The sequence below is a fragment of the Bidens hawaiensis genome, unplaced genomic scaffold (genome assembly GCF_021521415.1).
Source record: "Bidens hawaiensis isolate Kalapana, Puna unplaced genomic scaffold, B.hawaiensis_p1.1 tig00028023_1, whole genome shotgun sequence".
NCBI classification, from domain to species: Eukaryota; Viridiplantae; Streptophyta; class Magnoliopsida; order Asterales; family Asteraceae; genus Bidens; species Bidens hawaiensis.
In genome coordinates, this window is record NW_027494548.1 from 30,151 (window position 1) to 174,329 (window position 144,179).

Sequence of the window (144,179 nt, forward strand, 5' to 3'; positions counted from 1 at the left end):
AGGAAGCCAGCCTTTTCCCCATCCTCATGAGAAGCGTTGAGGGCTGCGCTCATGGCATCGTCGTATGATGTGTCCGTGAAGACCCGATGCACAACCTACAAGAAAAAATACAAGTATCAAAACCTTTTCTTAGTGCAAAGAAAAGCGTAAAGACGTTATGAAGCTAAGCTTACCTGCGACAACGCTTCTCGTAGAAGCCATTCCTTGGTAACCAGAGCCTCCTGGAGGGCAGCTTGAGCTTGGTTACGGGCGCGTTCGGCTTCACTTTTGTTAAGGTTGGCAAGCAACACTTCTTTAGCCGCAGCCTCTTTGACGCCCTTTAGCTTACGCTCAGTATGGTCAAGCACACCCCTCTGGTCCAAGATCTCTTGGAGCTTCTTGACGTCTTCCATGGCCAAGGCATCATGAGCCTGCTGGAGCCTCTCTAATTTGGCTTTAAGCTCCTCATTCTCGGTGCGTAGAGGCTCAGCAACAGCTTCAGCCCTGGTGGCCCTCTCAGTTGCGTTCCGAGCGGTTTCCTTAGCTAACCGAAGCTGTTCGTTAACAGCTTGGGCAGCCTTGGAACGGCCCTCGAGACAGGCCTGAACTTCAACTTCAAGGGCCTTGAAGGCCTTCTCATTCTCCGCAGCAACGCGGAGAGCCTCCTGTTCTCCTCCCGGACAATCCACGGAAACACTCACCGCCGGCTCAGTGAAGGAATCAGTGAATATGGCACTGACAGCCGGCGGGGACGTCGTCACAGTTGGAACAGTTGGCTCAACCGGGTGAGCAACTGAACCAACTGAAGCAGGCACAGTCGCCTGGGTCATCGCCTCAGGTAGGTTGGCCAAGCCTACCGTCATGGGTCCGGAGGTGCTCCTCCCCGCTCCACCCTGGAATGCGGTAGCATCCACGCTTGCACAAAGAAGACATAAGTATAACGGCGGAAAGCTATGCAGTTAAGAAAGGAAGTTTATACTTACGGGTCCTTTTGAGCTTGAAGGTGCGAACAGGCGGGGACGAACCCGATGGAGCCGGCCTCTTCATACCGGTCACCGTCGTCGTCCTGGGCTGCTCGGAGGTGACAGTCGTCTCAGCCTCCGGAGCAGTGGTCTCAACACCACCTGGGTTCCCCGCCGCCTCCTCGCTCTCGGTCTCCGAGTTTGACCGGTTCCCCTGATCGGCGGTGGAGGCAACCTTCGCCTTGCCCTTTCCGCCAGCAGCCTTCTTCTTCCGCATCAAGAAAGGACCGTCTGCGGATTCCTCATCAGAAGATGACAGAATTAGAGGAATTCCGGCAGAGGTTTCAGCATTGAGAGGGCGAGGGTTAAATAACTCCTTACCTGGCCGCGTGGCGCTCAGAATCGGGTGGCCCGGCGGGTAGACCTCCACAAACCGATCCCTCGTTTGCTCCAAGATGGGCAACTTGTTCTCATCAAGAGCACGGGTACCCATCCGAGCGGGACCATCAGCTTCCAGCGGGTACAGAAGCGATTGCAAATCATTTCCCTCTGAAAAAAGAAAAAACAGTTTAGCGGAAAAACCCTAAATCAGCAAAAAGATGTGAAGCATACCGTAAGGGATAGAGTTCAAACCGTATTCAAGGACGATGGGATCTGCGGCGCCTCCGCCCCAGCATTCTTCCACACCCGGCTCATCCCGAGCATCACCATCCCGGACTCCGCAAAGTGGTAAACCGGAGACTGGATCCGGGAAATCTTGGCGAACCATTCCGCCTCCTCATAGTTGGAGGCGTGAAGGTTCGGGAGAGCTCTCCCGTTCTTAAACGTCATCGCTATCGGGACGACGCGAGCGGAGATATAGAAGAACTCCCGCTTCCAAGACAGAAGACTGCGCTCGGTTGCGCAGATCTTCAGACCCTTGATCCGATTGACCAAGGTGTACCACCCCTGGATGCACCTCCAAGAATAGAAGGTCATCAGGCGGTAGACATGGGGCTCCACGCCCAGAATGAGGCACACCCATTCAAAATGACGGATCTTTGCGATCGCCATTGGGTGTACCTCCGTCAGGTGCACACCGTGTCTCTCCAGAACACGGTATACAAACTTCGTTAATGGGAACCTGAGATTCCCATAGATGAAGAATGCAGCATACACCTCTATTTTGCCATTGGGGGCATTATACACCGTCTGGTGTGGCTCAGGAAACTCAGGCTCGAAAGGCTCGAGCATGAACTTCCTGACGATATACTGATACTGGCCGACGGGAAGAGCACACTGGCACTCGCCAGCAGTACTCTTATCGTCCTTATCAGAAGTGGACGACGGATTCTCGACGAACACGTCAGACTCCTCGGCAGTAGCCTCAACATCATGGGAAGAAGACATTCTGGAAGGATGAAAAGCAACGATTTCAGGAGAATGCTCGACAGAAAGGTTAGAGTATTCGCCGGAAATCGCTTGAAGAAGAAAGAAGTGAAAGTGTGGATTAAGATGCACTCCCTCCCCCTTTATATACTCATCGCAATAAATGCGATGAATTTAATGCGGAAGAGAGAGAAATCGCAGGTGCAATGAAACTATGACACGTGGCAAAGAGCAAGCGGGCAACAGCTGTTGAAAGGACGCGTGCCATAAATTTCGCGGCCACGCGCCCGAAAACTCGCGCCCACGCGCCTGAAAAAGCGTCTGGAATGACCATATACTGTCACGTCGCCATAACTTCTTGCACGTCCTGAAACTGTCAGAAGAAACCGTCGGACTACTCAACCGTCCTTTCAACAGTTGGGACTGTTCTTATCCTTTTACCAACTCTTCGAAATTCAAAAAAAATTCAAAAAGATTCAAAAGTAAGCGGGAATATACCCCTTACCTTGGCAACCAAGTAACTATAAGACAGGTGCGAGTACAGTGTTAAGGCAAAACCCTTCACATACTTAGCACCTGCAGGGAATTGAAGCCAAGAATACCTTGGCAACCAAGTAACCATAAGACGGGTGCGGGTACAGTGTCAAGGCAAAACCCTTCACATACTTAGCACTCGCAGGGAATTGAAGCCAGGAATACCTTGGAAGTAAAGTAACTATAAGACAAGTGCGGGTACAGTGTCAAAGCGAAACCCTTCACATACCTAGCATTATGCAGGGAATTGAAACCAAGAAGGATCTCCTGGGCCATGCTTGCGGAAACGGGAATAACATCCCCGCATATCGGGAACATCGAGAACTAGATTGTTTGAAGCTCCAAGATGGAATTTGTTGTTTAACATAATTGATCACTATATTCAAAATTACCAAAACCTCATGGAGAATCTACACAACTGGAACTCAACGCTCCTGACTTGCGAGGAGGTTACAGACCTACCCGCATCATACCCAAAGATCAAGCAGAAAAGTCGGGAATTTCTGCACGTGACATTAGGACTTCCGCGGGAAGAATCTCTATGGAAAACTTTAAAACTAAACCCTTTTCAAAACCCTTTGCTTAAGTCCAAAAGTTCACCTCACTTATTAACAATTCATGAGAAGAACATTGGACTGGGGGGACTTGAAGAAGTAGGTCCCAGCAGAGCCCAGTTGGACCCGCAAGACTCACCTCAAAGAGGGACGTCTGCGCAGTTGAACCCGCAAGACTCACCTTCAACAGGGACGTCTGCGCAAAGGCTAAACTCGCAACCCCTTGAGGGACGTCTGCGCAGAAACCAACTGGGCCCGCAGGACCCACCATGCTCAGAGACGTGACGTCCTTACGCGCAGTACGCAAGCTGTTCCCGCAGGAAAAGCCTCCCAATGGTGAAGTACTCCGCCTGTTCCCGCAGCTGCGGATACAAGCCATCAGGGAAGGCTACCTGCGCAGCAAGGCTACACGCACAAGGCACTTAACTCTTAAATAATTCAGTAATGTCACCTGAAGAAGGAGTGAGCAAGCCGGGAACACTCACGCACAAAGCCGGGAAAACTCCCGCCCAAATAAGCCAGTCCGTACGATACTGGAGGATCTTTTGTACTGTACCTGACGAGGTATGGACAAAAGATCTGACCAAAGATACGACAGCTCACTGACAACAGTATGACGAGCAGCACGCTCTTGTACTGTATGTCACTATTAGCCACTGCCTACTCATCAACCTGTCGGAGGACGTGCACAGCCTGCAGTTGGTGGAACAGGAATAGTACACAGCCGGCCTGGTCACTATCAGCCGCTGCCTACCCACCAACCACCAGCATGGCATGTGCGTAGCCCACAGTTGGCAGAACAGGAATATTATTCAGCCGGCTGTACCTGCTTGGAAACCTACATTCGGCTATAAATACTCCAACACCTTGGAATGGTATCATCTTATCTCATATCTCATATCTTGATATATTACCTGATATCTGCTCTAGCCATTCTCTTAATATACACTTATATTCAAGAGCAATCTAGTCTGATTCTCACGCCGGAGGGTGGTCACAAGGAGGTACCCCCCTTCTCAGTGACGAGCTCACGGTGTCTGTTTTGCAGGTTATCAAAAGAACCATCTTCGCCGGATCTAACCCCTCGTGGGAAACATCTATTTAACCTCCAGATTATCCGTAATCTGCCCGGGGTCGATTAGTATTTCTTCAGATATTTTAATGGTGTTTCTTTACAAAGCACTTTTGTAATCACATAGGATTGAATGATGAGTTAATTTATGTGAATTGCCTGCCTTCAAGATTTTATTTTATCTACAAGCCCATGGGCCCCACCTGTGCACTTTTAACATATCTTAATTTCATCAAACCTTTTCCCCTAAAATTATATAATACCTAAAATAATAATAATTCTGGCCAAATAATATCAACCCTCCAGAATCAACAATTTCTGTCACAAAGAAAGATTCATCTTTATTCTTTCTTCTTTCTTCTTTCTCTATTCATCATATACGCTTATAATCTAAGCGTTCGAATTCAAATTCGCAATCTTTATTTAAATAAAAAAAAACCCAATTCGCAAATTTGGGGCTTCTTGATTTCACAACCCAGAAGTTGAATTTGCTTCAATTTTGTTATTACCCAAGTGGGTTGCTTCTTGGATGGTGCTGAATCTTCAATTTTAGGATTTCATTCTTGTTCTGTAAGTATTTATAATTCTAATTAGTTTGTGTAATTGAATATCAATTTTTGAAATTGGAATTAAAAACATCAATTAAAGAAATTGACAGGAACTTTGATTTCTTTTTATTATTATTATTATCATTATTATTGTTATTATTCTTATTATTAGGAATTTTGGATTCTAATAATCCGAATTATCACCTGTTGGCCGATAGTAATCCGATAATAACAATCCCGGTGGCATAATCATCATAGATTTTACACTCAATGCACATTTAATTTATATTCACTTTTTGTTGTGTTTCATTTATAATCATTATTATGAGAGAAATCGAGTGAAAATCAGGTATAAATCTATGATGTTTATGCTATCGGGATTGCAGTTGGCAACAAAAGTGAAAGTTAGGATTATCACCGGTCAAAGTGCAAGTACGGATTGTTATCGGCCAATAGGTCATAGTTAGGATTATTAAAATCCAATTTTCTTCTTATTATTGTTATTGTAATTTGATTTTTTGGTTGAATTTTGAAGGAGGTGAGAATGAAAAGAGGGAAAGATGATGATAAAGCAATGTGGCCAATGTTTCCAAGGCTTCATGTGAATGACACAGACAAAGGAGGTCCAAGGGCACCTCCTAGGAACAAAATGGCTCTTTATGAACAACTTAGTATCCCTTCACAAAGGTTCAATGGTGGGGTGCCCTCGTCTTCAACTCGGGTGAGTTAAATATATATATTTGTGCTATGGTTTGAAGTGATTCATGTTGATTGCTATCATATATGTATTGCCTAATGCGTACCTAAATATTGGTGCTATGTGTGACTTTGCTTATAGGATACTATTAAAAATGGTATATAAAGGAACCTTGAGAGCCCAAATTGATACTTTTAGTTTGTTCGTAAGGATAGTATTGTTTTGAGTATGTGATATAAATTACGCTTCGGAAACGGTATGCAAATTAACCTTAAGGATCCAAATTGATAGTATAAACTTTAAATGCATAATAATTTTAATACTTACTGAATAAAATTATTAGGAGGTTGTATGGATTAAAATACACTTTAGATGAATTTTAATCCAACCGTTTTATTTTTAGCTATTTTTATTTAATTGACTCATTAGAGATTTAAAATAGCCCAAGTCGACCCGTTCATAAGTAAACCAGTTGAGATTGATGCCTCTGGAAATTAAAAAAGTTTGTTATAGCACTTCTATTGGGTTTGAAATTTTTGGATCTGTGGTTAGCTTATGATGTTGGAACTTAACATTTTATGTGACAAGTGTTTTGTGATTTCATCATAGTTTTAGAAGGACAATATTTGAAATTGTGAAGTGTGTACATAGGCTAAAAGGTTCTTAGGATTTTAATAATTGTCGATTAAATCGATATTCTATATACCTAATACATAAGTAATTCGTTGTGCCACGTGTCAGAGTTTTGTGAACCCAGGATTCTTTTTCCCGCTTCTCTTATTTCACCCCTTAGTATGTATAACCTTGGTTTCAAAATGCGCGTGTCTTGCGCGCATATTGTGATGATGTGATGCTTAGGGCACATCACAGCACTTGATGCGATGCGTTTCCTTGATGCGCCAATATTGCGCTGTTTTTGCATTATGCGGCTGTTCGCATACCGCGCTACGCTGCACGCATTTTGTCTTCTAGGGTCTTTTTAAATTTTGTTGAGGGGCCTGGATTTTTAGTGGATAAATGGGCCGGATCTGTGTATTTAGGGTTTTTATTTTATATTATTATTTACGATGGTTTTTACTTTGTAATGGATAAATGGGCTGGATCTACTGCATGAATAAGTTTATCAATTTATAGTACTGTTTTTTGTTGTTTTATATTGTATAAGTGACACTTTAGAGTCTATAGTACTAATGGTAGTTGTTTATCAGTGTAAGGAGTACAATTTTGATGTTGAATTTAGCTTGATGGGACAACAAGAATGTGCATATTTTAGGCATGTTTCAGTATTTTAGTATTTTTAAAAAAATGAGCGTATCGAATACGTGATGCGCTTTACGCATCCCGCATCCCGCATCGGTTTTTTGGTCAAAACGGATTGAAGCGCATCGCACAATTTAAAACCAAGATAGTAACTTATGTGTGATATCTAACTTCAAATACATTTAATTATTAGTTAGTAACATATACATAATTTCAATTTAAAATATTATTTATAATTCCAAGATCTTCATTACTAACTATTTAGTCTTTCTTTTATTCAACCCGTGCAACACAAGGGTTTCTAACCCAGTAGCTTAGTACACGTATTGGGATATAGAACAAGTTGATAACTTCCGCTATGTCAAATTAACACTCACATTATGGCTACAAGTGGTGGGAAAACTTTAAATACTTTGAATGATGACCAACAAGTTTATTGTTTTCATGTTATTTAGATGACCATGAATGAAAGGGGCACACGTTCTTCATTTCAACAATCTTCTTCAAATCACCCAATCAGGAAGCCAGAAACTCGCCAATCCGATTTCAACCACCACCGCGTGCAACAAGAACATAAAAGGAGACAAGAAGAAGATGACTTTACGGTCCCAATCTTTGACCAACAATCTGGAACAAGTCAGAATCATCAAAATAGAGAAAATAATCACAATGCTAAACAAAAGAATAATAAGTTTCAAAAAGAGAACCCTCAAGGTTTTGCTGCATCTATCTCAAATCAACCGCCCCGACAAAATATTAAAGCTTCATTTAAGGAGACAAATGGCTCAAATAATAGGAACGTAAGGGATCGTCGAGTTGACTTGCAGGCAGATAACACTTTGTGGGGTGATAGTGTGTTAAACGAGGCGTCTAAAGCAAGTGGTTATGAGAATAATTCAGTCCCGTTAAGGGAAGTTCAAAAAGAAGGTTTGAGAAGCCCTAATGATGGTGATGCGGTTTCAGAGAATTCGATGGTTGATTCGATTTGCGGAGTTGATATTTCTCCTGATGACGTTGTCGGGATTATTGGTCAAAAACATTTTTGGAAGGCAAGAAGAGCTATTGTCAAGTAAGTTCTTTTGTTCATTAAATTTTCGGGTTTGATGTCATGGCATTGTTTTTGACCAGTTACCAGGTCATTTGATCTTAAATCGAACTATTTAAATATTGGTTAGTTTGCATAGCTTTTGAAGTTCTAAAAAAGTTACTAACTTGGTAAATATTATGACTGAATTTGAATTTAAAACTGTGTTAGGGATGATGTTTTGGGTCAGTTTTGAACCTTTTCACTTCTTTGTCTACATTATTTTTAAGATTTGTGTGTTTCAAACTAAAAAAAGCATTGATGCTCAATTTAATTTGCAATCAATTTTATTTATTTTTTGTTCTCATTTTATATGGGCAAATATGCAACTTTAATTTGAAAACATTACAGAAAGTGTTTGTGAATAGATTAAAAAACCCTAAGGGTGCGCTCGTTTCACAGAATTCGTGGGAATTCAAAGGAATTGGAATTAAAATCCCATGGCATGGCATGCTCGTTTCGTTGGAATTGGAATCTTAATTTCATTTTGGCGTGTTCGGTTGTCAAAGAATTGGAATTCAATTTGTTCAAATTCCTTTAAATAAACGAATTCCAAATCCTTCCAAAATGTGAAGGAATTCAACTAAATTCATAGGAATCTTTGATAGATGGACGTCTCGGGTGTCTTCGCGTTCGGTTCGACGCCCGGGTCGGTTCGCGTTCGGGTCGACGCCCAGGATCGATTCGCGTTTGGTCGCCCCTGGTCGGTTCGTCTCATTTCTCGAGTTTTTTTTAAACAAGGACAACGAATAAAACATTTAGTTATTTTACTTTTTTTGTTTTTGATTTACATTTTGAGTTATTAATTTATTATTATTATTTTTGAATATTTTTTTGAGGGGTTTTTTTTATCTTAATAGAAAGCCCCTAAAAAATAAAAAAATCATAACGTAAAATATAAATAAAAACATAAAATTTAAAAAAACTAAAATGTTTCCTCCTTTATCCTCGTTAAGGAAAAAAAAACCCAAAACCTGTTCCGACCCAAACCAAAACAACCCTTTTTTTGATTGACATGTTCTGACCCAAACCTGCTTCAACTCATGACCCGTTCGACCCAGCCCAACCCATTTGCCACCCCTACCTGAAGGTGGTGGCGTTGGCTGGAGCTGCGGTGATATTGGTGGTGATAGATTACAATTCATTTGTCAAACGAACACGTCAAGAATGGAATTGAATTTCAGTTCCTTCCAATTCCAATTCCTATTGGAATGCTCAGATTCCAAATCCAATTCTTTCCAATTCCAATCCATTCTGTGAAACGAGCGCCCTAAGTTCCTATCTATGAAGCATGGGGACGCCCCCAAGGGTTGAGTACCGGTCCCGGGGACGGGAATGCGACCGAAAAGCCACTGAAACGTTTCCCTAACGATTCTGGTAAATGGGGACGGATCCAACACAGCATCGGTGACGTTTCTATATAATATTCCGGCTACTTTACTAGCGGTTACAACGATGATATAGTTAAAGCAGGGATAGGGGAGAAGATGCATTGCACGGTCTTCTAGGTCTTTAAATCATTTGTATTTTATTTAAAAATATAAAATATTAATAATAATATAATATTGTTGTGTACTAATTCATTTGCATTTACATTTGACTAGGTCAACAAAAAATTTATGTTTACTTTAACCCTCCATCATGGGGTATCGACAACATGTATAGACTTCTAAATTAAAGTCAGTCACTCAGTCGGTCAGTCCTTTTATGTTACTTGAATATTTTACTTATTATGCTGTTATATATTTGTTAGTTTATTTAACTAAGCTGATTTTTTTTAATATACTATTGCTTATAACTTAGTAAACTATATCATGATAAGTAAATTCTAATTTGGACTTTGTTTAATATATTTTTTATCTTTTTTATATTTCTTTTTCCGTACCTTTACCGTACCCGTATCTTGGATTTTGAGTTTTGTCATTACCCGTTCCCGTGCTACATAGGTTCCTATAATATGCTGACTGTGTTTGAGCGCGTCTCATTTTGTGTCCTTTTGTTTGCAGCCAACAGAGAGTGTTTGCTGTTCAAGTGTTCGAGCTCCACAGATTGATAAAGGTAAGTCGAGTCAACTGCCTATATGGTTTTTAACCAATATCCCTGAATTATCACTCTTTTTCTCATACGATTCTTTCAGTCAAAAGTGTTGGGCCATCTTACTGTTTTGCTTAGAATTGGCGGCTCAACTGGTTGGGCAACGAGTCAAAATAGGAAATTTTGGTACGGTTGGTTGACCCGGAAAACATTTTGTGCTTTTTAAAGCATTTAGCATGTCAAATCTAGTTACGAAAACTACTATCTACTAGTAATTTAATTTTTAACTACTCATACAACTACTTTTACTTATAGTTAATACTAGCTTTAGAACCCGTGCAACACATGGAATGTAACAATCCATAAAGTTCTTAAATTCGCATATACATCTTATAGATGGAAAATGTATTACATATAATAATGAAAATAATAACAAATTTACATTTATAATTCATGAATCTCTAAATACCTCTTTGTATACATCATTTGATTTATGCCTATTTAGCTTCAATCCAATAGCACCTGGCAAGATTACTAAAAATGTAAAAAAGAGAAACCGTCAATGTTTGAATCATATAAATGGTGTAGCCCAAAAATGTTGGTGGTCAAAATGTGTAACAATCACTTAATCATTGGTTAACAAAAAAAAATATAGATCCAAATTACTTTTAGGACCATCCGTTCTTCTGGTTTAAAAATTTCAAGCCTAAATGACAGAACTGCAAACAAACCGAACAGAACCCATTGTGACAACTAAAATGAACATTTTTGAAGAACCAAAATTTTGGTTTGAGCCTACAATCGAACCAAACCGACGGTTGCACACCCCTAGTGGTAGCCACAAAGAGATTGATTTTAAAAACATATAGAATCATCGTATCAAATATTGTTTTAGAATGTAACGCCTTTGACCTAAAAGTCAAAGTATCATGATAAAGTGGAAAAACTTATATATTTTTCACCTTTTCAGCACTTGTGAAATACAGGCTAGCATCAAAAGCCTGCAGTACAAAATAAGTAATTGGTTACTCATGATTTGTGAGAACCGCAAGGGCGTTGTCAACACAGTCAATCCAGCCCGGACCATTTTGACCTTGGGGTCACACTAAAGAGTAATATTATTAGTACATGAGATAACTAAATGAAATGAGTGTAGCGTGAGGTCTTTAAGAAGCTTGGGGTACTATCTTGAGATTTATATGACCTCCGGTGCCACTTTCTATCTGACCAATCCAAATATGTTTGCCAACCAGGAAAGAAGACTACTAATATTTAATTATGATGTATAACATCTATAATTAAATTTAATGTTTTTAAGGATTGTATGAAAACAATATACCTTGTCAATGCAGGACCATACCAAATTCTCATGTCTTGCACAATGCTATCTGATCGACCATCTACAAACATTATATAAGTAAAAAATAAGATTTGAATTTTGATTACATAAATGCTACCAAAAATAGCAAAATGAATGATGTAAACTAGCCAACAGCTATTTTTGTAAGACCAGGAAGGAATCAGTGTTAAGTTTACAAATGTCAGTTTATCATAAATAAATCAGTATAGAGTTGTGTCCGCGCGCTACAGCAGGTTTTGGGCTTGAGTTACCATAAAGTAAATTTGCTTGTTTTTATCCAAACAGCATTATATTAAGTAGACTAAATAAGACATTTGATAGCTTTTAATGGCCCGCACCAAGTGTAGCAGCAGATACATTAAGTTTTGCTAATAGTTACAAAAGTTGCCGACTTGAGTTCCTAACTAGATGCAGGTATGTTCTTGATATGAATTTTGATATTGACATAGTTACCAGTAATTTAGGTAATATTCCTAAAAAGCTACTGTCTTTTCATCGAGTCGGGTCAATCGCAACACTTTCATATGCTTTACAGAAATTTAAAATAGAAGATACATTTAGAACACCTTTGACACCTACATTTGACTCGTTAAGAGATGAAACATAAACAAAATCTCGTTTAGCAATAGCAACAGATTATTCGAGTCTCAAAGGACTTGGTTTGACTCGTTAAGAGATATAAACGTGATTTGAATCTACCTGTTCCTAAGCGAGTTTGGTAAGATATGACAAAGAATAAACTGAACTTTATTTTAGGTTAGAAACACATGTTGGTTGGGTGAGAAATAAATGGTTAAGCAGATATTTTTATTCCCTTTTTCATGCTACTTAGGGTAAGAAAAAAAATAAAATTTAACTTATTCCTTTATGATTTAATACAATATCTAATTTACCAAGAGCATTAAAAAAACCTCAATTTGGCTTGTATATGTTTGACCCGTAACCCAACTGGCCCGTTCAAGAAACTTAACAGGTCCACATCGCTTTCTTGTATGTTATATTTATAAATTTGAAAAACTGGACAAACAAAGCTGGTCCATACCCAACTCACTTGGGCATGTACTGTATAATTACACAGTTTGGCTCGACCTATTTAGGTACTTGAGAACATCTATATTTGTCCAATCCACATACATGAGAAGAAATATTCAAGCTCTGGTATTTGAACAATGTTAGCATGAATTGATGACACATGTAAAGCAAAATCTCTGTAAACACAGATTATAAAACTAAACCTAATTTTATTATAATTTTCTCGATAAAAATAAAATGAAAAGAACAAAAATTTGGACATGGAATTACTAACCAGACTTTTTAGAGAAACTGTAGCCCATTGAACCGATGTGCGTGTGCGGTTTTGGAGTTAGATGATTCCTTGGATACTCTTTCTTATAAGTGCCTCTTAACTTTTTCATGAGTTTGGCCATGCGGTATGTGATTTGAAACAAGAGAAATGGTTTTAGAGACTTCATAACTTATATCCATATATCTACATATATATGAAAAAAAGGAAACGGGTCAAACAGGTTGAAAACCGGTAAAAGTTTTTCAACACAGCCACAACAATAAGGAATACTCACAATATGATCGTTACACCCTTCTCATGCTTCTTACACTTCAGATTCTTATTATCTTATCCAAGTATATTTGATGACATGAATTTTTTCATGTAAATATGTTATTATTCAAGTTTTCAGGGGTATATATGAAATTATCTACTCGCTTTTAAGTAAAATGATTTAAAAGGTTTTGTGCATTAAATCAAAATTTTAAAACGCTTTGATGGACACTAAATGTAACACGAATGATTAAAACTTAATTATGTAAAACAGGTTCAGAGATTAATTGCCGGATCGCCTCATCTTTTGGTTGAAGAAAACGCGTATATAACAAAACCACCAAAAGTTTCACCAATCAAGAAAATTCCTATCGAGTATATTATGAAGTCCACTATTGATACACCTAAGAACATAAACAACCTTGAGAAACCGAACGATGACATGGAATTCTCAGCCGAGAATGCGGTTGGCAAGGTGTCTCTATCTTCTGTGCAAAATGGCAGTCAGACAACGAACTGCAGACCGTTTGGGGGGCACCCGCTGCCACCATCTGATCAAAATATGGGCTCTTGGAATTTTAGCCTGCCACCTGGACCTGGACCTGGACCTGGACCTGGACCTGGACCTGGACCTGGACCCCAATGGTTGATTCCTGTTATGTCTCCATCTGAGGGACTTGTTTACAAACCGTACCCTGCTCCAGGGTTCATGAATCCAGTTTATGGTGGATGTGGTCCTCTTGGTTCCATGCCTGGGCCTGGTAAAGTCTTCTTTGACTTTTGGTCTTTTCGTCAATTTTATTTTAATGCTTGCGATTTTTATAGAAACTTTTACTGGGGGGGTTGCATGGGTCAGTTTTGGACTTTTACGGGACCGAAAACCGGAATTTCGGTTATTTAGTTTTCAAAGACGTTCGGTTTCCATTTTTTACTTTGGTTTTACCATCTGGGCTTGAAATTTTTGGGCTGAACCAAAAAGTTTGGCCTAAATATTTTTGTTACTTAATGATTAATTGATTATTATACAATTTTTAAGCTTTTGAGTTTTGGTTTTTTTCTGTTTGAGTTCAGTTCGGCTTTTGGGTTTTACCATTTGGAATTAACATCTTTGGGCCCAAAAAAAAAAGAAATTTTGGCCCAAAATAAATAATTTGGCCGAAATCTTGTTATTTAATGATTACTTGATTATTATACATTTGGGCTAAAATATTTGGGTTACATTATTTATTAAGTCTTTATAAATTACCCAACATCCAAATTGAAATCCATAAATTCGGTTCAGTTTTTTCGGTTTTAATTACATGCAAAACTGCAGCCAAACCGAAAATTCGGTTTTTACGAAAAATAAACCAAACCATTTGTTTTTGTTTAGGCCCAGTTATTTCAGTCAGGGATTGGTTTTCCCAATTTCAGGCACACCCCTAATTTTTACACCAGTTTTGAAATATTAAAGTCACTGAACTTTGCTTAAATGAACATGTGAAATTGTAAAAAACATCGTTTACAAACACAAGTTTAAATAAGTTTTAAGGACTTCAGTATACAGTATGTTGGTTTTGTGATTTTCACAAGCTAAATTTGCAATTTTGAATACTAAGCAGGGTATAATATCCCAAGCTATGGTGCATCACCATCACATCATCATCACCGTCATTATTATGAAGGGTCCTTAGGGGTTAACCCGTTCACCCCACTCCCGGCTAGTCACGGTTACTTCCCTTCTTACGGTATGCAAATGGCTAACACATTGGTCTCAAGCTCCACCACAGTCGAGCCAATCAAGCCCTTCAACCAAGGCTCAACCGACGTTCAAACCGAGAAAAACGGACACACAGTCATTCCAAACACGGTCAAGAATAATATTTCTTCTAAAGATACTGAGGTCCAAGCCAGTACAGCAAGCAGTCGAAGCGATAAGACAAAAGACCAAAACGCCCTTCCTCTTTTTCCAACCACTCCTCTGGCTTCCAGGGGCAGTCCTGCCCCTGAAGCTTCTCGGTTGGTTGAAACAACGGGCCCACCTCGTGTTATTAGAGTTGTACCTCATAATGCACGGTCGGCAACTGCATCTGTTGCACGGATTTTCCAGTCCATACAAGAGGAAAGAAAGCATCATGATTCTGGTTAGATTGCGCTTGTGTTGGAAGACCCTTTGGTGTTGTACTTTGTGCTTCTGTGATTGTAACTTCCGTCTTAATGCCGTGATTGTTGAATACAACAGGATGTATGTATATGTATATAAATGTATGTCTGTATGCAAAGAGTATGACATAAAGTGGTAGGCATTGTTTTATATGTATGTAAGCATGCTTGCTTCAAGTTTTCATTGTAGGCATTGTTTTGAAGTTGTACACATGATTCAGTGCTTGGTTTATATTTAGGTTCAAATTATACACCTTTTTTTATTCCAGGTCTGTCATTATATAAGGTGGGCTTGTTTCGCAATCTTGTACTGAATCATTAGCATTAAAAAACCTGATTGATTAAGAGTTAGCCTCTGAATCATTTAGCATGTCTCTGAAACTTAACAATTAAAAGGCTATCAACTCATTCTTAAAACGGGTGACATTTGGTGTTCAGCACAATTAAGGATAATGATTTTGGCACACCAAAAAGCATGATATGATAGCAGAGTATGTTGCAAGCCGAGTATGTTCAATATACTCATCAATCCGAAAATGAGTTCAATGTGTGGGTGCATAATCACTTATGTTTATCTTATTGTGACACTGCAACTGATTTTTTAATATATAACTGATAACATTACATACGGACGATATACATGCATATGAATATAAAGCTATACATGGTTGAAGACTAACAACATATACATATGATATTTGGCAAATTTAAGCATACGGGTCGACCAATCTTTGAAGAATCTAGAACATCATGCTGTGAAACCCCTGCTAAGTGAACTCCAAGGGTTTGAGGGGAAGGTGGTGCATGCTTGTGATGATGCAGCAGCCATCTGGTCATTTGTGACTCCAGAGTTACACAAATTAGCAATCGATCGCATGTGTTTCATACCGTATTGTGATAAAGATCCACAATGTGTCTCAAATGTCCTCACCTATACATACACAAGCATAATATTTAAGAAAATTGCAACAAATACCAAACCGAGAGAGACGATTACTGGCTTACAAATGTTTTAAGGCAAGTCCAGTCATCAACTAGAGGCTTTCCAGCTGATCTAACCGTGTTTAGCACCTCTGGACCCTTTTCTAAACCAAACAGAACCTTGCCAATGAGTTGTATGCTGCTGTCTATGTGCATTCTGTGAGACATTGCTTCCATAAACGTTTTCTGAGCCTCGGTTTTACTGTCAGAACCTTCTGGAGCCGTCCGGTACTGTCACAAAATTTGAGATTAATGAAGTGAACGATGAACGAAGAACGAAAGAATAAGGTTCGGGTTAGCAAACCTTATGCCAGAAATGTAAAAGATCAGCATCACGCTGGTTAACAGCTTTCGGTGACCGAAATATAGCGTTTTCTTCAATAAAAGTGAAATTTTCATTTGCAGGGTTTGTACCCATATACATGTAAAGATTATCTGTGCTGAGTGGCAAGTCTCCATATTGCATCACATGAGATCCATAATAAGAGTTATCACTTGAAGTTCTTTTCTTAACCTGCAAATATTAAATAACAAATGACACTAAATGAGTAAACTATTATTCTTTAAAAATACTCTGCGTTTGTCATTTTAAGAAACCAAACTCGTGTTCTTACCAGTTTATACTGCTGCCTGATCGTTTCTGTTCGCAGGTTATGTGCATCACTGTAAGCAATAACAGAATCAGTTAACAAAACAAGAGGGATACGCGTACCCTTGCAAAACTAGTTAAAAGGGTATTATGGTAATTTAACATACCAATCTTCCATCCAGGCGACACTATACAAGTCACCCAAACAAGTGGTATACTCAGGGGGTGGGCTAGGATAATCCCCGGGGCAATACGTGCCCCAACTGCTCTCATCCGGGCCAGAGGCGGTGGTTGCATAAATATTTAAACCTTGAGGAAGAAGACCCTCAAATATACTTCCAGACTCACAGGCTTCAAGGTAAAATACCAAGCTTTTATATGTTCCGGAAGCATGCTTTTGTTTCAACACATCAATAAGATCATTTGCATACAAGTAAGGATTTGTTGGCATCCCTGATAACATTTACAAAATTACCACAAAATATCAGTAAACTGAATAACTGATAAAAGTTGTTTCAGTTTTTTTTTTTTTTTTAAATCTGTCACTAACCAAGCACACCGGGACCACCATGGTCCGTGTAGTAAATGAAGATCCGGTCATTTGGACCACTATACACAACCTTTCCACTTCCGCCTTTAACTTTAGTTTTGTCACCGAGCAAAACAGCAAAAAAGTTGTCAACATTCACATCATCCCCGGTGTAATCCTGGTTCACGCAATTGTGACACGTCAGAAAACGAAATTATTAAATTTTGGTTATTGTAAATGGTTAAGGAGAAAATGCAAACCTTTGGTACTCCATGGTACACATCATCTCCATCTGGGCTGTTAATGATGACTCCTTGTCTGGGATTATATGGATTGTAGGCGATGTCGTCGTACATGAATACAACAATGTTTTCATCCTTGAGGCCACCGGATTTCAGGATTTGATATGCATGGCATACATCTGCCTGCAAACATAAATTTAGCATAGTCAAAAACATACCAAATCATGAATCTCTCTTAGCTAGAAAATTAACATAGGCTAGGAATTGTTATGATATGTTTTATGTAATCATAAACTCATAATTTATAAATGTTACTTGATTAAAAAGAATTTACAAAGACAGTAACCTGTTCTAGTTCTTTCAAGTGTTTTTGTTTTAAGTTTTAACCATGGCTGATTGGACCGGACTGGCTACATAAACATCGACTGAGCTTATTTAAACCGGCCACTTGCCCGGTTGAATCGGCTATCCGACCCATGTAGTCGAACCAGATTCCAACCTTTTCTATTTTCTTTCTTCTAAAATCTAATTTACTATTTAGGGGTGGGATCTGCTACAAATAAAATTTACCTACTAAACGTACAAATAACTAGAGTAATTAATTATTATTACCTTACAGTTTTGAGCTAGAGTAATCACACTACAAAAATGAAGTAGAGTAATAACAATTACTCTAGCTTAAAAATTGTAGAGTAATAATAATTAATGTAGTTATTTGCATGCTTACGCTAAATTTGTTTCTACTTGATCCTAACACTATTTGTTTATTTCAATCTGTATATTTTGTTTACACTTTACATTCACAAAGAGTAGTTAATAGTTACATATTTTGTTTAAATCATGGTTGCAAAAATGGCGCCACGGCACCGGGTAATCTCCGAGTACTAGACGATTACTTTCCGAGTAGGCAGAGTACTCACAAATCCCATGTCGACATAGTTGACCCCACCTAGCGACTTATGCAACCATGGTTTTAATTATATATATTTACTTTAAAATTATATATGACATTGTCAGTTGCAAATCAGAATCAATGAAAACCTTGATCAAGTAGCAACAAACATAATTCACCAAAATCATCATCATCATCATCATCATCATCGTACTAAATCCCACCAATAGCAAAGCTATAATAGGGTCTGAGGAGGGTAAGATGACCTCTACCATGGGAACAGAGAGGCTGCTTCTGCTTCCGGGAGACCTCCGACTCTGATTATAATTCACCAAAAAAAAAAAAAAAACATTTGACGTGGGGTTTTAGTAATGATCACCTGATGCCTGTAGTTCCCGTAACCGTTGGATCCGGCGATCAAGATCGCCCATCGGGTACCAACGGAGTCATCGTCAACGTCATGTTTTTCCGACGGCAACCGGATAATATTATTATTAATATCATCAGCCAGTTCACGGCCGTTGACTACTGCGATCATAAAGACAGCATATAGAGTGATCAGGTGACGAATCATCTTCATCGTTGTCTACAGATTACAATACAAATATAAACAGTGTGTGTGTATATATAGAAAGTAGAAAGATAATATGTGTATGGGTACAAGCATTTAATGCTTACAGTACAAAGGGAATTTTATAATTTAAAACTTTTTTATGCTTGTATTAAGATAGCGTTTACAACAAACCCCAATCCTGAATAATCTTTTTTTAAGATAGATGTCAATTGTTTATATTGATTTTAAAACTTCAAGCTCTGACTCAATTAAAACACAATCAATGATAGGTTTTGAAACTGATACCTTAAGATTCCAAGTAGAGGTGGCAAAAAAACAGGTTAATGGAACCAAAACGAAAATCAAACCGAAACCAAGCCTGTCTGAAATTGATTATTTAGGAACCGGTTGAGACCGTATGTTTGAAACAGTTTGTAATTCTCTTCACAAAAGTTGGCTCCAAACCAAAACCTGTCAGGAAGCAGTAAAAAAATTTATCATAACTTGATAAAAAACCTGTTTCAACCTAAACCAGTCGACTTGACACTTTGTACACCTCTCTAATCCCAAATTTTAAACATCACATTTTCATATTATTGAATCAGAAAACAAATTGCAATAATTGTTTTAGGGGCCTTAGTTTTGGTTGTATGACAGTTTGGTCCCTCGTGACTCATAGCGTATGAAGTGTGGGGACAATGAATATTCTGAAGCTCAACTTGGGAAAGAGTTTTGTTCTTTTGTCTAAAAGTCATGAAAATGATTTTTTAACCATGAGAAAGACATAAAATGATTTTTATCTTTAAAATATGTTGCGTATTTTATGCTTAACAATAATGATTTTCAAGTCTAAAACATGTCTCACGTTTAATGTTTAAAATTGATTTTATGTGTTATATTTTTTTTTTGTCATTATTTACTATTTTAATTAAAAAATTAAATAAAATTTAAAAAACATATTATATTATTTAAGCCTGCCTATCAATAGATGATATAAAAAAAATTTTATTCATGCTTATTTGTGTCTACTCTAGCTCTACTGTAGCTCCATTGACTCAAATTATAGGCCGAATCAAAATAAGTTACTCAGAAAACAGTTGCTAACTTCTACGAAGTGATCTTCAACTCGATTACAAAAAAAGAATAATATTATTGTTTATTTGAACCAAGTTGCAATAACTTTTTAATCATGACTAATAGAGCAATAAGGTGTATGACGATATATGATATCCACCGACTTTTTAACTTTTACATTTTTAATTTATTTTTGTAATAAAGTTATATACAATTTAAATAATGATTAATGTATATAAGAATTATAGCGTGTAATTTTTAATATTGGACCTGGATTATCAATACATTTTTTTCCCAATTATCTCATCGTCATCCTAGTTCTTGTATTTGCTTTGAGGTTGCAGCGATTTACAAGATATTTCAAGGACTGACCTATCATAGATTGAAGATAAGGTGAAACAGTGATTGCATTTCTCATGATGTTGATTTGTGGGGTTGTGGGTCATTGCTCAATAATATCCGCTAAGCTCATAAGATATTTTATAAAATTATTGTGGGACTTTGGCTGCCTTCTCAATGTCAGTCCATAACTCCATCCCAATAAAAGGTAGGATCATTTATGGATACTACTGATTCATCGGTCAATTATATGATGTAATCTTATTTTTATTATCAAGTATCTCAAATTACAAAATTATTAGCAACGTCAATTCATAAATACCCTAAATTTTTTTTATATTTAATTTAAAATAAATTAAACAGTCAAATGTAATTAAAATTAAATTTCATTAAAATAAAAAAATATTACATAATTTAAAACCGGAAAAATAACATACGACAATTCAAACCAAAAACTTAAAATACAAAAATTTAAACTAACTAACCTTCTTTCGCAATCACGGCGAACGATTTTTTTAGGAATGTTTGATGATGTTGTCGTTTCTTCCTCTTCGGTTTGCTTGATGTAGTCTTTGAAATTGTATGCTACTATTGTTTGAAAAATATCGTTATCTGAATCGTACGGCGGTATGAATATCCCGATATCATCATTTGAGAAATTATCCATTAAGGGTTTCAATGAATAAAAATGGTGAAAGTTTGAGTAAATAAAAATGGTAGAGCAATGTTTTCATAATCGGATCGGACGGTGAACCGGACGGGCAACCGGTTCACCGGTTCAACCAGTTAAACCGAACGAACAAATTTTGTAAAAAATGACGGTTACTGTTGAAAAATAAAAATTTTCAAAAGAAAAAAAATATGTTTCTCATAGTAAATTGGTTCTACTGGTTTGGTTTTCCAATCGGACCCGGTTGAATAGGTTCGGACCGGCAGGTTCTCTGGGAGATGAGTAAACTAACTACATAGAACCGGACCGGCCGGTCCGGTCTCAACAACATTGGTAGAAGACTTGAGTGAATAAAAATGGTGAAGGTTTTGTGGTATTTATTTGTGTTAATAGAGCGTAATAAATTAATAATTAATTCATTTTAATTCTTCAATTATACAATAACCATAAAAAAGGAAGCAATTTTAATGTAGCAAAAATTTGTTATGAAATGAAGCCATACACCTTATCCGCATAGAGTGACGGTGATATTATCATGCAATTTAGAAGCCATACGCCCTACTTATATGCTCACACAATTTGAAAGCCACACGCCCTACATATATGAACGCCACGTCCCCTCTACGTGCAATGGTAGCCATCTTGACAACAAAATGACGTTTATATCCTCTCTAAGTGTAATGGTAGCCATTCTTGACAACAAAATGACGTTTATATGGGAACTTCCGGTTCTAAGGAATACAGTTCACCTACATGAACTCCAACGGAAATTGGTGAGACCCGATACTTTTCAAATGATGTGATAATATTTGAATTATTTATTTGAATCGAATTATTTGAGTTTTGAAGCTGACAAATTTGATTTGAATTTAAAATAGCTAGTTCAAAATTTGATTCGAGATTGAAATTCGAATTAGAATGGATTCAATTTGAATTCGTAAAAAAATTTATTTTAGTTAAAGTTTCAAAACCACTACAAATTTAAACTCTTTTAACATAAAAAAAATACAGTCTATGAAACAAAATAAACCATAGAAAGTTACAATATCCAAAGCATCTTAAATATTCATAGTGATAACTCCCAATTACATGGTCAAAGCAACTAACAAGAGTGTTATCATTATCAATTAATAACCAAAATGATAAACTACTAACTTTTAGTCTTTTGAACTTAAATAACTTGTGTATTTTATTTTATGGTTAAGTTATTCTACAAAGAAAAAAAATACGAAGGATGAGAATGATTCGTGACCTTAAAAAATAGAAATAATAATAAAACAAAAAAAATCTCAAAAAATTTAAAAATTAAATAAATAATCATAACTTAAAATATAAATCAAAAGGAAAAAAAGCCAACATGTTTCCTGCATCGTCCTTATTCAAAAAGATATAAATAAATAAATAAAATTAATGTGTCTTTCCTATTTATCATTGCGTTTTTTTTATCTTTGTGTCTTTTCCTTAATATTGTGTCTTGTTTACTCGATATTGTGTTATATTACCCAACAATTATGTTATATTTTGTTTGACATTGTGTTATGTTTTTTATCTAGTGTGTCTTTTTTATTTGTCATTACATTTTTTTTGTTTATTTTCAAAACCATGTCTTTTTTTTTCCTTGCATTGTGATTTTTTTTATGAGGACGGCAGGGGAAACATTTTTTTTAGTTTTTAATTTATATTTTGAGTTTTTTTTTATTATTTTTCTTGAATTATTTTATAGAGGTATTTTTTAAGGTCACGAATCCTTCTCACCATTTTTATTGTTGTGTCATTTAATATTTTAACCTAGCCCTTATATATATAGGGGAAGGTTAACGTACAAATTAAATTAACGTGCTAATTTTGCGAATCAAGTATAGTAATTATATATACAAGTAGAGTAATTATGTAATTACTCTACTATTTAATTACATACTTACTCTACTTGATTCTCATAGTTAGCACGCTAATTTAATTTGTATTTGATCCAAACCATATATATATATATAGGAAGAGGTTTAAGAGAGAACTCCTTAGAGAGAACTAGAAGACTAATAAAGAAATATTTTTAATTTAATTAAAAAAATATTAGAAAGTTTTTTTTTCTTTCACCCTTCTTATTTGTTACATGTTTGGGATTCTTTATTTGCGCCTCCTTTTGACTTATATAAGTTGTTTTTAATACGTTACTCCCTCCAAACTTATCAAAACTTCCTTTTTCCTTCTTTAAAAACTTAAAAAAGTTACATTACCCAACACCTTTTTAATTAATAAAAGTTAATAAGTTACATACAAGAAGGAAAAAATAAGGAATCCCAAACACCCAATTAGAGTTTGATGATGAAAGAGTTTCACAAATAAATGATATGTTTTAACCCGTTTAAAAGCTATCTGGATTTGGTGACACATGACCCGCTAATTTGTTTTTACTATAAAATTGTTTCTTAATTAGAGTTTGATGATGAAAGAGTTTCACAAATAAATGATATGTTTTAACCCGTTTAAAAGCTATCTGGATTTGGTGACACATGACCCGCTATCTGGATTTGGGATGCCATCATGACAGCAGCTAAACGTTTCGCGGAAACGGAAAAGCAACTGGGTAGAGATCTTCCCCAAAGCACAAACCTCTACACCCAGAAAACAAGAGAAAACAATGTCCTTACCGCCCGACTAAACAAAAAGAGGAAGCTAGGCATTTGGCAGTCAAGGGTAAACTTTGACACCTCATCCGGCTCGCACCCTCGGTTAGGCAGAAAGGATAACATGCCGTCGTCAAACCGGAACTCCAGATGGACGCCACTCACCAAAAGCGTCACCGAGATATTCGACACCGAGAGACTCCCATGGGCAAAGGCTCCAATAATCCGAGAGCGTCACAACGCTGATCAGAGCAAATTCTGTGACTTCCACAGGACAAGAGGCCACAACACCGAGGAATGCGTGGACTTGAAGGACATCGTCGAAGCATTTGTCAGAGATGGGACGCTCACGCACCTCGTGGCGTAATGAACGCTGAGCAGGCTAATGCGTGTAGAACCCCAGTTGGGGAAAACACGAATAAAACTGCAGCTTCAATATCGGAGACTACATACTGCGTAAACAACGAGATTCCGAACCAAGTGCATATCGGCTCGAAAGGCTCGATGACACTCCCAACAACATGGAATGGAGCTCAATTACACAGTCTGCATGTAGATCAATTCCAAACTTGTAAAAGAAAAGGCCCAGAGCCACTTCTAATGGAAATGATTCTCCTTATCACATTGACGCTGATGATCTTACATTTATGCTTAATGAGCTTTCCACACTGATATGCCGGTCTTCACCGCATACATAAGTGGGAAAACAAGTCGTTGCATGTGGAAGGCGGCAAAACCCGCATAAACACAGAACGATAAATTTCTAAAGAAAAGATGAGGAAAGCCTTCACGCAGGTCAGTCATAGGTAAAGTTTGATCATCCTACTAAATGAAAGTGCCGGTCCTAACCGCACAAATCATGATAGAGGACACCGAACTAACCTATTGACAACCGCGCGTCGAACGGTTAATTTATTCAAAACACTGATATGCCGGTTTTCACCGCATAAATAAGTGAAAAGAAGTCGTTGCGTGTGGAAGGCGGCAAAACCCGCATAAACACAAAAAACGGCAAGAATTTCTAAGGAAAAGATGAGGAAAACCTTCACGCAGGTCAGCCACAGGTAAAGTTTGGTCATCCTACTAAATGCAAGTGACGGTTTTACCCGCACAATCATGATAGAGGAAACTGAACTTTAACCTATCGACAACCGCGCGTTGAACGGTTAACTTATTCAGAACACTTAGAAAATATCTTCAAGGAAAAAATGAGGAAAACCTCCACGCAGGTCAGATATAGGTAAAGTTTAGCTATCCTACTAAGTGCAAGTGACGGTCTTACCCGCACAATCACGAAAGAGGAAGCAAAACTTTAACCTATTATCTGCCACGTTGATAGGTTAACTTATTCAAAGTACTTAAGAAATTGCTAAGTTAAACTACAGTATGCACAAGCGAATCATACATTGTTTATGCGGCAAAACAAGTGCCAAATTAAACTATAATATGCATGAGCAAGTCGTACAACGTTTATAAAGCAAGAGTGACGGTCCTACCCGCACAAAGGATTTACATTCTATAAAAATTCAAGTATTACAAGAATGGCTGGGTATCTACCCGCCTACAAGAGTGTAAATCTATACAAAAACATAAACCTATCCTAACAGTGGAAAGAGATCTAAAGGTTCAAGCTTCAGGACCACTTCCTCCAAACCCACTTTTACCCGCACCATCACTTGGCTGTGGCGGTTCAAGGAAGGTCTTGAGAATGGTTAACCCATCATCAGCAGCAGCAACTTCGTTCACCTTCTCCACCACTGGATGCGGGAAGGCAACATACTGGTTCACTGCTTGGTCATAAGCAGCTTCAGTATCCACATCATATAAAGGGAAGTTGGAAGGCGGGATGCCATTCTCAACGAACCCTAGACCAAGCAGGAAGCCAGCCTTTTCCCCATCTGCATGAGAAGCGTTGAGGGCTGCGCTCATGGCATCGTCGTATGATGTGTCCGTGAAGACCCGATGCACAACCTACAAGAAAAAATACAAGTATCAAAACATTTTCTTAGTGCAAAGAAAAGCGTAAAGACGTTATGAAGCTAAGCTTACCTGCGACAACACTTCTCGTAGAAGCCATTCCTTGGTAACCAGAGCCTCCTGGAGGGCAGCTTGAGCTTGGTTACGGGCGCGTTCGGCTTCACTTTTGTTAAGGTTGGCAAGCAACACTTCTTTAGCCGCAGCCTCTTTGACGCCCTTTAGCTTACGCTCAGTATGGTCAAGCACGCCCCTCTGGTCCAAGATCTCTTGGAGCTTCTTGGCGTCTTCCATGGCCAAGGCATCATGAGCCTGCTGGAGCCTCTCTAATTTGGCTTTAAGCTCCTCATTCTCGGTGCGTAGAGGCTCAGCAACAGCTTCAGCCCTGGTGGCCCTCTCAGTTGCGTTCTGAGCGGTTTCCTTAGCTAACCGAAGCTGTTCGTTAACAGCTTGGGCAGCCTTGGAACGGGCCTCGAGACGGGCCTGAACTTCAACTTCAAGGGCCTTGAAGGCCTTCTCCTTCTCCGCAGCAACGGCGGAGAGCCTCCTGTTCTCCTCCCGGACAGCCCGCGCTTGAGCTACTTCTTGGATACGAGCTGCTTTTAACTTGTCATTTTCACGACAAAGCAGCTCGACGCGCGGCTGCATCCGGGCTAGGAGAATCCGGAGCTCATTTGTCAACCTACCCTCCTGGTAGCTTGACATTGCTTCCCCCAGCGCCCCCCTTGGGGCGGCGTGGCGCGCCCATTCGACGCATTCTACAGGCGTCCGAAGGGTTGTTCCTCGGCGGATGTTCCATCGTGGAACATACACTTCATTGGAATCCGACACTGCAAAAGCAAAAAGCAGTTAGGAAAAGATGATAAAAAAAAATAATATATATAAAATAAAATAATAAAAAGGCCAAAATAACCCTACGCACCTGTAGGGTCGACGACAGGCCTGTAGCCGCCAAACCCATCACCTGAACCTAACGGATATCCATCCAAGAGGTCAGGCAGATGGGAGGGAGGCAGAGATTGGCTTGACGCCCCAACACCGGACATACCTGAAGGACCGGCCGTAGTCGCCGGCGCCGGAGGAGGAATAGTGGAGGCCGCCGTGGTAGAAACCAATGGAGGTGAACTCACAACCGCGGCCGCGGCTGTGGAAGAATCCACGGAAACACTCACCGCCGGCTCAGTGAAGGAATCAGTGAATATGGCACTGACAGCCGGCGGGGACGTCGTCACAGTTGGCTCAACCGGGTGAGCAACTGAACCAACTGAAGCAGGCACAGTCGCCTGGGTCATCGCCTCAGGTAGGTTGGCCAAGCCTACCGTCATGGGTCCGGAGGTGCTCCTCCCCGCTCCACCCTGGAATGCGGTAGCATCCACGCCTGCACAAAGAAGACATAAGTATAACGGCGGAAAGCTATGCAGTTAAGAAAGGAAGTTTATACTTACGGGTCCTTTTGAGCTTGAAGGTGCGAACAGGCGGGGACGAACCCGATGGAGCCGGCCTCTTCATACCGGTCACCGTCGTCGTCCTGGGCTGCTCGGAGGTGACAGTCGTCTCAGCCTCCGGAGCAGTGGTCTCAACACCACCTGGGTTCCCCGCCGCCTCCTCGCTCTCAGTCTCCGAGTTTGACCGGTTCCCCTGATCGGCGGTGGAGGCAACCTTCGCCTTGCCCTTTCCGCCAACAGCCTTCTTCTTCCGCGTCAAGAAAGGACCGTCTGCGGATTCCTCATCAGAAGATGACAGAATTAGAGGAATTCCGGCAGAGGTTTTAGCATTGAGAGGGCGAGGGTTAAATAACTCCTTACCTGGCCGCGTGGCGCTCAGAATCGGGTGGCCCGGCTGGTAGACCTCCACAAACCGATCCCTCGTTTGCTCCAAGATGGGCAACTCGTTCTCATCAAGAGCACGGGTACCCATCCGAGCGGGACCATCAGCTTCCCGCGGGTACAGAAGCGATTGCAAATCGTTTCCCTTTGAAAAAAGAAAAAACAGTTTAGCGGAAAAACCCTAAATCAGCAAAAAGATGTGAAGCATACCGTAAGGGATAGAGTTCAAACCGTATTCAAGGACGATGGGAAACTGCGGCGCCTCCGCCCCAGCATTCTTCCACACCCGGCTCATCGCGAGCATCACCATCCCGGACTCCACAAAGCGGTAAACCGGAGACTGGATCCGGGAAATCTTGGCGAACCATTCCGCCTCCTCATAGTTGGAGGAGTGAAGGTTCGGGAGAGCTCTCCCGTTCTTAAACGTCATCGCTATCGTGACGACGCGTGCGGAGATATAGAAGAACTCCCGCTTCCAAGACAGAAGACTGCGCTCGGTTGCGCAGATCTTCAGACCCTTGATCCGATTGACCAAGGTATACCACCCCTGGATGCACCTCCAAGAATAGAATGTCATCAGGCGGTCGACATGGGGCTCCACGCCCAGAATGAGGCACACCCATTCAAAATGGCGGATCTTTGCGATCGCCATTGGGTGTACCTCCGTCAGGTGCACACCGTGTCTCTCCAGAACACGGTATACAAACTTCGTCAATGGGAACCTGAGATTCCCATAGATGAAGAATGCAGCATACACCCCTATTTTGCCATTGGGGGCATTATACACCGTCTGGTGTGGCTCAGGAAACTCAGGCTCGAAAGGCTCGAGCATGAACTTCCTGACGATATACTGATACTGGCTGACGGGAAGAGCACACTGGCACTCGCCAGCAGTACTCTTATCGTCCTTATCAGAAGTGGACGACGGATTCTCGACGAACACGTCAGACTCCTCGGCAGTAGCCTCAACATCATGGGAAGAAGACATTCTGGAAGGATGAAAAGCAACGATTTCAGGAGAATGCTCGACAGAAAGGTTAGAGTATTCGCCGGAAATCGCTTGAAGAAGAAAGAAGTGAAAGTGTGGATTAAGATGCACTCTCTCCCCCTTTATATACTCATCGCAATAAATGCGATGAATTTAATGCGGAAGAGAGAGAAATCGCAGGTGCAATGAAACTATGACACGTGGCAAAGAGCAAGCGGGCAACAGCTGTTGAAAGGACGCGTGCCATAAATTTCGCGGCCACGCGCCCGAAAACTCGCGCCCACGCGCCTGAGAAAAAGCGTCTGGAATGACCATATACTGTCACGTCGCCATAACTTCCTGCACGTCCTGAAACTGTCAGAAGAAACCGTCGGACTACTCAACCGTCCTTTCAACAGTTGGGACTGTTCTTATCCTTTCACCAACTCTTCGAAATTCAAAAAGAAATCAAAAAGATTCAAAAGTAAGCGGGAATATACCCCTTACCTTGGCAACCAAGTAACTATAAGACAGGTGCGAGTACAGTGTTAAGGCAAAACCCTTCACATACTTAGCACATGCAGGGAATTGAAGCCAAGAATACCTCGGCAACCAAGTAACCATAAGACGGGTGCGGGTACAGTGTCAAGGCAAAACCCTTCACATACTTAGCACTCGCAGGGAATTGAAGCCAGGAATACCTTGGAAGTAAAGTAACTATAAGACAAGTGCGGGTACAGTGTCAAAGCAAAACCCTTCACATACCTAGCACTATGCAGGGAATTGAAACCAAGAAGGATCTCCTGGGCCATGCTTGCAGAAAACGGGAATAACATCCCCGCATAGCGGGAACATCGAGAACTAGATTGTTTGAAGCTCCAAGATGGAATTTGTTGTTTAACATAATTGATCACTATGTTCAAAATTACCAAAACCTCATGGAGAATCTACACAACTGGAACTCAACGCTCCTGACTTGCGAGGAGGTTACAGAACTACCCGCATCATACCCAAAGATCAAGCAGAAAAGTCGGGAATTTCTGCACGTGACATTAGGACTTCCGCGGGAAGAATCCCCATGGAAAACCATAAAACTAAACCCTTTTCAAAACCCTTTGCTTAAGTCCAAAAGTTCACCTCACTTATTAACAATTCATGAGAAGAACATTGGACGGGGGGGACTTGAAGAAGTAGGTTCCAGCAGAGCCCAGTTGGACCCGCAAGACTCACCTCAAAGAGGGACGTCTGCGCAGTTGAACCCGCAAGACTCACCTTCAACAGGGACGTCTGCGCAAAGGCTAAACTCGCAACCCCTTGAGGGACGTCTGCGCAGAAACCAACTGGGCCCGCAGGACCCACCATGCTCAGAGACGTGACGTCCTTACGCGCAGTACGCAAGCTGTTCCCGCAGGAAAAGCCTCCCAATGGTGAAGTACTCCGCCTGTTCCCGCAGCTGCGGATACAAGCCATCAGGGAAGGCTACCTGCGCAGCAAGGCTACACGCACAAGGCACTTAACTCTTAAATAATTCAGTAATGTCACATGAAGAAGGAGTGAGCAAGCCGGGAACACTCCCGCACAAAGCCGGGAAAACTCCCGCCCAAATAAGCCAGTCCGTACGATACTGGAGGATCTTTTGTACTGTACCTGACGAGGTATGGACAAAAGATCTGACCAAAGATACGACAGCTCACTGACAACAGTATGACGAGCAGCACGCTCTTGTACTGTATGTCACTATTAGCCGCTGCCTACTCACCAACCTGTCGGAGGACGTGCATAGCCTGCAGTTGGTGGAACAGGAATAGTACACAGCCGGCCTGGTCACTATCAGCCGCTGCCTACCCACCAACCACCAGCATGGCATGTGCGTAGCCCACAGTTGGCAGAACAGGAACACTATTCAGCCGGCTGTACCTGCTTGGAAACCTACCTTCGGCTATAAATACTCCAACACCTTGGAATGGTATCATCTTATCTCATATCTCATATCTCATATCTTGATATATTACCTGATATCTGCTCTAGCCATTCTCTTAATACACACTTATATTCAAGAGCAATCTAGTCTGATTCTCACGCCGGAGGGTGGTCACAAGGAGGTACCCCCCTTCTCAGTGACGAGCTCACGGTGTCTGTTTTGCAGGTTATCAAAAGAACCATCTTCGCCGGATCTAACCCCTCGTGGGAAACATCTATTTAACCCCCAGATTATCCGTAATCTGCCCGGGATCGATTAGTGTTTCTTCAGGTATTTTAATGGTGTTTCTTTACAAAGCATTTTGTAATCACATAGGATTGAATGATGAGTTAATTTATGTGAATTGCCTGCCTTCAAGATTTTATTTTATCTACAAGCCCATGGGCCCCACCTGTGCACTTTCAACATATCTTAATTTCATCAAACCTTTTCCCCTAAAATTATATAATACCTAAAATAATAATAATTCTGGCCAATAATATCAACCCTCCAGAATCAACAATTTCTGTTACAAAGAAAGATTCATCTTTATTCTTTCTTCTTTCTCTATTTCATCATATACGCTTATAATCTAAGCGTTCGAATTCAAATTCGCAATCTTTATTTAAATAAAAAAAAACCCAATTCGCAAATTTGGGGCTTCTTGATTTCACAACCCAGAAGTTGAATTTGCTTCAATTTTGTTATTACCCAAGTGGGTTCCTTCTTGGATGGTGCTGAATCTTCAATTTTAGGATTTCATTCTTGTTCTGTAAGTATTTATAATTCTAATTAGTTTGTGTAATTGAATATCAATTTTTGAAATTGGAATTAAAAACATCAATTAAAGAAATTGACAGGAACTTTGATTTCTTTTTATTATTATTATTATTATTATCATTATTTTTGTTATTATTCTTATTATTAGGAATTTTGGATTCTAATAATCCGAATTATCACCTGTTGGCCGATAGTAATCCGATAATAACAATCCCGGTGGCATAATCATCATAGATTTTACACTCAATGCACATTTAATTTATATTCACTTTTTGTTGTTTTTCATTTATAATCATTATTGTGAGAGAAATCGAGTGAAAATCAGGTATAAATCTATGATGTTTATGCTATCGGGATTGCAGTTGGCAACAAAAGTGAAAGTTAGGATTATCACCGGTCAAAGTGCAAGTACGGATTGTTATCGGCCAATAGGTCATAGTTAGGATTATTAAAATCCAATTTTCTTCTTATTATTGTTATTGTAATTTGATTTTTTGGTTGAATTTTGAAGGAGGTGAGAATGAAAAGAGGGAAAGATGATGATAAAGCAATGTGGCCAATGTTTCCAAGGCTTCATGTGAATGACACAGACAAAGGAGGTCCAAGGGCACCTCCTAGGAACAAAATGGCTCTTTATGAACAACTTAGTATCCCTTCACAAAGGTTCAATGGTGGGGTGCCCTCGTCTTCAACTCGGGTGAGTTAAATATATATATTTGTGCTATGGTTTGAAGTGATTCATGTTGATTGCTATCATATATGTATTGCCTAATGCGTACCTAAATATTGGTGCTATGTGTGACTTTGCTTATAGGATACTATTAAAAATGGTATATAAAGGAACCTTGAGAGCCCAAATTGATACTTTTAGTTTGTTCGTAAGGATAGTATTGTTTTGAGTATGTGATATAAATTACGCTTCGGAAACGGTATGCAAATTAACCTTAAGGATCCAAATTGATAGTATAAACTTTAAATGCATAATAATTTTAATACTTACTGAATAAAATTATTAGGAGGTTGTATGGATTAAAATACACTTTAGATGAATTTTAATCCAACCGTTTTATTTTTAGCTATTTTTATTTAATTGACTCATTAGAGATTTAAAATAGCCCAAGTCGACCCGCTCATAAGTAAACTAGTTGAGATTGATGCCTCTGGAAATTAAAAAAGTTTGTTATAGCACTTCTATTGGGTTTGAAATTTTTGGATCTGTGGTTAGCTTATGATGTTGGAACTTAACATTTTATCTGACAAGTGTTTTGTGATTTCATCATAGTTTTAGAAGGACAATATTTGAAATTGTGAAGTGTGTACATAGGCTAAAAGGTTCTTAGGATTTTAATAATTGTCGATTAAATCGATATTCTATATACCTAATACATAAGTAATTCGTTGTGCCACGTGTCAGAGTTTTGTGAACCCAGGATTCTTTTTCCCGCTTCTCTTATTTCACCCCTTAGTATGTATAACCTTGGTTTCAAAATGCGCGTGTCTTGCGCGCATATTGTGATGATGTGATGCTTAGGGCACATCACAGCACTTGATGCGATGCGTTTCCTTGATGCGCCAATATTGCGCTGTTTTTGCATTATGCGGCTGTTCGCATACCGCGCTACGCTGCACGCATTTTGTCTTCTAGGGTCTTTTTAAATTTTATTGAGGGGCCTGGATTTTTAGTGGATAAATGGGCCGGATCTGTGTATTTAGGGTTTTTATTTTATATTATTATTTACGATGGTTTTTACTTTGTAATGGATAAATGGGCTGGATCTACTGCATGAATAAGTTTATCAATTTATAGTACTGTTTTTTGTTGTTTTATATTGTATAAGTGACACTTTAGAGTCTATCGTACTAATGGTAGTTGTTTATCAGTGTAAGGAGTACAATTTTGATGTTGAATTTAGCTTGATGGGACAACAAGAATGTGCATATTTTAGGCATGTTTCAGTATTTTAGTATTTTTAAAAAAATGAGCGTATCGAATACGTGATGCGCTTTACGCATCTCGCATCCCGCATCCCGCATCGGTTTTTTGGTCAAAACGGATTGAAGCGCATCGCACAATTTAAAACCAAGATAGTAACTTATGTGTGATATCTAACTTCAAATACATTTAATTATTAGTTAGTAACATATACATAATTTCAATTTAGAATATTATTTATAATTCCAAGATCTTCATTACTAACTATTTAATCTTTCTTTTATTCAACCCGTGCAACACAAGGGTTTCTAACCCAGTAGCTTAGTACACGTATTGGGATATAGAACAAGTTGATAACTTCCGCTATGTCAAATTAACACTCACATTATGGCTACAAGTGGTGGGAAAACTTTAAATACTTTGAATGATGACCAACAAGTTTATTGTTTTCATGTTATTTAGATGACCATGAATGAAAGGGGCACACGTTCTTCATTTCAACAATCTTCTTCAAATCACCCAATCAGGAAGCCAGAAACTCGCCAATCCGATTTCAACCACCACCGCGTGCAACAAGAACATAAAAGGAGACAAGAAGAAGATGACTTTACGGTCCCAATCTTTGACCAACAATCTGGAACAAGTCAGAATCATCAAAATAGAGAAAATAATCACAATGCTAAACAAAAGAATAATAAGTTTCAAAAAGAGAACCCTCAAGGTTTTGCTGCATCTATCTCAAATCAACCGCCCCGACAAAATATTAAAGCTTCATTTAAGGAGACAAATGGCTCAAATAATAGGAACGTAAGGGATCGTCGAGTTGACTTGCAGGCAGATAACACTTTGTGGGGTGATAGTGTGTTAAACGAGGCGTCTAAAGCAAGTGGTTATGAGAATAATTCAGTCCCGTTAAGGGAAGTTCAAAAAGAAGGTTTGAGAAGCCCTAATGATGGTGATGCGGTTTCAGAGAATTCGATGGTTGATTCGATTTGCGGAGTTGATATTTCTCCTGATGACGTTGTCGGGATTATTGGTCAAAAACATTTTTGGAAGGCAAGAAGAGCTATTGTCAAGTAAGTTCTTTTGTTCATTAAATTTTCGGGTTTGATGTCATGGCATTGTTTTTGACCAGTTACCAGGTCATTTGATCTTAAATCGAACTATTTAAATATTGGTTAGTTTGCATAGCTTTTGAAGTTCTAAAAAAGTTACTAACTTGGTAAATATTATGACTGAATTTGAATTTAAAACTGTGTTAGGGATGATGTTTTGGGTCAGTTTTGAACCTTTTCACTTCTTTGTCTACATTATTTTTAAGATTTGTGTGTTTCAAACTAAAAAAAGCATTGATGCTCAATTTAATTTGCAATCTATTTTATTTATTTTTTGTTCTCATTTTATATGGGCAAATATGCAACTTTAATTTGAAAACATTACAGAAAGTGTTTGTGAATAGATTAAAAAACCCTAAGGGTGCACTCGTTTCACAGAATTCGTGGGAATTCAAAGGAATTGGAATTAAAATCCCATGGCATGGCATGCTCGTTTCGTTGGAATTGGAATCTTAATTTCATTTTGGCGTGTTCGGTTGTCAAAGAATTGGAATTCAATTTGTTCAAATTCCTTTAAATAAACGAATTCCAAATCCTTCCAAAATGTGAAGGAATTAAACTAAATTCATAGGAATCTTTGATAGATCGACGTCTCGGGTGTCTTCGCGTTCGGTTCGACGCCCGGGTCGGTTCGCGTTCGGGTCGACGCCCGGGATCGATTCGCGTTTGGTCGCCCCTGGTCGGTTCGTCTCATTTCTCGAGTTTTTTTTAAACAAGGACAACGAATAAAACATTTAGTTATTTTACTTTTTTTGTTTTTGATTTACATTTTGAGTTATTAATTTATTATTATTATTTTTGAATATTTTTTTGAGGGGTTTTTTTTATCTTAATAGAAAGCCCCTAAAAAATAAAAAAATCATAACGTAAAATATAAATAAAAACATAAAATTTAAAAAAACTAAAATGTTTCCTCCTTTATCCTCGTTAAGGAAAAAAAAACCCAAAACCTGTTCCGACCCAAACCAAAACAACCCTTTTTTTAATTGACATGTTCTGACCCAAACCTGCTTCAACTCATGACCCGTTCGACCCAGCCCAACCCATTTGCCACCCCTACCTGAAGGTGGTGGCGTTGGCTGGAGCTGCGGTGATATTGGTGGTGATAGATTACAATTCATTTGTCAAACGAACACGTCAAGAATGGAATTGAATTTCAGTTCCTTCCAATTCCAATTCCTATTGGAATGCTCAGATTCCAAATCCAATTCTTTCCAATTCCAATCCATTCTGTGAAACGAGCGCCCTAAGTTCCTATCTATGAAGCATGGGGACGCCCCCAAGGGTTGAGTACCGGTCCCGGGGACGGGAATGCGACCGAAAAGCCACTGAAACGTTTCCCTAACGATTCTGGTAAATGGGGACGGATCCAACACAGCATCGGTGACGTTTCTATATAATATTCCGGCTACTTTACTAGCGGTTACAACGATGATATAGTTAAAGCAGGGATAGGGGAAGAAGATGCATTGCACGGTCTTCTAGGTCTTTAAATCATTTGTATTTTATTTAAAAATATAAAATATTAATAATAATATAATATTGTTGTGTACTAATTCATTTGCATTTACATTTGACTAGGTCAACAAAAAATTTATGTTTACTTTAACCCTCCATCATGGGGTATCGACAACATGTATAGACTTCTAAATTAAAGTCAGTCGGTCAGTCCTTTTATGTTACTTGAATATTTTACTTATTATGCTGTTATATATTTGTTAGTTTATTTAACTAAGCTGATTTTTTTTAATATACTATTGCTTATATCTTGATAAGTAAATTCTAATTTGGACTTTGTTTAATATATTTTTTATCTTTTTTATATTTCTTTTTCCGTACCTTTACCGTACCCGTATCTTGGATTTTGAGTTTTGTCATTACCCGTACCCGTATCGTCCCCGTTCCCGTGCTACATAGGTTCCTATAATATGCTGACTGTGTTTGAGCGCGTCTCATTTTGTGTCCTTTTGTTTGCAGCCAACAGAGAGTGTTTGCTGTTCAAGTGTTCGAGCTCCACAGATTGATAAAGGTAAGTCGAGTCAACTGCCTATATGGTTTTTAACCAATATCCCTGAATTATCACTCTTTTTCTCATACGATTCTCAGTCAAAAGTGTTGGGCCATCTTACTGTTTTGCTTAGAATTGGCGGCTCAACTGGTTGGGCAACGAGTCAAAATAGGAAATTTTTGTACGGTTGGTTGACCCGGAAAACATTTTGTGCTTTTTAAAGCATTTAGCATGTCAAATCTAGTTACGAAAACTACTATCTACTAGTAATTTAATTTTTAACTACTCATACAACTACTTTTACTTATAGTTAATACTAGCTTTAGAACCCGTGCAACACATGGAATGTAACAATCCATAAAATTCTTAAATTCGCATATACATCTTATAGATGGAAAATGTATTACATATAATAATGAAAATAATAACAAATTTACATTTATAATTCATGAATCTCTAAATACCTCTTTGTATACATCATTTGATTTATGCCTATTTAGCTTCAATCCAATAGCACCTGGCAAGATTACTAAAAATGTAAAAAAGAGAAACCGTCAATGTTTGAATCATATAAATGGTGTAGCCCAAAAATGTTGGTGGTCAAAATGTGTAACAATCACTTAATCATTGGTTAACAAAAAAAAATATAGATCCAAATTACTTTTAGGACCATCCGTTCTTCTGGTTTAAAAATTTCAAGCCTAAATGACAGAACTGCAAACAAACCGAACAGAACCCATTGTGACAACTAAAATGAACATTTTTGAAGAACCAAAATTTTGGTTTGAGCCTACAATCGAACCAAACCGACGGTTGCACACCCCTAGTGGTAGCCACAAAGAGATTGATTTTAAAAACATATAGAATCATCGTATCAAATATTGTTTTAGAATGTAACGCCTTTGACCTAAAAGTCAAAGTATCATGATAAAGTGGAAAAACTTATATATTTTTCACCTTTTCAGCACTTGTGAAATACAGGCTAGCATCAAAAGCCTGCAGTACAAAATAAGTAATTGGTTACTCATGATTTGTGAGAACCGCAAGGGCGTTGTCAACACAGTCAATCCAGCCCGGACCATTTTGACCTTGGGGTCACACTAAAGAGTAATATTATTAGTACATGAGATAACTAAATGAAATGAGTGTAGCGTGAGGTCTTTAAGAAGCTTGGGGTACTATCTTGAGATTTATATGACCTCCGGTGCCACTTTCTATCTGACCAATCCAAATATGTTTGCCAACCAGGAAAGAAGACTACTAATATTTAATTATGATGTATAACATCTATAATTAAATTTAATGTTTTTAAGGATTGTATGAAAACAATATACCTTGTCAATGTAGGACCATACCAAATTCTCATGTCTTGCACAATGCTATCTGATCGACCATCTACAAACATTATATAAGTAAAAAATAAGATTTGAATTTTGATTACATAAATGCTACCAAAAATAGCAAAATGAATGATGTAAACTAGCCAACAGCTATTTTTGTAAGACCAGGAAGGAATCAGTGTTAAGTTTACAAATGTCAGTTTATCATAAATAAATCAGGATAGAGTTGTGTCCGCGCGCTACAGCAGGTTTTGGGCTTGAGTTACCATAAAGTAAATTTGCTTGTTTTTATCCAAACAGCATTATATTAAGTAGACTAAATAAGACATTTGATAGCTTTTAATGGCCCGCACCAAGTGTAGCAGCAGATACATTAAGTTTTGCTAATAGTTACAAAAGTTGCCGACTTGAGTTCCTAACTAGATGCAGGTATGTTCTTGATATGAATTTTGATATTGACATAGTTACCAGTAATTTAGGTAATATTCCTAAAAAGCTACTGTCTTTTCATCGAGTCGGGTCAATCGCAACACTTTCATATGCTTTACAGAAATTAAAAATAGAAGATACATTTAGAACACCTTTGACACCTACATTTGACTCGTTAAGAGATGAAACATAAACAAAATCTCGTTTAGCAATAGCAACAGATTATTCGAGTCTCAAAGGACTTGGTTTGACTCGTTAAGAGATATAAACGTGATTTGAATCTACCTGTTCCTAAGCGAGTTAGGTAAGATATGACAAAGAATAAACTGAACTTTATTTTAGGTTAGAAACACATGTTGGTTGGGTGAGAAATAAATGGTTAAGCAGATATTTTTATTCCCTTTTTCATGCTACTTAGGGTAAGAAAAAAAATAAAATTTAACTTATTCCTTTATGATTTAATACAATATCTAATTTACCAAGAGCATTAAAAAAACCTCAATTTGGCTTGTATATGTTTGACCCGTAACCCAACTGGCCCGTTCAAGAAACTTAACAGGTCCACATCGCTTTCTTGTATGTTATATTTATAAATTTGAAAAACTGGACAAACAAAGCTGGTCCATACCCAACTCACTTGGGCATGTACTGTATAATTACACAGTTTGGCTCGACCTATTTAGGTACTTGAGAACATCTATATTTGTCCAATCCACATACATGAGAAGAAATATTCAAGCTCTGGTATTTGAACAATGTTAGCATGAATTGATGACACATGTAAAGCAAAATCTCTGTAAACACAGATTATAAAACTAAACCTAATTTTATTATAATTTTCTCGATAAAAATAAAATGAAAAGAACAAAAATTTGGACATGGAATTACTAACCAGACTTTTTAGAGAAACTGTAGCCCATTGAACCGATGTGCGTGTGCGGTTTTGGAGTTAGATGATTCCTTGGATACTCTTTCTTATAAGTGCCTCTTAACTTTTTCATGAGTTTGGCCATGCGGTATGTGATTTGAAACAAGAGAAATGGTTTTAGAGACTTCATAACTTATATCCATATATCTACATATATATGAAAAAAAGGAAACGGGTCAAACAGGTTGAAAACCGGTAAAAGTTTTTCAACACAGCCACAACAATAAGGAATACTCACAATATGATCATTACACCCTTCTCATGCTTCTTACACTTCAGATTCTTATTATCTTATCCAAGTATATTTGATGACATGAATTTTTTCAGGTAAATATGTTATTATTCAAGTTTTCAGGGGTATATATGAAATTATCTACTCGCTTTTAAGTAAAATGATTTAAAAGGTTTTGTGCATTAAATCAAAATTTTAAAACGCTTTGATGGACACTAAATGTAACACGAATTATTAAAACTTAATTATGTAAAACAGGTTCAGAGATTAATTGCCGGATCGCCTCATCTTTTGGTTGAAGAAAACGCGTATATAACAAAACCACCAAAAGTTTCACCAATCAAGAAAATTCCTATCGAGTATATTATGAAGTCCACTATTGATACACCTAAGAACATAAACAACCTTGAGAAACCGAACGATGACATGGAATTCTCAGCCGAGAATGCGGTTGGCAAGGTGTCTCTATCTTCTGTGCAAAATGGCAGTCAGACAACGAACTGCAGACCGTTTGGGGGGCACCCGCTGCCACCATCTGATCAAAATATGGGCTCTTGGAATTTTAGCCTGCCACCTGGACCTGGACCTGGACCTGGACCTGGACCCCAATGGTTGATTCCTGTTATGTCTCCATCTGAGGGACTTGTTTACAAACCGTACCCTGCTCCAGGGTTCATGAATCCAGTTTATGGTGGATGTGGTCCTCTTGGTTCCATGCCTGGGCCTGGTAAAGTCTTCTTTGACTTTTGGTCTTTTCGTCAATTTTATTTTAATGCTTGCGATTTTTATAGAAACTTTTACTGGGGGGGTTGCATGGGTCAGTTTTGGACTTTTACGGGACCGAAAACCGGAATTTCGGTTATTTAGTTTTCAAAGACGTTCGGTTTCCATTTTTTACTTTGGTTTTACCATCTGGGCTTGAAATTTTTGGGCTGAACCAAAAAGTTTGGCCTAAATATTTTTGTTACTTAATGATTAATTGATTATTATACAATTTTTAAGCTTTTGAGTTTTGGTTTTTTTCTGTTTGAGTTCAGTTCGGCTTTTGGGTTTTACCATTTGGAATTAACATCTTTGGGCCCAAAAAAAAAAGAAATTTTGGCCCAAAATAAATAATTTGGCCGAAATCTTGTTATTTAATGATTACTTGATTATTATACATTTGGGCTAAAATATTTGGGTTACATTATTTATTAAGTCTTTATAAATTACCCAACATCCAAATTGAAATCCATAAATTCGGTTCAGTTTTTTCGGTTTTAATTACATGCAAAACTGCAGCCAAACCGAAAATTCGGTTTTTACGAAAAATAAACCAAACCATTTGTTTTTGTTTAGGCCCAGTTATTTCAGTCAGGGATTGGTTTTCCCAATTTCAGGCACACCCCTAATTTTTACACCAGTTTTGAAATATTAAAGTCACTGAACTTTGCTTAAATGAACATGTGAAATTGTAAAAAACATCGTTTACAAACACAAGTTTAAATAAGTTTTAAGGACTTCAGTATACAGTATGTTGGTTTTGTGATTTTCACAAGCTAAATTTGCAATTTTGAATACTAAGCAGGGTATAATATCCCAAGCTATGGTGCATCACCATCACATCATCATCACCGTCATTATTATGAAGGGTCCTTAGGGGTTAACCCGTTCACCCCACTCCCGGCTAGTCACGGTTACTTCCCTTCTTACGGTATGCAAATGGCTAACACATTGGTCTCAAGCTCCACCACAGTCGAGCCAATCAAGCCCTTAAACCAAGGCTCAACCGACGTTCAAACCGAGAAAAACGGACACACAGTCATTCCAAACACGGTCAAGAATAATATTTCTTCTAAAGATACTGAGGTCCAAGCCAGTACAGCAAGCAGTCGAAGCGATAAGACAAAAGACCAAAACGCCCTTCCTCTTTTTCCAACCACTCCTCTGGCTTCCAGGGGCAGTCCTGCCCCTGAAGCTTCTCGGTTGGTTGAAACAACGGGCCCACCTCGTGTTATTAGAGTTGTACCTCATAATGCACGGTCGGCAACTGCATCTGTTGCACGGATTTTCCAGTCCATACAAGAGGAAAGAAAGCATCATGATTCTGGTTAGATTGCGCTTGTGTTGGAAGACCCTTTGGTGTTGTACTTTGTGCTTCTGTGATTGTAACTTCCGTCTTAATGCCGTGATTGTTGAATACAACAGGATGTATGTATATGTATATAAATGTATGTCTGTATGCAAAGAGTATGACATAAAGTGGTAGGCATTGTTTTATATGTATGTAAGCATGCTTGCTTCAAGTTTTCATTGTAGGCATTGTTTTGAAGTTGTACACATGATGCAGTGCTTGGTTTATATTTAGGTTCAAATTATACACCTTTTTTTATTCCAGGTCTGTCATTATATAAGGTGGGCTTGTTTCGCAATCTTGTACTGAATCATTAGCATTAAAAAACCTGATTGATTAAGAGTTAGCCTCTGAATCATTTAGCATGTCTCTGAAACTTAACCATTAAAAGGCTATCAACTCATTCTTAAAACGGGTGACATTTGGTGTTCAGCACAATTAAAGATAATGATTTTGGCACACCAAAAAGCATGATATGATAGCAGAGTATGTTGCAAGCCGAGTATGTTCAATATACTCATCAATCCGAAAATGAGTTCAATGTGTGGGTGCATAATCACTTATGTTTATCTTATTGAGACACTGCAACTGATTTTTTAATATATAACTGATAACATTACATACGGACGATATACATGCATATGAATATAAAGCTATACATGGTTGAAGACTAACAACATATACATATGATATTTGGCAAATTTAAGCATACGGGTCGACCAATCTTTGAAGAATCTAGAACATCATGCTGTGAAACCCCTGCTAAGTGAACTCCAAGGGTTTGAGGGGAAGGTGGTGCATGCTTGTGATGATGCAGCAGCCATCTGGTCATTTGTGACTCCAGAGTTACACAAATTAGCAATCGATCGCATGTGTTTCATACCGTATTGTGATAAAGATCCACAATGTGTCTCAAATGTCCTCACCTATACATACACAAGCATAATATTTAAGAAAATTGCAACAAATACCAAACCGAGAGAGACGATTACTGGCTTACAAATGTTTTAAGGCAAGTCCAGTCATCAACTAGAGGCTTTCCAGCTGATCTAACCGTGTTTAGCACCTCTGGACCCTTTTCTAAACCAAACAGAACCTTGCCAATGAGTTGTATGCTGCTGTCTATGTGCATTCTGTGAGACATTGCTTCCATAAACGTTTTCTGAGCCTCGGTTTTACTGTCAGAACCTTCTGGAGCCGTCCGGTACTGTCACAAAATTTGAGATTAATGAAGTGAACGATGAACGAAGAACGAAAGAATAAGGTTCGGGTTAGCAAACCTTATGCCAGAAATGTAAAAGATCAGCATCACGCTGGTTAACAGCTTTCGGTGACCGAAATATAGCGTTTTCTTCAATAAAAGTGAAATTTTCATTTGCAGGGTTTGTACCCATATACATGTAAAGATTATCTGTGCTGAGTGGCAAGTCTCCATATTGCATCACATGAGATCCATAATAAGAGTTATCACTTGAAGTTCTTTTCTTAACCTGCAAATATTAAATAACAAATGACACTAAATGAGTAAACTATTATTCTTTAAAAATACTCTGCGTTTGTCATTTTAAGAAACCAAACTCGTGTTCTTACCAGTTTATACTGCTGCCTGATCGTTTCTGTTCGCAGGCTATGTGCATCACTGTAAGCAATAACAGAATCAGTTAACAAAACAAGAGGGATACGCGTACCCTTGCAAAACTAGTTAAAAGGGTATTATGGTAATTTAACATACCAATCTTCCATCCAGGCGACACTATACAAGTCACCCAAACAAGTGGTATACTCAGGGGGTGGGCTAGGATAATCCCCGGGGCAATACGTGCCCCAACTGCTCTCATCCGGGCCAGAGGCGGTGGTTGCATAAATATTTAAACCTTGAGGAAGAAGACCCTCAAATATACTTCCAGACTCACAGGCTTCAAGGTAAAATACCAAGCTTTTATATGTTCCGGAAGCATGCTTTTGTTTCAACACATCAATAAGATCATTTGCATACAAGTAAGGATTTGTTGGCATCCCTGATAACATTTACAAAATTACCACAAAATATCAGTAAACTGAATAACTGATAAAAGTTGTTTCAGTTTTTTTTTTTTTTTAAATCTGTCACTAACCAAGCACACCGGGACCACCATGGTCCGTGTAGTAAATGAAGATCCGGTCATTTGGACCACTATACACAACCTTTCCGCTTCCGCCTTTAACTTTAGTTTTGTCACCGAGCAAAACAGCAAAAAAGTTGTCAACATTCACATCATCCCCGGTGTAATCCTGGTTCACGCAATTGTGACACGTCAGAAAACGAAATTATTAAATTTTGGTTATTGTAAATGGTTAAGGAGAAAATGCAAACCTTTGGTACTCCATGGTACACATCATCTCCATCTGGGCTGTTAATGATGACTCCTTGTCTGGGATTATATGGATTGTAGGCGATGTCGTCGTACATGAATACAACAATGTTTTCATCCTTGAGGCCACCGGATTTCAGGATTTGATATGCATGGCATACATCTGCCTGCAAACATAAATTTAGCATAGTCAAAAACAGACCAAATCATGAATTTCTCTTAGCTAGAAAATTAACATAGGCTAGGAATTGTTATGATATGTTTTATGTAATCATAAACTCATAATTTATAAATGTTACTTGATTAAAAAGAATTTACAAAGACAGTAACCTGTTCTAGTTCTTTCAAGTGTTTTTGTTTTAAGTTTTAACCATGGCTGATTGGACCGGACTGGCTACATAAACATCGACTGAGCTTATTTAAACCGGCCACTTGCCCGGTTGAATCGGCTATCCGACCCATGTAGTCGAACCAGATTCCAACCTTTTCTATTTTCTTTCTTCTAAAATCTAATTTACTATTTAGGGGTGGGATCTGCTACAAATAAAATTTACCTACTAAACGTACAAATAACTAGAGTAATTAATTATTATTACCTTACAGTTTTGAGCTAGAGTAATCACACTACAAAAATGAAGTAGAGTAATAACAATTACTCTAGCTTAAAAATTGTAGAGTAATAATAATTAATGTAGTTATTTGCATGCTTACGCTAAATTTGTTTCTACTTGATCCTAACACTATTTGTTTATTTCAATCTGTATATTTTGTTTACACTTTACATTCACAAAGAGTAGTTAATAGTTACATATTTTGTTTAAATCATGGTTGCAAAAATGGCGCCACGGCACCGGGTAATCTCCGAGTACTAGACGATTACTTTCCGAGTAGGCAGAGTACTCACAAATCCCATGTCGACATAGTTGACCCCACCTAGCGACTTATGCAACCATGGTTTTAATTATATATATTTACTTTAAAATTATATATGACATTGTCAGTTGCAAATCAGAATCAATGAAAACCTTGATCAAGTAGCAACAAACATAATTCACCAAAATCATCATCATCATCATCATCATCATCGTACTAAATCCCACCAATAGCAAAGCTATAATAGGGTCTGAGGAGGGTAAGATGACCTCTACCATGGGAACAGAGAGGCTGCTTCTGCTTCCGGGAGACCTCCGACTCTGATTATAATTCACCAAAAAAAAAAAAAAAACATTTGACGTGGGGTTTTAGTAATGATCACCTGATGCCTGTAGTTCCCGTAACCGTTGGATCCGGCGATCAAGATCGCCCATCGGGTACCAACGGAGTCATCGTCAACGTCATGTTTTTCCGACGGCAACCGGATAATATTATTATTAATATCATCAGCCAGTTCACGGCCGTTGACTACTGCGATCATAAAGACAGCATATAGAGTGATCAGGTGACGAATCATCTTCATCGTTGTCTACAGATTACAATACAAATATAAACAGTGTGTGTGTATATATAGAAAGTAGAAAGATAATATGTGTATGGGTACAAGCATTTAATGCTTACAGTACAAAGGGAATTTTATAATTTAAAACTTTTTTATGCTTGTATTAAGATAGCGTTTACAACAAACCCCAATCCTGAATAATCTTTTTTTAAGATAGATGTCAATTGTTTATATTGATTTTAAAACTTCAAGCTCTGACTCAATTAAAACACAATCAATGATAGGTTTTGAAACTGATACCTTAAGATTCCAAGTAGAGGTGGCAAAAAAACAGGTTAATGGAACCAAAACGAAAATCAAACCGAAACCAAGCCTGTCTGAAATTGATTATTTAGGAACCGGTTGAGACCGTATGTTTGAAACAGTTTGTAATTCTCTTCACAAAAGTTGGCTCCAAACCAAAACCTGTCAGGAAGCAGTAAAAAAATTTATCATAACTTGATAAAAAACCTGTTTCAACCTAAACCAGTCGACTTGACACTTTGTACACCTCTCTAATCCCAAATTTTAAACATCACATTTTCATATTATTGAATCAGAAAACAAATTGCAATAATTGTTTTAGGGGCCTTAGTTTTGGTTGTATGACAGTTTGGTCCCTCGTGACTCATAGCGTATGAAGTGTGGGGACAATGAATATTCTGAAGCTCAACTTGGGAAAGAGTTTTGTTCTTTTGTCTAAAAGTCATGAAAATGATTTTTTAACCATGAGAAAGACATAAAATGATTTTTATCTTTAAAATATGTTGCGTATTTTATGCTTAACAATAATGATTTTCAAGTCTAAAACATGTCTCACGTTTAATGTTTAAAATTGATTTTATGTGTTATATTTTTTTTTTGTCATTATTTACTATTTTAATTAAAAAATTAAATAAAATTTAAAAAACATATTATATTATTTAAGCCTGCCTATCAATAGATGATATAAAAAAAATTTTATTCATGCTTATTTGTGTCTACTCTAGCTCTACTGTAGCTCCATTGACTCAAATTATAGGCCGAATCAAAATAAGTTACTCAGAAAACAGTTGCTAACTTCTACGAAGTGATCTTCAACTCGATTACAAAAAAAGAATAATATTATTGTTTATTTGAACCAAGTTGCAATAACTTTTTAATCATGACTAATAGAGCAATAAGGTGTATGACGATATATGATATCCACCGACTTTTTAACTTTTACATTTTTAATTTATTTTTGTAATAAAGTTATATACAATTTAAATAATGATTAATGTATATAAGAATTATAGCGTGTAATTTTTAATATTGGACCTGGATTATCAATACATTTTTTTCCCAATTATCTCATCGTCATCCTAGTTCTTGTATTTGCTTTGAGGTTGCAGCGATTTACAAGATATTTCAAGGACTGACCTTTCCGCTTCCGCCTTTAACTTTAGTTTTGTCACCGAGCAAAACAGCAAAAAAGTTGTCAACATTCACATCATCCCCGGTGTAATCCTGGTTCACGCAATTGTGACACGTCAGAAAACGAAATTATTAAATTTTGGTTATTGTAAATGGTTAAGGAGAAAATGCAAACCTTTGGTACTCCATGGTACACATCATCTCCATCTGGGCTGTTAATGATGACTCCTTGTCTGGGATTATATGGATTGTAGGCGATGTCGTCGTACATGAATACAACAATGTTTTCATCCTTGAGGCCACCGGATTTCAGGATTTGATATGCATGGCATACATCTGCCTGCAAACATAAATTTAGCATAGTCAAAAACATACCAAATCATGAATTTCTCTTAGCTAGAAAATTAACATAGGCTAGGAATTGTTATGATATGTTTTATGTAATCATAAACTCATAATTTATAAATGTTACTTGATTAAAAAGAATTTACAAAGACAGTAACCTGTTCTAGTTCTTTCAAGTGTTTTTGTTTTAAGTTTTAACCATGGCTGATTGGACCGGACTGGCTACATAAACATCGACTGAGCTTATTTAAACCGGCTACTTGCCCGGTTGAATCGGCTATCCGACCCATGTAGTCGAACCAGATTCCAACCTTTTCTATTTTCTTTCTTCTAAAATCTAATTTACTATTTAGGGGTGGGATCTGCTACAAATAAAATTTACCTACTAAACGTACAAATAACTAGAGTAATTAATTATTATTACCTTACAGTTTTGAGCTAGAGTAATCACACTACAAAAATGAAGTAGAGTAATAACAATTACTCTAGCTTAAAAATTGCAGAGTAATAATAATTAATGTAGTTATTTGCATGCTTACGCTAAATTTGTTTCTACTTGATCCTAACACTATTTGTTTATTTCAATCTGTATATTTTGTTTACACTTTACACTCACAAAGAGTAGTTAATAGTTACATATTTTGTTTAAATCATGGTTGCAAAAATGGCGCCACGGCACCGGGTAATCTCCGAGTACTAGACGATTACTTTCCGACTAGGCAGAGTACTCACAAATCCCATGTCGACATAGTTGACCCCACCTAGCGACTTCTGCAACCATGGTTTTAATTATATATATTTACTTTAAAATTATATATGACATTGTGAAGTTATTAGGCTTAAAAGGCTTTAGGACAGTCATTGTATGTCATGGTAACTTTTTATGGTGCGTAAAAGTAGATGTGATACAAACTAAAACTACTTGATTTTACGTGGAAACTCCTTACGAGTTTTGCATGTCTTCATATATATCTTTCCGAATGATAGGCAGAAAAGCGATTACCCAGTCATACACGAGCCCGTAAGTGTTCTGATTCCCGTGAAGATAGCGTTTCAAGAAACTACAGTGATCCAGATTCGGGACTTGCAGTTGGTTACTACTCTGAAGTCTATGTAAATGTTTATCATAAAAAAAAAAAAAAAAAAAAAAAACTTATGAGTTATTGAAACATTCTAGAGTTCAACATATCAAGACTTCTTAATCATGGAGTAAGAAAGAGAACAGGAAGGAGATGAAGAGTAATTACAAACTTAATCAGACACTAAGGGTAGAGGTCAATTCGGGGTGACTTGGGGAAAGCTCATATCTCATATCTCATATCTTGATATATTACCTGATATCTGCTCTAGCCATTCTCTTAATATACACTTATATTCAAGAGCAATCTAGTCTGATTCTCACGCCGGAGGGTGGTCACAAGGAGGTACCCCCCCTTCTCAGTGACGAGCTCACGGTGTCTGTTTTGCAGGTTATCAAAAGAACCATCTTCGCCGGATCTAACCCCTCGTGGGAAACATCTATTTAACCCTCCAGATTATCCGTAATCTGCCCGGGATCGATTAGTGTTTCTTCAGGTATTTTAATGGTGTTTCTTTACAAAGCATTTTGTAATCACATAGGATTGAATGATGAGTTAATTTATGTGAATTGCCTGCCTTCAAGATTTTATTTTATCTACAAGCCCATGGGCCCCACCTGTGCACTTTCAACATATCTTAATTTCATCAAACCTTTTCCCCTAAAATTATATAATACCTAAAATAATAATAATTCTGGCCAATAATATCAACCCTCCAGAATCAACAATTTCTGTTACAAAGAAAGATTCATCTTTATTCTTTCTTCTTTCTCTATTTCATCATATACGCTTATAATCTAAGCGTTCGAATTCAAATTCGCAATCTTTATTTAAATAAAAAAAAACCCAATTCGCAAATTTGGGGCTTCTTGATTTCACAACCCAGAAGTTGAATTTGCTTCAATTTTGTTATTACCCAAGTGGGTTCCTTCTTGGATGGTGCTGAATCTTCAATTTTAGGATTTCATTCTTGTTCTGTAAGTATTTATAATAGAGCAATAAGGTGTATGACGATATATGATATCCACCGACTTTTTAACTTTTACATTTTTAATTTATTTTTGTAATAAAGTTATATACAATTTAAATAATGATTAATGTATATAAGAATTATAGCGTGTAATTTTTAATATAGGACCTGGATTATCAATACATTTTTTTCCCAATTATCTCATCGTCATCCTAGTTCTTGTATTTGCTTTGAGGTTGCAGCGATTTACAAGATATTTCAAGGACTGACCTATCATAGATTGAAGATAAGGTGAAACAGTGATTGCATTTCTCATGATGTTGATTTGTGGGGTTGTGGGTCATTGCTCAATAATATCCGCTAAGCTCATAAGATATTTTATAAAATTATTGTGGGACTTTGGCTGCCTTCTCAATGTCAGTCCATAACTCCATCCCAATAAAAGGTAGGATCATTTATGGATACTACTGATTCATCGGTCAATTATATGATGTAATCTTATTTTTATTATCAAGTATCTCAAATTACAAAATTATTAGCAACGTCAATTCATAAATACCCTAAATTTTTTTTATATTTAATTTAAAATAAATTAAACAGTCAAATGTAATTAAAATTAAATTTCATTAAAATAAAAAAATATTACATAATTTAAAACCGGAAAAATAACATACGACAATTCAAACCAAAAACTTAAAATACAAAAATTTAAACTAACTAACCTTCTTTCGCAATCACGGCGAACGATTTTTTTAGGAATGTTTGATGATGTTGTCGTTTCTTCCTCTTCGGTTTGCTTGATGTAGTCTTTGAAATTGTATGCTACTATTGTTTGAAAAATATCGTTATCTGAATCGTACGGCGGTATGAATATCCCGATATCATCATTTGAGAAATTAGCCATTAAGGGTCTCAATGAATAAAAATGGTGAAAGTTTGAGTAAATAAAAATGGTAGAGCAATGTTTTCATAATCGGATCGGATGGTGAACCGGACGGGCAACCGGTTCACCGGTTCAACCAGTTAAACCGAACGAACAAATTTTGTAAAAAAATGATGGTTACTGTTGAAAAATAAAAATTTTCAAAAGAAAAAAAATATGTTTCTCATAGTAAATTGGTTCTACTGGTTTGGTTTTCCAATCGGACCCGGTTGAATAGGTTCGGACCGGCAGGTTCTCTGGGAGATGAGTAAACTAACTACATAGAACCGGACCGGCCGGTCCGGTCTCAACAACATTAGTAGAAGACTTGAGTGAATAAAAATGGTGAAGGTTTTGTGGTATTTATTTGTGTTAATAGAGCGTAATAAATTAATAATTAATTCATTTTAATTCTTCAATTATACAATAACCATAAAAAAGGAAGCAATTTTAATGTAGCAAAAATTTGTTATGAAATGAAGCCATACACCTTATCCGCATAGAGTGACGGTGATATTATCATGCAATTTAGAAACCATACGCCCTACTTATATGCTCACACAATTTGAAAGCCACACGCCCTACTTATATGAACGCCACGTCCCCTCTACGTGCAATGGTAGCCATCTTGACAACAAAATGACGTTTATATCCTCTCTAAGTGTAATGGTAGCCATTCTTGACAACAAAATGACGTTTATATGGGAACTTCCGGTTCTAAGGAATACAGTTCACCTACATGAACTCCAACGGAAATTGGTGAGACCCAATACTTTTCAAATGATGTGATAATATTTGAATTATTTATTTGAATCGAATTATTTGAGTTTTGAAGCTGACAAATTTGATTTGAATTTAAAATAGCTAGTTCAAAATTTGATTCGAGATTGAAATTCGAATTAGAATGGATTCAATTTGAATTCGTAAAAAAATTTATTTTAGTTAAAGTTTCAAAACCACTACAAATTTAAACTCTTTTAACATAAAAAAAATACAGTCTATGAAACAAAATAAACCATAGAAAGTTACAATATCCAAAGCATCTTAAATATTCATAGTGATAACTCCCAATTACATGGTCAAAGCAACTAACAAGAGTGTTATCATTATCAATTAATAACCAAAATGATAAACTACTAACTTTTAGTCTTTTGAACTTAAATAACTTGTGTATTTTATTTTATGGTTAAGTTATTCTACAAAGAAAAAAAATACGAAGGATGAGAATGATTCGTGATCTTAAAAAATAGAAATAATAATAAAACAAAAAAAATCTCAAAAAATTTAAAAAAATAAATAAATAATCATAACTTAAAATATAAATCAAAAGGAAAAAAAGCCAACATGTTTCCTGCATCGTCCTTATTCAAAAAGATATAAATAAATAAATAAAATTAATGTGTCTTTCCTATTTATCATTGCATTTTTTTTATCTTTGTGTCTTTTCCTTAATATTGTGTCTTGTTTACTCGATATTGTGTTATATTACCCAACAATTATGTTATATTTTGTTTGACATTGTGTTATGTTTTTTATCTAGTGTGTCTTTTTTATTTGTCATTACATTTTTTTTTTGTTTATTTTCAAAACCATGTCTTTTTTTTCCTTGCATTGTGATTTTTTTTATGAGGACGGCAGGGGAAACATTTTTTTTAGTTTTTAATTTATATTTTGAGTTTTTTTTAATTATTTTTCTTGAATTATTTTATAGAGGTATTTTTTAAGGTCACGAATCCTTCTCACCATTTTTATTGTTGTGTCATTTAATATTTTAACCTAGCCCTTATATATATAGGGGAATGTTAACGTACAAATTAAATTAACGTGCTAATTTTGCGAATCAAGTATAGTAATTATATATACAAGTAGAGTAATTATGTAATTACTCTACTATTTAATTACATACTTACTCTACTTGATTCTCATAGTTAGCACGCTAATTTAATTTGTATTTGATCCAAACCATATATATATATATATATATATAGGAAGAGGTTTAAGAGAGAACTCCTTAGAGAGAACTAGAAGACTAATAAAGAAATATTTTTAATTTAATTAAAAAAATATTAAAAAGTTTTTTTTTCTTTCACCCTTCTTATTTGTTACATGTTTGGGATTCTTTATTTGCACCTCCTTTTGACTTATATAAGTTGTTTTTAATACGTTACTCCCTCTAAACTTATCAAAACTTCCTTTTTCCTTCTTTAAAAACTTAAAAAAGTTACATTACCCAACACCTTTTTAATTAATAAAAGTTAATAAGTTACATACAAGAAGGAAAAAATAAGGAATCCCAAACACCCAATTAGAGTTTGATGATGAAAGAGTTTCACAAATAAATGATATGTTTTAACCCGTTTAAAAGCTATCTGGATTTGGTGACACATGACCCGCTAATTTGTTTTTACTATAAAATTGTTTCTTAATTAGAGTTTGATGATGAAAGAGTTTCACAAATAAATGATATGTTTTAACCCGTTTAAAAGCTATCTGGATTTGGTGACACATGACCCGCTATCTGGATTTGGGATGCCATCATGACAGCAGCTAAACGTTTCGCGGAAACGGAAAAGCAACTGGGTAGAGATCTTCCCCAAAGCACAAACCTCTACACCCAGAAAACAAGAGAAAACAATGTCCTTACCGCCCGACTAAACAAAAAGAGGAAGCTAGGCATTTGGCAGTCAAGGGTAAACTTTGACACCTCATCCGGCTCGCACCCTCGGTTAGGCAGAAAGGATAACATGCCGTCGTCAAACCGGAACTCCAGATGGACGCCACTCACCAAAAGCGTCACCGAGATATTCGACACCGAGAGACTCCCATGGGCAAAGGCTCCAATAATCCGAGAGCGTCACAACGCTGATCAGAGCAAATTCTGTGACTTCCACAGGACAAGAGGCCACAACACCGAGGAATGCGTGGACTTGAAGGACATCGTCGAAGCATTTGTCAGAGATGGGACGCTCACGCACCTCGTGGCGTAATGAACGCTGAGCAGGCTAATGCGTGTAGAACCCCAGTTGGGGAAAACACGAATAAAACTGCAGCTTCAATATCGGAGACTACATACTGCGTAAACAACGAGATTCCGAACCAAGTGCATATCGGCTCGAAAGGCTCGATGACACTCCCAACAACATGGAATGGAGCTCAATTACACAGTCTGCATGTAGATCAATTCCAAACTTGTAAAAGAAAAGGCCCAGAGCCACTTCTAATGGAAATGATTCTCCTTATCACATTGACGCTGATGATCTTACATTTATGCTTAATGAGCTTTCCACACTGATATGCCGGTCTTCACCGCATACATAAGTGGGAAAACAAGTCGTTGCATGTGGAAGGCGGCAAAACCCGCATAAACACAGAACGATAAATTTCTAAAGAAAAGATGAGGAAAGCCTTCACGCAGGTCAGTCATAGGTAAAGTTTGATCATCCTACTAAATGAAAGTGCCGGTCCTAACCGCACAAATCATGATAGAGGACACCGAACTAACCTATTGACAACCGCGCGTCGAACGGTTAATTTATTCAAAACACTGATATGCCGGTTTTCACCGCATAAATAAGTGAAAAGAAGTCGTTGCGTGTGGAATGCGGCAAAACCCGCATAAACACAAAAAACGGCAAGAATTTCTAAGGAAAAGATGAGGAAAACCTTCACGCAGGTCAGCCATAGGTAAAGTTTGGTCATCCTACTAAATGCAAGTGACGGTTTTACCCGCACAATCATGATAGAGGAAACTGAACTTTAACCTATCGACAACCGCGCGTCGAACGGTTAACTTATTCAGAACACTTAGAAAATATCTTCAAGGAAAAAATGAGGAAAACCTCCACGCAGGTCAGATATAGGTAAAGTTTAGCCATCCTACTAAGTGCAAGTGACGGTCTTACCCGCACAATCACGAAAGAGGAAGCAAAACTTTAACCTATTATCTGCCACGTTGATAGGTTAACTTATTCAAAGTACTTAAGAAATTGCTAAGTTAAACTACAGTATGCACAAGCGAATCATACATTGTTTATGCGGCAAAACAAGTGCCAAATTAAACTATAATATGCATGAGCAAGTCGTACAACGTTTATAAAGCAAGAGTGACGGTCCTACCCGCACAAAGGATTTACATTCTATAAAAATTCAAGTATTACAAGAATGGCCGGGTATCTACCCGCCTACAAGAGTGTAAATCTATACAAAAACATAAACCTATCCTAACAGTGGAAAGGGATCTAAAGGTTCAAGCTTCAGGACCACTTCCTCCAAACCCACTTTTACCCGCACCATCACTTGGCTGTGGCGGTTCAAGGAAGGTCTTGAGAATGGTTAACCCATCATCAGCAGCAGCAACTTCGTTCACCTTCTCCACCACTGGATGCGGGAAGGCAGCATACTGGTTCACTGCTTGGTCATAAGCAGCTTCAGTATCCACATCATATAAAGGGAAGTTGGAAGGCGGGATGCCCTTCTCAACGAACCCTAGACCAAGCAGGAAGCCAGCCTTTTCCCCATCCGCATGAGAAGCGTTGAGGGCTGCGCTCATGGCATCGTCGTATGATGTGTCCGTGAAAACCCGATGCACAACCTACAAGAAAAAATACAAGTATCAAAACCTTTTCTTAGTGCAAAGAAAAGCGTAAAGACGTTATGAAGCTAAGCTTACCTGCGACAACGCTTCTCGTAGAAGCCATTCCTTGGTAACCAGAGCCTCCTGGAGGGCAGCTTGAGCTTGGTTACGGGCGCGTTCGGCTTCACTTTTGTTAAGGTTGGCAAGCAACACTTCTTTAGCCGCAGCCTCTTTGACGCCCTTTAGCTTACGCTCAGTATGGTCAAGCACGCCCCTCTGGTCCAAGATCTCTTGGAGCTTCTTGGCGTCTTCCATGGCCAAGGCATCATGAGCCTGCTGGAGCCTCTCTAATTTGGCTTTAAGCTCCTCATTCTCGGTGCGTAGAGGCTCAGCAACAGCTTCAGCAATGGTGGCCCTCTCAGTTGCGTTCCGAGCGGTTTCCTTAGCTAACCGAAGTGTTCGTTAACTGTTTGGGCAGCCTTGGAACGGGCCTCGAGACGGGCCTGAACTTCAACTTCAAGGGCCTTGAAGGCCTTCTCCTTCTCCGCAGCAACGGCGGAGAGCCTCCTGTTCTCCTCCCGGACAGCCCGCGCTTGAGCTACTTCTTGGATACGAGCTGCTTTTAACTTGTCGTTTTCACGACAAAGCAGCTCAACGCGCGGCTGCATCCGGGCTAGGAGAATCCGGAGCTCATTTGTCAACCTACCCTCCTGGTAGCTTGACATTGCTTCCCCCAGCGCCCCCCTTGGGGCGGCGTGGCGCGCCCATTCGACGCATTCTACAGGCGTCCGAAGGGTTGTTCATCGGCGGATGTTCCATCGTGGAACATACACTTCATTGGAATCCGACACTGCAAAAGCAAAAAGCAGTTAGGAAAAGATGATAAAAAAAAATAATATATATAAAATAAAATAATAAAAAGGCCAAAATAACCCTACGCACCTGTAGGGTCGACGACAGGCCTGTAGCCGCCAAACCCATCACCCGAACCTAACGGATATCCATCCAAGAGGTCAGGCAGATGGGAGGGAGGCAGAGATTGGCTTGACGCCCCAACACCGGACATACCTGAAGGACCGGCCGTAGTCGCCGGCGCCGGAGGAGGCATAGTGGAGGCCGCCGTGGTAGAAACCAATGGAGGTGAACTCACAACCGCGGCCGCGGCTGTGGAAGAATCCACAGAAACACTCACCGCCGGCTCAGTGAAGTAATCAGTGAATATGGCACTGACAGCCGGCGGGACGTCGTCACAGTTGGCTCAACCGGGTGAGCAACTGAACCAACTGAAGCAGGCACAGTCGCCTGGGTCATCGCCTCAAGTAGGTTGGCCAAGCCTACCGTCATGGGTCCGGAGGTGCTCCTCCCCGCTCCACCCTGGAATGCGGTAGCATCCACGCCTGCACAAAGAAGACATAAGTATAACGGCGGAAAGCTATGCAGTTAAGAAAGGAAGTTTATACTTACGGGTCCTTTTGAGCTTGAAGGTGCGAACAGGCGGGGACGAACCCGATGGAGCCGGCCGCTTCATACCGGTCACCGTCGTCGTCCTGGGCTGCTCGGAGGTGACAGTCGTCTCAGCCTCCGGAGCAGTGGTCTCAACACCACCTGGGTTCCCCGCCGCCTCCTCGCTCTCGGTCTCCGAGTTTGACCGGTTCCCCTGATCGGAGGTGGAGGCAACCTTCGCCTTGCCCTTTCCGCCAGCAGCCTTCTTCTTCCGCTTCAAGAAAGGACCGTCTGCGGATTCCTCATCAGAAGATGACAGAATTAGAGGAATTCCGGCAGAGGTTTCAGCATTGAGAGGGCGAGGGTTAAATAACTCCTTACATGGCCGCGTGGCGCTCAGAATCGGGTGGCCCGGCGGGTAGACCTCCACAAACCGATCCCTCGTTTGCTCCAAGATGGGCAACTCGTTCTCATCAAGAGCACGGGTACCCATCCGAGCGGGACCATCAGCTTCCCGCGGGTACAGAAGCGATTGCAAATCGTTTCCCTCTGAAAAAAGAAAAAACAGTTTAGCGGAAAAACCCTAAATCAGCAAAAAGATGTGAAGCATACCGTAAGGGATAGAGTTCAAACCGTATTCAAGGACGATGGGAATCTGCGGCGCCTCCGCCCCAGCATTCTTCCACACCCGGCTCATCCCGAGCATCACCATCCCGGACTCCGCAAAGCGGTAAACCGGAGACTGGATCCGGGAAATCTTGGCGAACCATTCCGCCTCCTCATAGTTGGAGGCGTGAAGGTTCGGGAGAGCTCTCCCGTTCTTAAACGTCATCGCTATCGGGACGACGCGAGCGGAGATATAGAAGAACTCCCGCTTCCAAGACAGAAGACTGCGCTCGGTTGCGCAGATCTTCAGACCCTTGATCCGATTGACCAAGGTATACCACCCCTGGATGCACCTCCAAGAATAGAAGGTCATCAGGCGGTCGACATGGGGCTCCACGCCCAGAATGAGGCACACCCATTCAAAATGGCGGATCTTTGCGATCGCCATTGGGTGTACCTCCGTCAGGTGCACACCGTGTCTCTCCAGAACACGGTATACATACTTCGTCAATGGGAACCTGAGATTCCCATAGATGAAGAATGCAGCATACACCCATATTTTGCCATTGGGGGCATTATACACCGTCTGGTGTGGCTCAGGAAACTCAGGCTCGAAAGGCTCGAGCATGAACTTCCTGACGATATACTGATACTGGCCGACGGGAAGAGCACACTGGCACTCGCCAGCAGTACTCTTATCGTCCTTATCAGAAGTGGACGACGGATTCTCGACGAACACGTCAGACTCCTCGGCAGTAGCCTCAACATCATGGGAAGAAGACATTCTGGAAGGATGAAAAGCAACGATTTCAGGAGAATGCTCGACAGAAAGGTTAGAGTATTCGCCGGAAATCGCTTGAAGAAGAAAGAAGTGAAAGTGTGGATTAAGATGCACTCCCTCCCCCTTTATATACTCATCGCAATAAATGCGATGAATTTAATGCGGAAGAGAGAGAAATCGCAGGTGCAATGAAACTATGACACGTGGCAAAGAGCAAGCGGGCAACAGCTGTTGAAAGGACGCGTGCCATAAATTTCGCGGCCACGCGCCCGAAAACTCGCGCCCACGCGCCTGAAAAAGCGTCTGGAATGACCATATACTGTCACGTCGCCATAACTTCCTGCACGTCCTGAAACTGTCAGAAGAAACCGTCGGACTACTCAACCGTCCTTTCAACAGTTGGGACTGTTCTTATCCTTTCACCAACTCTTCGAAATTCAAAAAAAATTCAAAAAGATTCAAAAGTAAGCGGGAATATACCCTTACCTTGGCAACCAAGTAACTATAAGACAGGTGCGAGTACAGTGTTAAGGCAAAACCCTTCACATACTTAGCACATGCAGGGAATTGAAGCCAAGAATACCTCGGCAACCAAGTAACCATAAGACGGGTGTGGGTACAGTGTCAAGGCAAAACCCTTCACATACTTAGCACTCGCAGGGAATTGAAGCCAGGAATACCTTGGAAGTAAAGTAACTATAAGACAAGTGCGGGTACAGTGTCAAAGCGAAACCCTTCACATACCTAGCACTATGCAGGGAATTGAAACCAAGAAGGATCTCCTGGGCCATGCTTGCGGAAACGGGAATAACATCCCCGCATAGCGGGAACATCGAGAACTAGATTGTTTGAAGCTCCAAGATGGAATTTGTTGTTTAACATAATTGATCACTATGTTCAAAATTACCAAAACCTCATGGAGAATCTACACAACTGGAACTCAACGCTCCTGACTTGCGAGGAGGTTACAGACCTACCCGCATCATACCCAAAGATCAAGCAGAAAAGTCGGGAATTTCTGCACGTGACATTAGGACTTCCGCGGGAAGAATCCCCATGGAAAACCTTAAAACTAAACCCTTTTCAAAACCCTTTGCTTAAGTCCAAAAGTTCACCTCACTTATTAACAATTCATGAGAAGAATATTGGACTGGGGGGACTTGAAGAAGTAGGTCCCAGCAGAGCCCAGTTGGACCCGCTAGACTCACCTCAAAGAGGGACGTCTGCGCAGTTGAACCCGCAAGACTCACCTTCAACAGGGACGTCTGCGCAAAGGCTAAACTCGCAACCCCTTGAGGGACGTCTGCGCAGAAACCAACTGGGCCCGCAGGACCCACCATGCTCAGAGACGTGACGTCCTTACGCGCAGTACGCAAGCTGTTCCCGCAGGAAAAGCCTCCCAATGGTGAAGTACTCCGCCTGTACCCGCAGCTGCGGATACAAGCCATCAGGGAAGGCTACCTGCGCAGCAAGGCTACACGCACAAGGCACTTAACTCTTAAATAATTCAGTAATGTCACCTGAAGAAGGAGTGAGCAAGCCGGGAACACTCCCGCACAAAGCCGGGAAAACTCCCGCCCAAATAAGCCAGTCCGTACGATACTGGAGGATCTTTTGTACTGTACCTGACGAGGTATGGACAAAAGATCTGACCAAAGATACGACAGCTCACTGACAACAGTATGACGAGCAGCACGCTCTTGTACTGTATGTCACTATTAGCCGCTGCCTACTCACCAACCTGTCGGAGGACGTGCATAGCCTGCAGTTGGTGGAACAGGAATAGTACACAGCCGGCCTGGTCACTATCAGCCGCTGCCTACCCACCAACCACCAGCATGGCATATGCGTAGCCCACAGTTGGCAAAACAGGAACACTATTCAGCCGGCTGTACCTGCTTGGAAACCTACCTTCGGCTATAAATACTCCAACACCTTGAAATGGTATCATCTTATCTCATATCTCATATCTCATATCTTGATATATTACCTGATATCTGCTCTAGCCATTCTCTTAATATACACTTATATTCAAGAGCAATCTAGTCTGATTCTCACGCCGGAGGGTGGTCACAAGGAGGTACCCCCCTTCTCAGTGACGAGCTCACGGTGTCTGTTTTGCAGGTTATCAAAAGAACCATCTTCGCCGGATCTAACCCCTCGTGGGAAACATCTATTTAACCCTCCAGATTATCCGTAATCTGCCCGGGATCGATTAGTGTTTCTTCAGGTATTTTAATGGTGTTTCTTTACAAAGCATTTTGTAATCACATAGGATTGAATGATGAGTTAATTTATGTGAATTGCCTGCCTTCAAGATTTTATTTTATCTACAAGCCCATGGGCCCCACCTGTGCACTTTCAACATATCTTAATTTCATCAAACCTTTTCCCCTAAAATTATATAATACCTAAAATAATAATAATTCTGGCCAATAATATCAACCCTCCAGAATCAACAATTTCTGTTACAAAGAAAGATTCATCTTTATTCTTTCTTCTTTCTCTATTTCATCATATACGCTTATAATCTAAGCGTTCGAATTCAAATTCGCAATCTTTATTTAAATAAAAAAAAACCCAATTCGCAAATTTGGGGCTTCTTGATTTCACAACCCAGAAGTTGAATTTGCTTCAATTTTGTTATTACCCAAGTGGGTTCCTTCTTGGATGGTGCTGAATCTTCAATTTTAGGATTTCATTCTTGTTCTGTAAGTATTTATAATTCTAATTAGTTTGTGTAATTGAATATCAATTTTTGAAATTGGAATTAAAAACATCAATTAAAGAAATTGACAGGAACTTTGATTTCTTTTTATTATTATTATTATTATTATCATTATTTTTGTTATTATTCTTATTATTAGGAATTTTGGATTCTAATAATCCGAATTATCACCTGTTGGCCGATAGTAATCCGATAATAACAATCCCGGTGGCATAATCATCATAGATTTTACACTCAATGCACATTTAATTTATATTCACTTTTTGTTGTGTTTCATTTATAATCATTATTGTGAGAGAAATCGAGTGAAAATCAGGTATAAATCTATGATGTTTATGCTATCGGGATTGCAGTTGGCAACAAAAGTGAAAGTTAGGATTATCACCGGTCAAAGTGCAAGTACGGATTGTTATCGGCCAATAGGTCATAGTTAGGATTATTAAAATCCAATTTTCTTCTTATTATTGTTATTGTAATTTGATTTTTTGGTTGAATTTTGAAGGAGGTGAGAATGAAAAGAGGGAAAGATGATGATAAAGCAATGTGGCCAATGTTTCCAAGGCTTCATGTGAATGACACAGACAAAGGAGGTCCAAGGGCACCTCCTAGGAACAAAATGGCTCTTTATGAACAACTTAGTATCCCTTCACAAAGGTTCAATGGTGGGGTGCCCTCGTCTTCAACTCGGGTGAGTTAAATATATATATTTGTGCTATGGTTTGAAGTGATTCATGTTGATTGCTATCATATATGTATTGCCTAATGCGTACCTAAATATTGGTGCTATGTGTGACTTTGCTTATAGGATACTATTAAAAATGGTATATAAAGGAACCTTGAGAGCCCAAATTGATACTTTTAGTTTGTTCGTAAGGATAGTATTGTTTTGAGTATGTGATATAAATTACGCTTCGGAAACGGTATGCAAATTAACCTTAAGGATCCAAATTGATAGTATAAACTTTAAATGCATAATAATTTTAATACTTACTGAATAAAATTATTAGGAGGTTGTATGGATTAAAATACACTTTAGATGAATTTTAATCCAACCGTTTTATTTTTAGCTATTTTTATTTAATTGACTCATTAGAGATTTAAAATAGCCCAAGTCGACCCGCTCATAAGTAAACTAGTTGAGATTGATGCCTCTGGAAATTAAAAAAGTTTGTTATAGCACTTCTATTGGGTTTGAAATTTTTGGATCTGTGGTTAGCTTATGATGTTGGAACTTAACATTTTATCTGACAAGTGTTTTGTGATTTCATCATAGTTTTAGAAGGACAATATTTGAAATTGTGAAGTGTGTACATAGGCTAAAAGGTTCTTAGGATTTTAATAATTGTCGATTAAATCGATATTCTATATACCTAATACATAAGTAATTCGTTGTGCCACGTGTCAGAGTTTTGTGAACCCAGGATTCTTTTTCCCGCTTCTCTTATTTCACCCCTTAGTATGTATAACATTGGTTTCAAAATGCGCGTGTCTTGCGCGCATATTGTGATGATGTGATGCTTAGGGCACATCACAGCACTTGATGCGATGCGTTTCCTTGATGCGCCAATATTGCGCTGTTTTTGCATTATGCGGCTGTTCGCATACCGCGCTACGCTGCACGCATTTTGTCTTCTAGGGTCTTTTTAAATTTTATTGAGGGGCCTGGATTTTTAGTGGATAAATGGGCCGGATCTGTGTATTTAGGGTTTTTATTTTATATTATTATTTACGATGGTTTTTACTTTGTAATGGATAAATGGGCTGGATCTACTGCATGAATAAGTTTATCAATTTATAGTACTGTTTTTTGTTGTTTTATATTGTATAAGTTACACTTTAGAGTCTATCGTACTAATGGTAGTTGTTTATCAGTGTAAGGAGTACAATTTTGATGTTGAATTTAGCTTGATGGGACAACAAGAATGTGCATATTTTAGGCATGTTTCAGTATTTTAGTATTTTTAAAAAAATGAGCGTATCGAATACGTGATGCGCTTTACGCATCCCGCATCCCGCATCGGTTTTTTGGTCAAAACGGATTGAAGCGCATCGCACAATTTAAAACCAAGATAGTAACTTATGTGTGATATCTAACTTCAAATACATTTAATTATTAGTTAGTAACATATACATAATTTCAATTTAGAATATTATTTATAATTCCAAGATCTTCATTACTAACTATTTAATCTTTCTTTTATTCAACCCGTGCAACACAAGGGTTTCTAACCCAGTAGCTTAGTACACGTATTGGGATATAGAACAAGTTGATAACTTCCGCTATGTCAAATTAACACTCACATTATGGCTACAAGTGGTGGGAAAACTTTAAATACTTTGAATGATGACCAACAAGTTTATTGTTTTCATGTTATTTAGATGACCATGAATGAAAGGGGCACACGTTCTTCATTTCAACAATCTTCTTCAAATCACCCAATCAGGAAGCCAGAAACTCGCCAATCCGATTTCAACCACCACCGCGTGCAACAAGAACATAAAAGGAGACAAGAAGAAGATGACTTTACGGTCCCAATCTTTGACCAACAATCTGGAACAAGTCAGAATCATCAAAATAGAGAAAATAATCACAATGCTAAACAAAAGAATAATAAGTTTCAAAAAGAGAACCCTCAAGGTTTTGCTGCATCTATCTCAAATCAACCGCCCCGACAAAATATTAAAGCTTCATTTAAGGAGACAAATGGCTCAAATAATAGGAACGTAAGGGATCGTCGAGTTGACTTGCAGGCAGATAACACTTTGTGGGGTGATAGTGTGTTAAACGAGGCGTCTAAAGCAAGTGGTTATGAGAATAATTCAGTCCCGTTAAGGGAAGTTCAAAAAGAAGGTTTGAGAAGCCCTAATGATGGTGATGCGGTTTCAGAGAATTCGATGGTTGATTCGATTTGCGGAGTTGATATTTCTCCTGATGACGTTGTCGGGATTATTGGTCAAAAACATTTTTGGAAGGCAAGAAGAGCTATTGTCAAGTAAGTTCTTTTGTTCATTAAATTTTCGGGTTTGATGTCATGGCATTGTTTTTGACCAGTTACCAGGTCATTTGATCTTAAATCGAACTATTTAAATATTGGTTAGTTTGCATAGCTTTTGAAGTTCTAAAAAAGTTACTAACTTGGTAAATATTATGACTGAATTTGAATTTAAAACTGTGTTAGGGATGATGTTTTGGGTCAGTTTTGAACCTTTTCACTTCTTTGTCTACATTATTTTTAAGATTTGTGTGTTTCAAACTAAAAAAAGCATTGATGCTCAATTTAATTTGCAATCTATTTTATTTATTTTTTGTTCTCATTTTATATGGGCAAATATGCAACTTTAATTTGAAAACATTACAGAAAGTGTTTGTGAATAGATTAAAAAACCCTAAGGGTGCGCTCGTTTCACAGAATTCGTGGGAATTCAAAGGAATTGGAATTAAAATCCCATGGCATGGCATGCTCGTTTCGTTGGAATTGGAATCTTAATTTCATTTTGGCGTGTTCGGTTGTCAAAGAATTGGAATTCAATTTGTTCAAATTCCTTTAAATAAACGAATTCCAAATCCTTCCAAAATGTGAAGGAATTCAACTAAATTAATAGGAATCTTTGATAGATCGACGTCTCGGGTGTCTTCGCGTTCGGTTCGACGCCCGGGTCGGTTCGCGTTCGGGTCGACGCCCGGGATCGATTCGCGTTTGGTCGCCCCTGGTCGGTTCGTCTCATTTCTCGAGTTTTTTTTAAACAAGGACAACGAATAAAACATTTAGTTATTTTACTTTTTTTGTTTTTGATTTACATTTTGAGTTATTAATTTATTATTATTATTTTTGAATATTTTTTTGAGGGGTTTTTTTTATCTTAATAGAAAGCCCCTAAAAAATAAAAAAATCATAACGTAAAATATAAATAAAAACATAAAATTTAAAAAAACTAAAATGTTTCCTCCTTTATCCTCGTTAAGGAAAAAAAAACCCAAAACCTGTTCCGACCCAAACCAAAACAACCCTTTTTTTAATTGACATGTTCTGACCCAAACCTGCTTCAACTCATGACCCGTTCGACCCAGCCCAACCCATTTGCCACCCCTACCTGAAGGTGGTGGCGTTGGCTGGAGCTGCGGTGATATTGGTGGTGATAGATTACAATTCATTTGTCAAACGAACACGTCAAGAATGGAATTGAATTTCAGTTCCTTCCAATTCCAATTCCTATTGGAATGCTCAGATTCCAAATCCAATTCTTTCCAATTCCAATCCATTCTGTGAAACGAGCGCCCTAAGTTCCTATCTATGAAGCATGGGGACGCCCCCAAGGGTTGAGTACCGGTCCCGGGGACGGGAATGCGACCGAAAAGCCACTGAAACGTTTCCCTAACGATTCTGGTAAATGGGGACGGATCCAACACAGCATCGGTGACGTTTCTATATAATATTCCGGCTACTTTACTAGCGGTTACAACGATGATATAGTTAAAGCAGGGATAGGGGAAGAAGATGCATTGCACGGTCTTCTAGGTCTTTAAATCATTTGTATTTTATTTAAAAATATAAAATATTAATAATAATATAATATTGTTGTGTACTAATTCATTTGCATTTACATTTGACTAGGTCAACAAAAAATTTATGTTTACTTTAACCCTCCATCATGGGGTATCGACAACATGTATAGACTTCTAAATTAAAGTCAGTCACTCAGTCGGTCAGTCCTTTTATGTTACTTGAATATTTTACTTATTATGCTGTTATATATTTGTTAGTTTATTTAACTAAGCTGATTTTTTTTAATATACTATTGCTTATAACTTAGTAAACTATATCATGATAAGTAAATTCTAATTTGGACTTTGTTTAATATATTTTTTATCTTTTTTATATTTCTTTTGCCGTACCTTTACCGTACCCGTATCTTGGATTTTGAGTTTTGTCATTACCCGTACCCGTATCGTCCCCGTTCCCGTGCTACATAGGTTCCTATAATATGCTGACTGTGTTTGAGCGCGTCTCATTTTGTGTCCTTTTGTTTGCAGCCAACAGAGAGTGTTTGCTGTTCAAGTGTTCGAGCTCCACAGATTGATAAAGGTAAGTCGAGTCAACTGCCTATATGGTTTTTAACCAATATCCCTGAATTATCACTCTTTTTCTCATACGATTCTTTCAGTCAAAAGTGTTGGGCCATCTTACTGTTTTGCTTAGAATTGGCGGCTCAACTGGTTGGGCAACGAGTCAAAATAGGAAATTTTGGTACGGTTGGTTGACCCGGAAAACATTTTGTGCTTTTTAAAGCATTTAGCATGTCAAATCTAGTTACGAAAACTACTATCTACTAGTAATTTAATTTTTAACTACTCATACAACTACTTTTACTTATAGTTAATACTAGCTTTAGAACCCGTGCAACACATGGAATGTAACAATCCATAAAATTCTTAAATTCGCATATACATCTTATAGATGGAAAATGTATTACATATAATAATGAAAATAATAACAAATTTACATTTATAATTCATGAATCTCTAAATACCTCTTTGTATACATCATTTGATTTATGCCTATTTAGCTTCAATCCAATAGCACCTGGCAAGATTACTAAAAATGTAAAAAAGAGAAACCGTCAATGTTTGAATCATATAAATGGTGTAGCCCAAAAATGTTGGTGGTCAAAATGTGTAACAATCACTTAATCATTGGTTAACAAAAAAAAATATAGATCCAAATTACTTTTAGGACCATCCGTTCTTCTGGTTTAAAAATTTCAAGCCTAAATGACAGAACTGCAAACAAACCGAACAGAACCCATTGTGACAACTAAAATGAACATTTTTGAAGAACCAAAATTTTGGTTTGAGCCTACAATCGAACCAAACCGACGGTTGCACACCCCTAGTGGTAGCCACAAAGAGATTGATTTTAAAAACATATAGAATCATCGTATCAAATATTGTTTTAGAATGTAACGCCTTTGACCTAAAAGTCAAAGTATCATGATAAAGTGGAAAAACTTATATATTTTTCACCTTTTCAGCACTTGTGAAATACAGGCTAGCATCAAAAGCCTGCAGTACAAAATAAGTAATTGGTTACTCATGATTTGTGAGAACCGCAAGGGCGTTGTCAACACAGTCAATCCAGCCCGGACCATTTTGACCTTGGGGTCACACTAAAGAGTAATATTATTAGTACATGAGATAACTAAATGAAATGAGTGTAGCGTGAGGTCTTTAAGAAGCTTGGGGTACTATCTTGAGATTTATATGACCTCCGGTGCCACTTTCTATCTGACCAATCCAAATATGTTTGCCAACCAGGAAAGAAGACTACTAATATTTAATTATGATGTATAACATCTATAATTAAATTTAATGTTTTTAAGGATTGTATGAAAACAATATACCTTGTCAATGCAGGACCATACCAAATTCTCATGTCTTGCACAATGCTATCTGATCGACCATCTACAAACATTATATAAGTAAAAAATAAGATTTGAATTTTGATTACATAAATGCTACCAAAAATAGCAAAATGAATGATGTAAACTAGCCAACAGCTATTTTTGTAAGACCAGGAAGGAATCAGTGTTAAGTTTACAAATGTCAGTTTATCATAAATAAATCAGGATAGAGTTGTGTCCGCGCGCTACAGCAGGTTTTGGGCTTGAGTTACCATAAAGTAAATTTGCTTGTTTTTATCCAAACAGCATTATATTAAGTAGACTAAATAAGACATTTGATAGCTTTTAATGGCCCGCACCAAGTGTAGTAGCAGATACATTAAGTTTTGCTAATAGTTACAAAAGTTGCCGACTTGAGTTCCTAACTAGATGCAGGTATGTTCTTGATATGAATTTTGATATTGACATAGTTACCAGTAATTTAGGTAATATTCCTAAAAAGCTACTGTCTTTTCATCGAGTCGGGTCAATCGCAACACTTTCATATGCTTTACAGAAATTTAAAATAGAAGATACATTTAGAACACCTTTGACACCTACATTTGACTCGTTAAGAGATGAAACATAAACAAAATCTCGTTTAGCAATAGCAACAGATTATTCGAGTCTCAAAGGACTTGGTTTGACTCGTTAAGAGATATAAACGTGATTTGAATCTACCTGTTCCTAAGCGAGTTAGGTAAGATATGACAAAGAATAAACTGAACTTTATTTTAGGTTAGAAACACATGTTGGTTGGGTGAGAAATAAATGGTTAAGCAGATATTTTTATTCCCTTTTTCATGCTACTTAGGGTAAGAAAAAAAATAAAATTTAACTTATTCCTTTATGATTTAATACAATATCTAATTTACCAAGAGCATTAAAAAAACCTCAATTTGGCTTGTATATGTTTGACCCGTAACCCAACTGGCCCGTTCAAGAAACTTAACAGGTCCACATCGCTTTCTTGTATGTTATATTTATAAATTTGAAAAACTGGACAAACAAAGCTGGTCCATACCCAACTCACTTGGGCATGTACTGTATAATTACCCAGTTTGGCTCGACCTATTTAGGTACTTGAGAACATCTATATTTGTCCAATCCACATACATGAGAAGAAATATTCAAGCTCTGGTATTTGAACAATGTTAGCATGAATTGATGACACATGTAAAGCAAAATCTCTGTAAACACAGATTATAAAACTAAACCTAATTTTATTATAATTTTCTCGATAAAAATAAAATGAAAAGAACAAAAATTTGGACATGGAATTACTAACCAGACTTTTTAGAGAAACTGTAGCCCATTGAACCGATGTGCGTGTGCGGTTTTGGAGTTAGATGATTCCTTGGATACTCTTTCTTATAAGTGCCTCTTAACTTTTTCATGAGTTTGGCCATGCGGTATGTGATTTGAAACAAGAGAAATGGTTTTAGAGACTTCATAACTTATATCCATATATCTACATATATATGAAAAAAAGGAAACGGGTCAAACAGGTTGAAAACCGGTAAAAGTTTTTCAACACAGCCACAACAATAAGGAATACTCACAATATGATCATTACACCCTTCTCATGCTTCTTACACTTCAGATTCTTATTATCTTATCCAAGTATATTTGATGACATGAATTTTTTCAGGTAAATATGTTATTATTCAAGTTTTCAGGGGTATATATGAAATTATCTACTCGCTTTTAAGTAAAATGATTTAAAAGGTTTTGTGCATTAAATCAAAATTTTAAAACGCTTTGATGGACACTAAATGTAACACGAATGATTAAAACTTAATTATGTAAAACAGGTTCAGAGATTAATTGCCGGATCGCCTCATCTTTTGGTTGAAGAAAACGCGTATATAACAAAACCACCAAAAGTTTCACCAATCAAGAAAATTCCTATCGAGTATATTATGAAGTCCACTATTGATACACCTAAGAACATAAACAACCTTGAGAAACCGAACGATGACATGGAATTCTCAGCCGAGAATGCGGTTGGCAAGGTGTCTCTATCTTCTGTGCAAAATGGCAGTCAGACAACGAACTGCAGACCGTTTGGGGGGCACCCGCTGCCACCATCTGATCAAAATATGGGCTCTTGGAATTTTAGCCTGCCACCTGGACCTGGACCTGGACCTGGACCTGGACCTGGACCTGGACCTGGACCTGGACCTGGACCCCAATGGTTGATTCCTGTTATGTCTCCATCTGAGGGACTTGTTTACAAACCGTACCCTGCTCCAGGGTTCATGAATCCAGTTTATGGTGGATGTGGTCCTCTTGGTTCCATGCCTGGGCCTGGTAAAGTCTTCTTTGACTTTTGGTCTTTTCGTCAATTTTATTTTAATGCTTGCGATTTTTATAGAAACTTTTACTGGGGGGGTTGCATGGGTCAGTTTTGGACTTTTACGGGACCGAAAACCGGAATTTCGGTTATTTAGTTTTCAAAGACGTTCGGTTTCCATTTTTTACTTTGGTTTTACCATCTGGGCTTGAAATTTTTGGGCTGAACCAAAAAGTTTGGCCTAAATATTTTTGTTACTTAATGATTAATTGATTATTATACAATTTTTAAGCTTTTGAGTTTTGGTTTTTTTCTGTTTGAGTTCAGTTCGGCTTTTGGGTTTTACCATTTGGAATTAACATCTTTGGGCCCAAAAAAAAAAGAAATTTTGGCCCAAAATAAATAATTTGGCCGAAATCTTGTTATTTAATGATTACTTGATTATTATACATTTGGGCTAAAATATTTGGGTTACATTATTTATTAAGTCTTTATAAATTACCCAACATCCAAATTGAAATCCATAAATTCGGTTCAGTTTTTTCGGTTTTAATTACATGCAAAACTGCAGCCAAACCGAAAATTCGGTTTTTACGAAAAATAAACCAAACCATTTGTTTTTGTTTAGGCCCAGTTATTTCAGTCAGGGATTGGTTTTCCCAATTTCAGGCACACCCCTAATTTTTACACCAGTTTTGAAATATTAAAGTCACTGAACTTTGCTTAAATGAACATGTGAAATTGTAAAAAACATCGTTTACAAACACAAGTTTAAATAAGTTTTAAGGACTTCAGTATACAGTATGTTGGTTTTGTGATTTTCACAAGCTAAATTTGCAATTTTGAATACTAAGCAGGGTATAATATCCCAAGCTATGGTGCATCACCATCACATCATCATCACCGTCATTATTATGAAGGGTCCTTAGGGGTTAACCCGTTCACCCCACTCCCGGCTAGTCACGGTTACTTCCCTTCTTACGGTATGCAAATGGCTAACACATTGGTCTCAAGCTCCACCACAGTCGAGCCAATCAAGCCCTTCAACCAAGGCTCAACCGACGTTCAAACCGAGAAAAACGGACACACAGTCATTCCAAACACGGTCAAGAATAATATTTCTTCTAAAGATACTGAGGTCCAAGCCAGTACAGCAAGCAGTCGAAGCGATAAGACAAAAGACCAAAACGCCCTTCCTCTTTTTCCAACCACTCCTCTGGCTTCCAGGGGCAGTCCTGCCCCTGAAGCTTCTCGGTTGGTTGAAACAACGGGCCCACCTCGTGTTATTAGAGTTGTACCTCATAATGCACGGTCGGCAACTGCATCTGTTGCACGGATTTTCCAGTCCATACAAGAGGAAAGAAAGCATCATGATTCTGGTTAGATTGCGCTTGTGTTGGAAGACCCTTTGGTGTTGTACTTTGTGCTTCTGTGATTGTAACTTCCGTCTTAATGCCGTGATTGTTGAATACAACAGGATGTATGTATATGTATATAAATGTATGTCTGTATGCAAAGAGTATGACATAAAGTGGTAGGCATTGTTTTATATGTATGTAAGCATGCTTGCTTCAAGTTTTCATTGTAGGCATTGTTTTGAAGTTGTACACATGATGCAGTGCTTGGTTTATATTTAGGTTCAAATTATACACCTTTTTTTATTCCAGGTCTGTCATTATATAAGGTGGGCTTGTTTCGCAATCTTGTACTGAATCATTAGCATTAAAAAACCTGATTGATTAAGAGTTAGCCTCTGAATCATTTAGCATGTCTCTGAAACTTAACCATTAAAAGGCTATCAACTCATTCTTAAAACGGGTGACATTTGGTGTTCAGCACAATTAAAGATAATGATTTTGGCACACCAAAAAGCATGATATGATAGCAGAGTATGTTGCAAGCCGAGTATGTTCAATATACTCATCAATCCGAAAATGAGTTCAATGTGTGGGTGCATAATCACTTATGTTTATCTTATTGAGACACTGCAACTGATTTTTTAATATATAACTGATAACATTACATACGGACGATATACATGCATATGAATATAAAGCTATACATGGTTGAAGACTAACAACATATACATATGATATTTGGCAAATTTAAGCATACGGGTCGACCAATCTTTGAAGAATCTAGAACATCATGCTGTGAAACCCCTGCTAAGTGAACTCCAAGGGTTTGAGGGGAAGGTGGTGCATGCTTGTGATGATGCAGCAGCCATCTGGTCATTTGTGACTCCAGAGTTACACAAATTAGCAATCGATCGCATGTGTTTCATACCGTATTGTGATAAAGATCCACAATGTGTCTCAAATGTCCTCACCTATACATACACAAGCATAATATTTAAGAAAATTGCAACAAATACCAAACCGAGAGAGACGATTACTGGCTTACAAATGTTTTAAGGCAAGTCCAGTCATCAACTAGAGGCTTTCCAGCTGATCTAACCGTGTTTAGCACCTCTGGACCCTTTTCTAAACCAAACAGAACCTTGCCAATGAGTTGTATGCTGCTGTCTATGTGCATTCTGTGAGACATTGCTTCCATAAACGTTTTCTGAGCCTCGGTTTTACTGTCAGAACCTTCTGGAGCCGTCCGGTACTGTCACAAAATTTGAGATTAATGAAGTGAACGATGAACGAAGAACGAAAGAATAAGGTTCGGGTTAGCAAACCTTATGCCAGAAATGTAAAAGATCAGCATCACGCTGGTTAACAGCTTTCGGTGACCGAAATATAGCGTTTTCTTCAATAAAAGTGAAATTTTCATTTGCAGGGTTTGTACCCATATACATGTAAAGATTATCTGTGCTGAGTGGCAAGTCTCCATATTGCATCACATGAGATCCATAATAAGAGTTATCACTTGAAGTTCTTTTCTTAACCTGCAAATATTAAATAACAAATGACACTAAATGAGTAAACTATTATTCTTTAAAAATACTCTGCGTTTGTCATTTTAAGAAACCAAACTCGTGTTCTTACCAGTTTATACTGCTGCCTGATCGTTTCTGTTCGCAGGCTATGTGCATCACTGTAAGCAATAACAGAATCAGTTAACAAAACAAGAGGGATACGCGTACCCTTGCAAAACTAGTTAAAAGGGTATTATGGTAATTTAACATACCAATCTTCCATCCAGGCGACACTATACAAGTCACCCAAACAAGTGGTATACTCAGGGGGTGGGCTAGGATAATCCCCGGGGCAATACGTGCCCCAACTGCTCTCATCCGGGCCAGAGGCGGTGGTTGCATAAATATTTAAACCTTGAGGAAGAAGACCCTCAAATATACTTCCAGACTCACAGGCTTCAAGGTAAAATACCAAGCTTTTATATGTTCCGGAAGCATGCTTTTGTTTCAACACATCAATAAGATCATTTGCATACAAGTAAGGATTTGTTGGCATCCCTGATAACATTTACAAAATTACCACAAAATATCAGTAAACTGAATAACTGATAAAAGTTGTTTCAGTTTTTTTTTTTTTTTAAATCTGTCACTAACCAAGCACACCGGGACCACCATGGTCCGTGTAGTAAATGAAGATCCGGTCATTTGGACCACTATACACAACCTTTCCGCTTCCGCCTTTAACTTTAGTTTTGTCACCGAGCAAAACAGCAAAAAAGTTGTCAACATTCACATCATCCCCGGTGTAATCCTGGTTCACGCAATTGTGACACGTCAGAAAACGAAATTATTAAATTTTGGTTATTGTAAATGGTTAAGGAGAAAATGCAAACCTTTGGTACTCCATGGTACACATCATCTCCATCTGGGCTGTTAATGATGACTCCTTGTCTGGGATTATATGGATTGTAGGCGATGTCGTCGTACATGAATACAACAATGTTTTCATCCTTGAGGCCACCGGATTTCAGGATTTGATATGCATGGCATACATCTGCCTGCAAACATAAATTTAGCATAGTCAAAAACAGACCAAATCATGAATTTCTCTTAGCTAGAAAATTAACATAGGCTAGGAATTGTTATGATATGTTTTATGTAATCATAAACTCATAATTTATAAATGTTACTTGATTAAAAAGAATTTACAAAGACAGTAACCTGTTCTAGTTCTTTCAAGTGTTTTTGTTTTAAGTTTTAACCATGGCTGATTGGACCGGACTGGCTACATAAACATCGACTGAGCTTATTTAAACCGGCCACTTGCCCGGTTGAATCGGCTATCCGACCCATGTAGTCGAACCAGATTCCAACCTTTTCTATTTTCTTTCTTCTAAAATCTAATTTACTATTTAGGGGTGGGATCTGCTACAAATAAAATTTACCTACTAAACGTACAAATAACTAGAGTAATTAATTATTATTACCTTACAGTTTTGAGCTAGAGTAATCACACTACAAAAATGAAGTAGAGTAATAACAATTACTCTAGCTTAAAAATTGTAGAGTAATAATAATTAATGTAGTTATTTGCATGCTTACGCTAAATTTGTTTCTACTTGATCCTAACACTATTTGTTTATTTCAATCTGTATATTTTGTTTACACTTTACATTCACAAAGAGTAGTTAATAGTTACATATTTTGTTTAAATCATGGTTGCAAAAATGGCGCCACGGCACCGGGTAATCTCCGAGTACTAGACGATTACTTTCCGAGTAGGCAGAGTACTCACAAATCCCATGTCGACATAGTTGACCCCACCTAGCGACTTATGCAACCATGGTTTTAATTATATATATTTACTTTAAAATTATATATGACATTGTCAGTTGCAAATCAGAATCAATGAAAACCTTGATCAAGTAGCAACAAACATAATTCACCAAAATCATCATCATCATCATCATCATCATCGTACTAAATCCCACCAATAGCAAAGCTATAATAGGGTCTGAGGAGGGTAAGATGACCTCTACCATGGGAACAGAGAGGCTGCTTCTGCTTCCGGGAGACCTCCGACTCTGATTATAATTCACCAAAAAAAAAAAAAAAACATTTGACGTGGGGTTTTAGTAATGATCACCTGATGCCTGTAGTTCCCGTAACCGTTGGATCCGGCGATCAAGATCGCCCATCGGGTACCAACGGAGTCATCGTCAACGTCATGTTTTTCCGACGGCAACCGGATAATATTATTATTAATATCATCAGCCAGTTCACGGCCGTTGACTACTGCGATCATAAAGACAGCATATAGAGTGATCAGGTGACGAATCATCTTCATCGTTGTCTACAGATTACAATACAAATATAAACAGTGTGTGTGTATATATAGAAAGTAGAAAGATAATATGTGTATGGGTACAAGCATTTAATGCTTACAGTACAAAGGGAATTTTATAATTTAAAACTTTTTTATGCTTGTATTAAGATAGCGTTTACAACAAACCCCAATCCTGAATAATCTTTTTTTAAGATAGATGTCAATTGTTTATATTGATTTTAAAACTTCAAGCTCTGACTCAATTAAAACACAATCAATGATAGGTTTTGAAACTGATACCTTAAGATTCCAAGTAGAGGTGGCAAAAAAACAGGTTAATGGAACCAAAACGAAAATCAAACCGAAACCAAGCCTGTCTGAAATTGATTATTTAGGAACCGGTTGAGACCGTATGTTTGAAACAGTTTGTAATTCTCTTCACAAAAGTTGGCTCCAAACCAAAACCTGTCAGGAAGCAGTAAAAAAATTTATCATAACTTGATAAAAAACCTGTTTCAACCTAAACCAGTCGACTTGACACTTTGTACACCTCTCTAATCCCAAATTTTAAACATCACATTTTCATATTATTGAATCAGAAAACAAATTGCAATAATTGTTTTAGGGGCCTTAGTTTTGGTTGTATGACAGTTTGGTCCCTCGTGACTCATAGCGTATGAAGTGTGGGGACAATGAATATTCTGAAGCTCAACTTGGGAAAGAGTTTTGTTCTTTTGTCTAAAAGTCATGAAAATGATTTTTTAACCATGAGAAAGACATAAAATGATTTTTATCTTTAAAATATGTTGCGTATTTTATGCTTAACAATAATGATTTTCAAGTCTAAAACATGTCTCACGTTTAATGTTTAAAATTGATTTTATGTGTTATATTTTTTTTTTGTCATTATTTACTATTTTAATTAAAAAATTAAATAAAATTTAAAAAACATATTATATTATTTAAGCCTGCCTATCAATAGATGATATAAAAAAAATTTTATTCATGCTTATTTGTGTCTACTCTAGCTCTACTGTAGCTCCATTGACTCAAATTATAGGCCGAATCAAAATAAGTTACTCAGAAAACAGTTGCTAACTTCTACGAAGTGATCTTCAACTCGATTACAAAAAAAGAATAATATTATTGTTTATTTGAACCAAGTTGCAATAACTTTTTAATCATGACTAATAGAGCAATAAGGTGTATGACGATATATGATATCCACCGACTTTTTAACTTTTACATTTTTAATTTATTTTTGTAATAAAGTTATATACAATTTAAATAATGATTAATGTATATAAGAATTATAGCGTGTAATTTTTAATATTGGACCTGGATTATCAATACATTTTTTTCCCAATTATCTCATCGTCATCCTAGTTCTTGTATTTGCTTTGAGGTTGCAGCGATTTACAAGATATTTCAAGGACTGACCTTTCCGCTTCCGCCTTTAACTTTAGTTTTGTCACCGAGCAAAACAGCAAAAAAGTTGTCAACATTCACATCATCCCCGGTGTAATCCTGGTTCACGCAATTGTGACACGTCAGAAAACGAAATTATTAAATTTTGGTTATTGTAAATGGTTAAGGAGAAAATGCAAACCTTTGGTACTCCATGGTACACATCATCTCCATCTGGGCTGTTAATGATGACTCCTTGTCTGGGATTATATGGATTGTAGGCGATGTCGTCGTACATGAATACAACAATGTTTTCATCCTTGAGGCCACCGGATTTCAGGATTTGATATGCATGGCATACATCTGCCTGCAAACATAAATTTAGCATAGTCAAAAACATACCAAATCATGAATTTCTCTTAGCTAGAAAATTAACATAGGCTAGGAATTGTTATGATATGTTTTATGTAATCATAAACTCATAATTTATAAATGTTACTTGATTAAAAAGAATTTACAAAGACAGTAACCTGTTCTAGTTCTTTCAAGTGTTTTTGTTTTAAGTTTTAACCATGGCTGATTGGACCGGACTGGCTACATAAACATCGACTGAGCTTATTTAAACCGGCTACTTGCCCGGTTGAATCGGCTATCCGACCCATGTAGTCGAACCAGATTCCAACCTTTTCTATTTTCTTTCTTCTAAAATCTAATTTACTATTTAGGGGTGGGATCTGCTACAAATAAAATTTACCTACTAAACGTACAAATAACTAGAGTAATTAATTATTATTACCTTACAGTTTTGAGCTAGAGTAATCACACTACAAAAATGAAGTAGAGTAATAACAATTACTCTAGCTTAAAAATTGCAGAGTAATAATAATTAATGTAGTTATTTGCATGCTTACGCTAAATTTGTTTCTACTTGATCCTAACACTATTTGTTTATTTCAATCTGTATATTTTGTTTACACTTTACACTCACAAAGAGTAGTTAATAGTTACATATTTTGTTTAAATCATGGTTGCAAAAATGGCGCCACGGCACCGGGTAATCTCCGAGTACTAGACGATTACTTTCCGACTAGGCAGAGTACTCACAAATCCCATGTCGACATAGTTGACCCCACCTAGCGACTTCTGCAACCATGGTTTTAATTATATATATTTACTTTAAAATTATATATGACATTGTGAAGTTATTAGGCTTAAAAGGCTTTAGGACAGTCATTGTATGTCATGGTAACTTTTTATGGTGCGTAAAAGTAGATGTGATACAAACTAAAACTACTTGATTTTACGTGGAAACTCCTTACGAGTTTTGCATGTCTTCATATATATCTTTCCGAATGATAGGCAGAAAAGCGATTACCCAGTCATACACGAGCCCGTAAGTGTTCTGATTCCCGTGAAGATAGCGTTTCAAGAAACTACAGTGATCCAGATTCGGGACTTGCAGTTGGTTACTACTCTGAAGTCTATGTAAATGTTTATCATAAAAAAAAAAAAAAAAAAAAAAAACTTATGAGTTATTGAAACATTCTAGAGTTCAACATATCAAGACTTCTTAATCATGGAGTAAGAAAGAGAACAGGAAGGAGATGAAGAGTAATTACAAACTTAATCAGACACTAAGGGTAGAGGTCAATTCGGGGTGACTTGGGGAAAGCTCATATCTCATATCTCATATCTTGATATATTACCTGATATCTGCTCTAGCCATTCTCTTAATATACACTTATATTCAAGAGCAATCTAGTCTGATTCTCACGCCGGAGGGTGGTCACAAGGAGGTACCCCCCCTTCTCAGTGACGAGCTCACGGTGTCTGTTTTGCAGGTTATCAAAAGAACCATCTTCGCCGGATCTAACCCCTCGTGGGAAACATCTATTTAACCCTCCAGATTATCCGTAATCTGCCCGGGATCGATTAGTGTTTCTTCAGGTATTTTAATGGTGTTTCTTTACAAAGCATTTTGTAATCACATAGGATTGAATGATGAGTTAATTTATGTGAATTGCCTGCCTTCAAGATTTTATTTTATCTACAAGCCCATGGGCCCCACCTGTGCACTTTCAACATATCTTAATTTCATCAAACCTTTTCCCCTAAAATTATATAATACCTAAAATAATAATAATTCTGGCCAATAATATCAACCCTCCAGAATCAACAATTTCTGTTACAAAGAAAGATTCATCTTTATTCTTTCTTCTTTCTCTATTTCATCATATACGCTTATAATCTAAGCGTTCGAATTCAAATTCGCAATCTTTATTTAAATAAAAAAAAACCCAATTCGCAAATTTGGGGCTTCTTGATTTCACAACCCAGAAGTTGAATTTGCTTCAATTTTGTTATTACCCAAGTGGGTTCCTTCTTGGATGGTGCTGAATCTTCAATTTTAGGATTTCATTCTTGTTCTGTAAGTATTTATAATTCTAATTAGTTTGTGTAATTGAATATCAATTTTTGAAATTGGAATTAAAAACATCAATTAAAGAAATTGACAGGAACTTTGATTTCTTTTTATTATTATTATTATCATTATTATTGTTATTATTCTTATTATTAGGAATTTTGGATTCTAATAATCCGAATTATCACCTGTTGGCCGATAGTAATCCGATAATAACAATCCCGGTGGCATAATCATCATAGATTTTACACTCAATGCACATTTAATTTATATTCACTTTTTGTTGTGTTTCATTTATAATCATTATTGTGAGAGAAATCGAGTGAAAATCAGGTATAAATCTATGATGTTTATGCTATCGGGATTGCAGTTGGCAACAAAAGTGAAAGTTAGGATTATCACCGGTCAAAGTGCAAGTACGGATTGTTATCGGCCAATAGGTCATAGTTAGGATTATTAAAATCCAATTTTCTTCTTATTATTGTTATTGTAATTTGATTTTTTGGTTGAATTTTGAAGGAGGTGAGAATGAAAAGAGGGAAAGATGATGATAAAGCAATGTGGCCAATGTTTCCAAGGCTTCATGTGAATGACACAGACAAAGGAGGTCCAAGGGCACCTCCTAGGAACAAAATGGCTCTTTATGAACAACTTAGTATCCCTTCACAAAGGTTCAATGGTGGGGTGCCCTCGTCTTCAACTCGGGTGAGTTAAATATATATATTTGTGCTATGGTTTGAAGTGATTCATGTTGATTGCTATCATATATGTATTGCCTAATGCGTACCTAAATATTGGTGCTATGTGTGACTTTGCTTATAGGATACTATTAAAAATGGTATATAAAGGAACCTTGAGAGCCCAAATTGATACTTTTAGTTTGTTCGTAAGGATAGTATTGTTTTGAGTATGTGATATAAATTACGCTTCGGAAACGGTATGCAAATTAACCTTAAGGATCCAAATTGATAGTATAAACTTTAAATGCATAATAATTTTAATACTTACTGAATAAAATTATTAGGAGGTTGTATGGATTAAAATACACTTTAGATGAATTTTAATCCAACCGTTTTATTTTTAGCTATTTTTATTTAATTGACTCATTAGAGATTTAAAATAGCCCAAGTCGACCCGTTCATAAGTAAACTAGTTGAGATTGATGCCTCTGGAAATTAAAAAAGTTTGTTATAGCACTTCTATTGGGTTTGAAATTTTTGGATCTGTGGTTAGCTTATGATGTTGGAACTTAACATTTTATCTGACAAGTGTTTTGTGATTTCATCATAGTTTTAGAAGGACAATATTTGAAATTGTGAAGTGTGTACATAGGCTAAAAGGTTCTTAGGATTTTAATAATTGTCGATTAAATCGATATTCTATATACCTAATACATAAGTAATTCGTTGTGCCACGTGTCAGAGTTTTGTGAACCCAGGATTCTTTTTCCCGCTTCTCTTATTTCACCCCTTAGTATGTATAACATTGGTTTCAAAATGCGCGTGTCTTGCGCGCATATTGTGATGATGTGATGCTTAGGGCACATCACAGCACTTGATGCGATGCGTTTCCTTGATGCGCCAATATTGCGCTGTTTTTGCATTATGCGGCTGTTCGCATACCGCGCTACGCTGCACGCATTTTGTCTTCTAGGGTCTTTTTAAATTTTATTGAGGGGCCTGGATTTTTAGTGGATAAATGGGCCGGATCTGTGTATTTAGGGTTTTTATTTTATATTATTATTTACGATGGTTTTTACTTTGTAATGGATAAATGGGCTGGATCTACTGCATGAATAAGTTTATCAATTTATAGTACTGTTTTTTGTTGTTTTATATTGTATAAGTTACACTTTAGAGTCTATCGTACTAATGGTAGTTGTTTATCAGTGTAAGGAGTACAATTTTGATGTTGAATTTAGCTTGATGGGACAACAAGAATGTGCATATTTTAGGCATGTTTCAGTATTTTAGTATTTTTAAAAAAATGAGCGTATCGAATACGTGATGCGCTTTACGCATCCCGCATTCCGCATCGGTTTTTTGGTCAAAACGGATTGAAGCGCATCGCACAATTTAAAACCAAGATAGTAACTTATGTGTGATATCTAACTTCAAATACATTTAATTATTAGTTAGTAACATATACATAATTTCAATTTAGAATATTATTTATAATTCCAAGATCTTCATTACTAACTATTTAATCTTTCTTTTATTCAACCCGTGCAACACAAGGGTTTCTAACCCAGTAGCTTAGTACACGTATTGGGATATAGAACAAGTTGATAACTTCCGCTATGTCAAATTAACACTCACATTATGGCTACAAGTGGTGGGAAAACTTTAAATACTTTGAATGATGACCAACAAGTTTATTGTTTTCATGTTATTTAGATGACCATGAATGAAAGGGGCACACGTTCTTCATTTCAACAATCTTCTTCAAATCACCCAATCAGGAAGCCAGAAACTCGCCAATCCGATTTCAACCACCACCGCGTGCAACAAGAACATAAAAGGAGACAAGAAGAAGATGACTTTACGGTCCCAATCTTTGACCAACAATCTGGAACAAGTCAGAATCATCAAAATAGAGAAAATAATCACAATGCTAAACAAAAGAATAATAAGTTTCAAAAAGAGAACCCTCAAGGTTTTGCTGCATCTATCTCAAATCAACCGCCCCGACAAAATATTAAAGCTTCATTTAAGGAGACAAATGGCTCAAATAATAGGAACGTAAGGGATCGTCGAGTTGACTTGCAGGCAGATAACACTTTGTGGGGTGATAGTGTGTTAAACGAGGCGTCTAAAGCAAGTGGTTATGAGAATAATTCAGTCCCGTTAAGGGAAGTTCAAAAAGAAGGTTTGAGAAGCCCTAATGATGGTGATGCGGTTTCAGAGAATTCGATGGTTGATTCGATTTGCGGAGTTGATATTTCTCCTGATGACGTTGTCGGGATTATTGGTCAAAAACATTTTTGGAAGGCAAGAAGAGCTATTGTCAAGTAAGTTCTTTTGTTCATTAAATTTTCGGGTTTGATGTCATGGCATTGTTTTTGACCAGTTACCAGGTCATTTGATCTTAAATCGAACTATTTAAATATTGGTTAGTTTGCATAGCTTTTGAAGTTCTAAAAAAGTTACTAACTTGGTAAATATTATGACTGAATTTGAATTTAAAACTGTGTTAGGGATGATGTTTTGGGTCAGTTTTGAACCTTTTCACTTCTTTGTCTACATTATTTTTAAGATTTGTGTGTTTCAAACTAAAAAAAGCATTGATGCTCAATTTAATTTGCAATCTATTTTATTTATTTTTTGTTCTCATTTTATATGGGCAAATATGCAACTTTAATTTGAAAACATTACAGAAAGTGTTTGTGAATAGATTAAAAAACCCTAAGGGTGCGCTCGTTTCACAGAATTCGTGGGAATTCAAAGGAATTGGAATTAAAATCCCATGGCATGGCATGCTCGTTTCGTTGGAATTGGAATCTTAATTTCATTTTGGCGTGTTCGGTTGTCAAAGAATTGGAATTCAATTTGTTCAAATTCCTTTAAATAAACGAATTCCAAATCCTTCCAAAATGTGAAGGAATTCAACTAAATTCATAGGAATCTTTGATAGATCGACGTCTCGGGTGTCTTCGCGTTCGGTTCGACGCCCGGGTCGGTTCGCGTTCGGGTCGACGCCCGGGATCGATCGCGTTTGGTCGCCCCTGGTCGGTTCGTCTCATTTCTCGAGTTTTTTTTAAACAAGGACAACGAATAAAACATTTAGTTATTTTACTTTTTTTGTTTTTGATTTACATTTTGAGTTATTAATTTATTATTATTATTTTTGAATATTTTTTTGAGGGGTTTTTTTATCTTAATAGAAAGCCCCTAAAAAATAAAAAAATCATAACGTAAAATATAAATAAAAACATAAAATTTAAAAAAACTAAAATGTTTCCTCCTTTATCCTCGTTAAGGAAAAAAAAACCCAAAACCTGTTCCGACCCAAACCAAAACAACCCTTTTTTTAATTGACATGTTCTGACCCAAACCTGCTTCAACTCATGACCCGTTCGACCCAGCCCAACCCATTTGCCACCCCTACCTGAAGGTGGTGGCGTTGGCTGGAGCTGCGGTGATATTGGTGGTGATAGATTACAATTCATTTGTCAAACGAACACGTCAAGAATGGAATTGAATTTCAGTTCCTTCCAATTCCAATTCCTATTGGAATGCTCAGATTCCAAATCCAATTCTTTCCAATTCCAATCCATTCTGTGAAACGAGCGCCCTAAGTTCCTATCTATGAAGCATGGGGACGCCCCCAAGGGTTGAGTACCGGTCCCGGGGACGGGAATGCGACCGAAAAGCCACTGAAACGTTTCCCTAACGATTCTGGTAAATGGGGACGGATCCAACACAGCATCGGTGACGTTTCTATATAATATTCCGGCTACTTTACTAGCGGTTACAACGATGATATAGTTAAAGCAGGGATAGGGGAAGAAGATGCATTGCACGGTCTTCTAGGTCTTTAAATCATTTGTATTTTATTTAAAAATATAAAATATTAATAATAATATAATATTGTTGTGTACTAATTCATTTGCATTTACATTTGACTAGGTCAACAAAAAATTTATGTTTACTTTAACCCTCCATCATGGGGTATCGACAACATGTATAGACTTCTAAATTAAAGTCAGTCACTCAGTCGGTCAGTCCTTTTATGTTACTTGAATATTTTACTTATTATGCTGTTATATATTTGTTAGTTTATTTAACTAAGCTGATTTTTTTTAATATACTATTGCTTATAACTTAGTAAACTATATCATGATAAGTAAATTCTAATTTGGACTTTGTTTAATATATTTTTTATCTTTTTTATATTTCTTTTGCCGTACCTTTACCGTACCCGTATCTTGGATTTTGAGTTTTGTCATTACCCGTACCCGTATCGTCCCCGTTCCCGTGCTACATAGGTTCCTATAATATGCTGACTGTGTTTGAGCGCGTCTCATTTTGTGTCCTTTTGTTTGCAGCCAACAGAGAGTGTTTGCTGTTCAAGTGTTCGAGCTCCACAGATTGATAAAGGTAAGTCGAGTCAACTGCCTATATGGTTTTTAACCAATATCCCTGAATTATCACTCTTTTTCTCATCGATTCTTTCAGTCAAAAGTGTTGGGCCATCTTACTGTTTTGCTTAGAATTGGCGGCTCAACTGGTTGGGCAACGAGTCAAAATAGGAAATTTTGGTACGGTTGGTTGACCCGGAAAACATTTTGTGCTTTTTAAAGCATTTAGCATGTCAAATCTAGTTACGAAAACTACTATCTACTAGTAATTTAATTTTTAACTACTCATACAACTACTTTTACTTATAGTTAATACTAGCTTTAGAACCCGTGCAACACATGGAATGTAACAATCCATAAAATTCTTAAATTCTCATATACATCTTATAGATGGAAAATGTATTACATATAATAATGAAAATAATAACAAATTTACATTTATAATTCATGAATCTCTAAATACCTCTTTGTATACATCATTTGATTTATGCCTATTTAGCTTCAATCCAATAGCACCTGGCAAGATTACTAAAAATGTAAAAAAGAGAAACCGTCAATGTTTGAATCATATAAATGGTGTAGCCCAAAAATGTTGGTGGTCAAAATGTGTAACAATCACTTAATCATTGGTTAACAAAAAAAAATATAGATCCAAATTACTTTTAGGACCATCCGTTCTTCTGGTTTAAAAATTTCAAGCCTAAATGACAGAACTGCAAACAAACCGAACAGAACCCATTGTGACAACTAAAATGAACATTTTTGAAGAACCAAAATTTTGGTTTGAGCCTACAATCGAACCAAACCGACGGTTGCACACCCCTAGTGGTAGCCACAAAGAGATTGATTTTAAAAACATATAGAATCATCGTATCAAATATTGTTTTAGAATGTAACGCCTTTGACCTAAAAGTCAAAGTATCATGATAAAGTGGAAAAACTTATATATTTTTCACCTTTTCAGCACTTGTGAAATACAGGCTAGCATCAAAAGCCTGCAGTACAAAATAAGTAATTGGTTACTCATGATTTGTGAGAACCGCAAGGGCGTTGTCAACACAGTCAATCCAGCCCGGACCATTTTGACCTTGGGGTCACACTAAAGAGTAATATTATTAGTACATGAGATAACTAAATGAAATGAGTGTAGCGTGAGGTCTTTAAGAAGCTTGGGGTACTATCTTGAGATTTATATGACCTCCGGTGCCACTTTCTATCTGACCAATCCAAATATGTTTGCCAACCAGGAAAGAAGACTACTAATATTTAATTATGATGTATAACATCTATAATTAAATTTAATGTTTTTAAGGATTGTATGAAAACAATATACCTTGTCAATGTAGGACCATACCAAATTCTCATGTCTTGCACAATGCTATCTGATCGACCATCTACAAACATTATATAAGTAAAAAATAAGATTTGAATTTTGATTACATAAATGCTACCAAAAATAGCAAAATGAATGATGTAAACTAGCCAACAGCTATTTTTGTAAGACCAGGAAGGAATCAGTGTTAAGTTTACAAATGTCAGTTTATCATAAATAAATCAGTATAGAGTTGTGTCCGCGCGCTACAGCAGGTTTTGGGCTTGAGTTACCATAAAGTAAATTTGCTTGTTTTTATCCAAACAGCATTATATTAAGTAGACTAAATAAGACATTTGATAGCTTTTAATGGCCCGCACCAAGTGTAGCAGCAGATACATTAAGTTTTGCTAATAGTTACAAAAGTTGCCGACTTGAGTTCCTAACTAGATGCAGGTATGTTCTTGATATGAATTTTGATATTGACATAGTTACCAGTAATTTAGGTAATATTCCTAAAAAGCTACTGTCTTTTCATCGAGTCGGGTCAATCGCAACACTTTCATATGCTTTACAGAAATTTAAAATAGAAGATACATTTAGAACACCTTTGACACCTACATTTGACTCGTTAAGAGATGAAACATAAACAAAATCTCGTTTAGCAATAGCAACAGATTATTCGAGTCTCAAAGGACTTGGTTTGACTCGTTAAGAGATATAAACGTGATTTGAATCTACCTGTTCCTAAGCGAGTTAGGTAAGATATGACAAAGAATAAACTGAACTTTATTTTAGGTTAGAAACACATGTTGGTTGGGTGAGAAATAAATGGTTAAGCAGATATTTTTATTCCCTTTTTCATGCTACTTAGGGTAAGAAAAAAAATAAAATTTAACTTATTCCTTTATGATTTAATACAATATCTAATTTACCAAGAGCATTAAAAAAACCTCAATTTGGCTTGTATATGTTTGACCCGTAACCCAACTGGCCCGTTCAAGAAACTTAACAGGTCCACATCGCTTTCTTGTATGTTATATTTATAAATTTGAAAAACTGGACAAACAAAGCTGGTCCATACCCAACTCACTTGGGCATGTACTGTATAATTACCCAGTTTGGCTCGACCTATTTAGGTACTTGAGAACATCTATATTTGTCCAATCCACATACATGAGAAGAAATATTCAAGCTCTGGTATTTGAACAATGTTAGCATGAATTGATGACACATGTAAAGCAAAATCTCTGTAAACACAGATTATAAAACTAAACCTAATTTTATTATAATTTTCTCGATAAAAATAAAATGAAAAGAACAAAAATTTGGACATGGAATTACTAACCAGACTTTTTAGAGAAACTGTAGCCCATTGAACCGATGTGCGTGTGCGGTTTTGGAGTTAGATGATTCCTTGGATACTCTTTCTTATAAGTGCCTCTTAACTTTTTCATGAGTTTGGCCATGCGGTATGTGATTTGAAACAAGAGAAATGGTTTTAGAGACTTCATAACTTATATCCATATATCTACATATATATGAAAAAAAGGAAACGGGTCAAACAGGTTGAAAACCGGTAAAAGTTTTTCAACACAGCCACAACAATAAGGAATACTCACAATATGATCATTACACCCTTCTCATGCTTCTTACACTTCAGATTCTTATTATCTTATCCAAGTATATTTGATGACATGAATTTTTTCAGGTAAATATGTTATTATTCAAGTTTTCAGGGGTATATATGAAATTATCTACTCGCTTTTAAGTAAAATGATTTAAAAGGTTTTGTGCATTAAATCAAAATTTTAAAACGCTTTGATGGACACTAAATGTAACACGAATGATTAAAACTTAATTATGTAAAACAGGTTCAGAGATTAATTGCCGGATCGCCTCATCTTTTGGTTGAAGAAAACGCGTATATAACAAAACCACCAAAAGTTTCACCAATCAAGAAAATTCCTATCGAGTATATTATGAAGTCCACTATTGATACACCTAAGAACATAAACAACCTTGAGAAACCGAACGATGACATGGAATTCTCAGCCGAGAATGCGGTTGGCAAGGTGTCTCTATCTTCTGTGCAAAATGGCAGTCAGACAACGAACTGCAGACCGTTTGGGGGGCACCCGCTGCCACCATCTGATCAAAATATGGGCTCTTGGAATTTTAGCCTGCCACCTGGACCTGGACCTGGACCTGGACCTGGACCTGGACCTGGACCCCAATGGTTGATTCCTGTTATGTCTCCATCTGAGGGACTTGTTTACAAACCGTACCCTGCTCCAGGGTTCATGAATCCAGTTTATGGTGGATGTGGTCCTCTTGGTTCCATGCCTGGGCCTGGTAAAGTCTTCTTTGACTTTTGGTCTTTTCGTCAATTTTATTTTAATGCTTGCGATTTTTATAGAAACTTTTACTGGGGGGGTTGCATGGGTCAGTTTTGGACTTTTACGGGACCGAAAACCGGAATTTCGGTTATTTAGTTTTCAAAGACGTTCGGTTTCCATTTTTTACTTTGGTTTTACCATCTGGGCTTGAAATTTTTGGGCTGAACCAAAAAGTTTGGCCTAAATATTTTTGTTACTTAATGATTAATTGATTATTATACAATTTTTAAGCTTTTGAGTTTTGGTTTTTTTCTGTTTGAGTTCAGTTCGGCTTTTGGGTTTTACCATTTGGAATTAACATCTTTGGGCCCAAAAAAAAAAGAAATTTTGGCCCAAAATAAATAATTTGGCCGAAATCTTGTTATTTAATGATTACTTGATTATTATACATTTGGGCTAAAATATTTGGGTTACATTATTTATTAAGTCTTTATAAATTACCCAACATCCAAATTGAAATCCATAAATTCGGTTCAGTTTTTTCGGTTTTAATTACATGCAAAACTGCAGCCAAACCGAAAATTCGGTTTTTACGAAAAATAAACCAAACCATTTGTTTTTGTTTAGGCCCAGTTATTTCAGTCAGGGATTGGTTTTCCCAATTTCAGGCACACCCCTAATTTTTACACCAGTTTTGAAATATTAAAGTCACTGAACTTTGCTTAAATGAACATGTGAAATTGTAAAAAACATCGTTTACAAACACAAGTTTAAATAAGTTTTAAGGACTTCAGTATACAGTATGTTGGTTTTGTGATTTTCACAAGCTAAATTTGCAATTTTGAATACTAAGCAGGGTATAATATCCCAAGCTATGGTGCATCACCATCACATCATCATCACCGTCATTATTATGAAGGGTCCTTAGGGGTTAACCCGTTCACCCCACTCCCGGCTAGTCACGGTTACTTCCCTTCTTACGGTATGCAAATGGCTAACACATTGGTCTCAAGCTCCACCACAGTCGAGCCAATCAAGCCCTTCAACCAAGGCTCAATCGACGTTCAAACCGAGAAAAACGGACACACAGTCATTCCAAACACGGTCAAGAATAATATTTCTTCTAAAGATACTGAGGTCCAAGCCAGTACAGCAAGCAGTCGGAGCGATAAGACAAAAGACCAAAACGCCCTTCCTCTTTTTCCAACCACTCCTCTGGCTTCCAGGGGCAGTCCTGCCCCTGAAGCTTCTCGGTTGGTTGAAACAACGGGCCCGCCTCGTGTTATTAGAGTTGTACCTCATAATGCACGGTCGGCAACTGCATCTGTTGCACGGATTTTCCAGTCCATACAAGAGGAAAGAAAGCATCATGATTCTGGTTAGATTGCGCTTGTGTTGGAAGACCCTTTGGTGTTGTACTTTGTGCTTCTGTGATTGTAACTTCCGTCTTAATGCCGTGATTGTTGAATACAACAGGATGTATGTATATGTATATAAATGTATGTCTGTAAGCAAAGAGTATGACATAAAGTGGTAGGCATTGTTTTATATGTATGTAAGCATGCTTGCTTCAAGTTTTCATTGTAGGCATTGTTTTGAAGTTGTACACATGATGCAGTGCTTGGTTTATATTTAGGTTCAAATTATACACCTTTTTTTATTCCAGGTCTGTCATTATATAAGGTGGGCTTGTTTCGCAATCTTGTACTGAATCATTAGCATTAAAAAACCTGATTGATTAAGAGTTAGCATCTGAATCATTTAGCATGTCTCTGAAACTTAACCATTAAAAGGCTATCAACTCATTCTTAAAACGGGTGACATTTGGTGTTCAGCACAATTAAAGATAATGATTTTGGCACACCAAAAAGCATGATATGATAGCAGAGTATGTTGCAAGCCGAGTATGTTCAATATACTCATCAATCCGAAAATGAGTTCAATGTGTGGGTGCATAATCACTTATGTTTATCTTATTGAGACACTGCCACTGATTTTTTAATATATAACTGATAACATTACATACGGACGATATACATGCATATGAATATAAAGCTATACATGGTTGAAGACTAACAACATATACATATGATATTTGGCAAATTTAAGCATACGGGTCGACCAATCTTTGAAGAATCTAGAACATCATGCTGTGAAACCCCTGCTAAGTGAACTCCAAGGGTTTGAGGGGAAGGTGGTGCATGCTTGTGATGATGCAGCAGCCATCTGGTCATTTGTGACTCCAGAGTTACACAAATTAGCAATCGATCGCATGTGTTTCATACCGTATTGTGATAAAGATCCACAATGTGTCTCAAATGTCCTCACCTATACATACACAAGCATAATATTTAAGAAAATTGCAACAAATACCAAACCGAGAGAGACGATTACTGGCTTACAAATGTTTTAAGGCAAGTCCAGTCATCAACTAGAGGCTTTCCAGCTGATCTAACCGTGTTTAGCACCTCTGGACCCTTTTCTAAACCAAACAGAACCTTGCCAATGAGTTGTATGCTGCTGTCTATGTGCATTCTGTGAGACATTGCTTCCATAAACGTTTTCTGAGCCTCGGTTTTACTGTCAGAACCTTCTGGAGCCGTCCGGTACTGTCACAAAATTTGAGATTAATGAAGTGAACGATGAACGAAGAACGAAAGAATAAGGTTCGGGTTAGCAAACCTTATGCCAGAAATGTAAAAGATCAGCATCACGCTGGTTAACAGCTTTCGGTGACCGAAATATAGCGTTTTCTTCAATAAAAGTGAAATTTTCATTTGCAGGGTTTGTACCCATATACATGTAAAGATTATCTGTGCTGAGTGGCAAGTCTCCATATTGCATCACATGAGATCCATAATAAGAGTTATCACTTGAAGTTCTTTTCTTAACCTGCAAATATTAAATAACAAATGACACTAAATGAGTAAACTATTATTTTTTAAAAATACTCTGCGTTTGTCATTTTAAGAAACCAAACTCGTGTTCTTACCAGTTTATACTGCTGCCTGATCGTTTCTGTTCGCAGGTTATGTGCATCACTGTAAGCAATAACAGAATCAGTTAACAAAACAAGAGGGATACGCGTACCCTTGCAAAACTAGTTAAAAGGGTATTATGGTAATTTAACATACCAATCTTCCATCCAGGCGACACTATACAAGTCACCCAAACAAGTGGTATACTCAGGGGGTGGGCTAGGATAATCCCCGGGGCAATACGTGCCCCAACTGCTCTCATCCGGGCCAGAGGCGGTGGTTGCATAAATATTTAAACCTTGAGGAAGAAGACCCTCAAATATACTTCCAGACTCACAGGCTTCAAGGTAAAATACCAAGCTTTTATATGTTCCGGAAGCATGCTTTTGTTTCAACACATCAATAAGATCATTTGCATACAAGTAAGGATTTGTTGGCATCCCTGATAACATTTACAAAATTACCACAAAATATCAGTAAACTGAATAACTGATAAAAGTTGTTTCAGTTTTTTTTTTTTTTTAAATCTGTCACTAACCAAGCACACCGGGACCACCATGGTCCGTGTAGTAAATGAAGATCCGGTCATTTGGACCACTATACACAACCTTTCCACTTCGCCTTTAACTTTAGTTTTGTCACCGAGCAAAACAGCAAAAAAGTTGTCAACATTCACATCATCCCCGGTGTAATCCTGGTTCACGCAATTGTGACACGTCAGAAAACGAAATTATTAAATTTTGGTTATTGTAAATGGTTAAGGAGAAAATGCAAACCTTTGGTACTCCATGGTACACATCATCTCCATCTGGGCTGTTAATGATGACTCCTTGTCTGGGATTATATGGATTGTAGGCGATGTCGTCGTACATGAATACAACAATGTTTTCATCCTTGAGGCCACCGGATTTCAGGATTTGATATGCATGGCATACATCTGCCTGCAAACATAAATTTAGCACAGTCAAAAACAGACCAAATCATGAATTTCTCTTAGCTAGAAAATTAACATAGGCTAGGAATTGTTATGATATGTTTTATGTAATCATAAACTCATAATTTATAAATGTTACTTGATTAAAAAGAATTTACAAAGACAGTAACCTGTTCTAGTTCTTTCAAGTGTTTTTGTTTTAAGTTTTAACCATGGCTGATTGGACCGGACTGGCTACATAAACATCGACTGAGCTTATTTAAACCGGCCACTTGCCCGGTTGAATCGGCTATCCGACCCATGTAGTCGAACCAGATTCCAACCTTTTCTATTTTCTTTCTTCTAAAATCTAATTTACTATTTAGGGGTGGGATCTGCTACAAATAAAATTTACCTACTAAACGTACAAATAACTAGAGTAATTAATTATTATTACCTTACAGTTTTGAGCTAGAGTAATCACACTACAAAAATGAAGTAGAGTAATAACAATTACTCTAGCTTAAAAATTGCAGAGTAATAATAATTAATGTAGTTATTTGCATGCTTACGCTAAATTTGTTTCTACTTGATCCTAACACTATTTGTTTATTTCAATCTGTATATTTTGTTTACACTTTACACTCACAAAGAGTAGTTAATAGTTACATATTTTGTTTAAATCATGGTTGCAAAAATGGCGCCACGGCACCGGGTAATCTCCGAGTACTAGACGATTACTTTCCGACTAGGCAGAGTACTCACAAATCCCATGTCGACATAGTTGACCCCACCTAGCGACTTCTGCAACCATGGTTTTAATTATATATATTTACTTTAAAATTATATATGACATTGTGAAGTTATTAGGCTTAAAAGGCTTTAGGACAGTCATTGTATGTCATGGTAACTTTTTATGGTGCGTAAAAGTAGATGTGATACAAACTAAAACTACTTGATTTTACGTGGAAACTCCTTACGAGTTTTGCATGTCTTCATATATATCTTTCCGAATGATAGGCAGAAAAGCGATTACCCAGTCATACACGAGCCCGTAAGTGTTCTGATTCCCGTGAAGATAGCGTTTCAAGAAACTGCAGTGATCCAGATTCGGGACTTGCAGTTGGTTACTACTCTGAAGTCTATGTAAATGTTTATCATAAAAAAAAAAAAAAAAAAAAACTTATGAGTTATTGAAACATTCTAGAGTTCAACATATCAAGACTTCTTAATCATGGAGTAAGAAAGAGAACGGGAAGGAGATGAAGAGTAATTACAAACTTAATCAGACACTAAGGGTCGAGGTCAATTCGGGGTGACTTGGGGAAAGCCAAATATGCTTTGAGAATAGATAGGAGGCATCATAATCTCTGAGTTGTTGCCCACTTAAATTTTGAGGCATAATTGAACCTAACTCGTATCACAGAAACGATGAAAACCATCTAAAGTTATTTACCTGCTTACAACCTGTCTCTATATGTCATAATACAGCTAAACACGGATCTATGTGACAGTCACGTAATTAGTATGATTCCTGTTCGGATCTTTTCTAAAACGTAGTAGTCCCTATCGAGACTGAAATTTGATCCCTTATACTTTAATTGTTAAAGTTTTCTTTTTATGTAGTTGTATGCTTTTATAAATGGTTATTTGGACTTGATCGTGTCATTTAATTCTTAAAGGGAGACGATGATCCCAATGCATCGAAAGATGCAGGTGGTGAGTTGCCAAGAACTACTCAAGCTCTTGGGACTTCCACAGCTCAGGGGGAGTCTGCAGGTGCAGTTGGTGGTGATGAGGTGGTGATGGTTGATGATGATGATGATGTGATCGATGCGTTGAAAGAATTGGATGATGATGTGATGTTTGATGATGATGTGCTGCCTATTGAGGAGATTGAGAAGATTGGAGCACAGATTGTGATTGAAGATGAGATTGAAGAAGGTGAGATAATTGAAGAAAATGTTGAACACGAGATTCCAGATGTTGAGAAAGCCGATATGGGTACTGAGATGGAAAATGATGAGACTGAGTGGGAGGAGCAGCCTAGGTGGAAGGAAGGCTGTGCTCATTGGTTTATTAAAACTAAGAAGCCTGCTGTTCCAACCATGTTCAAGAAGAGTTATAATATCAAAGGCTATGCTGAGTCGAAGAAAGGAATTATTTGTTGGCTATATGATGAACAGATAAAGTTGTTTGTGGTGAAACGTTTTGATGGGATTCAGTATTTTAAGAGAACGTTGAGATCTCTCAATACATTGCCTGAATGTGAGGTGAAGGATTTGGCTAGATTGGGGCTGATCAATAGAAGCGACGACAACATGGCAAGGGTTATTGGGAAGATCGTGTGGAAAGAAAGCATAAAAGAGAAGAAGTTTGAGTTATTAAAGCCACAGAAGGGAAAGCTAGTGGAAGATAAAGAAAGGGGAATGAGAGCAAATGGCAAGCCATGGATGGTAATGAAGTACAAACCGATTCGATGCATTAAGGAGGTTCCAATGAAGATTATGCCTCAAGATGTGTTGAAGAATCTTAAATGGTGGTATGTTGATTGCCAGACTGCTGAAGCCGTGATGGAAGACGAAGACGAACAAGAAGTGCTGAGGGTGTATGATCCGATGCATCTTGTTAACTTATCGAAAGCTGATCTGCAAGTGTTGAATGAAAAGAAGATATTCTATATTCCTGCTTGGAAAGACGAAGCGAGAAAGTATCAGCGAGTAGTCACGGTATGTGTTAGAGAAGGAGTGCATGCGTGAAGATTACAAGACAAGTGCTTAAAGATCAAGATATGAAGCTACTGCCAAGGGGGAGTCTGTTGGTGCATAAATGTCAGTAGTTCATAGTCTAGTGTCTGTAATCGAGTCTGTAATGTTATTTATGTTTTTGTTTAAGCGAAGTTGTTAACAAGTTCGCCTAGGCGAACTTGTTGAACAAGCGAAGTTATGGACAACTTCGCCTGAACATATCAGGCGAAGTTGTCGTGTATTTATATACCAGCTGACGGCTTGGTTTGTAGTTAGTCGTTTTAGTGAGTCGAGTTGATCTAAGCTGGTTTGAGTTCATTGTAACGTGAGGACGAGAGTCTGTATCAGTGATTCATATCACGTGAGTTCAGTTATTAATATATAACGTGTTTCGGTTTATTCGTGTGTGTTTGTTTGATTTGCTTTCTACGCTCGTAACGATCTACGCAGGGATTCCGCACCTGAGTAGACCGAGATATCTCGTGTGATCCGTCCAGGGAACCTACAATTTTAGTTAAAGTTTCAAAACCACTACAAATTTAAACTCTTTTAACATAAAAAAAATACAGTCTATGAAACAAAATAAACCATAGAAAGTTACAATATCCAAAGCATCTTAAATATTCATAGTGATAACTCCCAATTACATGGTCAAAGCAACTAACAAGAGTGTTATCATTATCAATTAATAACCAAAATGATAAACTACTAACTTTTAGTCTTTTGAACTTAAATAACTTGTGTATTTTATTTTATGGTTAAGTTATTCTACAAAGAAAAAAAATACGAAGGATGAGAATGATTCGTGACCTTAAAAAATAGAAATAATAATAAAACAAAAAAAATCTCAAAAAATTTAAAAAAATAAATAAATAATCATAACTTAAAATATAAATCAAAAGGAAAAAAAGCCAACATGTTTCCTGCATCGTCCTTATTCAAAAAGATATAAATAAATAAATAAAATTAATGTGTCTTTCCTATTTATCATTGCGTTTTTTTTATCTTTGTGTCTTTTCCTTAATATTGTGTCTTGTTTACTCGATATTGTGTTATATTACCCAACAATTATGTTATATTTTGTTTGACATTGTGTTATGTTTTTTATCTAGTGTGTCTTTTTTATTTGTCATTACATTTTTTTTGTTTATTTTCAAAACCATGTCTTTTTTTTCCTTGCATTGTGATTTTTTTTATGAGGACGGCAGGGGAAACATTTCTTTTAGTTTTTAATTTATATTTTGAGTTTTTTTTTATTATTTTTCTTGAATTATTTTTTAGAGGTATTTTTTAAGGTCACGAATCCTTCTCACCATTTTTATTGTTGTGTCATTTAATATTTTAACCTAGCCCTTATATATATAGGGGAAGGTTAACGTACAAATTAAATTAACGTGCTAATTTTGCGAATCAAGTATAGTAATTATATATACAAGTAGAGTAATTATGTAATTACTCTACTATTTAATTACATACTTACTCTACTTGATTCTCATAGTTAGCACGCTAATTTAATTTGTATTTGATCCAAACCATATATATATATATATAGGAAGAGGTTTAAGAGAGAACTCCATCTTAGAGAGAACTAGAAGACTAATAAAGAAATATTTTTAATTTAATTAAAAAAATATTAAAAAGTTTTTTTTTTCTTTCACCCTTCTTATTTGTTACATGTTTGGGATTCTTTATTTGCACCTCCTTTTGACTTATATAAGTTGTTTTTAATACGTTACTCCCTCCAAACTTATCAAAACTTCCTTTTTCCTTCTTTAAAAACTTAAAAAAGTTACATTACCCAACACCTTTTTAATTAATAAAAGTTAATAAGTTACATACAAGAAGGAAAAAATAAGGAATCCCAAACACCCAATTAGAGTTTGATGATGAAAGAGTTTCACAAATAAATGATATGTTTTAACCCGTTTAAAAGCTATCTGGATTTGGTGACACATGACCCGCTAATTTGTTTTTACTATAAAATTGTTTCTTAATTATAAATAATATATTTTTAAAAAAAATCAGATATTAATTTTTAGTATATCCTTATTTTATAGGATTTTCACATCAAATATTTGGTAAGATTAATTTTTAACTTAATGAGATGTTATAACCCGTTTAAGAGCTATCTGGGTTTGGTGAGACCTACACCCGTGAATTCGGGTCAAATGCATAAGAAGCCTCCATTTACAAATAAAACAATATGCCCGTGAATTCGGGTCAAATGCCTAAGAAGCCTCCATTTACAAATAAAACAATATGGTGGCCTGAGAAAATTTAGGAAGCAACCAGAGAGCTTTTGAAGGCTTTCGTTTATATATATACTAGATTGTATCCACCGTATTACGGGAGTTGTTTTACATTATTCGTTTTTAATATATATATATATTTGGATTTTATTTTTATTTATTGTAAGAAAGTTAATAATTAATATACTTGAGGTTTGACGATAAAATGGTTTCATAAATAAGTGATATGTTATAATCCAGTTTAAAAGCTATCTAGGTTTGGTGATAGCCATTACCCGTTTATTTTCTTTATTATAAAATTGTTTCTTAATTATAAATAATATCTTTTTTAAATAAAATAGGATATTAATTTTTAGTATATCTATTTTATAGGATTTTCATATCAAATACTTGATGAGATTAATTTTTAATATAATGAGATGCTATAACCCGTTTAAGAGCTATCTGAGTTTGGTGAGATCCTTACCTGTGAATTCGGGTCAAACGCGTGAGCACCCGTCATTTACAAATAAAACAATCTGATGGCTTGAGAGAATGATTGTTTTACATTTTTTGTTTTTCAATATTTATTTTTTGGATTTTAATTTTCTTTATTGTAAGAAAGTTAATAATATACTTAGGGTTTGATGATGAAAGAGTTTCATAAATAAATGATATGTTATAACCCGTTAAAAACTATCTGGATTTGGTGACCTATGACCCGTTATGTTTTTTACTATAAAATTATTTATTAATTATAAATAATATCTTTTTCTTTTTAAATTGAATATTAAATTTTAGTATATCCCTATTTTATAGGATTTTCATATCAAATAGTTGATAAGATTAATTTTTAATTTAATGAGATATTATAACCCGTTTAATAGCTATCTGGTTTTGGTAAGACCCATACCCATGAATTTGGGTTAAATCAATGAGAGACATTCATTTAAAAATCAAGCAATCTGGTGGCTTCCATAAAAGGGGGGAACGACCACATCACGACACGTAGGATTTTAGGGGTTTCATTATATATATTATAGATATATATATTATATATGTTATAACCCGTTTAAAAGCTATCTAGATTTGGTGACCCATGACCCGCTTATTTGTTTTTACTATAAAATTGTTTCTTAATTAGAAATAATATATTTTATAAAACCAATCAGATATTAATTTTTAGCATATCCCTATTTTATAGGATTTTCACATCAAATATTTGGTAAGATTAATTTTTAATTTAATGAGATGTTATGACCAGTTTAAAAGCTATCTGGATTTGGTGAGACCTATACATGTGAATTCGGGTCAAATGCATGAGAAGCTTCCATTTACAATAAAACAATCCGGTGACCTGAGAAAATTTAGGAAGCATCTAGAGAGCTTTTAAAAGCTTTCGTTTATATATATTATAGATTCGAATTAAGTGTAATTGAATTAAAAGTAAAAGAATTGTATTTGATTCACAACTCGATTACTAAATCGAATTTAAATTGAATTTTAAGTTCATCAAATCCGATTTGATTACCGAACACATATAATAATAATAACTAATTAGGTTTTTCCTCAATGTTATTGGTTTTTTTTGTTGCACATACTATTATAAAATCATTAAGAATGACATCATTTGATTTATTTGTTAAATAACTGGAAATCACATTATCTTTATATTTTATACAAATTCAAAAATTTATTAGTAATTGTTTCAAGGTAAAATAAAAACATAGTATATTTATGAAATCGATTTCGATCCAGGAGCTAGTCTCAATTGTGATACATCATGATCTACGAGACATAATAGAATGATTCGAGCCAAATGATTGTTCTCATTAAATATAACATTCATCAAATTTTAAACTGAAAAACCTAGCATGTTAAAATTTTGTTGTTGTTGTTGTTGTTATTATTATTATTATTTGTATTTATTTATTTATTAATCAAGCGCTCGTTATTAAATAAATATAATGAATTACTAGTTTAAGGGGTCATTTATTGTTAAATACGTTTTGTGTCACTCGAATTTACTTGTGTTCGTTAATCGAATTTTAAAATATTAAACTATTGCAAAAACCACCCTTACCTATGTTTTGATCCTAACTTGAATAATAATTAAACTCAAGGGACCATATTGCAAAGCTTTAAAACTATTTTTTTGTTTCCTTTTCTTTTCTTCCCACTCACTGACGGCAACTCCCTTGCTTTCTTGATCCATAATTCATGCTGGAATTCAAGGAATTGACATCCCCAAATCGTTAATTGATTGAAGATGAGCTTGAATTATTGTTTAATAATGGAAAGTGATAGCTAATTGATATGAATATTCGTCCTTAACGAACCGCGATTAAACTTGGACTCGTTAAACTATATATACTCCTCCATAATACAATTAAACTGACACACTGCATTCTCTTGTCATGTCTAAACAAAACCCTCACTCAATTTCAACCCAGCAATCATTAAAGATTGATTTTACCCTTCGCTTTTGAGCCAAAACCCTTGTTCTTCAATCTAACAGAATCTGACTTCTACCAATGTAATTGTTATATGCTTTTGGATCGAAATCAATTGTGCAATCAAAGCTTTCTATCAATTTTGATTGACAGAGGGCAAACGTTAGTCTATTTGGGATTTATTCATTCTAGGGTTTATATGAAAATGAGGGTCATTTGGAATGGTAATATATCTATTTTCCATTTCATTCTTGGACTAGGTGAGACACTAGCCTGTGTAGCTAGTTTATAATATGATAAGACACTGGCCTCCCAGAGACCCGGGTTTGAGTCACTATGCAGCCAGTGATGTATTGCAAAATACATAAGTCTTTTGCATTTGTTTTAATAAGAAATCATGCTAAATTATAATGTTTATGTGTCGAAATTAGCATGTACTTACATATTTTCATATATCCAGGTTCCCGTGCATGGAAAGAACAAAAACGAGGCTAAATCATGAAGAAACGAGCACATGGGAGAATGCACGAGAGTGAAAGAAGAAAAGTAGAAAATAAAAATGGATTGGAAGTGGAGATATTCGAAGAGAATATGATAGAGAGTTGAAATACGAAGGCATAGGAAAAAACGGGGAAGAAAACGGAGCTAAAACGAAGATTCTATGAGCGAAATAAAGAAAATTATAAAATAATGTATCAGATTTATCCTCTGCGCTGCGCGGAGGATGGAGCTTCATGCTACGCGCGGCTCGAGGCGCGCAGAAAGGGAAATCGACTATTTTGTTATTTTTTGACCCCTCGAAGAACAAAGATTGATGCTACGCGCGTCTCGGAGGACCATATGTTGAAAAAAAGTGTTATAAACCCTATATAAACGATTATTATCAACCCTAATAGAAGAATTCAGTCTTTAGCCGTCCCCCAGGGACCCTTGGGGCGATTTTGGAGCAGGAGAGTGTTCAGGATCAAGATATTAAAGGCCGATGCATGAGATTGATCATTAAGCGAGTCTTGGTTTGTTTATTCGGTTTTTCTTGTGTTTTCTTCTATTTTTAGAACATGTATGTGCTTAATTATTATATGTTGTTGCTTTTCTTGATGATTATCGGCTAGATTCCCGTTCTACCTAGGTTTTTGTTGATTACTTTGTGATTTACGGATTTTTATTGGTTTTTTGGATCTTATTGTTGGTTTAATGCTAAAGTAAAGAACTTGGTTACAATTGTTATGATGTGTATGCGTATTTAGGTCTGATTTATTGTCTTTCTTTGTTCCACATGTGTCTTGTTGAATGTATTTCGGTTATAGATGCATGTTTAGGTCGCTTACTATGTGTTCGTGATTATTTTATGGTTTTGCTAGACATAGTAATCCATAGGAACATTGATTAGTGATTGGTTAGAGCTTCATATTCTACCTATCTAGATAGCTGACAGGTGATAGATAGTCGGGTTATCTTTGGGGTTAGGAGTTTAGGTTTAAACGCTCTGACAGGAGGTTTCCCTAGATTTCCCTAGTTTCATTGTAATTCTGTGTCTTACTGATTGTTCTTAGGTTACCCCTTGCACTTTAGGGTGTATTGAGATAGCGAGACTGACGGGTGATCTTTCTTTTAGGGTACTTTAGTGTTGTTGGAGAGACTGACAGCTAATCCGACCAACCGGTAAGTTTACACGCCCCTTAGAGTTTCCTTGTAGGTCACACCCGGAGAATGATCAGGGATCCACTAGGTTGCTTAAGGGTGTCGTATTATAAGATCCCGGTTCCATAGTAGTTTCCATAACCGAGAGAGATCAAAGAGTTACAAGTAAGAATCTAAACCTAGGTAGTGTTTCTCCTATCTTTGAGTTCGTCTAGGTCATAGTGTTGAAGTTTGTTAGTGTCAGTGTCAGTTTTAATTTAATTAGTCACTTGTGTAATCAGTAAAATTATTAAGTTCTTAGTCAGAGTCTAGTCTAGGTGTTGCTAGTGTCCTTTGGGTTCGATATCCGGACTTCTTTAGGCTTTAATACAGTTGATACGTACACTTGCCTGTCTCGTGGTCTAGCATTAGGATAGTCTAGGTTTATAAATTTAAAACTAGAGTGTCTAGGTTAGGTTAGGTTTTTATAGACCGCTTTTAGCACGTCAGCCAATTTCACATTTTTTATTTTATTTATTTTTTCTTTTCTTATGTATTATTGCTTTTCTAATTTAACTATTAATCTTAAAACCGTTTTAAATTAACTACTAATATGAACTAATTATCTTATTAAAATAAGTTTAATTCTTTGAAATTTCTCGGTGATAAGGACTGAATGACATGGTGGATCAAGAATCTATACATCAAAGGAAAACTCCCCTTTTGAAATTGACCTTCATGCACAACTCCTTGGTAGCCTAGCATCTCTTGGAATATTCTCATCAGTTTTTGGGTTGAATATAGAAGCTACTCTTGATGGTTGTCATTTAGATGCAAAGCTTCTCTTATGGATGCTTCAGTAACTTCAATAGCTTGACCCAAGACCGATGCCTCAATTCTCTTCCCATTCACATCATCCATATATTCAGCAGAACCCTAGAAATCTGTGATGTGATTTCTATAGATGATTGGGTTCTCTGTTAGTGCCACCCGTATATTGGAGTTATTGAGGAAGTTAATTATGAACTCCAACTCCCTGTTTTCATCATCTACCACCAAGCGGACGCACATATTGTGCTTTGGTTCGAATCTCATTGTCATCAGTTCTGCAAAACAAAGGAAATAGTCAGTACTCAGAATAGCAGAAAAGTAGCAGTTAGTAGTTAGAGAAGAAAGTCATCTTCAGTAACTTGTTCTGTAACAGTTGCGAACCTGCACAAATCAAGTAAACAATTAGTAAGAGATTCAATAGAAACCCTAATTTTGAAACTCGGAGATACGATTAACAATAATCGATATCTTACCAAGTTCGAAACAGAGCTAATGGCTATATTCGAGTAAGTTTTGAGAACAAATAAGTATTTAGAACGAGCAGGGGAGTCACTAGCAATGGGTTTTGTTTTAGGTTGAAAGAGGGAAAACAAATGTTTGGAAAATTTTTTAAGTCCCCCTTTTATACGCAACTCTTGGATAGTACAACATAGATTTGTCGTCTAGTGCGCTCCAGTGCTCATTTAATTTTGAAATAAATGTACCTCCTCTGCTCGAGCATACAGCAAAAAGAAAAGCTGTCACCCATTGTACTCGAATACTTATTTCAAATCATGCTCGACTTGCTTTTATACTTGAAATGGTTAAGTAATAAGAAAGTTCATTTAGAGGTTTGCTCGAAACCAAGGATACTCGAGAGAAAGACTTAGATAGAAATTCCATCTTTGATACATTTCAAATCTGTGCTTGAGATTTACCTGTGCTCGAAACTTTTCCTTAACCTAAATTCCAAGTTCTATCTATCAATTCTAATCGAACATACTTAAACAAATTATTCTATGGTCACCTATGCTCGTAGAGTATCCTCATGCTCGAAATACTTAGAAAAATCTATCATTCCACAACTTGTGCTCGTAGAGCCAAACTTAAGTATCTAGCATACACATATGCTCGAAATTCAAATTCATGTTAAAAATGCAAGAATCTATGCTTGAATGACTTAGAAAAACTTGCAACACATATCTTTGTGCTCGAAGATCAAGATCATGATATCTATGCTCGAAACATTTAAAAATTTTTCAAAACATATCATTGCGCTTGATGATCAAGATCATGATATCTATGCTCGAAACACTTAAAAAGTTTTCAAAACATATCATTGTGCTCGAAGAGCAAGATCAAGATATCTATGCTCGAAACACTTAGAAAAGTTTTCAAAACATATCATTGTGCTCGAAGAGCAACAAAAACAATTTCAAGCATAGAGTCATGCTCGAAAACACTTGGAACATTTCAGATTATACTTTTGAAATAAAATATCATCTGCCTAGTAACCTAGACACTTTCACACACAAACTTTTCTTAAATAATTAAAATTGATCATTTAAAGACACTTTGTTGGACTCAAGCATAAGTTTAAGGTGAATAAGAGATCAAAATTCAGTTGATTGGTCAATTCAAAACTGTTAATAGAGAGATCTCAACATGGGATCATACTGTCTAAGCATTTTCACAACATTTCATGGTTGACATTATTATGACACAAAACAGGTTCAATTAATGCATAAGGTGTGAATGGTCAACACTTTGGACTTTGGTTGGTCCTTATCTCTTCTCATGATTATTCACCTTTCTCAAAGTCACCCCAATTTGACTTCAACCCCTTGATGTATGGTCAAAATAGTTTTGATTATATGAGCAGAATTTATAAGAATCAGACTTTAAGGTTGAACGTTGGACTTACATGCCATCCGGACTTACATGCCTTACATTCAGGGTGTTTAGGACTTACTTTTATGCCCCAACCTTGTAGTTCCCGTGATGCCCCTTTAAGTCTGATTATTTTCTTAGAGAATAATATATTTATTATAAGCATTTGTATTTTTTTATGCTACTTAGGCTAATACACACACACACATACACACACACACACACATATATACACTTACATAGCTGCTCAATAATAAATAAAAGAGTTTTGGGTAACCATAACATCAACAGGCTTGTGTATGACTGGATTATTACCTTTCTGCCTACATAACTTAGCATGATTATCATTGTTTTCAGTGATATTATTAAGGTTCAATTAAACGCATAAGGTGTGAATGGTCAACACTTTGGACTTCGGTTGGTCCTTATCTCTTCTCAAAGCTTATTTAGCTTTCTCCAAGCCACCCCAATTTGACTTCAACCCCCTGATGTATGGTCAAAATAGTTTTGATTATATGAGCAGAATTATTAAGAATCAGAATTTAAGGTTGAACGTTGGACTTACATGCCATCCGGACTTACATGCCTTACATTCAGGGTGTTTAGGACTTACTTTTATGCCCCACCCCTGTAGTTCCCTTGATGCCCCTTTAAGTCTGATTATTTTCTCAGAGAATAATATATTTATTATAGCATTTGTATTTTTTTATGCTACTTAGGCTAATACATACATACATACATATATATATATATATATATATATATATATATACATACATAGCTGCTCAATAATAAATAAAAAAGTTTTTGGGTGACCATAACATCAACAAGCTTGTGTATGACTGGATAATTACCTTTCTGCATATCATTTGGAGAGATGTGTAAGGAAACATACCTTGATCTTCAAATGTTTCACCACATCAGTCTTAGCAAAATCATTATGTTTATATCACTTATTCAACTACTCACCATGGAAAGCTACCATACAATGTCAATGACCGAATTTGGTCTTTTAAGTCTATAATCCATGTGTTAGTTTGATTAGACGGTTTTCTATCGTTTCCCATAGGTTGGATACAATCTCTATCTTAAAAAAAACTCTTTCAGCTTCTATAAAGCTTGTAACTAAATAATCTTATCATTTCTCATAATGAGATCACCAAAAACAGTTTGCTTAGTCAAAAATCATTTATTGTTTCAAAACTCACAAAAAAATTCATATAGCATTTGATTTTGAAAACAATTTTGTCCTTCAAGAGCATTTAACTTACAAACATTTCATAACAGCACACATGATTCATTCAATCAAACATATTCATTCAAGGTGAATGATTGTTCATTCAAGCACATATGAATCATACAAATTAAGAATCAAAAAATCACAAATGTATATCATTTCAAAGCAATTGATTCAATCAGATTTCAAATTAGTTCATGCAAATCAATCACTGTAATAATTTAAGCAATCAGTCGGCAAACAAGACATGATCAATTAAGCACATACCACACATTCATTTGAATAATCAGGATTCAAGCAAGAAGATAATCATTTACATATCACTTAATCATGCATTCAAGAACAGTGAGTAACAAACAGATAGTCATTAAGCATCTCACTTAAGCACACATCATTGATCAAACCTCATCAGCAGTTATCATTTCTAGGCATTTTAATAGAAAATGAAATATGGTTTTGTCTAATGGTTTGGTGAATAAATTAGCCAAATTGTTAGTAGTGTCTACCCTTTTCATTTCTATTAGCCCTTTTTCATTGCAATTTCTTATGAAATGATGCCTAATCTCTATGTGCTTAGTTTTTGAATGTTGAACAGATTTTTTCACAATAAACATGGCAACAGTATTATCAATTAAAATAGGAGTGAGTAAGAAATTCAGACCATAATCCAGCAACTGATTTTGGATCCAAAGAACCTATGTACAGCAAGCAGATGCAGCAATGTACTCAGCTTCAGCAGTTGAGATTGACACTGTGGTTTTTTTCTTGTATTGCCATGACACCAGCCTATTTCCTAGAAATTGGCATCCTCCTGATGTAGACTTCCTACTGATGTTGCAACCATCATAGTCACTATCGGTGTAAGCTATCAAGTCAAAGGAGTTGTTCTTCAGATACCAGATTCCCAAATGTGGTTTGCCTTTCAGGTATCTGAATATCCTCTTCACTACCAACATATGGGAAACTTTGGGGTTTGCTTGGAATCTTGCACATACACACATTGCAAACATGATATCAGGCCTTGAAGCTATAAAATACATCAGTGATCCTATCTTGGCCCTATATTCATGTTGATCAACAGGCTCCCCCTTTTCATCAGCCACCATTTTCTCATGTGTGTCCATTGGAGTGGACACTGTCTTGTAGTCTTAGCACTTGAATTTGGTTAGAATTTCTTGCACATACTTGGATTGATTTATGAATATTCCATCATTTTTCTACTGCACTTGCAATCCAAGAAAGAAATTCATTTCTCCCATTGAGCTCATTTTATACTTTGATTTCATCACTTGTTCAAAGTCTTTGCACATTTGTTCATTTGTTGATCCAAATATAATGTCATCCACATATACTTGAACCAACAGTAGATCTCTTTTCAATCTTTTTTAGAATAAAGTCTTGTCAATTGCGCCCCTACAGAATCCATTATCCAGAAGGTGGTTTGACAGCTCATCATACCAATCTCTAGGAGCTTGATGTAATCCATACAATGCTTTGCTCAGCTTATACACCTTGTTTGGATAGTTTGGATCTTCAAAACCAGGAGGCTGAGTAACATAGACCTCTTCATCAATTTTTCCATTTAGAAATGCAGATTTGACATCTAATTGATAAACCTTGATGTTCATAGATGCTTCATAGGCTAAGAAAATTCTAATGGCTTCCAATCTTGCAACTGGGGCAAATACTTCTTCAAATTCTATCCCCTCTTCCTGTAAGCATCCTAAAGCCACCAGTCTTGCCTTGTTCTTGATTACAATGCCACTTTCATCCTTTTTGTTTCTGAATACCCATTTGGTTCCTATTGCATACTTTCCTCTGGGTTTGTCAACCAAATCCCAAACTTGTAGATCCCTGAATTGAGCCAACTCTTCTTGCATTGCTTCTACCCAAATGTTATCTTTCAAATCTTGATTGATGTTCTTGGGTTCAACTTGGGAGAGAAAGCAAGCATAATGACAAATGTTTGCCCTTTTGGATGAACTTCTGGTCACTCTTTCATGCAGGTCACCAATGATATTTTTAGCAGGATGGTTTCTATCAACTGAGGAAGTATTGTAACGCCCGTTAATTTTCGGTTTACAGATTTAAGGAATGTAAAGTATGTATACTTCTCGGGAGTTATCTGGCATATTTCGTTGACCCTATCATCTTCCTGGTACGTTAAGTTATTTAATCTTTTCTTTCAAGTTGACATATCATTCAAACTTGGAGGGGCTAGGATGAAATATTTATATTATAACATAAAACATAAAACCCTAACCCCCACCCCATTCCCTTGTCCGATCGGCAAGAACACAGCCACCCCATCCTCCGATTTTCCTTTTTGCAGCCAAGGTTTGAGCGTAAAACTTCAATTCAAGGTTAGTCTAACGTCCATGCAAGTCTTTTTCACCATTAAACCCGTTATCGAACACGTTAGGGTTGAGTTTTGATGATAAAAGTTTGCTGGCAGATTCGTATACGTTTATTGTAGGGTCTGTAACGCGATGATAAATCATTGTTTTTGATCGATTCTTGTTTCCATGATATTCTACTTTGAGTCTAGTTTCCAGAAAGGTAGAATGTCTAATATTTGGACGAGATTTGAATGGTTTTATGAATTTATAAGATCGAGTGTCAAAGCTGATGCGGGATGACGGACTCTGGTCTATCTTCCCGACATCATAACTCTTTTTCAGCAAGTCCAAATTAGTTGGTTCCACTTCTGGAACTTGATATTTTGAGTTAAGAATCAAACCCATTTGAAATAGTTTAATTTGGTTTGGTAATGAATTTTATAAAAATAAAACCATTTTGTTGCGCACTGAAATAGCTGCACGTACCTTGCTGTGTTGGAGGAATTTTTATAATTTTCTTTTCCACTAGAAAAATATAATAAAAATATTTTTATAAATCTAAGACATTTATTAAATTCTGGTAAAAATTTAATAATTTATTTCAAAGGTTATCCAATGTAATTAAATGCATCTTCGCATGCTAAAATTTGCACGTTTTACTTGTTATTGATTGATAGGTTCGTTTTAGGCTTAACTGGTGGATGTTCAATTGTGTTCTTGTCGAGGCTGTTTGAAGAGCATCCAGTATTGATAGCTTCTACCCAAAAGGTCACTGGTAAGTATGCATCTGCTATCATGGTCCTTGCAGCTTCAATTAGTGTTCTGTTTTTCCTATCTACAACACCATTTTTTTTCAGGAGTCCTTAGAGCACTATACTGCTGAAAGATCCCTTTAGAAGTGCAGAATTCATTCATAATTCCATTCTTAAACTTTTTCCCATTGTCATTTCTAATCACTTTCACTTTCTTATCAAGTAGATTCTCCATTCTCATTACACAAAATATGATTAATTCAGGAGTCTCATCTTTGTTTCCCATGAAGAAGACCCATGTAAAACTTGAAAAATCATCAGTTATTACAAGGCAGAATCTCTTCCTCCCAATGCTTGGAATACTTACAGGACCAAACAGATCCATGTGAAGTAGTTCCAGCACCTCATCAGTTGAGTTATTCAGTGTGCTCTTATGTGAGGACTTGTGTTGTTTTCTTTGAGACAAGAAGAGCATTTCTCTTCTAACTTGAATTCTTTTATTGGAAGACCTATAACATGTTCTCCTTTCACAAGTTTGTTCATGTTCTAGAGATTCACATGTCACAACTTTATGTGCCACATTTTTGTTTCATTCTCAGTAGCCTTAGAAACAAAGCATGAACCACCTGTAGATATCGCATTCTTCATTCTCAGTTCATAGAGGTTTCCATTCCTTGGTGCCATAATCATTATCATTTCCGCTGGGATGACAAACTCAGGCCTCAAAATGAAACAACGTGAATCATCAAAACCGACCTTCTATCCTTTATCACAAACTTGAGAAATGCTGAGCGAATTGTATTGTAGTCCTTAAACATGGAGCACATTCTCAAAGGATACTTTGCCATTTGTAAGAGTGCCTCTTCCAACAATTTTCCCTCCATTTTCATCACTCCCAAAGGCAACTGGTCCTTCAAACTTTTGTTCATAATATACAAGTGCATCTCTGTCACAAGTCATGTGCCTGGAACACCCACTGTCCATATACCATATATCATTTCCATTTTAGGACTGTTCATGCACATATAAACACAAGAAGATCAGTTACTATCTGAGATACAAACTTCATCAGTTTGTAAATCATAATCAATTGAGACTTCAACAGGAGGTGGAACTGGATCTTCATGCACTATCTCGCAAGAATCATCAGATTCATATCCATACTCAACAGTAGCTTCAACATCTTCAACTTCAATTTGTTCAATCACAAATTCCTTCTTCTTTATCACTTCCTCTTTTGTTTTCCATTGAAAGCCTCTTGGTTCAAAACCTTGCTGGAGGTGGTATTTCTCATCACCATTGAGAAAACCAGGTCTTTCTACACGCTTTCCTTTGAAGCTAGACCTCTTTCCTTTGATGGTCTTGTCAGATTCATTTGATGATTCATTCAAGTTCAAGACAACCTTCAGTCTTTTCTCTAAGTTCACTATGTGAGTTTCCTCATCTGATGGATCTTTCTCATCATTCAAATATTTCTCATACATCTGCTTGTATGCTTTCATGTCCTGTCCACAGAAGATATCAGGAATAGTATATTCCTTTTCTTCTTCAAACCAGCAAGAATCAGTGTGGTGTCCATGAGAGTCACACTTCTAGCACCACACCCTGGCAAAACTCCCTAGCTCTTCCTGTTCCTTTTTGTTCTTGACCTTGTCACTTGGTCTTGGGTAGTCAAATCCCAAGGATGTTTTTGCATAAGTGGTATTACTGAAGTCAATCCGAACAGGCCTAGAAACATGCAACAATTGTGAATCCTTTGCTTTTACAAACTTTATCTCTCTCTGTTTCATTGGTGTGTATGGTGAACTCTCATACTTATCATAGTTTCTTCTTGGTGCATACCCCACTACTCCTATGTCAAATAATTCGTGATTTGAAAACACAGGATAGATAGGAGTACAATCATTGGCATTTCTTGAACTTTCAGGCTTGTCATTCTTGGATTTTGATCTCCCACACAGATCAAACACTTGATGCTTCTTTCTCATCTTTTCCTAGTGTTTCTTCATTTTATGGTTTGCTTTAGGCACCAGTGGTATTTTCTCTACATTGTTTCTCTTTGTAGGCTTCTTTATTTTCTTCTTGTCTGCTGACCTGTCACTCTTGCAACTGCAAGTACTTCCATCACTTGAGTACTCACTCCATTTAGCTTTGACTTCAACAGATTTCTTTTCTTTCTCTGTTGGGGCAGCACTCTCCTTCATGACAAACTGACAATCTTTATCCACTATGACATCATCATACATCTTTACCAACTCCTTCTAGTCTTCAAAAACACTCTTGAATTGCTTCAAGTATTCCTCTCTTTGCTCTTTGTCAACCTTGAGTCGATACTTGTCACAAAAGGGTGGTGGAACCTTCTTGTATTTCTCTTTAGGATTCATCTTTTCAATAGATCCCGCTATGTTCCTTGTGGACACAAGATTCTTCTAGAATTCCATTTGAATCAATAGTTCTGAGTTCTTGAGCTTCTCTTATGTATACATCTTCTTTAGCCCTTCAATTTCAACATTCATCTTGGACTGAGTCATGTAAGCTTGCACACAATCCTCTTCCAAATTCCTAATTTGATTGTCATATGTAGCTTCACTTGCTTCATAGACATTTAACATTGTTTTCTTTCTCCCACATTCACTTTTCCAGTTTCCAACCTCTCTGTTAAGATCATCAATGATAATTAGAAGGTCAGAAATAGAAGGTTCAGTGGTTAACTTTGAGTTTGAGGATTCTCCAGTCTCATGCACTTTGGCCATGTATGCTACATTAGCTTTCTCAATCTCAGCCGCATGATTGCTCCAATCGAACTACCATCTTGAGGCACCATTGTTACAGCAACATTCCATTGGTCCTTGTTGTGGTTTACAGCATTAGCAGCTCCCCTGTTCTGGTTCCCCTGTATCTGTAGTTGGTTGTTTCTTTGCTGATGTTGGGCTTGTTGTTGGGGCCTGTTCTGATGTTGATAGGGATTTTGGTTTATGGGCTGATTTCTTTGTTGGTACCCTTTAAGATTTTGATGTTGGTTCTGGTAAAACTGATTCTGATTCATTTGGTTTCAAAATTTCTTGGGTAGGTTGCATTCTCTTGCAAAGTGTCCTGGCTGTTGCCAATTGTAGAAGATAGCTTTTAACTTGTCAAATCCAATTCTTTCATTAGGTCCAGAGAAGGTTGATCTTCCAGTCCTGTTGTATAGCCTTTTACTTCTCACAGCCAATATAGCAGCCTGCCATTTAAGACCCATGTCTTCAAGATCATCCGCATCAATTTGTTCCAAGTCTTCTTGCACAACACTTGTATGAATCAGGTTCTTTGCCACAAAAGCATTATTGAAGTCCGTGAACTTGGAGAACAATGCCTGATAGTCAGTCCCTTGTCCTGAATTCTGAACATATGGAGGATGTCCACTTTCCGTTGATGCACAATCATTGTCTTCAATCATTTGAATGTTGAATCTTGACTGGCTTGCTCCACACATATAGGTAGTTTCAGATGGTTCTTCCCCAATTGGGTGTTAATGAGATTTGACAAAAAGATTGCCCATTGGTGCAACTAGTGCATTTGTCACTGGAAAGCTAGGCTTCTGTTCTCTGATCATATGGTTCTCAATCATCACATGCTCAGCCGCTTGCAAGAATGATATAACATTATCCAACTTGAAGTTGGGAAAATTTACTTTCTCTATAATAAACTTGCTTGCAGTATACCATTCACCAGATAGAGAAGACAGTTTTTTCTTGTTCAGTTTGAAGTCAGAGATTTGTAAATCAGTGGTTCTGATTTCATTGACAATAGTCATGAACCTCAGTAAAACAGATTTCAATCTTTCACCTTCTTTGAACTTGAATCTGTCAAGTTGCTGTTTCAATCTGTCCTTCTTTATATCTCTTAACTCGACGTTTCCTTCAAACATCTCAATAACAGCATCATACATCTCCTTTGCAGTCTTGTGATGATTCACACTGCTCAATATTTCCCATGAGAGACCCAATTTCAGCATTAACAACGCATTGTCATCTCGTTTCTTTATCTTGTAGGTCCCCCCGGGGCGTCGCCGATCGATACGAGATCCGCACGAGGTCTAGGAGTGCGGAATCCTCCTAGACTCGTTTATTGGTGTAAAGATGAAGAACACAAACACGTACACGAACAAATACACGAACAAATACAAGAACGGGATAATCAAATCTGCAGATTCTTATATAATAATCAAAACACGTTACATACCGTAACCAAACAGAAAACACGACTGACCCGAGGTGAGCTCTACCTCGGGTCGTCTCACACGACTCTCCTTGTCTCTTACTCTCTATAAACAAACAAACTGCTCAAAACACACACTAATTTCTGGATTCCTAAACCTAAACAAGACACACGTATATATATATAAAACATTCTCGGGCCTGGGCTTCAGTAGGCGAAGTTGTTATAACTTCGCCTATGGCGAAGTTATTCTAACTTCGCCTATGGCAGAAGTTGTTACAACTTCGCCTACGGCGAAGTTGTTATAACTTCGCCTATGGCGAAGTTGTTCTAACTTCGTACTTCGTTTCCGCTGATCAGAATTGCATAGCGACGGTCACAAAATGCACCAACAGTCTCCCCTTTGACCGTTGCTCTCAATTCTAACAAACACAAAAGATCATCTGTTACAAAACATGCACCAACAGACTCCCTCTTAACTGATGATCTTCTGTTTGTTCTTCAACCAGCCGTGTCTGAAACTGTCTTGTAGCTTCACAAATCTACCAATCACCCAGCGTCTTCCATATCAGATCTCCCCTTCAGTGTAAGCTTCTCCGACTATAACGATTGAGGTCTTTGAAATGCATGCATCCTCGTGCCAATAGATCATCTCAACCAATCACGTGAGTCCATCTGACTTCACCAACACGTGAAGTTGGGCTTCCTCCACAACTTCACCAACTCGTCGGCATACGATAAGGTTTAATCTTCAACTACTCAACATCAAGTGATCAATTTCATCACAAAACCACCTTGACAGAATCTAACACATGACCATTAATTAATCCGAAGCATCTTCAATCACCAGGGATAACGATCAAGAACATAAACACTTTAGTTCCCGATTAAATCCAACTTGTTCCAGAAATTTCACTCTAATAAATAAGCATCACGTTTCAGGATCCAATTCTCGAACGCCTTGAAAATAACATAAATAATATGCTCTGACCGCAATCCAGTAATGACAAAAACCTTCAGTTCAATTTGACTTTCTTCAGTTGGTCAACCTCGAACAACAACAATTTCATTGCCCACAAACACCCAAATATGTGTCAATATCCAGTTTCAATCAATATCCCATTCACAAACTCAACTCCATATCCAGAGTTGACACGTATTTGTTCACACGTAAGACCCAGAGATAACAAGTTTCACTCGTTGACGGAACAACATCTTCGGTCTCACAATAATCGTGTACACCGGGCCATACAGACGAAAACACCAAAATACTCTTTTTTTTTTTTCTTTTCTCGTTAACTTCGCCTAAAAGTCAACTTCGCCTAAAAGTCAACTTCGCCCCTCAATAACTTCGCCTGGCCATAACTTCGCTTGGCTGCTAACTTCGCCTAAACCCTAAAATTTAAGCGACAACTTCGCCTGAACCCCATAACTTCGCCTGCGGCGCTGATCGGCCAGAAACGCATCAGAAACGTGCCAGAAACACCAAAACGCAGATCTCGAACCATAGCATAAGAGCCTAAGGCTCTGATACCACATGTAGGTCCCCCCGGGGCGTCGCCGATTGATACGAGATCCGCACGAGGTCTAGGAGTGCGGAATCCTCCTAGACTCGTTTATTGGTGTAAAGATGAAGAACACAAACACGTACACGAACAAATACACGAACAAATACAAGAACGGGATAATCAAATCTGCAGATTCTTATATAATAATCAAAACACGTTACATACCGTAACCAAACAGAAAACACGACTGACCCGAGGTGAGCTCTACCTCGGGTCGTCTCACACGACTCTCCTTGTCTCTTACTCTCTCTAAACAAACAAACTGCTCAAAACACACACTAATTTCTGGATTCCTAAACCTAAACAAGACACACGTATATATATATAAAACATTCTCGGGCCTGGGCTTCAGTAGGCGAAGTTGTTATAACTTCGCCTATGGCAGAAGTTGTTACAACTTCGCCTATGGCAGAAGTTGTTACAACTTCGCCTACGGCGAAGTTGTTCTAACTTCGTACTTCGTTTCCGCTGATCAGAATTGCATAGCGACGGTCACAAAATGCACCAACATATCTGTCTTTCAATAACGGTATTATTGTTTGCTACTTGCGAAGGAATATATTGTCCATCCTTGATATAGTTCCACAGCTCGGTGTCATTATAGTTGACGCTAACCCTGCTGTCGACGCCAACTGACAAGACCCGAGCCCCGGTGCGGAAGCGTGAATATTCGGTATGAACGGTGGAGCTCGGATCTGAGCAAGGATCGAATTGTATTCACTCTTGAAAGGTGTTTTGGACGGATGGGTGGTGTTTGGGAGAGAGCCTGAATCGATTATAATGAACAATAAATTTATATGCAATCGAAACACAAACATAAAGATATGGCAGCATGATTTTATTAATCACAAGATTGTCACAAGGAGCACTCATACATACACACATACATACAATAAAAATCAGCCACCTCTGGGAGAGCTCATCTCAGAGGCGGAGGCTCTCTCTCAGGGATAAAACCCTAGATCTCACATAATACACAATACACTCATACTAGACAAATTAACAAATACATCTATTTGTACTAGTCTAGCATGTCTTGGTCTTCAAGCCATCTACCCTTGGTTAAGACCAAAAATATTAATTTATTTTTCACCCATAATAATAATAATAATTCAATGCGTCGGTCTAAAATATAAGTCCCAACACTTGATTATTTTATGATTGATTTGCAACAAGATCATAGGAATAATAATTATTAATTAAATAAACCTAAGTGTGCTGCTAACCTAAAATCTGTAAAGTGTTAGGTTATTGATAGATCTTTATTATTTAATCTTGCTAGGTTTAGTTCTTCGTCAGGAGTCCGTCTAGGTTTGATTATTTATTATTGTCTATTGAATTAATTAAATATATTAAACTGCCTTTGATTTCCGCGCTGTAAGGTAGGATTTCGTATAAAGGAACTAAGTCATAATTAATTAGGTGACCGTAAGGAAACTTGATTTTTAATACTGGTGTGCATAAAACTTATTAGAAACCCATAGGTGTCTCTTGAGAAGGGTCAGGGGTCCTGTTCGGGTTTTCTCTTAAGTGTATATTTTACGACCTGGTCCATAAATAAATATTTCCCGGTTAATTAACAACTGAAATTTAGGGGATTCTAGCCTAGTTAGTTTTCTTATCATCATCTGATTTAATCAAACTTGTGTTTTCGTTTATTTTTCTTAATTAGTTAGTTTTAATTTAGTATTTTAAACAAAACTCCCTCTTTAACAAACAAATAGTCGTGTCAGTATTAGTTGAGTCTAATTAGCTAGTTTACGTAATTTAAAGAGTCTCGTGGGTTCGATATCCGGACTTACTTAGCTGTACTAGAGTCGACTGGTTCACTTGCCGGTTAGTAGTTTTAGTTAATTTAAGAGTCTAGAATTTATTACTTAGTGTCTAGATTAGCGTGTTTTTATTAGACTACTTTTTGCACATCACTCCCCCTTTTCTGTAGTTGTCGAATGCTTCAACTGCAAAACATCAGTCATTATAAATGTACTAAACTCCACATTTCCTGATGATTCTCGGGCTTGTGCAGACAGACAACCAATAACTCTAAGCATCTCATATCAGATCTACCCCTCAAGATAAGCATCTCTAGGTGGCCATTTTGATCGTCCACCCGGATATGATATGGATCAATCTTTCAACGATCAACAACAAGTCAGTAGCTATCCGTCAACCCTGGTAAAGAAAATATATCTTTACATTTAACCTCGTCATACATCTTCATAAATAACCCGACTATTTAAAATCTTTCACTTCGGTTTTCCCTCTCTTGATAACGCTTATCACAATTGAAGCTTAGTTGCTAATGCTTTGGGCATATGATGTAGAGTTCCAACCTCTATTAATCAATCCTGAACAATCTGATTCTTCAATTCGATGACAAGACTCGCATTGTATTCTTTAACAAGATCAACCTGTTCAAGAAATTGCCCCCTTCAATAGAAGAAATATGCCGAATACTCGTAGCCAACATTGTCAGGAGTTAAATCCTTCAGAAAAAAGTATCCAGTCAGACACTCGTAGCCAACATAGTCAGGTTTCAATCTTGAACGAATCAATCGACAATCGAAGAAATTTATAATCTCTTAATCTTGAACTTAGTCCAATGTAGCTTTGTAAGCATGCATTAGCACAGGAATTGAAGTAATTTTTCAAGTAACCCTTGCAAACTATCAAAAGATCCCTAGTCAAATAAACTCATTGAAATTTTTATCTTGCCCTTTTCTTGATAAATTTGGCAAGGTCTTGAACAATCTTCAATAATCTCTAACAAAATCCTCTTTAAATCAATCATGTTGTCCCCCTCGGCCAGTAGATTCGCGTGAAAAGTCGGCTGGAAAATATTATCGCCAACATTTTCAAGAAGAATGACCCACTTCTTCAGAATATCCTAGAAAAATTCGTTTAAGAAAGTTTTTCAAAAATACTTTTTTTTATTGGGGGAACACGTCTTCCATGTGGAAAGCAAGAACCATCCTCACACGCTAATATGATGTTTTCATTCTCTTGTCTTCCATGTGGAAAGCAAGAACCATCCTCACATGCTAATATGATATTTTCATTCTCTTACGATGTTACCATGTGTGGAATAAGCGAATGGAAACCCATACGCTTAGGATCAAGCGTATGGCATCGATCTTCAAACGAATGAGTCTTGAATCCAGCGCATGGTCACCAAAGTCAGCGAATGGAGATGATTCTAGGCGAATGGTGAACGGTATCACGAATGGATTGTTGAGAGCGGTTACCACTGTTTGAATGAAGCGAATGAGTTTATGAAGGTCTGTTCATGGCAGATTCATAAAAAAACCATTCTAGACATAAATTTTATCCACCAAATTAACATTAAATGCTCGGAATCCATCCACGATCACAAATCAATCATCAAATCCATCCAGCATCCATTAATACTTATCAATTTTGATCAAATAGTGACCACACGAAGAACACAAACCTCAAATCGAATTTGCAACGGAATTGATATATCACGAGCAACCGTCTGCTTGATACCAATTGTAGAACCTATTCCGATCCAGGAGCTAGTTGCAATTGTAATACATCATGATATACGAGACATAATTAGAGCCGAATGATTGTTCGCATTAACGATAACTGTCACACCCCAATCTACGGTGGAACATGCGGGGCGCGACATAATTTGTATCATAGCTCAAAGACACTACTAAAATAATAATAAGTGTTGGTGCATGATGTCAGTAGTTCAGTGTCTAGTGTCTGTAATCGCGTTTGTAATGTTTTACGTTTTGTATAAGCGAAGTTGCTAACAAGTTCGCTGATATGGGCGAACTTGTTAGACAAGCGAACTTAGTGACAACTTCGCCTGAACATGCCAGGCGAAGTTGTCGTGATTATATAAGCCATCTGTTACGGCTTATTAATCATTCATTCAGTTTTACAGTTTTCGTGTATTCGAGTCAGAGAGAGTCTGTAATCAAGTGATCTTCGTATCACGTGTTTAAGGTTGGTATACAACGTGTTTGATTATCGTGTGTTAATCGTATTGTTTTCTGTACTCGTAACGTCTTACGTAGGGATTCCGCACCTGCGTAGTACGTGATATCTCGTGTAGATCCGGCTGGGAACCTACAATTGGTATCAGAGCTTTTGCTCGATTGTGTGGTTCGGGATTATCACGCGGGTATAGAAATCGTTCCGTTCGACTATTCGCGGGACGAGTTTTCTGAGTTTTTGTGTCATACTCTCCTCCTACAAGCTTAAACAACCCATAACACCTTCACAAACCTCGAAAAACCCAGAAATCTAATCTGCAGAAGCTTCGTGTTCATCAGGCGAAGTTGCCGTCACTGTTACTAGGGTTACGGCGAAGATATAAGGTTAAGCGAAGTTATCCACAACTTCGCCTACCTCTTCAAGTTCGCTTACCTCAAGCGAAGTTACCCACAACTTCGCCTACCTTCCAAGTTCGCTCAACTTAAGCGAAGTTATTCTCAAGTTCGCCAATCCAGCGAATTTAAGAAAGTGAGCGACATTACAAATTCACGCGAAGTTAAGCTTTAAGCGAAGTTATCCACAACTTCGCCAACAGAGCTGTTTGAAAATAAAAATTTTTGATTTTTGGATTTCTTTGAGTTTTGAGAAAGATGTCTTCGATAAACATTACTGAACTGGTAAAGATGGAAGTAGAAGCAGGTTCGGCTACAAAGGCACCCAAGATGCTTAAGAAAACTGATTATGTAGCGTGTAAAGATCGTTTTGAACAATATGTCAAGTATCAAGATGCGAAGATGTGGGTTTGCATACAAGATGGTTACATTCCACCTACTACTGAGTATGAAGGTCGAGATCAGATCAAGAAGTACAAAGAGATGGAAGATGAAGAGAAGAAAATGTATGAAGCAGAAAGTAAAGCTCATGCAGCAATTACAATGGCTCTTCCACAAGAGATACTTCACACCTTCCGAAAGTATAAGACTGCTAGAGAGCTTTGGGAAGCACTTGAGAACCGTTTTGAGGGCAATGTGGGAATTCGTGCTTCAAAGATTAAACTTCTAAAAACCCAATTCTCGGTCTTCAAGTATCTGAAAAACGAATCACTTGATGATATCATCACCAGATATTATCATCTGATGACTGAACTCAGCAACTATTCAATTGCATACAAAGAAGATGAGATTGTTGAGAAGCTTCTTGATGCTCTCCCACCAAAATGGGAGATGTATACAGTGTTGATGAGAGAGGATAAAGACTTTGCTGACTATGACCTTGAGACAGCAGTTAACAAGCTAAGAACGTTTGAACTGAACATGGTACGAAAGGAGACACCTACCGATCAGGTTCAAGATCCGGGTATGTATGGTGCAAAGGTTAACTCGGGATCAAGTTCAAAAACGGAATCATCTGCTTATTACTCTAAGGGAGAGTCAGGCGCGAGCTCAACACATGAGGGACATGTATCTCTCAACATGAACGGTGATGTGTGCTATGTAGCTGGAGGGTCAAATGTTTCTCAACCTCAAGCGACCAAGAGTAGTTATTCCCCAAGTGTTTCAAACAACAACTACTCAAAGATGCCCATGAGTGTCAAATCTGCTGAACAGCAGTTTGCTCTCTATGCATCTTTTATTGCTTCGTATGAGAACTACATTCAGGGTAAGATCGTTGATCCTGCAGTTTTGGATGAAGACTATGACCAGATCGATGCTGATGATCTGGAGGAGATGGATCTGCAGTGGCAGATGGCTATGATTGTCAGAAGGGTGAAGAGGTTCATGAAGAAGACTGGCAGGAAGTTTGTCGGAGAGAGGCCAGGGTTTGATAAGACGAAGGTTCGCTGCTACAACTGTCAGCAGAATGGCCACTTTGCAAAAGAATGCAAGAATGAACGTGTATAACGCAGTCAGAACAGATCTACACAGCAAAGTGGTAGTGGTAATGACTATAGAGCCATGATTTCCAGACAGAATGAAGAGTACAACTGGAATCTGCATGTTGAAGAAGTATTTGAACAGGCCAACTTGGCAAACATCGAAAATGCAGATAGTGAGAAGGGAACTGGCGAAGATGAAGCGTACATGGCAGATGTAGCAGACCAGCTCTCCGAGGTAAGTACCGAACTCCCTTGTACTAAGTGTGAACTTCTGTCTGAACAACTGACAACTCTAACTGATCAGTTTGTTAGTTTGGATGCGCAATATAAAACTTTAAAAGAAGATCATCACTTCACTAAAGCTAGAGAAAATAGTTACAAAGTAAAAATTAAAGCTAGTGAAACAGATATTAAAAGTCTTAAAGCAAAGCTTGCTGAAAAAATTAATATGATTGATCTTAGCTATGAGGTTCTAGAAGAAAAAACCAAACTAATAGATGAGAGGGAAAAACAGATAGCTGATCACCAGGTAAAAGTGGTGGAACTTAACAGGAAACTGGAACAATTCAGAAATTCCTCCGCTATACTTGATCACCTTGTTAGTGATCAAGGTTCTCCAAAAAGGGGAGGAATTGGTTATCATGAAGTTCCACCACCTTTCAATCATAATTACACTTTTAACCCTAGTAATCAGAAATCTGTCGATGTTGACTATGGTCAGACAGTTCCAGTTCCAGTTACTACTAAAGAACCAGAAGTTAGTAAGCCTGTTGTAAGTGTTAAAATTTCTGCTGCGAGTCCTGTCTCATCTAACTCGGACAAGTCTTCTGAGTCGAGTGAGACAAATCAAGAGGAAGTATTACCAAAAAGTGGAGAGAAAAAGAAAACATCTGAAAAGAAGTCTCCACTAAACCCGTATGTCCCACCATATGTGAGACAAACGGGCAGTAATACAGCCTCAACATCTAAGACAACTTTTGATAAGAAAGTTGAAAACAGGTGTTGTTTTAGATGTAATCAACAAGGACATCTTGTTGCTGATTGCCCTCTGAAGCAAAAATTCAGAGGTGTGAGGCCTTTAAAATCTGAGAAAAGAGCTAACAGTAATCAATTTAATGATAAAACTGAAAACCCATCGAATTTCAGAAAATGGACTAATCCAGGTTTTCAAAGAAATAGATCTCAGTTTTTCACTGGTAACACCCAAACCATAACTAATAATTCATTTAATTCAAGACGGTTTGGATGGCCTCATAGACAATCCACAAGAAGGTATCCTGTTAGGACTCACAGAAATGATTATGATACTAACTTTGGACAGCCAAGGTACGGGATGTATCGACCTAAGACCAATCGGTCTTGGGTCCCCAGATTTTAACTCTCTGCTTTAATCGTGCAGGAATAGTTGAACAGGGCTGCCAACAATCAATGGGTTGTGGATAGCGGCTGTTCCCGGCACATGACGGGTAACAAGAAATTGTTACAAGACTGGAAACCTGTTCAAGGTGGTAGAGTGAGTTTCGCAGGAGAGAGCGGTGGAAAGATCACAGGAATTGGGACTGTGACTAACGGGAAGATGACGCTAGAGAAAGTTAACTTTGTTGAAGAACTGAAGCACAATCTGCTGAGTGTTTCGCAGATCTGTGACAAGGATTATACCATGCATTTCACGAAGAATGAGGCGATAGTGTTGTATCCTGGTTTTAAGATACCAGAGGACTGGATTGTGATGAAGGCTCCAAGAGTGAAGAATACGTATATCATGGATATGAGGTCTACTGAAATGGCCACTGAAGAATCGTGTCTTTTGTCGAAAGCGACTGAACCAGAATCCGAATTATGGCATAGGAGAATGGGGCACATTCATCTTCGTAAGATGAACTACCTTGTCAAAAATGGGCTTGTGTTGGGGGTTCCCTTGAAGAATTTCAACTTCGAAGACAAATGCTTATCATGCAAGAAGGGAAAGCAACACAAGAAATCTCATCTCACCAAGAAGGTCAATTCAATTGTCAGTACCCTAGAATTACTTCATATGGATCTCTTCGGTCCCGTGAACGTAAAAAGTCTAGGGGGAACATCGTACTGCTTGGTGATTACTGATGATTTTTCTCGATACTCGTGGGTATATTTCCTGAAGTCGAAGGATGAAACTGTTCAGATGGTAATAAATTTGATTACCAAAGTTGAGAACATTATGGGAAAAAGAGTTAAATACATCAGGAGTGACAATGGGACTGAGTTCAAGAACTATCAGATGGAGATCTTCTGCCTACAGAAGGGGATTGAACACCAATACAGCGCACCGTATACTCCGCAACAAAATGGAGTGGCTGAGAGGAAGAACAGAACTTTAATAGAAGGAGCCAGAACCATGCTGGCTGATTCGCAACTTCCTGTGGTGTTCTGGGCTGAAGCTGTTGCTACAGCCTGTTATATCCTTAATAGAGTGTTAACTGTTAAAAGATTAAATAAAACTTGCTATGAACTAATGCATGGGAGAAAGCCCAACTTGAGTGGTCTTGAACCATTCGGGTCCCCGTGTTCGATATTAAAGACCAATTCAAAATTTGGTGAAGTTGCCGACGAAGGAATCTTAGTCGGATACGTTGTTGGGACTCCCAACAGACGGGTCTTTAATACATCGACCAGCAAGGTTGAGGTGGTGTGTAACACTGATATCACAAGTTACAAATCACCAAAACCAAGCACGGGACCCGCTGGGGTTTTTGACTATGATAGACTTTTTAAATCTTTTAACATGCCTTATCTGGATTTTGCAGAAGCTGAGGAACGAATTGCTACGAAGATGATATGCGATGAGGAAGACACTTTGGTGCAAAGACCACAGTATGATGAATGTCAGCCTTCCTCGTCAAATGCTGTCAATACCCCTGCTGCCTCTACTGAAGAGGAATTCATCAATCCGTTTCACTCTCAACATCAATCAACCATGGATGAGCTATCTTCGAACTTGGAAGATAATCTAAATGTCAGTTCGGTCCCGACTACGAGAATTCACAAAAATCACCCGTTGGAGAATGTGATAGGTGATCGGTCCGCCGGTGTACAAACAAGAAAAAGCGTGAATGAGCACACCTGTGTTTACACAAGCATGAAAGACACGGGCATTATCAACGAATGCTTGTACACCTGCTTCATCAGCCAGATTGAACCAAAGAACTATCAAATGGCTCTGAAGGACAGCTCGTGGGTCGAAGCCATGCAAGAAGAGTTAGCTCAGTTTAAGAAAATGGAAGTATGGAACTTGGTCGCAAAACCAAGAAATGTGCATGCTATAGGCACAAAATGGGTCTTCAAATGTAAGAGAGATGAGAAAGGGGTTGTTATCAGGAACAAGGCGAGGCTGGTTGTTAAAGGCTTTAATCAGCAAGAGGGGATTGATTACAATGAAGTATTTGCTCCTGTGGCAAGATTGGAAGCCATTCGGCTGTTTTTGGCATTTGCTGCTCATAAGGAGATGAAAGTTTTTCGGTTGGATGTGAAGAGTGCGTTCCTAAACGGTAAAGTCGATGAGGTTGTGTATGTTGAGCAACCTCCGGGTTTTCCTGACCCTGACTTTCCCGATCACGTGTACAAGCTAAGTAAAGCGCTGTATGGACTACATCAGGCACCTCGTGCCTGGTACTCAACGTTATCCGATTACTTGCTTGAGAATGAGTTTGAAAGAGGTAAGATTGATAGCATGTTGTTCTTCAAGAGAAAAGGAAGCGACTTTCTGCTGGTGCAAGTCTACGTGGACGACATTATCTTTGCTGCATCAAAGGTCGCCATGTGTCAGGAGTTTGAGGCCGTCATGAAGAAGAGATTTGAAATGAGTGCTATGGGTGAACTAACTTTCTTTTTAGGATTGCAGGTTGATCAGAAGAAAGACGGGATGTTCATTCATCAGACGAAGTATGTCCATGATGTTCTCAAACGGTTCAAGATGGAGGACAGCACTCCATATGACACTCCAGTCTGCGTCAATCACAAATTAGGTGCTGATTCAGACAACGATGCAGACGTGGACCCAACCCAATATCGGGCTATTATAGGTTCTTTAATGTACTTAACTGCTTCTAGGCCTGATATAATGTTTGCTGTTTGTCTTTGTGCACGCTTTCAGGCAAACCCAAAAGAATCTCATTTGAAGGGTGCGAAGAGGATACTGCGGTATCTCAAGGGCAAGCCGAAGCTGGGGTTGTGGTACCCGAGAGGAGGAGACTTGGAGCTAGTCGCTTACACAGATTCTGATTATGGAGGGTGCAATCAGAGTCGGAAATCTACAACTGGTGGATGTCAGTTTCTTGGTGGCAGATTGGTGTCGTGGCAATGCAAGAAGCAGACTTCAGTCGCAATTTTAACCTGTGAAGCAGAATACATGGCAGCATCCAACTGCTGCTCCCAGGTTCTTTGGATTCAACAACAGTTACGCGACTATGGTCTGAATTTCTCACTTACTCCTATTTGCATTGATAACACTGCTGCTATCTCAGTAACTAATAATCCCGTGAAGCCCAGTAAAACTAAACATATTGACATACGTCATCATTTTGTACGGGATTGTGCTGAGAAGAAGCTGATTGAGCTCGAAAAGGTTGACACGTTAGATAATTTCGCTGACTTATTCACGAAAGCGTTTGACAAATCTAGATTTCAAAACCTTGTTGAGCTGAATGGGATGATCAATCCTGAGTAACCGTGCTTTCTTATGTTTGTTTAAAAAAAAAAAAAAAAAAAAAACGTCACTATTGCTTAGAATTATGTCGGTTGCCTCATTTTGAAAGACATGTCTTAGGATATGTTTGGTCCTCATTTCTACTTGTAGAATATGAGGATAGCCATTAACCAGATGACTGAAAGTGACCGGGGCGGTTTATGATGAGTTTTCATTCTTTCGCTGAAAATTAGTCGATCATACTTAGTTAGAAGGACACATACTAGTATGTGGTCGGTCCAGCTGATCCATTGGATCTTCGGGATAGCCGTTAACCTGAAGACTTTGATTTGGTCGGGGCGATAGAAGTTAAATTTTACTTTTCGGGAGATGAAATTATTTTTCAAGTCTACTGCATCGTAAGAAGTTACTTTACTATGTTTAACAGAAAATTGATCTAACCTTGGAAAGTGATAGATATACTGCTTATGTGTGCTTAACTAGTGAAGTTATTAGGCTTAAAAGACTTTAGAACAGTCATTGTATGTCATGGTAGCTTTTTATGGTGCGTAAAAGTAGAAGTGATACTAACTAAATCTACTCGATTTTACGTGGAAACTCCTTAAGAGTTGTGCATGTCTTCATACATATCTTTCCGAATGATAGGCAGAAAAGCGATTACCCAGTCATACACGAGCCCGTGAGTGTTCTGATTCCCGTGAAGATAGCGTGTCAAGACACTGCAGTGATCCAGATTCGGGACTTGCAGTTATTTTCTTCTTGAAGTTGTGTATATATATGTTAGATTAAAAAAAAAAATGTGTGTATTCTAGAGTTCATAAGGTTAATGATTCTCAATCAAGACGCAAGAAGGTGAACGGGAAACAGAGTCTAAGATCGAAGTGTAATCACTACTTAATCAGACACTACGGGTCGAGGTCAATTCGGGGTGACTTGGGGAAAGCCAAATACGCCTTGAGAATAGATAGAAGGCATCATAATCTCTGAGTTATTGCCCACTTAAGTTTTGAGCTTAATTGAACCTAACTCGTATCACAGAAACGATGAAAACCATTCTAAGTAGATTACCTGCTTACAACCTGTTTCTTTATGTCATAATACAGCTAAACACGGATCTGTGTGACAGTCACGAAATTAGTATGATTCCTGTTCGGATCTTTTCTAAAACATGGTAGTCCCTGTCGAGACTGAAATTTGATCCCGTGTACTTTAATTTTTTCAAATTTTTGTTACTTTTGTAATTGTTTGATTTTATACCTGGTTACTTGGTCTTGATCGTATCATTTAACGCTTTAAAGGAGGTTTTAAAACTTAATTGCAAATTGTTCAAATTATGGGGTTTGTTTTGAAAAATTTTTAAATTCAGCGAAGTTCTGCATAACTTCGCCTGATAGGCGAAGTTATCCACAACTTCGCCGATACATCTGTGACCCTATATAAAGGACTTTAAAGGTCAAACTGTTCATTTATTTCAAAACCCAGCGAACTTATACTCACAGAAACCTCGGCGAACTTATCGATTCTATTATCATCAATCATTCTGTGTTTTTTTCTCGATTTCATTATCGATTAAAGGTGTGTAGGGTTCCATATTCGTATAATCATTGTCGTTAATGATTATCACAGGTCCATACGACCCGTTTCCACGACCCGTTTCGTGACCTCGATTATTTGAAACCTAAAAACCCGATTTTCAAACTTGTTTTTACGTGATAGTAAACCACTTGAACGTATAAAACTTCATAAAATCATGTATTTCGGAGTCCTCGATCTCCGAAATCATCATCTACACGTCGTTCAATATCCCTTACTTTTGCCGATTCAAATTCGGCGAAGTTACAGTTTAGGCGAAGTTATCCGTAACTTCGCCTGAGGTTTAACTTCGCCTGATTATTGATTTTGAAACAGTTTATGAGGCGATGTTGTGATTAGGCGAAGTTATCCGTAACTTCGCCTGGACCATTTTACTTAACTATTTTCAGACGAAGTTCAAGTTGAAGCGAAGTTGTTTCCCAACTTCGCCTCACCTTTAACTTCGCCTATACAGAATTGATCACAACTTCGCTCATGGTAACAGGCGAACTTGTGATTCGCTTGGAAGTTTATCTAACTTAACCTGTTTGTTGCAGATATGGCTGCTGTTGCTGGAGCAGGTGGTGCAGGCGGAGATGACGGATGTGATCAACAAAGACAGTTCTTCCCGGGTCACAACATGTATATCACCTTAGACCCGGAAGCGAGCGGAGTTGATGATTTCCGCGAAATCATCACATTCCTTTTACGCTCGAGGATATTCCACGCCATTACAAGAACTCTGCCGATATCCTTACCCAACATTGAGGATTTCTGGCAGACCGTGGAATACGACTGTAGGGTCGAGCCCCCGGTGATGCGCGCAACAGTCAACGGTCAGATGGTTCAGTTCTCTTCTGAACATATCCGGGCGGCTCTGCGGTTTGGAAACGAGACAAGGGATGACCCGACAGAGTTTGTAGCTCCTTTCCGCGATGGAGCATTTTTGAGGATGGGTTATTCAGGTCCCTTGGGGAATTCGCAGAGAAGGAAGGGTTTTCTGCTTGACCAGTGGCGCTTTCTCATGCATGTTATGATCGTTTGCATGTCAGGGAGAAAGGTGGGCACTGATGGCATGGGCGCGACCATGCAGTCAGCAATGACTGCTCTGACATACAACAAGCGATTCAGCTTTAGTCAGATGGTCTTTTACGAGATTGATCGTCAACGAAGAGCGATGGCGCGTGAGCGGTTCATCATGTATCCAAGATTCCTTCAAATGATCTTGGATCATGTTGCTCCAACACTTCCTCAGCGCTGTCCGATCCGATATGTTGAGAGTGTGAACAAACGGATCTTCGCCCAATGCAGATCCTCCAGTGCGAGGAGCAAACCTGAGCTTCGTCCTCGCCATACTCCACTCTTTGGGTACTTAATCAACCCGGAGTATGTGCCTGCTCGAGGGGATGAGTTTAGGGACCCGGCACCACAACAGGCAGGAGCACCTCAAGCTATACCTGCTGCTCCTGTTGTGTCACCGGAGGAGGAAGTGGACCTTGATGCAGAATTTGGTGGTTAAGGCTTCTTTGATATGGATCGGGTGGATCCAGAGGAGAACGTTCAGGTCCAGGTTGAACGTGCTTCGACTGTGCATGTTACTAGGGCAGCTACTACGGTGGCTGGCTCAGATTCTGATGATGAAGTGGCAGAGGCCAGAAGGATTATGGTGACTCGAGAAAGACTACATGGGAAAAGAAAGAGAACAGATGATGATGACGAGTCAGATTATGAGGAAGAGGTACAACAACTGATAAGAAGGTCAAGAAGGGAACGGATAGGTGCAGGATCAGGAGCCGGTGAGAGCTCTAGGGTGGTACGTTTCACTCCACCAGCACTATCCGGTATGACAATGGTTCCCTCATCACTACAGGTTACAAGGCCAAGCGCTACGGGTGTTCCCGTAGTGGCTACCTCATCTACATTTGGCCTTCCACCCACTACTTTCCAACTTTCGGCTCCGGAAATAGTTTCATTGCCGCCTCCGACCGTTACTCCATCGGAGGTCGTGGCACAATTTATAGAGTCGACTGTTGTGGCCACTGCAGGGCTATCGGTGACGATACCACATGCGGTTACGTCTATTTCTACTTCTGAGGTTCCGGTGACATCGGAAATCCCTCCTCAGTACGCTCAAGACATATCACATATGAGGTTCGATTTCGATTCAACCCTCTCAGACTCAGAACGAATAGCAGCACTGGAACGGGTCGTGGCAGAGCAGTCAAAGATTAATCTTATCCAGACCCAGGCTATTCAGCGCCTAGTTACAGAGAATCAGATGCAGTCGTCCCTCCTGGTACAACATGGAAAAATCATAGATGCTTTCAAGGAGTTCTTGGCATCTCAGGGGGAGACGAGCTGTAAAGGTGACGAGTTGAGGACGAAGAGAAGAAATGATAGAGACGATGATCCCAATGCGTCGAAAGATGCAGGTGGTGAGCTACCAAGAACTACTCAAGCTCTTGGAACTTCCACAACTCAGGGGGAGTCGACATCTGCAGCTGGTGGTGATGATGTGGTGGTGTTGGACGTAGAGGAGATGGTTGATGACTTGGTTGGTGATGATGATATTCTACCGAGTGATGTGATAGAGAAAATTGGTGAAGAGATTGTGATGGATACAGAGATTGAAGAGGGAGAGATAGTAGAAGAGAATGTGGAGCATGACATTCAAGATGTTGAGAAAGCCGATATGAGTGAACAGATTGGAAGCGATGAGTCTGAATGGGAAGAGCAGCCTAGATGGAAGGAAGGCTATGCTCAGTGGTTCGTCAAAACGAAGAAACCGGCGGTCCCTACAATGTTTAAGAAGAGTTACAACATTAAAGGCTATGCTGAAGCGAAGAAAGGGATTATTTGCTGGATCTATGATGAGCAGTTGAGGCTCTTCGTGATTAAAAGGTATGACGGTGTTCAGTATTTTAAGAGACTGTTAAGATCGTTGAATACACTGCCGGAATGTGAAGTGAAAGACTTAGCTAGATCGGGGTTAATCAATCGAAGTGACGATAATATGGCTAGAGTCATTGGGAAAATTGTATGGAAAGAGAGTATAAAAGAGAAGAAGTTTGAGCTGTTGAAGCCACAGAAGGGAAAACTTGTTGAAGACAAGGATAGAGGTTTGAGAGCTGATGGAAAGCCTTGGATGGTCATGAAGTATAAACCGATCCGGTGTTTGAAAGAAGTACCGATGAAGCTTATGCCCAAGGATGTGCTTAAAGAACTAAAGTGGTGGTTTGTAGATTGTGAGACAGCTGAGGCAGTGATGGAAGACGAGGATGAACAAGAGGTGCTAAGAGTTTACGATCCGATGCATTTGGTAAACTTATCGCAAGCTGATCTGCAGGTGCTCAATGAGAAGAAAATCTTTTATATTCCTGCTTGGAAAGACGAAGCGAGGAAATATCAAAGGATTGTGTCTGTTTGTGTTCGAGAAGGAGTGCATGCGTGAAGATACAAGGTTGAAGATTACAAGACACGTGATTGAAGCTAAAGAGATGAAGCTACTGCCAAGGGGGAGTCTGTTGGTGCATGATGTCAGTAGTTCAGTGTCTAGTGTCTGTAATCGCGTTTGTAATGTTTTATGTTTTGTATAAGCGAAGTTGCTAACAAGTTCGCTGATATGGGCGAACTTGTTAGACAAGCGAACTTAGTGACAACTTCGCCTGAACATGCCAGGCGAAGTTGTCGTGATTATATAAGCCATCTGTTACGGCTTATTAATCATTCATTCAGTTTTACAGTTTTCGTGTATTCGAGTCAGAGAGAGTCTGTAATCAAGTGATCTTCGTATCACGTGTTTAAGGTTGGTATACAACGTGTTTGATTATCGTTTGTTAATCGTATTGTTTTCTATACTCGTAACGTCTTACGTAGGGATTCCGCACCTGCGTAGTACGTGATATCTCGTGTAGATCCGGCTGGGAACCTACAATAAGTGTCAATATCTAACTTTATTTATTCACAAATAATCGTACACAAATAATTCAAATGAAAAAGAAATTAATACGACATTTTAAATTTTATAATTTTTAGTCTAAAGTCCAAATCTATGTTTTTACTTCAAATAACTTCCTATAACAACCTGCATTATGCGAAAAAATAATTTGTCAATAACACATGTTGAGCGAGTAACCACAGTTGAGTATAATAAATAATAGTAAGGAGAAATAAACAATTCCCTGTGTAGGTAAATAGCATTGACTAACATAAACAAATATATGTGTCTTTTCAATCATGCCACTAGATTTCGGGCATGTGTACTCGGACTCGCTACCAATAACAATCTAAAATAAAACTACCATTTCCCCTCGACCCAAACAGTGTCGAGTTACCCCGGCGCCGTATGATCATACTATGAGGACGAGATACCAACCAACCATAAAGTCGTAAACACATAATTCACATAGTTATTAATCGAGCAATATCAAACCACGCAAATAATGGAAATGTGTTTGAGTGTAATAGTGCAATATTAGTTTAATACGCATAATCCCTCAGAATATAAAAAAAGGGATGTGATTACTCACCTTAATAATGGTGGCCGATAACAATAACCGATTAAGGCGAATAAGGTTAGTTAGTTCCACCAGAAGTCCTTGAGTTGTCCTAATTTTAAAGTTATAATTAAATAAACAATCTAACAACGTGAAAAGAGCAGGATATGAAAAGTAAGGGTTTATAACAAATTTGGGATCGATAAAGCGATTAAATATATTTTATTTTAGCTTTGTGAAAGTTGAATTTAAAACCTTAAATAATTTAAATAATATTACAATCTCCTTTTCGGTGTACAAATTTTTTAATTTAATATTTTTTATATTTATCAATGAAAACCCTCGTTTTAAAAGCTTAGTGATGATTGATTTATTTAAACGAGTAAAACAAGTTAGATTATTTATTTAGTTGCTAAGAAAAATATATATTTAAAAGTATAAAACAACGTTTAAATGAAAATTAATGTTGAAATTTTAGCGTGTATCGGTTCGTTAAACAAGTAAAAACTATTTTGAGTTTAATTATCTTTAAAATTATATATACACACACACACGGAAAAGTTTATAGGAAAATTTATTTTAAGCGTTTAATGGTGTTCGGTCCTTTAAATGTATGAAAATTATAAATACGTTATTACGAGCCAAGATCTAGTTGTAATACCGATACGTTTAAGATCATGTTCAATACATTAAGGAATCAATACATTATGATGAAGATAAGTTACAGAGAAAATCCGGTAGCATAACGTTACAGGGGATAAATATGGCACAAATCTCTATGCTAAACAACTATGGAAAGCCTATTTATAGGCATGCCCCATTCGTTAGAACTGTATTAACGAATGAGGCATCTCATTCGTTAACTGTACTAACGAATGAGGTGTTTCCATAGCCCATTCGCTAAACACCCTTAGCGAATGGGTATACCTTAACGAATGAGCTACCATTCGTTATACTGTAGTAACGAATGCGCTCCTAACTTAACGGATGGCCCTAGTCTTTAACGAATGAGGCCCATTTGCTAAACATGCTTAGCGAATGAGCCTTTATACATTAAGTGTAAAGACTAAACTACCCCTGTCCTATTTGAACAACTTCGGACACCAAATCTGTGCACTAACAAAAATATTGTTAGTTATTATTATTGTTATGTTAAGAATTGAACTAAAATCAAAGAAACTAAAACTAATAATAAAACAAAAACCAGGCCTAGGGGAAATCGAACCTGCGCCCCTGGCCGGTTCAAGGAACTATGTAACATGCACCAGCCAATTGGGCTGGTGGCTAACTCAGTTTAGGGATAGAACTGAATATTTATATACACACTACAAAATCAATCCACTTTGATTATAAACCCTTATTTGATATAAACCCAAATTTGATAATCAATTGCCTCCATCTATTGAAATTGATAGAGGGCTTTGATTACTGGTATAAAATCGATCAGAAATCACCCAACAATTACTAGAAACGGGTTTGAATTGAATGTGAACAGTGTCTTAGGGTTTTCGGTATGAACATGCCCTTGAACTTGATCTTACACGGCTTCTGTGATGCAATTAGTTTAGGGGTAACGTTTGGAAAGTTGTAAGGAGTGTGAGTGATGAGTTAACTGGAATTTGATCGTGTATTTACAAAGTTTTGAGGTTGGTTAGAGCCATGGTTCGTGATTACGATAATGGGTGTCAATTGGCTGTTGATTAACACAATTATAGTATGATTTGGATGCGCTTAAGATCAATTATCGTGTAATTGAGATAAATTCCGTGATATACAACTGTAATGGTGGATTGAAATCGAAGAAATGGGGGGGGGGGGCTGCCGGGGATAATGAGACGGAGCAAAGAAAGAATTTTAATTTATTTTTTAAAAAGTTTGCACTTTGGTCCCTGTTGTTTGATTAGTTAGCCAAGTTAGGATCAGAACATAGTGTAAAGGTTGATTTTGCATATGATTGATAGTTTAAACTTTCTTTAACGAATAGATAAAATGGAGTGCCACGTAACGAAATAAATGGCACAACAAAATTATCATTTTTATAGAAAAAATAACAAAAAATAGAATAAAATAAAATTTAAATGGGTCGGGCTTTCGGGTCCGGAATTTGACGAATGTTACAGTATTCATAAATTTTTGAAAACCTCGTCCTGAAATTTGAATACAAGAAAATAGAAAATAAGAATAAACCAAAATATTAAATCATTTTCTTAATAAAATGAAACCACACGGATGTTCTGGTGACCCTAAAAACGCTACAGATGGGTAATATGACGAGTCCCATTATATATAGGATGTACTAGTGGTGTATCTACCATGATCTTGCCATATTATATATATCATTTGTATCGTTGTCATATAGTCCCTCGATTATGAGTTATTCGCGCACCAGCGTACCCACTATGACTTCCATATGAAGGTTTTGGTAATTATGCGTGCACTCATAATTACTTTTTGTCGCCTGGTCGGCATGGTTCGTTTCGTTAGGTGAGTTAAATTCATGCATACATGTATAAAAAAACTTGTGAAATTCAAGATATATATATTTTTCTAAATAAAGATGAAACACAACTTAACAGCCATTAAAAGATAAAGAAACTTTTGAAGTCAAATATCGAGATAATTAATGCAACACCAAAATAATTGAGCAAGGTCAAATATCGAAATTCTTAGAATTAACGTATATCGGGATAGGACATTAAAAGATGTAAAAAGTTGTCGGGTATTAAAACCAAAATAAAAACTCTTGTTATAGTAAACAAAAATAATTATCACACTAGTTAAATCGAATATATGAAACATTAGGGTCATGAGGGGCTAAAAATTGTGTAAACATACGATAACCGCAAGAAGCCATCAAAATTAGTAAAACAATGACGCAAAGTTGTTAGTAATGCTATTCCTGAGGAAGTTTAACCGTTACGAGGAGGGTTTAATTTTGAGGCGCTTTCTTTGATATATCAAATACTCGCAAATGAAATATAAAATCAATAAAATAAAATAAATACATATGGCTCCTATTAGATGCTATCCCTTAACCAGGCAAACAGCCTTAGTCCAAAGTAAATGGCCATAGGTGACCTAGATTACCGTTCCTATTAGATAACCATGCATATGGTCCCACTTTCCATTAACGATTACGTTTGGGGTCACCGGTCATAGGTTGTTTGATTGAGTTGAGCATGAGTAAACAAACATAATTTTATATCTAGTATAAGCAATGCGTGTCGTGCTTCGTGAGGAGAGTAATTGAAGAAGATAGATGTAAATGAAAACATGATTTCATTAATAATATTGAAAATTTGATAGTATATTCAGACATTATTTAAACATAAGATCAAAGACACAAATATTAAATGTAATTAAAAGTGCCATCCGCAGTGCTTGTCTTCTCGGGGTAGGAGGTCTTGGGCATAAGGACTAGTGTGAGGTGGCGCCATGATTTCTAAGTTAAATTCATTGGCGTTGATGTACACGCGTCCTCGCGTACCTTGGTTGGCTTGATATACTGGAGTTTGATTGGCTCGGTTCGGTTGACGTTGAATAGCTTGGATGGGTTGGGCTTGCATAGGTTGGGCTTAATCAACTTGGGTTTGTGGTTGAATTGTTTGGGCTTGATATATTTAAAGTGGGTTGGTTTGGTTTGGGTAGGTTTGGATTTGCTAAGCAAATTTTAAACATGTGTTGCGAAGATGGTTTGGGCTACCACAGTAGTAGGCTCGCATGGTTGGGAGAGATGGAGCATAAGGGAGGGCATATGGTTGGTGAAATGGTTGAGTTGTGTTGAGTTTGCAAGGGTTCTCGGCAAGAGTTGATGAAGTAGCCGAAGCGACCACAGTCGAAGCAATTTCGGCACTATGTGGTAGGAGGGTGGTTAAACATACACGTGTTACACAAAGGATATGTTCCCATGTAGGGATTTTTGTTAGGTTGTGTAACGCCCGTTAATTTCCGTTAAATGATTTAAGCATGTAAAGTATGTACATCTCTCGGGACTTTTCCGGCATCCCTCGGTGACTTTCTCATATTCTCAGTACGTTTAATTAATTAACTTTTCAACCTAGTTGCTAGTTCTTTCTAATTGGAGGGGCTAGAGTGTAAAAGTTTTATATTATAAACAAAACCCTAACCCCTCCCTCTCTTGTGTCCGATTGGCAGCTAGCAGCAGCCCCAAACCCCTCGTTTTTCTTTTTTGCAGCCAAGATTAGGATGTAAAACTTCAATTGAAGGTTAGTTTCATGTTCCCTCAAGTCTTTTACACCTTAATTGGTCGTTATAACCCGCTTATTGATCGTCAAATCGTATGTTTTAGGCTTACCGGGTGGCTGTCCATTCAAGCACTTCCAGGGCTGTTTTGGTTAGGGTTTTTACACCACAATCTTCCTAGGTATGTCCTATTTAACATACTTTAAAATCATGTGCATTGGTGCTCGTTTGATTGGTCAACTAGTTGTAGATTGAAAGTTAGTTTTCGGTTGTCTAGAATAGTGAATTTTTGCGTTTAACGCGAGGGATGAAGTAATTGATGACCAATTCTGTTTGGATAACTTCGGTTTAACGTACGGGCTGTTGAAAAATGATTTTTATAAGTATGGGGGCTGAATTGGTCGTCAGTATCTCAAACGGGTCGGTACAACGCGTATTCGCGTTTATTGAAGAGTTGGTGCGTTGTGCCTGCGAGTTACCGACTCATTCAACTCGTGTAGCGTCGTGTGGACTTTTTGGCTGTGAATTTATCATATTTGGTCCACACGGGGCTGAATTGGATGTTAATTGCCTAAACAACTCTTAAACGCGCATATTAGTCTCACATAGTGCTTCCGGGGGTAATTCGGGAATTCTTTGTCCTTGGGAGTAACTATGGGTCGTTTTGGTAAATACAAGGCCTTGGGGGCTGTTTTAATCAAACTTGATGAGGTCGAGGCTTTAGGTAACTTGAACCATATTAGAACGCCTCGTAGGATAAACGAGTCCCTTCGGTGTCGTTAGTAACTATTGTATATAATTCGACAGGCGCGTGAGTTGTGGGATTACTTATGGGCCCTCTAGCTCGTGGTGACTTGGTGCTTCGTGTCAGGTGAATTCATGATGCCCCTTTTCACTCTTTCAAGTTTTGGGCTAGCATACACACCTAACTGATTTTACTTGATGAATCGTTTAAATTATTTTGCATGGGCTTACTTGTATAGAATATGCCTTGGGATGATATTTATGTATGTTTGTACGTAAGTTTATACATATGTTATTTTATGGCCAATAATTGGCGATGTTATTTAGTCGTTATCGACTAAGGACGTTTAAGTATGTTTACTTTGTGTTTGCATACGTTGGATGGAATGTTACGTGTTTGGGTTGTACGTGTGCTCGACCCTGATGTTATTACTTGTATGTTATTCATAGGGATGTGATTATGTAGATATATATAAGTATGACTACTTATCGTTTATGATGGCCTAACTGTTCATATCCCATTTTATTTTTAAACTATTGGAATGATGTATATAAATGTCAATTATTAAAACTTGAACTCACTCAGTTCAAGCTGACTTTGTGTGTATGTTAGTGTGAGTTTCAGGTTAGGAGGAGGATGCTTACCGCTTGGACGTGCACGAGGCTACTTGGACGGTTGAAGGCATATCTAGTCGGAAAGTTTCAATAATGAACATTGTTCTTTTCAATTTTTTACTAAATACATTTAAATTTGGTTTTGGGCATAATTCCCGGGTTTTTGGAACTTATTTGGTAATTATGATTTTTCCGCTGATTTTTACTCTGAACTGGTTTTGAAATGAAATGAACTGACTTGAGTTTAAGAATTTTGTAAGTTTCTTGTATGATTACCAACTGTAGGATTCCCGGGATTCGGGGTCTTACAGGTTGGCCTTGGATATCTTGGGTTGGCGAGCGGTTTGGATTGGTTAGGGCGTAGTTTCGGTGTTTGCGTTTGTTGTTGTCGTTGTTGTTGTTTTAGTTGATGTTGGTATTGGTCTTGATGGATTTTATGAGGTTTCAACATTGACCTCGTTGGAAGGTTCGGTCGTGGCTTTTACGGTACTTTTACGCATTAAAGTTTCGGCCTTAACGTTTGTTTTCGGTGAGGGTACCGGCAAGAGTTATAGCATGGTGGGGGATCTTTGGGTCACAACTCAAGACGGAATCTTGAATTTGCATGGGCAACCCGAGATGGACTTAATGATGGCACGCTCGAGAGGGGTAACCATATGCAGGATGAGGATGCTTAGTTTGTGGAAACGATCGTTATAAAACACATTGTCACCACATTCTTGTTTCAAATTCCAAAACTCTTCTTCCAACTTCTGGAGCTCATTTTTCGAGCAAAACTTATTGAGCATGAGTTTCTTAAGGTCATCCCATGACAAGGCCATGGCGACTTTCGCTCCTAGAGAGCGTTTTTCACTATTCCACCAAGTGAGGGTTCCAAGTTTGAAATTACTTGAGGCATAGGTGATCCTTTTATCCGGGGGACACTCACAATGGAGGAAGACACTCTCCATGCTTTTAAAACATTGGAGGAGAGTGGTAGCACCCTCTGCTCTAACATACTTGGGCGGGTTTTGGTAGGTAAATTACTTAAAGGAACAAACAACTGGGTTGGTAGTTACGGGTGCGGGGGTGGCAATCATGGTTTGAAGTTGGGTGATGAGGGTTGGAAGAGCTTCGACAATTCGTCTAGAAATGCAGGAGATACTACAGCCTGATTTACCGGTGCGACGACGACGATTGATTAGGCGAGAGACATGTTGCGGGGACAAAATGTATGAAATTTCATAAGTTTTGATGTATGGGTTTTAATTATAAAATTTCATAAAATACGGGTAAGTATTGTAAATATAAGAGGTCGTGTAATTGTAACATCTGTATATTAAGAATATTAAATAAAAGAATTTTTTATTTATTTGTCATGTGCCGTTATTTAATTTCGTTAAATTATAACGGGATGAAGTGATAGGCTTAGTGTAACATTCGTTACTTTTCAAACCCGAAAACCCGACGCATTTCGAATTTTCGATTTTGTTTCGTTTATAAATATATATATATATATATATATACATATATTATAATGTTATTTGTTAATCTTAAGTTTCGTTTCATGTATTTATATGGCATTCATATATGAATTTGTATTCATTAAACCGACTCGTTTTGTCATTTCGAGGTGTGTTTGTTATTCGTTCATCATTAATATATTTCTCGATGATTTACGTTATCCTTCAATCGTGTTCTATTTCATTATGATCAATTAATGAGACTGAGATTTAAAGTCTGTAATTAAACAATTCGCAAACTATACGGATAAAATATGAGAATATCCAAATCTTATAGTTTCTTTTTCATTATCAACATATATCAAAGTTCATGGTTTAAAATGTAATTATGTTTTAATTCTGTTTTAAACTAAACTGAAACTGCAGGGTTAATTATGTAAATTATTATAAAACATAATATTATATTTAGAAATGAAATCCCACCCAGCCCGCTACTACGATTTCACGACGGAAAATTCCGGCGACCGCAACGGATCTCCGACGGCTTTAAAACTTGATTAAACATGCATTAAAATTCAATTAACGAATTATAACACCTTTAGACCAAACTGTCGATCCATAATCATCAATAAAAATATGTTTAAACAACCAATAATGGCGAATTAAACCCAGAAACCAGCCGGAAAGTTATTAAAATCCAATAATGATCTTTTAAGTCAAAAAGTTACTTTTATAAAAAGGATGTAAAGCATCAACTGAACTTACCTCTACTATCGATTTCCACTAATATGCTCTCTATTACCATGAATTTGTTCGTCAAAGTTCGGTTCCAGCCGAAACTTGTTCACTGACAAATCGTTACAAGACCAGGTAATTTATATTATGCAATATGTTTGTTTTAAGCCGAAGTACAGAACCCCTAAACTTAATTTACCATACATGTAAACTATTTGGGGAATTTGATTCTAGGGTTTGGGTAATGAAGAAGATAAACTAGATAATGAAGTTAAGATATAATATGTATAATAATAATTTCTTTCTGCTCCTAAAACAAATTATTAGGTTGGCTCAACTGGTTGTTCATGTTTGTGTGTCCAGAAAGACCCGGGTTCGAAACCCTGTTCAGGCCCTTTTTAACTTATTAATTTTTGAATCAATTTTATATACTAGATCCATTTAAATTTGTAGTAATGTAACTCCCATTAATTTCCGGTAAATGATTTAAAGCATGTAAAGTATGTACATCTCTTAGGTTTTATCCGGCATTCCTTGGTGACTTTCTCATCTTTCCGGTACTTTAAAGTAATTAACTTTTCAATCAAGTTGCTACATCTTTCTAATTGGAGGGGCTAGAGTGTAAAATTTTTATATTATATCAAACCCTAACCCTTGCCCCCTTGCTGTTCGATCGCAGCTAGTAGCAGCAGCCTCCCACTTCGTTTTTTTCCTTTTCGAGCCATATTCAAGGTGTAAAACATTAATTCAAGGTTAGTCCTACACCCATGCCAGTCTTTTACGCCTTAACTCATCATTATATCTTGCGTATTGATCGAAAAATCGCTTATTCTAGGCTTATTTGGTGCTGTCCTTTTGAGCACTTTCGGGGCTGTTTTGATTAAGGGTTTTGCTCGATCATCTTCCTAGGTATGTCTTATATATCATACTTTAGTATCATGAATTTTGGTATTCGTTAGATTGGTCAATTGTTTATGGAGTGAAAACTAGAATTCGGTTGACTAGTTTGTGAATTGTGGTGTCTAGCGCGTCGTTTGAGGGAACTAACAACCAATTCGAATGTTGTAGCCTTGGTATTAGTTGTTGGATGTAAGAAACTAATTTTTTAAGTATTGGGGCTGAATTGGTTGTCGGTTACTCAAACGGGTCGGTACAACGCGAATTCGCGTTTATTGAATAGTTGGTGCGTTGTGCTTGCGAATTACCGACCCATCCAACTCGTGTAGTGTCGTGTGGGCTAGTAGGCTGTGAATTTATCATATTGGGTCCACACGCGGCAGAGTTGGATGTTAAGTGCCTAAACAACTCTTAAATGCGTATATTCGCCTCACCTAGCACTTCCGGTGGTAATTTGGGAATTCTTTATTCTCGGGACCACCTAAGGGTGGTTTTGGTAAATATAAGGCCCCGGGGGCTGTTTTAATCGAATTTGGTGATGTTGAGGCTTTAGGTAACTTGAACCATATTAGAACGCCTCGTAGGATAAACGAGTCCCTTCGGGGCCCTAGGGGCCCTCTAGCTCGTGGTGGCTTGGTGCCTCGTGTCAGGTGAGTTCATGATGCCCCTTTTCACTCTTTTCAAGTTTTGGGCTAGCATACACACCTAACTAATTTTGCTTGATAAATCGTTTAAATGATTTTTGCATGGGCTTACTTGTATTAACGTATGTCTTGGAATGATATTTAGGTATGTTTGTATGTATGTTATCTTATAGCCTATGATTAGTGATGTTAAATAGTTATTATTAACTATGGATATTTGCGTATGCCTACTTTGTGTTTGCATACGGTGGGTGGTGATCGTGGCCGGGCCAAACTATACTACTCAGGTTCTAAAATCCAGTGGCGGGCCCTGGAAAGCCCGTAAGGGGGGAGGCTCGTGTGGTATGATCACCATCGGATGAAATGTTACGTGTTTGGGTTGTACGTCTGCTCGATAAATCTGTTGGTTATTAAACTAAATTAGATTGAAACACGCATTTGTGACCTAGAAAACAAATTAACCTAGCGCCAGGTTCATAGGAGCCTGATGTTATTACTTGAATGTTATGCATAGGGATATAATTATATAGATATATAAGTATGACCACTTATCGTTTATTATGGCCTAACTGCTTATATCCTGTATCATATTTTGAACTCTTGGAATGATTTATATAATGTTGTTTATTAAAACTTGAACTCACTCAGCTCAAGCTGACTTTGTGTGTATGTTAGTGTGAGTTTCAGGTTAAGAGGAGGATGCTTACCGCTTGGACGTGCTCGAGACTACTCGGTCGGTTGAAGGCATAGTGAGTCGGGAAAATTTAATAATGAAGACTGTTTATTTTTAATTATTATTAAACGCATTTAAATTTGGTTTTGGGAACTTGTTTTAATACTTATGATTTTTTTTCTGCTGATCTTATACTCTGAATTGATTTTCGAAATAAAGTGAATTGATTTGAGTTTTAAATTTTTGCAAAGTTTTGTCATGATTACCAACTTTGAGATTTCCGGGATTCGGGGTCTTACAAATAATTAAACTAAATTAACTAAAAATCATAATAAATTAAATAAAATTGTTTTAAATTAAATAAAATTTCTATAAATTATTATAAACTAATTTTATCATTTCATTTAAAAACCAACCTTTTTCGTATTTGTAAGTTACGTAAAACTCGATAATGTTACATCATTTTATCCTTTTCGTTAATATCTTTAAAACACCAAACTAATGTTTTACGGGATAAAATTATATCATTTAAAACCGAGGCCATGTAAATATAATAATTCACATTTTAATAATAAATTATTAGTTGTAATAACACTTAAAAAATATTATATTGCAATCCCTTTTCGTTAACTTTATAGTTCAATTTTGTTAACCTTTATAATCCGTTACCATAATCATTTTCGAGTTAAACTATTATTAAAATCCGTAATTCGCAGATACTATATATCTTATAATAGTATTAAATTATTAATCAAATATTAGTTAAAATAATATTTAAAATGTTAAGACTTAAAAATAATAGAATATTTTAGAATGCTATAAAATACTAATAAACTACATTAAAATAATGCTTAACTCCTAAAACCAAATTATTTCACCCTTACAATCTCGTTAGTTAAATTTTCGTATTAGTTTTATTTATAGTTCGAGAGGTTTGGTTGCTTCAGTTTCGTTATCGTGCTTCCGGTTTACATTTCAAGTTATCTTAGATTTCGAGGTGAGTTTCTCACACCCCTTTTTTAAATTCTTTTACATTTTGGGGGTAGTATATATATCCTATTCAACGCAATTGATTTTATACTCAGCTATGAAACTGCAATTCATATAGTGGACTTGTGTGTTTATATGCTTACTTGATTATGTGCCCAGCAAGTGGTTGCCTTAATAAGTATGATCATACGCCCCCCTTTGCACTCAGGTCCAGTTGTATCTAGTGGAAAAGGGACCCCCGATCCGAGCACGTTGGTTGTTACCGACTGGAAAGGACATTGCATGCGAATTAGTTTAATTTTCACAAGCTTCACGGAATTGCATGGTTTTTACTTATTTATACAAACTTTAGTGCTAGCTATTTAGTTAGCTGACTTTATTATGCATATATGCTACAGGTATGATTATTAAAGGCTGAAGAGCTGAAGACATTAGAACTAGGTTACAAATAAATTAATGAATTGCCATGTTTATTTTACTTTCTGTACTTGTAACTTTGAATTAAATTGTGTATTTGTAGTATTAATGAATTAATGATAATATTGTCACTTAATACTGTCACATGTGTTTTGAGCAATCTGTACGTCACACTCGGGCGTTTCCTCTTTAGCCAGGGTGTTACAGATTGGTATCAGACCCGTGACTATAAGATAGGACATTAGACGTAGTGCCCTATTTAGTTATAGCTTATTTGTTTATATGTTTAGGGTTGCATGATTAGAAATTATGTGGGTCCTATTTGATTGTTCAATGCACATGTTATATTACGTTATTACTATTGATTCGTTTACGCCTCATGTTGAATATTTTCAATCATTTGAATCGATTTTATTTCTGTTTTCCGATATTTTGTCTTCATAAATACGGTTCTATGTGGCGGGTATGTAGTAAACTGTAAGGGGGACGTGCTTGTTTTCCGACCTCTTGACACCAAGGTTATCGAAACCTAAGGATAAGCAATGCGTACAAATCGAATCAAACGCGGACCCGGCTGCTTACCTGGAGAGTTCAGAAAGGGCATGAAACCTATTAAGCCAAAGCATACCACTCCAAACGCCATACCAATCATAACTTTATGCTTTCAAATGTGACCATGTTTTCTTTGTGAAAGGAATATGGTTACATTCCTTGGATGTCATACAAGTGATGGTGATTCATGCGAGGTGTGACCATGACCCTCAATGTTTTACAATGTGTTTTAACTGAAAGTCTGTCAAGTCGTGGTGATACGTGAATACCCAACTTTCGGTTCGGTTTGATTAAACATTTTTTGATATATTTTTATATTGGAACATACAAGTTATGATAATTCATACAACATGTGATTCCGAAGACCTAATTGTTTATATTGTGGTTTCGAAAAGTCATTGGGTTATGTGGATAGTCGAGTTTTAATTCGTTTCTCTGTGTTTGTATATTCATAGAAATTTCTAAAATTTGTTCTATCACACGAATTGTTAAGTATCAACCCGTTTTCTTTATTTATAAATTCTATTATTATAATTTAAATTTCGAAGGGTCATGGTGATACATGAATCGTCGAGTTTCAATTCGTTTTTCTTTATTTATATATTCAATTACTGTTTTGGATTTTGAATTGAAAATACGAAAAGTCATGGTGATACATGGATAGTCGATTTTCAATTTGTTTCCTTTATATAGTTTGTTTATTATCACGGTTTTAATTGAAAATTCGAAAAGTTATGAACACTCGATTTTCAATTCAATTTCACTACATATATTAAGTTTACGTTAAATTCATATTTAATTTCAAAAGTTGACATATTTTTCATATGCTTATTCAAAGATTAATTAGATTATTATTGAAATGCGAAAACTCATAAGCATTTCAATTTCAATTTAAATTTTTGTTTCATGCGATTTCATTTCTTTATGATTTATAAAGATTGAATCCAGTTTTAGGAATCTTTTATGTAAAGTTTCTTTTGATTGTTAATAAGAATTTCATATTTACGTTCCGTGTTACGTGAATTCTTCACGCTTCGCAGAATGTATTCTTGTTCTGCTTGATGTTTTCCTCGAAACTAAACTCACAAAACGACAGCCTAGATCATCAAGCTAACGACTGCCGTGATCCCGGCCATGATTACCACTAACCAAAACAATATATTCAACCCCAAAGCTATGCCTAAGTCAATACAAACCCAACACAACTCTTGGATACTCAAACCTAACCCAACAAAATACTTACACGGGAACCCACCCTTAACACATTCTATTCCACCACCCCGCTCCCGCAATGTCAACTACTCCAAATTGATATAATTTCGACCCCCTCATCAACTCTTGCCACGTAACTATATATACTCAACCTATATGTTTATTTCCCACGATATGTTACCCAACAATTCATACAAAACCTTCTGCCTTACCTTATGCTCGTACTCGAGCACACCGCAAGACACTGAAAAACCTAACTCGTTTATGCTATACGATAAGTTAACTGTGTCCCTTTTCGTCTTAAAAGTTTATTCTTTATGTCATCAATGTTTAATCTTTTCAAACTCTTCAACCAATCTTAATTTTTAAAATAAATAAATTTTCCATGCAAATCTTTCCACGTTTGCTTCTCTTATAAACACCTTTTACGTAAAACTTTAAATCTTGATTATTTTAAATAGTTAATTAATAAATATATATATATCCATATATATTTACAAATAATAATAATAATATTTCGTTACACGAAGTATAATCAAGATATTTTTTCTAAAATAAATCTCATTTTAACCAAATGGGTTATCACCAATATTATTTTTATTACTATCCCTGCTATCACTATCATTATTACTACTATAATAATAATTATTATCACTTTTATAATAATAATAATAATAATAATAATTATTATTATTGTTGTTGTTGTTGTTGTTCTAAAAAGATCTTTAAAATAGGATTATTTTTAAGTTAAATAAAATTTGTTATAAATTACTCTTATCACCTTTCACTCAATAACCAACTTTTTCATACTTGTTAAGTTCAGAGTTCCGTTAATATAATATTATTACTATAACAGTTTTATCAACAAGTTATAACATTTGATAATCCTCCATAAGGTTTTCATAAGACACAACCCGATGGAAAATCTTTTACACTAAAAGGTTTTATAAAGTGTTGCAAACTTTAGTCTTTACCGAATATTTCTTTGCAAATAATAATAATAATAATTATTTTTTGAGTTATGAAGACATCACGAATTTACAATTGATTTTCACAAACTTAAATGAATCTCAACAATCATTTCTTTTCACCGTCCTTTTTCAACGCTAACGAGTTTCAAGTTAATAAGTCATATCACCGCTCCCATAATAATTTTCGTACAGCAACCTATCTTCGAAAAGACAAGCATTTCAAGCTATCTTTGTTTTCCTTCCTTTCTTCTTCATATAGATATATTGTTATATATATTATTCTGTATGGACATTATCGAAATAATTTTATGTATCGATTTCTTTCGAATGTTGTTTACAAAGTTAATATTCAGTTTGGTCATTCGTTAATTAGTGAACGATTTTCATGCATATTGCACTTTGAATCGGTTTATTTTGTTATTTCAATCTCGTGGTCTATAACCAATTTCCCATAAAAGTAATTGTTTATTCGAAGTTGGGACTATGGGCATGAGTATACACGTGTTGAGTTTATTATTGTTACACGAGTTGTATTGGTTATTATGTTCTATTTCCGCTCAATGTTTTCTTCAAATCATTATGTTATTCTTGATCTCAATGTTTTATCAATTTGGGACCAATGTTTTACTTTGATTTCGAAGTTGCGATTATTTATTTTACTATTATTAATCTCTAATGTTTCCCTTATTCACGTTGATTATTTTTTTATTGAAAATTTTCATTTGTTTAACAAGTCATTATTGACTCCAAGAAATTTACTCTATTCTGTTATTAAAAGTTTCGTTTAGTTAACTCATTCTCGGACCCAATGCTTTATCAACTTACGTGTTTATATGTTGTTAGCTCAATGCTACGTTTATTTACCCTGTTATTCCCAACCTCATTACTTCATTGAGATGTTAATGACTTTAGTGGTTTTCATTCATTATTCTAATTATTTGGTGTTACTCAAGTCCTCGCATAGAAGACATAATAAGTACGCTGTGTGCAATAACTCAAAACCTGGAATGATTTTGAAAGATGTGACAAATGCAGTATGATAAGGGCATGGTGGATACGCTGCTGGTACATCTTATATACAAGTGCCCTTGCCATATTCTCATTTGTGGCATCATTCTGGCCATTCAAAGATCGATGTTATTTATTTTTATTTAATTATGTATTTGTAAAATGGTTAAAAATTTTTTTAGCAACTCCTTATAGTAGTTGTTATCTTTTAAAATTTTATTTTTATTTTAATTTCGGGACGAAATTTCTAAAAGTTGTGAATCATGTAGCATTCGTTACTTTTCAAACCCGAAAACCCTACCCATTTCGAATTTTCGGTTTCGTTTCGTTTCGTTTATATATATATATAT

At 37.2% G+C, this 144,179-nt stretch overlaps 7 protein-coding genes and 1 pseudogene across 7 annotated transcripts; 4 read left to right on the top strand and 4 right to left on the bottom strand.

Moving 5' to 3' along the window:
* The first annotated feature begins 5,541 nt into the window (after nt 1–5,541).
* Nucleotides 5,542–15,363, top strand: LOC143576185 (protein EARLY FLOWERING 3-like). The gene is made up of 5 exons (XM_077060338.1): nt 5,542–5,738; nt 7,430–8,043; nt 10,065–10,116; nt 13,285–13,771; nt 14,612–15,363. Exons 1-5 carry the CDS (start codon nt 5,562–5,564, stop codon nt 15,136–15,138), a joined length of 1,857 nt encoding a protein of 618 aa, XP_076916453.1. The 5' UTR covers nt 5,542–5,561; the 3' UTR covers nt 15,139–15,363.
* A 416-nt stretch (nt 15,364–15,779) lies between these two features.
* On the bottom strand, nt 15,780–18,965 carry LOC143576186 (vacuolar-processing enzyme-like). Its single transcript, XM_077060339.1, has 8 exons — nt 18,765–18,965; nt 17,512–17,676; nt 17,273–17,429; nt 16,890–17,175; nt 16,748–16,796; nt 16,438–16,647; nt 16,158–16,364; nt 15,780–16,083 (listed from the first exon to the last, which is right to left on the bottom strand). Exons 1-8 carry the CDS (start codon nt 18,963–18,965, stop codon nt 15,901–15,903), a joined length of 1,458 nt encoding a protein of 485 aa, XP_076916454.1. The 3' UTR covers nt 15,780–15,900.
* Nucleotides 18,966–31,652: 12,687 nt separating this feature from the next.
* On the top strand, nt 31,653–41,466 carry LOC143576187 (protein EARLY FLOWERING 3-like). The gene is made up of 5 exons (XM_077060340.1): nt 31,653–31,849; nt 33,548–34,161; nt 36,178–36,229; nt 39,396–39,864; nt 40,705–41,466. Exons 1-5 carry the CDS (start codon nt 31,673–31,675, stop codon nt 41,229–41,231), a joined length of 1,839 nt encoding a protein of 612 aa, XP_076916455.1. The 5' UTR covers nt 31,653–31,672; the 3' UTR covers nt 41,232–41,466.
* Nucleotides 41,467–41,868: 402 nt separating this feature from the next.
* On the bottom strand, nt 41,869–45,057 carry LOC143576188 (vacuolar-processing enzyme-like). The gene is made up of 8 exons (XM_077060341.1): nt 44,857–45,057; nt 43,604–43,768; nt 43,365–43,521; nt 42,983–43,268; nt 42,841–42,889; nt 42,531–42,740; nt 42,251–42,457; nt 41,869–42,176 (listed from the first exon to the last, which is right to left on the bottom strand). Exons 1-8 carry the CDS (start codon nt 45,055–45,057, stop codon nt 41,994–41,996), a joined length of 1,458 nt encoding a protein of 485 aa, XP_076916456.1. The 3' UTR covers nt 41,869–41,993.
* A 15,351-nt stretch (nt 45,058–60,408) lies between these two features.
* Nucleotides 60,409–70,270, top strand: LOC143576189 (protein EARLY FLOWERING 3-like). Its single transcript, XM_077060342.1, has 5 exons — nt 60,409–60,605; nt 62,297–62,910; nt 64,950–65,001; nt 68,170–68,668; nt 69,509–70,270. Exons 1-5 carry the CDS (start codon nt 60,429–60,431, stop codon nt 70,033–70,035), a joined length of 1,869 nt encoding a protein of 622 aa, XP_076916457.1. The 5' UTR covers nt 60,409–60,428; the 3' UTR covers nt 70,036–70,270.
* Nucleotides 70,271–70,672: 402 nt separating this feature from the next.
* Nucleotides 70,673–73,861, bottom strand: LOC143576190 (vacuolar-processing enzyme-like). Its single transcript, XM_077060343.1, has 8 exons — nt 73,661–73,861; nt 72,408–72,572; nt 72,169–72,325; nt 71,787–72,072; nt 71,645–71,693; nt 71,335–71,544; nt 71,055–71,261; nt 70,673–70,980 (listed from the first exon to the last, which is right to left on the bottom strand). The coding sequence occupies exons 1-8, from the start codon at nt 73,859–73,861 to the stop codon at nt 70,798–70,800; spliced, it is 1,458 nt and encodes a 485-aa protein (XP_076916458.1). The 3' UTR covers nt 70,673–70,797.
* Nucleotides 73,862–78,177: 4,316 nt separating this feature from the next.
* Nucleotides 78,178–88,005, top strand: LOC143576191 (protein EARLY FLOWERING 3-like). The gene is made up of 5 exons (XM_077060344.1): nt 78,178–78,374; nt 80,066–80,679; nt 82,717–82,768; nt 85,936–86,416; nt 87,257–88,005. Exons 1-5 carry the CDS (start codon nt 78,198–78,200, stop codon nt 87,781–87,783), a joined length of 1,851 nt encoding a protein of 616 aa, XP_076916459.1. The 5' UTR covers nt 78,178–78,197; the 3' UTR covers nt 87,784–88,005.
* A 415-nt stretch (nt 88,006–88,420) lies between these two features.
* On the bottom strand, nt 88,421–95,789 carry LOC143576194 (vacuolar-processing enzyme-like; annotated as a pseudogene).
* Nucleotides 95,790–144,179: the final 48,390 nt, after the last annotated feature.

Bases quoted from the DNA above. Each gene is read 5' to 3' on its own strand.
- LOC143576185 (XM_077060338.1), top strand. From the start codon at position 5,562: ATGAAAAGAGGGAAAGATGATGATAAAGCAATGTGGCCAATGTTTCCA. The intron at 10,117-13,284 runs GTAAGTCGAGTC...TATGTAAAACAG, and splicing joins AGCTCCACAGATTGATAAAG to GTTCAGAGATTAATTGCCGG. The intron at 13,772-14,611 runs GTAAAGTCTTCT...AATACTAAGCAG, and splicing joins TGGTTCCATGCCTGGGCCTG to GGTATAATATCCCAAGCTAT.
- LOC143576186 (XM_077060339.1), bottom strand. From the start codon at position 18,965: ATGAAGATGATTCGTCACCTGATCACTCTATATGCTGTCTTTATGATC. The intron at 17,176-17,272 runs GTTAGTGACAGA...AAATGTTATCAG, and splicing joins TGGTGGTCCCGGTGTGCTTG to GGATGCCAACAAATCCTTAC. The intron at 16,797-16,889 runs GTATGTTAAATT...TATTGCTTACAG, and splicing joins GTCGCCTGGATGGAAGATTG to TGATGCACATAACCTGCGAA.
- LOC143576187 (XM_077060340.1), top strand. From the start codon at position 31,673: ATGAAAAGAGGGAAAGATGATGATAAAGCAATGTGGCCAATGTTTCCA. The intron at 36,230-39,395 runs GTAAGTCGAGTC...TATGTAAAACAG, and splicing joins AGCTCCACAGATTGATAAAG to GTTCAGAGATTAATTGCCGG. The intron at 39,865-40,704 runs GTAAAGTCTTCT...AATACTAAGCAG, and splicing joins TGGTTCCATGCCTGGGCCTG to GGTATAATATCCCAAGCTAT.
- LOC143576188 (XM_077060341.1), bottom strand. From the start codon at position 45,057: ATGAAGATGATTCGTCACCTGATCACTCTATATGCTGTCTTTATGATC. The intron at 42,890-42,982 runs GTATGTTAAATT...TATTGCTTACAG, and splicing joins GTCGCCTGGATGGAAGATTG to TGATGCACATAGCCTGCGAA. The intron at 42,741-42,840 runs GTAAGAACACGA...TAATATTTGCAG, and splicing joins TCAGGCAGCAGTATAAACTG to GTTAAGAAAAGAACTTCAAG.
- LOC143576189 (XM_077060342.1), top strand. From the start codon at position 60,429: ATGAAAAGAGGGAAAGATGATGATAAAGCAATGTGGCCAATGTTTCCA. The intron at 60,606-62,296 runs GTGAGTTAAATA...CATGTTATTTAG, and splicing joins TGCCCTCGTCTTCAACTCGG to ATGACCATGAATGAAAGGGG. The intron at 65,002-68,169 runs GTAAGTCGAGTC...TATGTAAAACAG, and splicing joins AGCTCCACAGATTGATAAAG to GTTCAGAGATTAATTGCCGG.
- LOC143576190 (XM_077060343.1), bottom strand. From the start codon at position 73,861: ATGAAGATGATTCGTCACCTGATCACTCTATATGCTGTCTTTATGATC. The intron at 72,573-73,660 runs GTGATCATTACT...TTATGTTTGCAG, and splicing joins ACGGGAACTACAGGCATCAG to GCAGATGTATGCCATGCATA. The intron at 71,694-71,786 runs GTATGTTAAATT...TATTGCTTACAG, and splicing joins GTCGCCTGGATGGAAGATTG to TGATGCACATAGCCTGCGAA.
- LOC143576191 (XM_077060344.1), top strand. From the start codon at position 78,198: ATGAAAAGAGGGAAAGATGATGATAAAGCAATGTGGCCAATGTTTCCA. The intron at 80,680-82,716 runs GTAAGTTCTTTT...TTTTGTTTGCAG, and splicing joins GCAAGAAGAGCTATTGTCAA to CCAACAGAGAGTGTTTGCTG. The intron at 86,417-87,256 runs GTAAAGTCTTCT...AATACTAAGCAG, and splicing joins TGGTTCCATGCCTGGGCCTG to GGTATAATATCCCAAGCTAT.